Raw genomic sequence first — 101,448 nt, 5'->3', positions numbered from 1 at the left:
AAATTACCTGCACCAACGTAGAGACCGATTTTACTCGCTGACTGTTGCAAAGTAAGTCTCTCGTTATGTCAGCTACGGACAAACCAATCGCAGTGTTCGAATAGCCCTTTAAGCAGCGGACAGTCGGTCCTCTACAAAGAACGTACAAAAAGTTTGAATTCGTTGCAACCCCGGAGGAAAATCTTTCGAGATGAAGTGGCAGAATTTTTCAACGAGGAATCAGCTCATGAAGAAGCCTTCTGAAAAGTTCTATTGCAATGGATTCCTCGTGGAAATATTGGTAATTATGAAAAGCCTGACGGCGAGGCTTCTTTTGATCGAATGATATTCACGCTCTGATAACGTCCTTGGCGATTTCGTTCCATCCCTCCTCGTCGCTTTCCAATCCAATGTTCGGCAATACATCGCGGAGGAGTACACCCGAGATGCTGAAGCTGGACCACAGCGGGACTAGGAAAAATGGGCTTAGAAATTTGTGAGATCGGCATCTCAAACGTCGACGACTCGTTTTTTCTCACTCTCTTTATATTTTTATATTATTTACGTCGTTAAATTAGAGAACGGACCAATCGAGAGTGGAGATCGTTTTTTTCAGGGAAATTTATGCAGGGACTTTTGAATGAAATAACTCAAATTTGGGGAATCGTTGAAAAGCTCGGAATCAAAAGAGTGTTTTTTCGATTTGATATTCCATCGGAATCCAATGCGAAAAATGGGGATCGATAAAAGTGCAGACAAGCCTTTTTTTTAAGGTCGAAATTCGTCGATACTCCAGCTTTTGTGCATGTTTAAATAAAAAAGGAAGAAATTTGAGAACCGGTTTTCGAAAACTATCGTTCCAGAGTCTCTTTTTTTTCTTAACCTAACAATTAGCGATACTGCGAACGGTAATTTGACGAGAGTAGTGACTCACCCTGACTGTCACCGTGCTCTCCGATAATGTATCCATGAACCGAGCTCGGAGCAACGCCGATTCGGTCCCCGATCATGTAACGTAATCTCGCGGTGTCCAAGTGACAACCACTGCCAATTATACGATGGACCGGAAGTTTGCTGATTTGCCACGTAAGCCAGGACATCACGTCGACTGTGGTCGTCGCAAAGGAAAAAAGTCAAGAAAATCGGTTTGAACTTCGGTCAAGGACACTTTGCAAAGTGCGCAGAATTTTGTTTTCTTTCCACTGGAGACGAAGAAGCTCACAGATTAATTTCTCTATATTTTTTTCAATTCGTACGAAATTTCACGAACCTGGATTCGTGGCAATGACGAATACAGCATTCGGACTGTACTTCACTAACGGAGGGATGATATTCTTGAAAATATCGGTGTTACGCTGCACCAGATCCAACCTCGTTTCACCCTTTTTCTGACGTGCCCCCGCAGCGACGACGACGACTTTCGAGTTACTGGTAACGCAGAAATCTAGGGAAAAAATGCCGAGAGAAATTTATTAAAATTGTCCATCTGCTGCCAAGAAAAATTCCTCGTAAAATTTCTTTTCAATTTTCGATCAAAAGTGCATTGATTTTTTGATCGTCGCATTCAACGATATTTTGAATTCTGACGAATTTGCTTAAGGAAGTTGAGGCTGTACAGTCATTTTTTTTACCCAAAAGTGATGACCTGTACCTTTCAAAAGTTAGGCCAGTTTACAGTTTGGCAATGTTGCATACACTTTAAAGAAAAGTTGGGGAAAAAAAGACGAAAAACTGGTGAAAGCTCAGTCGAAAACACGAACAGTGACGATCCTAGCCTCAAAAAACTGCACGGAAAACAGATTATTATTAATATAATCTCAGCAAATCTCCTAATAAATCTGAAAAAAATTGACATTATTCGGCAAGCCTTGCTCATGTTGCCCAAAAAATTTCATATTTTTAGCATCATTTTTAATGGAGATATCACTGAATGTGTCTTGACTTCCATAAGATTACATGTTATTTGGCCCAAATTGTTATTGATTTTTCTCAGCAACGACGCTCCTAAACTGTCTGAAAATTTAACTGATTTTTTTTTACACTTCACTTTATAAGATGCAATCGGTTTAAAAGCGGTGACATCATTTTCATTCTAATGCCTCAACTTCCTTAATGTTCGACGAAGTTTGAGCATGAAAACTGTGCAAAGATGAAACGTGAGGAAATCAGCATTCGATGATATTTGAACTGTCAAACTGTCTTACCAGTGTCGTACTCCACGTGTGGATCATCCAAGAAGGTTCGCCCGTGAGAATAATCCATTCCCTCGCCTTCGAGTTTTTTGGGAAACGCGTCGACAATCGCCACGTGACTGCTAATTTTCTAAGCGTTTTATCACATTTAAAAAAGCGGGATTACAAAACTTGGCGGGGGCAGCTTTTTTTCGTTACCTGGAAGAGAATGGCGTTGGCACAAGCAACTCCTACCATACCGGCGCCAACAATCGTAACTTTGTTCATAGCATCTCTCGTGGGTTCGGTTACTTTGCACAAAAGATCTTGTCGCAAGCAGGGCGGTCGTCTGATAAGGGGATACGAAAATATTTTGAGTGTAGCTTTACCGACGATCGGTCATGAAAACGTTCTTCGATGGGGTTTGAACTTTTGGCAGTTCTCCGGCCAGTCTGCTTACTCGAAACTGACCGCTCTTTGTATGTTTTTTTCTTGAAAACTTTTTTTCCTGAATTTGGAGGAGCTCCGACTTCGATCAACAAATATTTTGCTCAGTATCGTCGGCGGTAAACTGTACGGACGATCGATCATCGAATAATTTTGAGCCACTGACAGAAGTCTCTTTCCTGACGAGGCCAAACGCGACGACAGCTTGTAAAATCTGCACATTTTTTCACTTCTTCGAGACACCGAGACGAGAATTTTAATTCTCGATCTTCGGGGCTGAGATTTTGACAAATCTCAAAACGCTATCACATTCCCATCGATGAAGCTTTTTCTTCTTCACTTTTCTCATCGATGTACTTTTGCCCACTTTTGTAGTTCCGAGTTACCGATGACATTTGCAATTTTTAGGCTCGAAGCGTTGTTTGACAAACGATTCCATGGCCTCTGCGAATCCGAACTCCTCAAATAATTCGAATACTCCAAAAATTCAAACTCAATAAATACATTTTGCATAATCAGGAAAATAGGATTAAAAAACTCTTTTATGAATGTATTTCACTCATTTTTTCACTATATTTCGTGAACGTTGATAAATATGGACACTTTCGTTATCTACATCACATTTATTCCAGACTCTGTTAATATTGTAACGGTAAAAATCTTTTTTTCATCGCTGGACTATTTCATTGTAAAAAAAAAGGCAAATAGGATTAAGTAGTATCAAAAATTAAAATATTTTCATAAGTTATCCTGCTTATTTGTATCACCAGAGAGCACAAGAAATGAACGACGAAATAATCGTCATTTTTTACAAATACACGATTCTTCACACACACACACACACACACACTTGAAAGAAATGACCAGCCACGAATATTGTCAGCAAGAACACACTCACTAAAAGGAACTACGACAATTAAATATTATTGTAAATATTAAGCAAGGAAGAAAAATGCGTAAGAATAACTGAGATGAGACTTGACACCCCAAACACAAGCGGAATCATTTAGTTCCCTCGTAAACGTTAATACTTTTGTGCTAACAGTGAAAAAGATTTGGGCGGTTGCGAAATACACGGTATTACATGATAAGAAAATAACGGAAGATTGAGTAAGAGAGGAACGATGATTTTTAAAATTTGAGACCCTTCTGAACCTCCGCCATCGTCGATGCCGATTTTTTGAGCAATGCACGCTCTTGCTCCGTCAGTTTTTGCTTTACGACGAAAGCCACGCCGTGCTCTCCCAGGGTGCAAGGGACGGAGAGGAAAACTTCGTCGTTTATCTCGTGGAGACCCTGGAAAAAACGGCATTTTTATTTGAATCGTTTTATTGAGAAATGGAGTGACGAAAAGATTTTTGTGTCAAAAACCGAGAAAGTTTTGTCAGGAATGAGTTTTCGGGAATTTCACAAAATCCTTATCAAGTCAATTTATTTCTAATTTTCATTTAACAAGGTTATTAAGGTAGAAAGCTGAAAAAATCGATTAAACTCACCGAAACCATGGTCGAGACGGCGTGCACTTGGTTCGAATTTCGAAGAATTGCTGACGCAAGATTCGAAATGCTCAAGCCAATTGCCCACGATGTATATCCCTTGAGTTTTATGACCTGGTAGGCGCTCTGGACAACTTGCTTGTGCAGATCCCCCCAGTTTTCTGGGTCGTTCTCAGTACCAACGGTCTCATCCAAATCTCGCAATCGTACACCGGCGACGTTCACTCCGGACCACACTGGAACTGATTTAGCAAACGAAATACTTTGATCAAAATTTATGAGACGGACGCTGGCGCGGGAGCAGCGCAGGCCATTTTTAGCCTTCCCTTTTACGTTTTATTTTCACTGTTAATTGAGCTTACGAACTGATCATGGAACAAACATCAATCGGAGTAAATAAAAGAATTGAAAAATCGTTCAGGAATTCTTTGGATTTTGAAGTTTCAATAAAATCTGAAGAATTCCTAAAACACTTCATAAAATTCCGTAAGTAATTCATTTGCTCCATAACGACGATGCAAAAAACGACAAAAAATGTTCTGTCAATGATTATTAAAATAATATTAATTGCCATCAAAATGTTTTCAATAATTGTTTTTTTTCTTATAATTGTTTTGAAAATTTTCCGCACTATTTGTTTTCATTTTATAAAACTGATGAAACCAAGAAATTCGTATTTGGTCATTTTCTATTTCAATGGCCCAACGGACAAGTCGATGCGATAAAAAGGATTGAAAAATTACCGCTCGTGTCGCCATGTTCGCCGATGATCCAGCCATGGCAGGAGGTTGGAGCCACGTTGAGTTTTTGTGAGAGTAAAAATCGGAAGCGTGCCGAATCGAGATTGGTTCCGCTTCCGATTACGCGATTTTTCGGCAGCCCGGACAATTTCCACGCAACGTAAGTCAATATATCGACCGGGTTCGAAACGATCAGAAGGATCGTGTTGGGACTGTATTTTACGAGTTGGGGAATGATTCCCTTGAAAATATCGGTGTTTCTCTGCACGAGATCCAGTCGGGTCTCGCCCTCCCGTTGCCTAGCACCAGCTGTCACGACGCAAATGCTCGAATTCGCACTCGCTGCGTAATCGGTGCTCGCGTTGATACGAGCGTTTTTCAAAAATGCACTTCCGTGCTGCAAATCCATCATCTCACCCTTGAGCTTCTCCTCCATCACGTCGATAAGAACGACGTCGCTTGAGACACTCTAAAATCATTGCAAATCGAATTAATCTTCGAACGATCGAAATATCAGCGCTCCGCGAATAATAATCATTTTTTCTTCGTGTACTTATGGACTTTTGGAATAAAAACTTTTTAAACTGTAATCATTCTCGATTTCTATCAGTCTTAAGTAACATTTTATTTGCAATGCCATTAAAAAAATGTTCAACTCTTCCAAAAATAAATACACAAAATTCGTTGATCATTTTGACAGTTCAGCAAGATTTACCTTCGTCAATATACTGAAAGCACAAGCCATCCCGACTTGGCCAACACCAACGACCGTAATTTTGTTTTTCCCTGTCGACTGGGGCTCCGAAATGACGCTCAAAAGTTTTTCCTTCAACGAGGTCATTTTGATTTCTGCAAAAAACGAACAAACAAGGGATGAGATGGAATGAAAGGTCACCTCGAAGCTCGGCGAGGGTCACCTTGGCTTTAGGTTAAGGTCACGGGGGTCGTGTGCTGCTGTGGGGTGGAGTCGCACGTGCGCGAGTCAACTTTATTTCAGGAAAAAACAGATAACCGATAAAGCTTTGAGTTTTTTCAAATATTTCTTCAACTCAAATTACTGACAAATATTCGATTTTCTTTCTATCAAATTTCAGTCATTTAAAGCATCGATAATATTTTGAAGCTTTTATAACATTTTTATCATCCAAGTTACTGATAAAGTTTCACTAAAAATTTCTGTGGCTTGAATCACCGATAAAATTTTGTATTTCAAATTTTTTTTTAAGTCACGAGACGAACGAATTTATAATGAACACGACGCTGAAATTAGTGGCGATTATTTGATGAGATTCGTCAATAAAATGAGTGGAAATTATTCGAGTTCGTGGAAAAATGGAGCACGAATTTTAGTGATTCCGAGAATAAAATACTTTCGAAATAATTTATTATTTGGAGTTTAACAACCCCGCGGGAGAATGTTGAATGAAGCGGCAGTCGTACACGCGGAGAAACAGAGCGACTGGCAGCAGTTCTTTTCTTAGCTTCAAACCGGTCCGAAAATAAAATGAATGATACAAACGTAAGAGTATAAAAGAAGAAAATAAAAGTAAACCACGAAATCGTGTACCGGCGAAGAGAGAACAGAGTTTGGCCTTGGATATTCGAGTGCTTATCGGTCATACATCCGCGCTCTGTATTGCTCTCACAATAATTCTAGCGGGACATTGTACTCCGTGTTTGCGTTGATTGATCAATCAGCTAAAAGTCTCACAAACTTGATGATAACTCAAATTTAAACTGATGTTTTCCGCTCGAGGGAGAAAAAAAAAATGTAAAAAACTCAATTTATAAAGCGCGGTCGAAAGCAGAATAACAATTTTCTATTTTCTCGAAATTCGAAACATTTTTCACTGCACCCTCGGAAACGTCAAAATTCATCAACTTGTTTGAAATTTCATCAAATTCTGATCGAAATAAAGTTTCTCGGGGCACGAAACCTAATTGTTGCTCCGCGTGAAATAATTATCAATGAAAAATCAATTTTTGCCCAATTTTTCCTAATTCGAATGAGCCCTTGAGTCACAAATTTGACATGAATTATCAGTTTCATCATTGGATGATGCAAACTTACGATCAAAATTGACAACTCACAGTTTTCTCAATAACTATAAAAAATTCGAGATGCCCCGAATACAAATGGAGAAAATCGTTTCCTTACCTTCTGTTGAATTGCCTTGACAATGAGACGACGAAAAGATCCCAGAAATGCGTAGCTCACCGAAAATATTTTGAGTCGCACGAGAGCAGGTCTGATACTTGAGGCGTTACCGGCTTGTCTGACAGCTCAGCGGTGTGTGTTTCGGAAGGTGACCTTATCCCCTTCTTTTATAGGAAGCATGCGCGAGCGACGTTGCGCCTCGGGAATCTTATCCCGCAGTCGGTAAATTCGAAATATGGGAAATAAATCGGGGGAATGAAGTGTCCGAAAATCCTGGCAATTTCGACAATTTTATTGCCGGATTACTCGAGATTGTTGCCCGAATTTAATTGTCGCAGTTTTTGTACTCGGATTTGATGAGAGTGTGCCAAGTGGCACGTACTGTTGCTACTTTTCGTGGAATGTGAAGTCATTTTGCGCAAGCGCTTATACAAGTTCGAGCGGCAGCAGCAACTCGTTAGTTTGCACACGTGCTCAACGGTTTTTGTGCCTCGATCAATATTTCGCTATAGAAATTATCTCGGATAGTCGACTTCGTCATGTGCGTCGTCAATGCTTTCGAGAAGTTCGAATTCTCTCAACGAATTTTGAGTTCTCGGAACTCTTCCAGTGCGCCAATATCCCGAGGAGTTTCTCTGGCCTGCGAATATTTTGGAGAGCAAATCGGGAGAACATCGCGGGTGAGATAAACATCCGGGATTTCGTTGTCAAAAGGATTTAAATCGGGTTATCGCGAGGAGGAGATTCGCAGTAGAAAAATAATGGCGAAGTTGCATCACGCGTTTACACGAGATGCAACAAGTGTGGGAGCGACTTCTGTGGATCGCGGACGAGTCTCGTGCAATTGGTGAATCACGTTGCGCGCGCGCGTTGTGCGAGTCATCGAGCGTTTACGAGGAGGTGAAATTTTGTGAATTAGATAGGAATCGAAAGTTGATAAGATTTCGAGGGAACTGCTGACTGAATAAATGCCTTCGGAATTTCTATTGGAAATCGCGTCATCCGGAGAGCGGATGACGCGAGGCTGCACGAAAAGCAATCATTTCTTGCGCGATTTATCGACGAGTTAGTGTCGGAAATACTTTTCAGTGCGCATCCCGGGCAGCTTACACTTTGAAACATTTTTATGACAGATGCGCGATATTTCGGTGTGCACTGGCGGAGCCAGAGTGCAACGTTCCGTCTCACAAAGTCGTCACGTTCGTGCGGCTACGTGGCTGTCGTCACTGAGGCCGAGTTTTCTCTCCTTTTCTTACTCCTCGCGACAGGAAGCTCTCGGTGAAACGAGAGAAAAGGGGACGGGCCGAGCGCCGGAGATCGTGACGTCCCGTGATCAAAGTCATGTCGAGACGAATATAAACTTTTTGAGGTTGGCTCGGAGATTTCCAGAGGTCGAAGATGCAGGGAAATAAGTTCGTTTGAAAAAATGGTCCAATCGCTCCCAAATCCGGGGAAATTGCTCGATAATTTCTCGACATAAAAGTCGCTGGACCGAGAGCGGACGGTTAAAAATAAATTGTGGTGGCATTTTTTCCGGTCCGAAGTCACTCAGGAAAGAGCTTAAAATAAAATATTAATTTAATCCTTGGTGTGCACATTTTTGACATCGAATATCTCGGTAACTATGCGCTTCTCGGAATAAAAGGTTTAGTCACTTTTTGCAGTAAATTGATCCAACTTTAAGGCTGCCAAGTCGGATTTCCCAAAAAATTTTTTTTCATTGTTCAAAAACGTGCTCAAAGTTGATAGTGCGCGTAAAAAGCACTTTTTCGGTTGAATCTCTCGTAAAAAATTAAATTTTGGGTTTTGGAAAAAATCCTTACAGAGTTTTACAGACATCCGTAAATGCTATTAATGTGAGAAAAATATTTTGGGGTCAGCCTGACCCCAGATGCACGCCAAGGGTTAAAAAACCGCAATAAAAAACGTCGTCAATTTGCGATGTTTCAGCCCAGAGAAACCGCATCGAGTTTGAAATATTGATTTTAGAAAAAATCCTCCCGCGATGGTGAGGATAAAAAAGAAAATGTGTAGCAAATTGAGGATGAAAGAGCGTGCGGATCAAGTCCTCTCACGACGCGAAGCACCGGCGCTATCGTTGTGGGTAAACGGGAGGGTAATCATCCCCGTGTGTAAAAACGATGTTAAACTATGCAAAAGTGTGTGTAGATCGTGTTACGTTCGTCTCACCGTCACGTCTCAATTTCCATAACGAATATTTACAGCCTTTTCTCTCTTGTACACCGCGCGCTCCCACTTTTCCCCAGGAGTTCGCGAATCCGGTGCGTACTACGGTCATAAATGGAGATGAAATTGCCAAAGGCGAGACACGCTTCGCCCGAGCCGCGTGTGGAGCGAAAAAGTACTGCGGGAAAGCCGCCAAATGATAATGCGTCCGAGTAGATCAAAAGTCTGACTTAAAAAAGGGCGTAAATGAGATTATTCGACGCGTAACTTGGCATCGGCCGCGCTCTTTTCTCGCCGGCTCTCAACCCTTGTAGATATTTATGACGTACGTCCATAAATGCATGTATTCCCTTCGGTGTGTGTATTTATAAGCATAACTCTCGAGGATCGCTGTATAATAGAGCAATTTTGCAAATTGTCTCGCTAGCCAATTATTTCCATGCCTTCCTATGCTCGGGTATCAGTAACGAGACCTCGATATGCCAATTATCCAAGGGCAGACGTATAACTCGTTGCCTTTTCATGTCAGACGTGTCTGTGTCTCGAGGGATCAATTTTTTTTGTGTTTTTTGTCTTTTTTCTTTGTTTTGTTGTTGCTTTTTTTTTTTTTTTCAATTTTCACTTTTTTCCTCCGGCTCCGAGATGGCATCGAAGTGCATCATTCGTGTACCTTTGGAGGAGAGTCGGAAAGCTTGGGAACTTGTCCGGAAGATGTCTCGAGCTTTTGTAACTGGAAAAAGAAACTGGAGGCTGTTGGTCAGGGAGGGACTCTCATCGCGGTCGGCAACGAGGGAAACTCTCGAAATCCTGCGCTCCAGTGACATCGAGCTAATATCAACGTGGATGTACTCGCAACTGGATCAAGTTCAGGCTCCAGAAGCGCGAGCAAATAATACGCCTCGTAACTCATCTCCTTCGGTCTCTTACTTTTGCTCTATGGATCTTGGAGATCGCTGCAGCCTCGGGCATGCACAAATACACGAAGGAAGGGTCTCGGCTTTTCTAGCTCTCTGCCCTGTCCGGTGGCTCGCGATAATACACCGATTGCCAAGAGCACAATAACGAGAGAGTGTGGGCAGAAAATAAAATGAGGACTGAGAGAAACGAGACTAAACGCTGGCTCTAATGCTGATGATGAGAAGATGCAATCATCTCGGACAATTTATGCATTTTCCAACACACGTTTATTCGCTGTTCATAAAACTGTCAATTACTGGGAAAAATGAAGGGGAATTAAGCTGTTGCTTCATCACCGTTATCCAGGAGGGGGGCGAGGACTCTTATTCGCTCCTGAAGCCGCGCTGATATTCGACGGGGAAGCGCAACTGTTGAAATGCACATCGCAGCTCTCATCGTCGTTCTTTATCCTCCCCAAGAGTTCGTCAAACGAAGCCAGAAACTTGAATCTCCTTAAATTCGACGGAACAACGTTTTGAGCTTCGAAAAAACGAGGCAAATTTGTTAATACTTTGCGAAGCCCCGAGGATGCAGTTTTTCGACTCTTCCCCTCACACAATATTATTTAGGGCAGTTCATCTTTTAAACTTGATGAAAAAACGTGGACACGAGCCCCCAGGGCTGAGCCATCGCGCACATTCACCATTGTGTGTACTAACATTGGTGGAAAATATGTGTAGTGGGAGTTCCGCAACGCCGAGAGCGACTATGTCTGCTGCAAAGACGCTTTCACTCGTACTACGTGTGGAGGCCCGACCGCGAGCAACGTATATTGTAACAGCTGTTCTCCCATGCTCGTGGTGCTCGCGCCCGCGATGGGTTTATAAATCATGACGCGAGAGAGGTTTCTTCTCTAGCACGAGATCGGCCTCTTCTATATACGCGAACGCCGCGCGAGGACGTGTACGATCACGAGAGAGGGTGAATCGTGCACGCCCTCCACGCGAAAACATCCTCGCGAGTATTGCTCTCGTGTGCATGTGCATCTCCACACGGTTATGAGTTTATTTTCAAGCGTCAATCGATACATTAATGCAGATAAATCAGCTCGAGGAAACCGAGCGGTAACATTGTACGAGGGGAGACGAGAAAAACGACACTGGAAAGGCTGACAAGAAATGAGACGAAATTTTTCGTCTCACTCAATTCATGACGATTTTTAATGAAATTTTTTATTTCCTGTTTGCTGGAGATTCCAGTGACTAAATGATGGACGAGCCAATACTTCGGGGGCGAATTTCAACGTGGACGAATTCAATGAGAGCATCCCAAGGAGTCTAATTTCGTAGCAAATACTTTTGCCCAATTTTTCGTACTTCAATTCTTCATTGGTCGAGCCTCATCGGCAGTATTCGTGGAGAATTTTCCAGGAGTTCTCCCGGAGTTTTCCAGCCAAAGCGAACCAGTCGGCTCGATGGAAAAAGCTGTCAAATTATGGTCGAAAAAAGGTTTTTTTCAGAGTGAATCGTCGATTCGCCGACTCGAACGGCCCGCGAGTTTCGAAAATTTGACGTTATCAATAGCACTTTTATGCCTGCGTATATTTTAAGAGGAAACGAAGCGTTTGATCGAGTGACTAGAGCGGAGGACGCCGCAGTAAAACGAAAGTCCTGCGGTGGCGTGAGTCTCCGTCGTTACTCTTTGCCCACCTCGACAATTAACCGGCCACAGGGTCCGCTTGCAATCGCCGGCTATTAATTACAATCAACGCTATCTCCCTGCACGTTGGCTCGCAAGAGAGAGAGAAAGAGCGCATCGAAGTTCATACATCCTTTCACAAAATCGTGCCACACTCTCGAACGGGAGAAGCGAATTGATACCTGAAGTTTAATCTTGCATCGGGGAAGGAACTCGGCAGCCACCCTCATATTGAAAGCATTTTTCATTGAATTCTAATTACGCGAGCTACGATTTTTCGAGGGAAAATATCAACAAATTATCGGAAAGTTGTGATTTCGATCAAGACGAAAAGAGATTCGGACGTTTTATTTACATTTTGCAGTAATTAGCAACGTGATGCGATGAGAACTGAATTCGAAAAGGCGTGAAACTCGGGAGAGGAAATGACGGAAAAATGTGGGTGAAAAAGGAACCAGTAAAGAGATCGGAACGAACGGATGGAGGAACGCGAAAGGAAAAAAATGGGGATCCAATCGTTAGCGAGAGGGTCAAAACAAAATCGAGCACGATACAGAGCTTCGCATATACGGGGAGCGTGTTGATTAGCGGATATCTTAATTACTGATTGGCCGTGCGGCCTAATTAAATCGTAACTCAATCAAGCCTCTCTCTCGCGCTCTTTCGCTTTCTCCCGAGTCGAGGTTCGTGCTGCATCCACACCACCGCTTCTGCTCGTTCTACTCTTCCTTCAAACATTTTGCTCTGTGTATAAACTTCTGGCTCTGCGGCTCACTTATTGCTCGGCGTTTTTTTCACCATTTCTATTCTCCAGTCTCATTTACCGAGCCTCGATACTTTCAATAAAATCCGGTTTTTTGGAATTACAATTGGGATATAAAATTATTTCACCCATCAGGCTACGTACCGATCGAGTGCCCTTGAACGATCAACTTTTCGAATTGTCCATCAAAATTTAATCACCGAAGTGTCGCTTTAATTATTCTCTTTTGCCTTATCCTCAAAGTCTCCGTTAATTAAACTCGAGTTAGATGCGAGCTTTTTTAAAATATTTTGCTTACCGATTTTGAGAATGAAAATTCGTCGATTTCTACTTTATTTATCGCAGTTTTGTCTTTTTTCGTACTTCGTATATTTGAAAATTCAAGCAGAAATATCCTGTCTGTTTAAGCTATTGCTTTCGAATGTTCTACAAATATCTGATTTTCAATCACAGTAAAGTTAAAGTCCATGCGAAAGAATTGGCGAAATTCGAGGTCAGGTTATCGAACATTTAATAAAGAATTAGAACTTCAAGAGATTCCATCATCGCCACATTCCTGTTCAATAATTCAATACTAAATAATTTTAAATTCCTGATACAAACCGTCTCACAGATAGAAAAAATGCGAGCAGTCTATAACGACGATAAAAATAAAGGGTTACCGTATCCTTAAAAGAGATATTAACCATAGAATTTGGAAAAATGGCGAAATCAGAAGCTTTTCCTCCGTAAGAGAGATTCCTCAGAGGTTAGGAATCAGTCCAAATTTCGAATGCCCCAATTTGCGCGACTGAAAAATACGCTCATGCGAAAGGAATACCTTAATAAGTTCGATGAAAGATCAGCGTTCACAGGAACTTGATTTACAATTCCGAATAAACGGTGTGAATAAATGACGAGAATTTTTTATATCAAATAGCCCTCGAGTCTCACCTTTTGGTGTTGCTCCTCCCTCAGGCTCGTTTTGGCCACGAGCTCGGTCAAAGTCGAAGGGAATTAGCAGTGCAAAAAAGACAGAAGCTCCGCGGCATTATATCCTCGATATAGGATTCGAATAAAAAGTATAATTAGCCAGGGCACCTACCGCGGCGCTTCTTGGTGCAAACACCCTCGAACGATTCTCGTGCCAGGCGAAAACGCGTGGCGGCCTCTTCTCTCTCCGACGAGGCAATTTTTTCTCTCTTCCTCTCCCCCACGTCGCCCCGCGCTGTACGTGTAGAAACTCTTCGTGTTCTCCTGGCGCACACGACTCTCGGTAATTCTCGACGAGCTTTGGCCCTTCTTATCCTCTTCATTTTGCGTGGTGGATCGCGCATCAAAGAAAGGAGAATGAAATATACATTGGGCGAGGAATAAAGCCGAGCTTAAGTATCGGCTGAGCTTGGCTGAGCTGCCTTAATAAATAAAAAGACACTTATCGCGCTCGGCTCCGCGGCGCGCGAAATATCGCGGACTAAAATCAAATCCGGAATAATTAAGATATGAGAAGTAATGAGGGGCGAAAGGGGGTTCGGGAGAATCGATGTCGCGGTAAAAGTATGCGAGGCAAGTGGCGGAGCTCGAGCGTCCGTTCGTTCAATGAAGCTCGAAAAAATGAGTCGACGGAATAATGAAATTGCTTGAAAATCGAGGATCATTGAGAGAGCAAAAAACTCGAGATTGCGCTTTCAACGGTTGAAAAAAGACTCTCGCCGTTGCCCCTGCGCCTCTTGCCTCATTTTGTTAACTCGTAAAAATTTCTCGCCTCAGTACAGCCACAGAGATTGTCACGTTTGGTGGGGTGATTCATTATACAGCTCGCTAACGAATGCGCCAGCGGGGCATTCGTTACCAGCACGCTGTGGCCAGTTATTCTCTCTCTTTTTCATTCTCTCTCGCGCTGCGCCGGCCCCCCACGCCAGTGGGCTTTTCCTTTGGTAAGATTCGCCGAGCGAACGTGCAACACTTCATCCCGCAGGGATTCGCGGCTTTCGAAAAGCCGCTCAACCTTCGAGGGACGAAAATAAAGCTGAAGAAGGAGATGCGCGTCCAGCACTGGCAGAAGGACCTTTTGCTCGGAGCAGCAGAAAAAAAGGCATGACCCGCCTAAAAACCGGGAGAAATGAGAAGGGCTGAAACGAGCTTTTTCGACGCCGCCGGCAACGGAATCGCAAGACTGCGCCAACCTCCATATTTCCTTCTCGCTCGCACCAACCATTTTTCAATCCACTGTCGCCCGCACGAGGGAACGACCAAAAAGTCATCCATCGAACACTCACACTTTTGTATATTCATATACGTGCCTGCATATGAACTCGCACATATATTTCTCCACAAAAATATGTATGTAAAGGTTCCAAGTATCCGAGAGAAAAAAAGAACAAAAAAACAACGATATTTGCGGCTTCGTGTCGGCGGTAGTGGCGGCTTCCGAGCGGTCCGGGCCCATTTTTCTGTATTATCTCGATGACGCGTTCCCGAAGACCATAATTTATAAAACCTGGTCCCCGCGCTCGCGATCGCGCCCAGGTAATGACATAATTCCCGCGGAGGCTCATCTCGGTTCTCAACTTGCACCTTCTCCTCGCTTCGTCGTGCGTACTTGCACAAAAACTCCCAAAGTTTTGAATGCGAAAATTCGTACGATTGTCGCCCTCCAGTTTGCAGCTATCGATGGCCCTTCATTCGTCTTAATTTTGTCCTTCCGAATAGGAATCGCGGTTCGAATAACTGCTTTCCACATGTTTTCCATTGCGGAAGAATTCTTATCATTGTCCCACGATGCTGCATTATATCGCGGAGTTATATTTATGGAAAAATAAAATAAACAAGCTATAAATCCTGGTCACCTGCGAGTCGCGCTCGTTCCTCAGCATTAAAACGAATTCACGTCGGATTTTATCCCACGTGAGGTGGAATCGCAATGTTGTGCATGTGCCGTTACGCACGCCAAGGACGCAACTTTGCTTTTTAACAAGAGACTGAGAGAGAGAGAGAGAGAAAACGAATGAATGGGAAATTTATTATGCCACGGAAAAGCCATTGGGAAAAAGAATAACAAAACAAAAAGCCAACGCAAGGAGAACAAAGGCACAAAAAATTTAAGTAGAAGCTATATAAAACAATAAACTGAAAAAACTAAAAATAAAAATAAAACTTAAACTAAAGATAGAGCAAATAAACTCAAGAAAAAATAACAAGAATAACAAAAAAATAAAATATGAAAATCATGTACAAAATATACATGAACAAACGGTAAAGGCTAAAAATTTCTTTAGAACATTCGCATTTTTGTCACATTCGATTTTAATTCTTCACGTACACAATAATTTAACAATACTTTTTTTCACAAACGTCAGCCGGAATTCGATTTTCGTTTTTATTTTGACATTTTTTTTTCGATCGAGTGATTTGGTCTCAAATTATTCCAGTTGCTCGAGGATCGGTTGTTGCGCCTCGTAAATATTTTTACACGATTTCAGGATAAGCTCTTGCTCCTCTTTCGTGTAGAGATGACGGACGTACGATTGCACTCCACTTCTACCGACGATGCAGGGCAGCGACATAAAAACGTCTTTCTCGAATCCGTGACGACAGCCCTGGATTTGAAGCATTTATCAAACAAATGTTCCAACATTATTTGGCTGGAAGAAACGATCCGGAATCGATTGACATTTGCAAAATCAAGTTTTCGAAAATTCTGCTAAGCCAGAGCTTTACTTTGTTTCTTTCAATGGAGAAAAAACGTTTTTGTTAACTGAACAATCAAAACTAACGACGATCATTACGTATTACAAAAATTGTCGAAAATCAAATTCAAAATTGCCATTTTCTTACAATTTTTTCGAATATTCTGAGGTCGAAAGTATTATTGAATTTTCCCCAATTTTATATTCTTCCCACAATTCCCATAAACGTTAATAATTATTTTAAAAATGAATTTATTTGGGAATACGAAGAAATTTATCTGGTACCTGAAGGAACGTGGAAACAGTTATACAAACGCAAGTATTTCGGACGATCGCATCGACAATTTCGCTCGCACAGATACCAACGCCCCAATTGCAGTAGCCTTTTTTTTTGGTAATGTCGAAGGAGCTGCTGATAACTTTACTGTGAAGATCGGACCAGTTCTCAGGGTCCGTTTGGCTGCCGATTTCTTTGTTAATGTCTTTGAGTTTGATGCCCATGACACTGACCGTCGACCAGACTGGGACTAAAGAATCGTTAGTTCATTTTTCTCAATGTTTTTCAGTGGAACGAAGAACAAAATTTGAAGAAAAAAAAACGTTTGTTTGCTGCGAAATTATGCTACCGGACGATGGTCCATTTTCTCCAACAACCAAAGCTTGGACCGAGCTCGCTGAGACGCCCAACTTGCGTGATATAAAGTACTGAAATCTGCAGCTATCAAGAAAAGTGCCAAGCCCGATGACCCGATTGGATGGAAATCCAGAAAATTTCATCGTCGCGTACGACAGTATGTCGACTGGAATGAAAATAAAAATTTCCAAATAATTATCTTCCCAGATGCCTCACGGATGTTCTCACGAAATTTTTCAAACCTGGATGACTCACGACGACGAGTATACTGTTGGGTGCGAACTTGCAAACGTTGGGAATGACGGATTTGAAAATATTCAAATTTTCCAAAAGCAGCGACGATTTTTTTTCAGCTATGTGATCCGCACCCGCGCAGGCTGTGATCACGCAGACTGTAGCATCTCTCGCGAGGCTGTAATCTGACGTTTGAGTAAAATCAAGACACAGTTGCAGTGCAAATTCATCGATTCGACTGGCAATTTTTTAAATATTTTTTCCAGTAGATAAAAGACAGCGAACCTTTGGTCCCAACGATTTTCGGGTTTCCCAAAAAGCCTGCAACATGGCCGATGTCCTCGGCCTGGGCCTTGGCGAGATTTTCATTCTTGTCGATGAGAATCAGCTCGGACGCTAAGCGCTGAAAGTATTAAAATAAATAAAGAAAATAATCGAATGAATTCATGTTTTTTTTTCCCTTCGTCATAATTCGATAATCGATATCCTCTCGACGAAACGTCAATATCCATTACGCTTCGTTAGTCATCGAGAGAGCTCTGCTCGTGTACGATCGAGAAGAGGACAAAGAGGCTGCGTTATTTATTTTATTTTTCGTCCCCCCCCCCCCCCCCCGCCCCTCCTTCCCGCACCCCCTTTTATTCTTCTTATTTGACTTTGTTTCCTTTTTTTTCGATCCGGTTAGAGGGACCGCAGATGGAATGCGGTTAACGTTGATGCATTAATGGGTTGGGTTGGGGCGCGAGCAACATCTCGCACTCTCGATGGTTTCATGCTCGATTGATCGACGCATAACACCAAAAGAGAGTGAGCGAGGGAGAGGGCGAGGGAAAGGGGGAATGAGAGATCGTGCTCAGTCAGGAATTTAATGCGAAGGATCATTAAGGTCGTCCTCGTTGATTATTTTCTCAAGATCTCTCTCTCTCTCTCTCTCTCTCTCTCTCTCGTTTTCTCTTTTTCATTCTCGCACGGGATTACTTTTTATACGAATTTCCACGAGTTCGTGGCACGGAGCAACCGTTTCCATGCGAGCTTCTACAAAGTATCGCTGATCCGGAGTTTTTTAAATAAAAAAAAAGACTCAAACGTACTAATCGACTTTCCAACAAAAAACTACCAATTTCTCGAGTCCCCGTCCCATCAACGAAATAAAAATATTTCTCAAGAATGAATATCGCTGGGTGTGTCGTCAATAAAAACAATCGCACTTGATTGTTCGGCGACGAGGAAAATTTCGAAGGCATTCTTTTCGCATGACCATATTTTTTCAACTTCTATTGTTAATATCTCTTGAACAAATTCCATAACCCTTCATTTTTATCGTCGCCATGAAATCCTTAATTTTTGTTAACCTGTGATACAGTTTGTATCGGGAATTTCGAAATATTCGTTTTGTAAATTATTGAATAGAAATGTGTTAATGATGGAATCTCCTTAAGCTGCTGATGAATTTAACGATTTTTGGAATTTTAATAATTCATCGAATTTCCGGTAATCTGACCTGAAATTTTGCCAATCCATTCCCAAGCATTCTTACTTTACTGGAAGTTAAAATCAGTTATTTGTAGAACATTTGGGCTCAGAAAAACCTTAACGAACTACGATATCTTTATTTTCATCTGCGAGCCCCAAATGGCACGTACAAACATTTTATTCCACTTTTTCGAATATGCGTGGGTATGCACGCATATTGTTAAAGTTATGCGCCATGCGATAATTCATTCCTGAGTAATTACACCGGGGAAGCAGTGGCTGCTCGTACATGTATGAAAAAAAGGCTCGAGGGCAGCGTTTCGCAGTCCCTTTGCGATGTGGTTCGCCAGTCCGGGGAGCAAGGAAAGTCGACGCAGTGCGCAATAACGAAAGCAAGACAGTTGAGAAGCATGTGTTTCGTCAATACCACCGCACAAGCCTCCTCTCGATCGTTACGCCGCATGTGCGTGTGTGTTTTTCAACGGCGAACGCGATCGCCCATTCATTATGAAATCGCAAACGAGCGTGCAGGAGAGTTTCGGTAGCTGGTTCCGTAATACCCACGTGAGTATTACCTCCAATCGACTCGCTTTTCTCAGCCACGGATACTCCTTTTTTCTCCTCGATTTTATTACTTTTTGCAACCCAACTCACTCCCGGTTTCACGAGCACTTATTTTTCAACTTATTTCTTGAATTATGACATTTTCGGCACTCTCGTTCAACGGTTTCCGCTCTCCTGCCTTTCTCGGTCCGAGGGCTGGAGGCGAAGCGAGCAGCGATGGGGGTTGCGATTTCGACTTGTGACACTCCGAGGGCGAGACGAATATTTGGAATCTCGGAAAGAATGATCGTAAAAGGGGACATACCTTCGAGGCGGAGGTGTCACGATTGAGGCTGCGGTAGCGCAGGTGTTTGATGAATTTTCACGAGCAGAAACGAACTTTGACGAATCTGCTGGTAAATTCTCTCTCGAGGGTGGCCGAAGAGAATGGCGGTTCGGGAGGGCAGCAAGAGATTTGTCTACGATCGCAATTCGGCGGACTAATCGGGGGACAGAGATTCCTGGAGGATGAAATCGCGGGACGACATCTGCATCGATTTATCGACTGGAAACTGTCGTTCACTGAGGTGTTGGAAGCTTGTACGGATAAGCGTAATTTGCCTCGACAAGCGGAGCGAGGGTTATCGTCTTTAGGAATTTCGCAACAAGGGGAGATTCTTGGAGCAGTGGGAGGACTGGTTTTCGAGCAGGGACTGCAAAGACTCGTCTCTTTGTTCTCGTACAGCGAAAGTTTTCCTCTCAATGACGGGCAAATCCCGCGGGAGGATAAGTATCGTTGGAGATTCGGTCCCGGATAAATTTCCGGAATTCGGATGTTCGTGCAGGAAATTGGGCTCGATTTTTTTGTCTCGAATGAAAGATCGCAGAGGGAGGAAAATTTGAGGTAAGAATTCGTCGGTTTCGGGAGACAGGAATTCCTCTCGCAGGAGTCCGCTCGGCGTTTCGATCTCTCCGAAGAACAGCGAGCCGAATTCGATCTTCCGGAGCATGTAAATCTCTTGCAGGATGCTCTCGGGATAACGATTTGCGAAGTATCAACGAAGCTCTTGGGGCAAGCGATCTCCTGGCCTCGAACGAAGGACCTTGAGCCCGAGAGCCTTGCATCGGTCAAGTTTCCAGGACAATTCGTCGGGCAACCCCCGGCGTTCAGGCTCCTCTCGTATTTCGCTATGATTTCTTTGATGCGTTCGGTGAGACTGCGTCGTTGCCTCGAACAGCAGCGTAAATCGTTCATTCTCGTTGCGCCGGGTCAGCGAACCCGATCGAGGGTAGCATTTTTCACTTGGTGCGGAGCGTGGCGTTCGAGTACACGAATATACTTTGTATCCTCGCGCGGCTCGGACACGCGAGCTAACTAAGATTTTTATGCTGTTGAATCCTCGGGCCGATTTAAAGGAAAAACAAAAACGGTTAACCTAAAAGTTTAACGACCGGTGTGTGGTTATCGCGATACATTGACGAGTCCGAGCTGTCAGTCGGGGCCTGTCAGCTTCATTTTTTTCACCATTATACACGGAGGCGCTTGATAAATTTTCTTTTTTATCCTCAGCACACCGAATGAGAAATTTGCTCCACCGATCGTTCGGTCTGAAAAATGTTTCATTGTAAAATATCCCGCCACTGTTTTCATCGTCTCGTAAATGATCAACATCAGAAAAAAACGAGGCAGAACTAAATGGAACTTGGACAAATGTGAAAATAATTCGAGGCGATAAAGAGATTGAAAAAATAAAAAGAAACCAAGGAAAATATAATCAAAAGGAAATTAGTCAGAAAATTCAGCCTGACTAAAGGTCGTTAGTGCGCGGACCCTCCTCGAGTTTTAATGAAGCCATGGCCCCCTCACCTACGGAAAAAGAGAAACTAGACGGAGGCGAACTGAAAAGAGGACGGCGAGAATGAACATAATAGCAACCCCCTCGTATCCTGTGTCAGGAGAACCCACGCGGGTGATTCGGGTGCATTCATTTATACGCACACGGCTCCGTACAGACACGAATGAACGCAGAGCCACCGAAATAAATGGTTGTAATGACGGAACCGGAAACGAGGGTGGAAGCGAATATGATTATCCGTCGCTCCGCGTCACTTTCACTGGCGTTTACGATCCGTGTGCACCGTGCCACGATGAAGCGTGCTGTAACGGAGGAGACTCGAGTCAACGGGAGCAAACGGTCAAAGGACGAGAATGAAAAACCAAAAAAGAAACATTCTCATAGAACATTTGACTGGGTTTTCCCAGAAATTCGATCCTCTCGAATTTCAGTATTAAACGGCGCTGGGAAAAGGCGATGCTTTTGAAATCGCACACGGAGTAGACGGAGCGAAAAAAAGAGGATAAAGGGATGTCTTACGAGACTGATGACTCGATGTACTCGAGCGAAGAAACAAGAGAATACAAGACAGGAAGACACGGAGTTGCTTCTGGTGGTGGATGACGGTGCAAGGATGAAAAAAAAAACAGGAGAAAAATAAAAGACGGGACGCTGCATTATTACTGTAGTGCCAAGTAGCCGGAGGAGTATCGCGAAACACACAGAGGAGGAGAAAAAGGGAATAAAAAATATTGGGGTACGGAGAGGAGACTGGAGAGAAAAAAGGACGCTGAATTTCGGTACGTAGAGCAGCAAGAGCGATAAGAGGAAGAAGTCCGGGTGTGTGTACGTCGTTCTCTCGTGTCCTCACTCGTGGTCAACCGGGTATGGATTTCAAGACTCTCCAAGGATATCCACGAGAGACTTTCGAGTCTCGAGCACAACATAAATCAGTCTCGGAAAGCGCGAGACTCGCTCACTCTCTCTTCCTTGCTCTTTCTCTTCATTCTGCTTTGCGGGGGCGCGCACCGAGCGAGGACGACGTGTAAATGCTCGCCTTACGATCCGATAGCGCGAGGAGAAAGAAAGCGAGAGAAAAAGAGACGGAGAAAGAGTCGCGGCAACGCCAGCCAACAGCAGCACGGAGAGCACCGAAAGGAAGCTCTCGCTCTCCATTCTTTCTATCTTCGAGGTTTCTTCGTTTGTTTATTCCCTCGTTTTTTTGCCTCTACCTCCGTCTCGGATTCACAGACGCCTTACATCTCGTAGCTCGGCTGTTTCACTCGAATCCGACACCCCCCGTAATCGCATTCTTCTTCGTAATTCCTTCCTTTTTTTACTCACAATGAAAATCGAATTTGAATTTCATCGAGCCTGAGCCTTAAGCCCTCAGGCGCGTATTATGTTATGCATCTGATTCATTCCATGCTTTTATGGCAATCCTCCACTTCCGGTTGTTCAAACGCACGACCCCACTCGAATCCTTCTTCATAATTTTTGATTTGCTCACACAATGGAATTGGACCAAGACGAAGCACAAGTTTTTAGACGATCGTACTTCGTGTGCTTTCAACGATCTTTAAGGTAGATCATGCCCGTAGTATTTAATGGGTGTCTGAGTTGCATCGATTTTTACTTCCTAATTAAAGATATGATCACTGTAAATTAATATCAGAGTTGTTAATTCGAAATTGTAAATAAATTCGTCCAACTTGTTGGCGAATGAAATTCTTAAGAAAATCTTTTCGTCCGCATGAATTACCTTAATTTAACTTTTTTTAATTACTGTGGTAAAAAATTTTTTTCATGAAATATAAAAATTCATTTCAGGCTCGGTCGCGTCTCGCACGCCATCAAAATAATTGAGAGAGTCGTCACAACGGTTTGCTAAATTTCTTAATTACAATTCATTGAATATACTGAAATAACTGAAATGGAGGAACTCGTGTTCTTTGTCAAGTGGTCAAAGATGCGTTTTAAATCGTCATGGAATAGAAGACATGGAAATATTAGTTTCCAGAACGTAAAGCGATACGAACGAGCGGATAAGATCGTGAAAAAAAGGTCGTTGTCGTGTTTCTCAGAGAAGGAAAGAACTGAGCGCGCGAGACTACGAGAATGAATAACCGAGTTCACCTTAGAGAGCACGTTACTTATGCATTTATATGTATACAGTATGTGGGTCAGTGTTGTTAAGTGCGTGGGCAGGAAAGCGCATCGATAAAGTAATAGAACTCGAGCTGGACCAAAAAGAGGAAAAGAGAGTGTGAGAGAGAGAAGAGTCTACGGGTGCGGGCCTCGAGATTCATGATCTAAGATTGAATTTCCAACGCTTATCCTCGTAGCCCATCGTCCCGAGCCCGGAGCGTGTTAGAAATGGAATAATGAAGATTCCTTTTGGCTGATAACGGGAGAAGAAAAAACGGAGTACCGTGGACATCGGACAGGTTGAAAATTCAATGGGATGGCACATCGGAATTAATAAAAGTGTCGTTTGTGTTCCTGATTGGGAATCATCACATTTATCAGTGTCCAAACAGGAGCTGACCGAGCATCAATGAAACAGTGATTCGCAGGATAATAGAGGGGTCGAAAAATTCGAGGAAAGTGGAGAAAACCCTAAAACTGGAAGGAAAGTAAATTTTCGATAATTGGACATAACCTTGAAAAGTATGGAAATGGCTACAGCGATTCCAGTGTGGCCACTGCCGACGATAACGATTTTGATGTCATGACCATTCGGCGAGAAGTTTCCTCGCGGTTGTTTCGTGAGTAGAAACGTCGCGGTGTTCTTGTGGGACTCCTGGTCAGTTTGTTTGTTCAAGCCTTGGTTCATCGTCCCGTTTGACAAGTTCGATTTTCACAAAAGCCACAACCAGTCCTCGGTGGCTGACGATTCGTCCACCAGGTCAATCATGACTTTGACAACCTCTCAGAGAGGCCCGAACTTCCGGCAAATTATGAAAAAATAAAACGCTCAACACACGAATATGAAGAGGTTAAAGAGACAGAACTGAAAAGGGAAGAAAAACAAGCGAACGACTCGAGTGTCAGGCTCACTTGAGGTCGCAATTGCATCCAATTTTATTTTCGAACCGACATTTTACGTCACACCTGTCAGCCTCGAGTGGCCTGTCAGCGGTGGCCACTCGAGTCCCTCGAAATTTCGGTTAATCATGATCCATGAAATTCCTTTCATCAAAAAAAAAAAGCAATGATTACTCCCTTTTCAGCGACCCTTCGAGGGACGTTAAAATGTTTTGACAGAGAGGAAAAACATCATTATGAAAAGAAAGCTCAGCGACGATTGTAATCCGAGCTCTCATCATTTCGAGTTGGTCGAAATTTTCGAGAGACCATTTATTCTGGAAACAATTAATTCACACTAAATTGCTCTGGTCGTTAAAGCAAAATAGAAAACAAAGAGCTTCGTCCAACACTCGCCCCATTCTTTCGTCCTCCTTTTCAAAAACAATGAATAATTTTATTGGATTTATCGCAGTTACAGTAGATTTATTCATGAGATTCATCCCTTAATTCTGCATTCATAAAAACTTCAAAACTCCCCATAACGCAGCTAAAATACGCACCCGATCATCTTATTTTCTCGAGAGTTTCTCATCCAGTCTGTCGACAGTTTCGATCCGCACCGGGAGGAGGCTTTTTTCCTAAAAATATCGAATTTCCGTAATCGATACAAAATGCGGATGGAAGTCTCTCAGCTGTTTTGCATACAACATTATACTCGGAGCAGAGCGCAGCTGGATTCTATGAGCTCGGGAGGACACGCTGACGCAAAATGGGAAGCAAATTTTTCGTTTCCTCGTTACGATCTCGTTCCCAAATTCCCTTCAACTTGGCACGTGCGATCCTCGCTCCACCGGTTTCGATTCCGGCTCTAGCCGAGTGTCAGAAAAATCGAAGTTTTCATCGATTTTTCCAGTGCCTCGGTCTTCGAATGAGTTTTTTATCGAACGTCCATGGAATGGAAAAAACTCCACGAGTCCACAGCCGTTTGGATATTTGTGAAAGCGATTTTGCAACGAAAAATTTCGAAAATGTTCAAAAAAATCGAAACTAGAATAATCCATTGGAAGATAAAAAATGTAACGCGAGATCGAAGGTCTGATGAAGCAGAAGAGTGCAAAAAAATGAGCAAAAGTGTATCGATTTTCATCGAAAGGATCGAAAAATTCGTTAAATAATGATCGTCGCTCGAAATAAAATTAACATAACTTAATGATAAATATATTCAAAGTATATTATACTGTCGTTCGAGGATACAAAAGTATTGTATCCACTCATACTTGATCGATGGCCAGATGCTGTTGCACATGAGGTATCGAGTGCAGGTGCTCTTATTCTTCGTCCTCCTCGTTCTCGTTCCTTCTCACTCGATGTTCTACGAGCAAACTCATGCTCTTTTCTCTCCTTCTCTCGATCTCTTTGGCCCTCTCTCTCTTTCTCAGGCTTTTAACTTTTCTTAGCTCGCACAAGAATCGTTCAGGTATCCGGACGAAGAGATTCTAATTTCCGATAGAGCGAGGAATATTCTTCCTCGGAACGATCCGAGTCACCCTTCGAGAATACGCGCAGGTGATTTGATTTATTTAATCAATGGACGATAACAATTTACATCGCTTCTTTTATTCAATTCGATTTCTCATTTTTCAGAGCACACCCACTTTTTCGTAGTGGATTTTTTCACGTCTTCAAACTGCTCAACACACGCTGAGCTTGATTTTATTAAAAATTTCACTTATACAATTTATTGCTTTTCGCTCACAACTTTAATCGAGATTCGCTGAAAATTTCACCAAAATTATCGTTAATTTCGATATTTTTATGAATTTCACTCAATTCGTAAAACTCTTCAGAAACTGATTCAACTAAATCGACATTTTTAAATGGCAGAAGAGAAAAAATATAAAGCAACAGTCCGAAGCTCTTCCGTCTCAGAGTAACAAGTCTGAGAGACGAGACGAGGTCCGGACTCCCCGACAAGTCCTCAGTCCTGTAAGTCCTCGCTCGTATCACGAAGAATACCAGAGTCACGGAGTGCGTTACGAATGCTGTCGGCGCACGCCTGAAGCGACGATTTCTCTTGATCTGTTAGTCGCTGTCTTACCTTGTGATGCACACCCTCTCTTCCGAGAACGCAAGGTACCGACATGTAGACGTCCTTGTCAGTCCCGTGGGAGCAGCTCTGCATTTCGTTCATTTACATTTATTTTCTCATCCATAAATATCAGGGAAAATACGTGAATTTATTTATTTGCAAAGGTCGATGATTTATCGCGAGGACAATTCTTAGGAAAATGAGTTTTCAAGTATTCCGCGACCCACAAATCGACGTGGAGTCCCACAGAAATGCCCTGGATTCGTTAATCTGCTTGGATTCTCACGCAAAATCATACCGTCAGCTTCTACGTCAGTTCAACCTCCCCTTGGGAAATAATAATCGATAAAAAAATGTTTGGGGAAACGTATACATATATTTATAACGAGGAAAAGTAATGCCTCGCTGCGGAGCGCGATTCCTCGCGGTTTTTACACGGAAGCCTTTGCACTCCTTAGGGCACTCGTTTACCATCTTTTTCTCGGGTGCGCGGCTACGCGTCGATATTCCCGACGACTATCGAGCATAGTTACGTGTCCGCATATATATTTCTATTGATATATATAAATATATATGGAGGGCGATGAGCAAAGGAGTACCGCGATTCAAAGCGAAGGCGAAAGCGCGGAGTTTAACGAAAGAAATAATTCTTACGTGAATGTACGTCGAGGCCGGCAAAATAATTCTCGTGTTTCTGACGATAGCATCGACGATCTCTGCGGTACAAACTCCGAGGGCCCAACAGCTCGGGCCTTTTTCTCCTTTCATTGCATCCAGCCTCTCTTCACTTATTTGGATTCAAATGCCCGTGGGATTTCATTAAGAATACCATTCGCGCGCGGGCTAACTCAATTGTCACACTTAATTATGAGCTTTTTTCTTTACCATTGGTGAATCGAGTCGGCGACCTCGTGCCATCTTTCCGGATCCCCCTGACTCCCGATCCGAGGATTGACGTCGTTCAATTTAACACCCCCGACGTGGACCCCCGACCACGCTGGAACTGCGGGAAATATCATTTTCACTTAATTCCAAACACTTTTTTTCGGTTGCTTATGATTGAAAATTCCTGATGCTCAAAACTGATATGGAATTCGATTTTCTTGGTATGCGTCATCGACGGGGAGAATTTGAAAGGTCATCGAGTCTTTATCGTGAGGATTGATGATCGGGGCTTAAGCGCTCGATGAAAGTCGTTGCATTTTCACTCTTATGTTGTGTGAGAATCTAATGTTGGCGTGGGAGACCGAAGTTTCGTCGACTCGAAATGACTATTGATCGAGAAATTATAATAACCGGAATTAGCGCCTTGCGCACCGATGCAAGCGCAGCTTATCGAACTGTTGGCCAGGCCCAATCTCTTGCTCAAATAATACTGGAATCTCATCGTGTCCAAAAGCGTGCCGGTCCCGAGGACGCGGTTCGATGGAAACTTTGAAATCTTCCAAGCCACGTACGACATGACGTCGATCGGTTGAGTCACGATCAAGAGAATAGCGTTGCAAGCCAATTTCGCGATCGCTGGTATGACTTTTTTGAAGATATCCAAATTGTGCCTGACGTTTGGGACCTCGCCGGGGATTCGCTCTCCCATGGCTATTATCACGACCGCGGAATCTCGGACCATCGTAATGTCTGGAAGAATTATTTTTTGGTTATTTTCTCGGTTTCGAAAAAAATGTCGAGTTTCCTGGCTCGTTATTCCTGGCGTTAAGAAATGCTCGTCGCGGATGAAGCCATTTCCGAAAATTCTTTTCTCTCCTTGCAGAAGGAAGGTCGTTCGAAACTCCCATAAAAAGGCTCGCTCTCGTTAATGCGCGATCGCCATTCTCGCGTCGCGAGGAAAGACCCGTTGGGAAAAATTCTTCCTTTTCTGGAATCCCTTGTCTTCGATCTTCCTCGAGAGCAAGGAACTCGAAGAAATTAGAAGTGAAGAAAGCCCTCGAGGAAAAGGTGTGAAGCGATTCTTTCGGCGATAATCGCGTGAGATTTTGTCGTGGCATTTTTCAAACAAAATTCTCAACTCCGTTCAACGCTCGCGCGACGCAAGAGAAACTCGCTGACAAATAAGTGCGCGCGGAATATGAGAAAGGACACGAGCGCTGCGACCGTAATCCTCAAGTGACATCTTGGCCGATCTCCACACGCCGATAAAACCAATGCACGAGTTTTACGCTCCCGGGTAGCGGAGGATGCAACGAAGGAGACAAAACCTTCTGGCTAATATTGGGAAAGAGAGAGACAAAAGGAGAGTTGACGACGAAATGAGAAAGCAGCAGCAGCAGCGCGTTTTGCGGAGGCCTCGTCAACGGACGGAGATCGGTCAGATTAGTCGAGCTCAGCAACGAAATTCCCTCATTTTTTCACGACCGAATCTTTTTCTAGACTTTTCATTTAAATTTCTCGGCCCACGGCCGAGTCTTTCCAAGCGCGGAAAGAATAATAATCCTGGACCGTTATCGATGGCGTCGCACGACAAAGGTGGAGGAAGAATTCGTGATTCACCTGAGGTTCCCGAGACGAGAGGACTGCCGAGGAAAACACCCGCGTGTCTTATGTCTTCGGCTTCAGCTTCGGCCATCGAGGAATCCTTGTCGATCAGACAAACTTCGCTCGCTATTCTCTTGGAATGGAATTCGTTTTGACTTCAATTTTATCAAATTCACGAATGAATGAGTTTCAATTATGATTATTCGCAATGAAAGGCACTCACTTTCATGAGAATCGATAACGCGCAAGCCATCCCGACTTTTCCGGCGCCAACCACGCAAACTTTCACCCTGTGAGGGCTCTCGCAATCTTCCAAGGGCGTCGTTATCAACATACTTTTCGTGCTCGTTGCCGTAACCGTGCTTTTTTCGGTCTGTGGATGAATCGACATTAAAAAGTATCAAAAAATGAAAGCGAAAATGGGAATTGACCGATTCCCAAAGTTTTTTTTGGCCTTCTTACCGGTAACTCATCGCCTTTAGCTTTGTCTTGAACCGTTGAAGGTTCCGATAGTTTTTTCGGCCCCGGAGGATCCGCCGCCGGAGAAGGTTCCGTTTTTTTTTTCCGTTTTCGGAGCCTCAGCAATCGAAGCAGGTTCCGATTGTTCTTCCGGTTCCGGAGATTCAGGAACCGGTAAAGTCTCCGGTTGCTGTTTCGGCTGGGAAGGTTCCGAAGCCCTCGGCGATTTCGATTCTCTCCGCGATCTCGAAGGTTCGGAAATCCTCGAAACTTTCGACTGATTCCTCGGAGATCCGGCGCTCAATCTCCCGTTTCCGTTCGTCGCCTCGTTCCTCGTTCCAGGAACTTCTCCACCTTCCATGTTCAACGAGCAATAATTTCCGAGTCCCCAATAATTTCAGGAGCCTCGGAACGATCCAGAGAAATCCCAATTCCGTGTTAATCTTGTGTAAAAGCATCAAAAGTTTTTCATTCAAATATCTCGATTCGAAGAAGCAGAGCGACGTGAATTTCCACTAAAATTGACTATTTTTAGACCCGAATTCGAAAGGCAATCGTCCAGGTTTCCATCCTCGGGTCTTCGCTCGATATTTGCGTCAACTTGTTACAAGCTCGATGAGTAAAATGTACGAGAGAATAACGAGGGTGGGCACTCTCCGAACGTGAAATGAAATAAGCCCGTGGCGTATGCGAGGCTTCTTGGCGGGTTTCACTGTGAGCACTGAAATTTATACCCACGAAGAAACGTCCGATCGCTTTATTATCGAGTGTCCGAAGAATACGAACGGTCTCGAGTCTCACACGTCGACTGTAGCAACGAGAGATGAACCGTTGCTCAAGAAGACAAGTTATTGCGCGCTTACTCCCACGATCTTTGAATATAAATATAGTTATTGAGGAATATAAGGATCGTTGAAATTTCGAAAGGCGGATCGAGCCTCGGTGAGCCTACAAACGAGGGTCCTTTTGTCCCTCGCGCCCCGATGCTTGCCAATGTACGTGAGGAAATTCTTCGAACACTATGCGACGCACTGCAACAGTAAACTCTTCCCCTTTTGCACCTCCGAGATAATAAAATTTCGCATAAATCATTAACCGCAAAACAAAACGAGTTAACCAACAAATTTTTCTCTCCGAACATTCTCGAGGAGCCTGAAGTTGCCTGGATTCATTTGACAACTTTAAATGCAAATAAAAAAAAGTAGCGAAGCGGCGATGAGCACCGTTTTGAGCTTTTCCTTTTAGGATCCTGAATAATTCGAGAAGCTGAAGATCCAAAATGTCTGCATCTCCGAAGGGTTCACAAAATCTTCTGCAGCGGGTGCCGGAAATTTTGAAATTCCCCCAAAAACGATGAATTTGGACTTTCCACTCGAAATATTTCCAGAAAACCTGAAAAATGTTTGTATGAAACTAAAAAGCTGTGAGAAGCAAAATTTCAAGATAATTCACCCACGAAACGATTTTCTTCGAGTTGTCGACTGACATACGCTTACCAAATTTTAAAGGGCTCGTCTTATTGGTTATTTAAATAAACGTGTTTAAATATGAAGAAAAATACACAAGGGAACATGCGTAAAATATCGTTTATCTCTCTAGAAAAAGTACACAAAAACAATGAAGTATATAACGAAGGTCTGGGGAAGAATTCAAGACGATTGTCTTACTAGTAATAAAAAGATTGAACGAAATTGATAAAATGAGCACTCGTAACCTCACACTTGCTTATTTCACCATTTTGTTTCTTCTTCTTGCTTTGGCCCATTCTTATTGTCACAGCCTTCTGTATTTTTATTAAAACTTTTTTCTTGATCCATTTCCCTTTATGTTTTCCCTTTGCGCTCTCTAAAGCGATTTTTTGCATGAAAAACTTTTATTTTCGCCAGGGATGAATGAAATTTGGGGTTCCGTGAGTGATGGATTAATTAATGGCTTGCAATTTCATTCGCCAAAAGATAAGTTGAAAAAATATATTTACAATTTCGAATTAATAACTGTGGCATGAATTTAAAGTGATTGTATATTCAGGGAGTAAAAATCGACCAAATTTAGACACCCATAAAATACGATCCTTCGGGCATGGTCTGCCTTAATTGCGGAAATTGGTTAGAAACGCGCAAATGAATCGCGGTTAATTGAACAGGTGTAAAGTCACAAGTTCGAGCGAAAATCATAACTTTTAGCGTTTTCAAGAAAGAGATTTCTGGTGTAAGAGAATTTATCGAGTGTGGTAAGCATTATCAGTCACATCTTAAAAGCGCGCGATGTTAAAAGAGAAACGAGATCGAATATAGGTACAAGAAAAAGAGACAGCGAGCTCGTAATTCGTAAAGCGCGTTCGTAATTACCGTGTCCACGGTTACATCTTCGCCTTCTCGCGTAACCAAAGCGACGTGGGGTGGTCCCCGTTTATCCGGGGCGTGTGTGAGAGAACTTCGTTCCCCGCGAACTCGTTTCGTAACAGTACGGTCTCCCATCTTTCTCACTTTTATCCCCCCTCGCAGTCTTTTATTTTCTCGCTCAAGCAAACGAGTAATCGGGCAAAGAAACCGAAAGAACGCAGAAGCTTCGTTCTGCGTTATGCAGATTATGCGCCGGACACATCGAGCCGACGCAACGAGAAATTTAAAGAAGTCGAATATTTTCCCGTAAGATTCTTCCGCTTTATACATTTTTCGGATATACAAAATTGCTGTTCGGGGGGGGGGGGGGGGGGGGGATCGCCCGGAGAATGATAAATATTCGTTGTTTCTTTTTATTCAAACCCGAACCCCGCGAACGAGGTTCCCGGAAATTCGAAATTTCTTCTAAAAATTTTGCGCATCCACGTTTCAGCAAACCGTTTCCTTTCACTCAGTGGAGTGGGAATCGTTGATTCGTCGTCGCGAGAGTGCGAGAGCCAAGATCGGATGAGAAAAAAATTTGAAAAACGTTGAAGGTGTGCTTTGAATTTACGATATATTGATTGATATTGAAATGATGAATAACGCGATTGAAGATTATCCTCATGTAAATGAGGCCAGAAATGCTTGAAACGGACGATGAATCAGTCATTCGACGCAGCTTTTGCCAACCTCATTAATAAAATGGATTGATTACAAAGGCATTTGGTCGATAGCGTAATAGTGCTGGGCTCGTATACAGAAAATCGTGTTGATCGATGGTAATTTTTCATATATTAATTAGATGTTCAAGAGTCGATATTCGTCGGTAAAAGGGCTCGCTCTGTCTCTCGAAAGGCTTTTCAGCGAAGCAGCCTGTTTATAGTCGAGCGTACGGCTCGGCATTCAATTTTAACGTTAATAATCATGGGAGAATAAAAAAGGGGGAAAAGCAACGAGGAATGGAAGAAGGGTATAAATAAATAAGAAAAAATGAGAGAAAAATGCATAAAGATAAAATAAAATATAAGCAAGAAAGTGCGGAGAAGGCGAATACGAGGTTGCGGGATGAGAGAAGGAGAGCGAGTGAGAGGGATTCGCTCATTCATCAGGGCGTCGATCGATATTGCGAATGCGGCTTAACGACGAAGAGATAGGATCGGCAGCGAGACCAGCAGCCGCGCGTTCAGTCCGAAGATTTCTGTACCTTCTTCTTCTTCTTCGTGCACAGAAGTTATTGAATCCCGTCAAATAATATACGAGCCAATAATGTACGAATAGTACTGCAATTATGGTTTTTCGATCTTATCTAAACGGACGCGTTTGTAATTTAGTAATCGTTTTCGACCTCAAACTTCAAAGCCTTTTTTCTCGTTGGCCTGGCTGGGTCCCCGAGCCCGAAACAACTCCGGATTCGCATCGTCCTCGCTCCTTTTTTTATTCTCCATTTAATATCTTATTTTATCTCGTTTCTTTTCCTCCGTCGATCCGCACCGCGTTATTGTTTCTTTCTCACTTTCGCTGGGCGCGCGAGAAGTCCGCGCGAGCGGAGAACCCACCTCGGAAAGAGTCCTGATCGCCGGGCCAAGATTTCCCGGGATTTTATCGCCGTAATTGTTTGATCAGTAATTATTGAATTACCTCTATAGCTATATGCTCACACCGGAGCAATAGCGACTGGCATCGGTGGGTACGATTTTTTTAATTCCTTCTTTTTTATGAACTAAAATTAAATTTGCTGCTCCTGATCGATTTATGTCTGCCGCATAAATCCACGAGTTATACCGGGAGGACTTTTCGTTCCGGAGACTAATAATTAAGATTAAATGCGATTTCTACGATATTTTCACGATGCAATCGAGGGACTATTGAACGTAATCGAATTTCGACGAAGCCTCGGAAAACCGATGGATCTCGGTGACGAAAAAACTGGTCAATTAAGCGAGTGCGCGCCATCATTTTCGAGGTCTCGAGCAGCCCCATCGCCGCTAAGTTTATCGCAACAGCAGCAAAATAAGCACCGAGAGCAGATATTCTTAGAGCGTAATATGAGGCTCTATCTCATTCGGAAACACAATGCATGCCACTGTTGTCGGACAAGCCTGGAAGCTGGCCGCGCACAGCTGACACAAAAGTATGTTGCCACGTTTGCGAGCGGAATTTTAATTGGCTATTTGTTTGCTCGATTTTTCCTTGCCCTTTTTTACTCACTTTTCAACGCGGTGGCTGCGCGCTCTTTCCTCCTGGCGCCCCCATTGTTCGGGTTTGTGCGAGCAAGCTTCACCAGCCCCGCGATCTCTCCTCTTTCTCATATCATTATCATTATGCAAGCCCCGCGAGAAAAAATTGTTTCGTTGTCATCGAGAATTCATTACTTTTTTCCCGCAGCCAGCAGCACCTTCGCTTTTTCTCTTTTCGATTCTCCCAAACTCTCATTCTCAGTCCTTAAAAAATCGTACTTTAAACGCTCTCAGGGACTCTCAAAAGTCACACAGACAGCGAGAGAGAGAGAGCGAGCGCTTGATTAATTTCGATATTTCTTTTGGGGGGTCGCGCACACATGTAGAGAAAGCGATCGTTTTCGGTATCGGTCGCGCAGCGCGGAATCGCACGTCCGTCGCATTAATAAATTAGGGGATCGATCGAACCGTCGAGCACGTACGCGACTCACGAACGACGACGAGAGTCGTTTTATGTACAAGTCGAACAAGAAAACTCGAGACGAGGGGGGGGTGAAGGCATGACATGCTTGAGCAACGATCAATGTGTGTTATTGGTGAGACCGTAAATGCGAACATGCGAGAGAGAGAGAGAGAGAGAGAGAGAGCGCTCGGGGAACGCGAAGCGAGGATGTGCCGATCGCCCTGCGGACCTCCGACTACGGAGAAACCAACCCCCGTATGAGTTTTTTCTCCCTCTCCCTCCGCAGCATTACCAACAGGCTAAATCGCCATCGCCACTTATTCCAATTAAAATTGCATCTCTATTTTAGGCCGCGAAAGAGAACCGTACACGGTCTGCGAACGAGCTCGTCGAAAAAGACTCCGCGGTACAGCTCCGCAAAAACGTGTACAAGCGCGGCGATGGAACCATCCGCTTTTCCATTTGAGACATAAATTCATTTACGATTATCTCTTATTTAAAGTGCTCCGCTTTTTTGGCTTGCGCGGAGGTGTTTTCGCAGGCGGTTTTTGCTCCGTTTCGAATCCCCGCGCGAAAGGGAAGCTCGTATTTGGAAGTGCTTTCGATAAATTTGCCAAATTTAAGCGGGAACGTCGGTTTCTTAGGGTTTTCTCGAAAAGTCAGCTTTCAATGGGGAGAAAATGATTTTCCGAGTCGGTACCTCATCGGGATGGAAGAGCAGTGGGGAGAGCGAGATATTCGCGACACTCAAAAGCTGCTCGCGCACCAACGGGAACGGAGAAGAAGAAAGTCGAGCAATGCCGCGGGTGCACTAACTCGTCGTTGCCTCGCGAGGCCTGCCCACGAACAAGGAGTTCGTCTCGGAGAGATGATTTTTTGCGAGGCTCGACGACGAGAAGTGGCACGTGGCGAGGAAAAGATCCGGCGTGGACACGCGCCGATATAATAATGGGTAATAATGTTTTTCTTTGAATTTGAAAGTATTAAGTTAATCCATACACACACGGAGACGAGTTTCTTCGTTGAGTGTGTGCGCGCGTGTTGTAACAACGGCCGTAAGAGCAGCGAGAGACATTCCTTAAATAGCCGAAACGCATCGGCCCGAAATTACTCCCGCTCGCGTCTCGTCACAATCTCGATTTCTCGTCTCCTCAAACTTTACTCCTTTTTTCAAATCGATTCGACTTGACTCACAATCTAAAAGCGTTTAACTGGCGTTTCTTTTCGATGAATTTTTAATGAAGCTTCCGCGGCTCGATTCTCTCCGCGTGCGTCAATCCTTTTCGGTATTCCAACTCCGAGTCGAAGCGGAGAAAATCTGAAAAAGAAAATACCCGAATAACTGAAGTTTTGATAGGATTGAAAAAAAAACGTTTGGATGTAGAATCTTCCATGGTTGATGATTCGGGTCCGAGAAATCGATTGTAGCCGAACGGTCGTCCGTAAAATCGCTATTCGCGAATGACTCCTCCAAGATTTTTTCCTTTCTCGAATATTTTTTAAATGCGCCAATCGTATTTTTCGCGCTTTGCTCTTCCGCTATGCTTTGTTCCATGAATCTTTGTTCCTGACCGTTTATTCAGCAAGGGAACGGCGAAAAATATGTTGAAACTCGTTTTATTGTTGCCAGGATATCGCCGTGAGTCGTACGTCGAGGGCTGGGAGGGGGCGAGGCTCGATGCGCAATTGTTTATGCTCGTGTCCCGCCCTATCGGGCCCATCGAATGTGCACTCACACACGCACGCAGAATATTTCAGTTCTCTCTCTCTCTCTCTTTCGCGTATGCACCTCGGAGGACTGAAGATCGCAACAGGTACAGCACCGTCTACAAAAAACTTGGTATCCGTAAGGATCGAGGGAACAAAGGAGGGAAGAGAGAAAGAAAATTGTCGACTTACTTTTGCAATGCAGAGGGAGTCGTCGGCCCGGAAAAAAAGTTCACTTTCACTCATTTTGGAAAATGGATATTCGTTAAATCGCAAGAAATCGATGCCAATTTTCGGGGATTAACGAAAATATTTATTCCAAGTTGAATCTAAACGATGATCTTCTAATCTGGATTAAAAATTGAAGAGATTTTTTGATAAATCGATCGAAGCTCGATTTTTATTTAATTTTCTTTTTTTCACTTTCATTCATTATTTATTTTTATCTTCCATTTTACTTCGTTGTTTATTGTATTATGATTTTTTTATTTTCATGAGATCGATGCCAAGGAGGTCGGAATTGCCAAGCCGGAAATTGAGATTCTGATGAACCTGAGCAGAACAAACAGTGCGGAATTCCCAGGAGATTAGATAAGCGAGTCAGGACGAGAATGCGATTTTTCTGAAGTTTGAGAAAAAAGGTTGCGATCGGTGCTTTTCTCTTTGCAGACGAGAAATCCCTAGTAAATCGGTACACACAGAAATATTTCGTGTCTGAATGTACGCATCGTAGGATGAAGGTACTTCGATGGTGGTGAATTGAGGTGGGCGGCGGGGAAGGTGGAGCGAGCGATAAAATCGCGTTCGAGCAGAAGAACGTACGTTATAAACCGTTGCTATCTCTCGATGCGTTTGAGGCGCCGTTCCAGCCTCTTTCGTCGTTGTTCTCTCCCCGCGCGCACGTACGTGCGTGGCTCCTTCGTTCGAGCGTTTTTTTTCTCCATCCCTCGGTCTTTCGACCGCTCCGGCTTTTTCTCCGGCTCGAATTTCGAGCCCGAAATTATTTTGAAATTCGATTGCTGAAAATGATGAAAAGAATTTCGAAAAACCTGCTGAAGCTCCAACGTCCCGAGAATCAGCGTCCGAAACCGCCGATCAGCTTCGAAATTTCCGCACGCAAAAATTAATCGGTCTTTACCTCACTCGTAAATTTCTCGTTATTTTTCTTCATACTCCAGGAACTAATAAAATCATGTTATTTACAGGATTGTAAACAAACGTCCGAGTTCGTTTTTCAACGTAATATCTTCCGATTTGAATAACAAAATGGATATTATAAATCGAGTATGTCATTTTAAATCGCGAGACACATTGTACGTCCTCTTCGTCATCTTCTCTCTCATCTTCTTCTCGGCTATCGCTGCTCCTCCACCTCCTCTGCTTTACCTCCTTTTCCGCCTCTTATCCGCCTCGTGCCTGCTGCATAGCGTATCAACCTTTTTCTCGTCTCTCTCCCGGTTCTCTGCATGTGCCGTTGCACTGCTCGTACTATCTTTTTGCGCTTGACTCTCGGGGCGCGCGAGAGAAAATTAATACTCGGCGAGTACGGGGCCATAAAGCTTCCCTGCGACGCGGTAATTACGTATGGTGGCCTCGCGAGAGCTCGACATTAAAGCCCGACCCCCGACCATACGAATTCTTCATAGAGAAAGGACGACGGCGAACACCAATGTCCGCCATCTTCGCCCCCCTTTGCTCCACTCTTTCCCTCTTCTTGCATGCTTTATGGGCTTCTTGTAATAACAATGGACGGCGGATACGCCGATGACAAGTTAAAAACATCTCGCCTCGTCGATTGAGCTTTCTGACTTGCTGGCTTTTCTCTTTTTTACACCCTCGTCGTTCCTCTCTCTCTCGATGACTGCAAAAAAATGCATCGATCGTCAATCAACGACTCGTATCTTCGAGATCATCGAGGACGTTCGACCGTGACCGCCGATGCCAAAAACTCTCACCAGCTATCATGGAAATTATTCTACTCGGAGGGACGCGTCGAGAGTCCCTGGCACAAGCTTCTCGATGTCCTGCCAACCTGATTTTTTTCTAGATTTTTCTCTCTTTTTTCTGTTCCTTTTTTGTTCACCACGTTTTTCCTGAAATGCAATTGAGTTGCGTCAAAACGTTTAAAGTTTGGGTCAAAACTTCGGGGTTTTTTCTTCAGGAAGTTGATGCTTTCAAAATTTCAAAGATTTGCAATATTTTATTGAGAATCGAGGAAAACTTCTTTGAAGTGATAAAAATTGATGGAAATTTTGCTATCTCATGAATGAACGTTGGTTGAAGGGTAAAGTTTATTTGGATTGGATAATTTTGAGTTTTATTTTGTTCAATAAGAAATATTTCGCGAGAAGAAATTTCTCAGAAACTTCGGAATGATTTGTCGATCCCGTTAATATTAGAAATATTCCTTAGCCATCTGGCATGAGGCTCTATGTGTACTTGTAGCTCGTTGATAACCGTACGTAGCTCTTTGTACGACCGATACCTCTGCGGGTGGCTCGCACCCCGGGCAACACCATCTCTCATCAGTTTTATCGCGCCGATATGTACAAAGCTCTGCTCGAGTATATACGTTCGCACAATAACGTAGAAAGCATTAGTTAGTTAAGTAACGAGTTTGCTATTATCGACAAACGTATCCAGGGCTTTGAATCATTTTATTGGAGGAAGTCTCAATATTTTCCGAAACTCTCTGACCAACGAAAAGCCTCGAGGAATAAAAAGCACGAAAATATTTAGCCTCGAGCGAGCATTCCGTTCTTCCCAAGCGTCTTTTCACATCGCACGTCATCATTTTCCTTCTATAAAAGCACAAAAATCCAATGTTTTAATAATTTATTGAAAAAATGATGAATAAAGTGGAAAAATGATTGAGAACGAGGCTCGTGCGTTAGTTTGATGATCGTTCATTCAACTTTACACCCGACGCGTTTAATAATGAAGGAAGGCACATGCGCATATTATTCGCGGCCAGATATATCCGGCAGCGCACGCTCCGCGGGTGGTAAGCTTCGCGAGCGTTGATAGCTTCTCGCGTTCCTGGCACGAGAGAGAGCGAGAGTCCATCTCTTGGCGCAAGACGCACCAACCTGTCGCTCGCTCGGTAAGATTGCATCAAGCTTCTAACGACGTTCAAAGTGTATCTCGCAGCCCGCCGTCTCGAGCCAACTTCTTCTCTCTTTTTTCTCCTCCCCACTCTCTTTTTTCATGCCCTTACGACTTGTTTCATCCTTTGGGGCTTCTCAATTACCTAATTACTCGCTCGTATCGTATCCCTCCCGTATTCTCCTGCCCATTTATACGTATCGCGTGTTTCTTCCACCGACCCACGGGTACGCGTGCAGCCACATCGAAGCAGGCGGGGGCAATATGAGCCGGGGATGAAAAAACTGGCTTTATGTAAGAAAAACGTATGGAAAGTTCATTCGTTTCAGAGATTTGTTATTTCGATGAATTTTTCAATGTACCGGCCTTAAATTACGAGGGTTCGCGTCAGAGGAGGCTGCGGCATAACGGAGCAGGGGAAGAGCGACCGTGAGAGATTCGGAAAATGTGATTTTGCAAAAATTCATTGCGATCGATTTTCTGACAGGTTTTCTCCTAAAGTGTTCCTCTCGATAATGCATTTTGCACAAATTTTACACTTCCGTTTCATTTTGCCCCATCCTCCCATTCGCGAAGATGGAAAACTAACCGGACGCGAGCGCACACGATTATTTTTCTCGCACATCCGAGTGTGCGTAACACGAAAGACGTAACACTTGTAATAGTTGCGGGTACGCGCACTGTCCCTGGATAATTTCGCCCAGGGCAAGCACTTGGGAGCTTCTTTCGAGTGAGGAAGCCAGCAGCAGTCGTTCGCGCGGATGAAGAAACTGTACAACCGCGTGTCGAGCTTACGCCCAACTATTTCGTTCTTCAGCGTCTCTCCTCTGCTCTTTATTCCTCTCTTTTCCTCTCTCTCTCTACTACTTTGCATTTATATTAGGCGTTACATTCGCGGTTGACTCCTTGTGACATCGAAATCATAAACGACAAGTTGAACGCTCGTAAATATTGGCCGAGCGAATTTCACACGCGATATCCCATCGTCATTTATTTTCAATGGATCTTCCTGCTCATTCGCAATCACTTTGGTTTCTGCGCTGAAAGAAGACATTTTTCGAATTAACGAATTTCGTTAAGTCTCTTTATTCCACAAAACTTTTGTTTGTTTAAATTACACTTTTCTTGAATTTACTAATTCAGCCAAACTTTTTCTCGATTCAATTACATTTTCGTTGAATTTATTAATTCGACCGAATTCCTCCTCGATTCAATGATATTTCCATTGCAATGTTCCACCGACAAAACTATTTCTGATTCCAACATTCATTCTGATTCATTTCGGAGCGGCTGATTCGACAAAACTTTTAGCCAATTCAACAAAATTTCTCTTCAATCTGTTAATTTAAAAAACGTTTTGCTCAATCGAATAACAATCTTGAGTGGTTGAACAAACGAATATTATCCCGAGTTTAAGAATCTCAACCAAAATTCGTCGATAAACAAAAAATTCGTTTAATTCAACAAGCTTTTGTCGCCCAGTGGGGACTCTCCTGAAAATTCGATCGAAGAAAGATATCACGGAGCGATCCGCAGGATGTGCAGAGTGCAAGAGATATCTAAACAAGCTTTTTTTCTCGAGAGTACTCTACGAGGAGCGCGAGTGAAGAGAAGATCCGGGCAAGTAGATGAATTATGCTAAACGCCTGTTTAAATACATGTACGCCTAGAGGATACATATCCAAGTTGGAAGAGGTCCAAACGGTCATCTCGGGCCATTCGTCTTCTCGATTTATATTAAATCGCTTCGCGAATGACCCGACACGAAAGAGAGAAAGAGAGCGAGGATTACTTTAACGAAGAGGAAGCAGGAAAGGAGCGAGAGAGCGAGGGAGAAAGAAAAAGGGGCCGAGGCCGGATGGAGGGGCGTGGGGGGGGGGGGGGGGGGCGCGTATATATGCAAACGTTTAAAGCGAAGGGAGTTTGCGGCAAAGCCTTTTGCGAAGACGCCGGCACTGTACCGGGATACATAGACGTCGTCGAGCTCAAGTCTTTGCCATTTGATATGCGAACGCACACGCGCATATTTATTCATGCGCATTACGATAATATTGAGAATAAAATGTGAAAATATCTGGCGAAAGATATTCATCGTGGAATGTATAGCGTTGTTTTTTTTTTTAATCGTGAGAATACTGCGAGGCAATATGGTGACAATGAAATTTGAAAATGTAAATAATTCAGGATTTTTACGATGCTTTTGCGACGTTAAAAGTGCTCGTATCGATTTCCTGAAAGCTCAAAAAAAACTCAGGAAGAAATACGGAAGTGGAGAAACCCTGAGATTTGAAGGGGCTCATCAAGCACGAAGGGACGAAGAAATACACGACTACAGGCTCGCAATGCTCGCCCATTAAATCCCGCGGGCCACCCTCGAACGAGCAAATATTAAAATAAACACTAATCGACGTCGGCATGATTGAGCATCGAACAAATGCGGATGGAAGGAGACGCCGCACACGAGAGAGCTGATGAGTCGCGCGAGGAGCGAATTAAAAAACGAATATTCGAGCGTACACGACGCTTAAAAAGGACACGCGGATATTGGGCCGAAGGGGGAGAGGTTGAGAGAGAAAATCGAAGCGAATTTGTGCGAGGGAGTGATGCAAAGCGAGAGGAAAAAATACTCCAACGATACAGATATTCTTTCTTAAGGGGGAAGTTGAAGCATATGGAAGTCTCTCATGCAGGTTCGCTTCGGCCGCCACACGACTGCGCGAAAGCGTCGAGTCTCGACTCGGTGATTTATACAGAATCATATCTCCATCTGAATGTCTTCATTTTTAACGCACGCCTCGACCCTCTCCCCTCCCCGCGCGCTGTCGCGGCTTCGTTTCGAAACTCGCGATCTCTTTCCCTCTCGGTGTTTTTCATCGCGAAATACACGAGCGACTCCGAAGGAGCCACGGCATTTCTTCCTTACAAAACGTTTTTTTCTTCTGGCTTTTGTCATTTTTTAAATACCCTCTCCTCCTCCCTCGTTTATCTGTAGCTCCCTCGTGACATACGCTCGACTTGTTTCGCCCGTAGGAAAAAAGGAGAAGAGAAAGAGCGAAACCGACTGCAAATTTCGTCAGTGCTCTGGTCTCGGCTTAATTTCTTCGCTGATGCTCGCCAGCGCGCCCCCGAGCTGTCTCGCCTCTTTTACCAACGTTTCACGCTCGTTGAATGCGAAAATTAAGGAGAAGAAAAATTGGACCAGCTTTGCCAAAGTTCGGAGGGGGAGGGGGAGGACGCTGCAGACCCTCGGGAACTGAAGATCTTGGGAAAATCTCTATGAAGGATTTGGAAGCAAGAGAAAAACTTGATCGCAGACTTAAGAAAACTTTTTAGCGATTCCGACACATTTTGCTGCAGATCCCGATAGATTTTTCAATCCTGTCGTAACTCCCGGATTATTCGATCGAAGCGTTCAATAAGGTTGGAGGAAAAATCGTTATTGGGATGATAAAAAGTTACGAAAAATTGGGAACAGAAATGAAAAAAGGGCCTCGGGACGAGTCCTCGCGCTCGACACCCGTCGGCGAATCGTTTTTCTCTCGTCCCATCCGCGGCGAAGAACGATGAAGATTTTGCACGCCGTGTTTGCCTCTCCTCTTCCTCCCACTCGGCCCGAAATTTCGCCCCGCGACGAAAAACGGTACAGCGTTCTCCTTCTCGCTTTATCCTCCCGGGAAGATTGGTCGCGTTGCGGTTTCTTGGACCTCTCGAAAATTTATTTGCCGCCGCCTCGATGATGCTCTTCTCTACGCCCTTCTCCGACTCAACCTCTTTCTCGCATTAACCACGCTCGCCTCCGCGCACGCAGCGAAGAGATAAAGCTCCGCGAAGAACGAATTCTTACTTCGTTATAATTATAGTCAGCGTATTATCATTGTGCAGAAACGAGGAGAGAAAATATGACGAAAAAAGGCAAAGGTCTTTCCTGTTGCGAAAACTTTGTGAAGCATTCTTTCCAAGCCTCTCGCGTTCGAAGATTGTTTTTTCATCGAGCATGCATCATTATTAAATTGATTCATCGATCGTGCGTCGATAAAGCCGATTCGATTTCCCAACAATTCGGCCCTAAATAAGCCTCAACTCCAACGCAGCCTACGCATTTAAATCCCTGCGCTTGAATAAACAAATAAAAAGCAACGAAATTCCATCCTCGTCTCGGTTGAAGAGGACAATCAAGCAAGACAGCCCTGTGACGAATAAAGGGCTCTTTTTCATCGCTCCGGAGCGTCGAGTCTCCGTGTTATCTCTCGAGAGCGAAGAAGAGTTCAGAGCAGGTCGTTGCGCGCGCGGTGATACTGCTGCGAGGAGTGAGAGCAATGGCAGGAGCAAAAGAACGAGAGTTACGAAGATCAGACAAGGTGAGTTCCATCAACTTATGCGAGTTACCTATACCCGTGACGACTTCTTTTCGGAACGATGACCGGCGATTCCTTTGCTCTCGCGCTGCGTCTTCTCTTCTCGCTCGTTTTCTCGCGAGTCAAGATCCTCAGCTTGAAGAGGAAAAAGAGAGAGAGAGAGAGGAAGAGCCTGGAAGATACTTTTGATTGACACGTCCACAAGGCTCCCCCATTATTCATCAAGGAGTTGAAGCACCGAGGCACTCCTGGGCTTTTCCTTTTTGTTGAAACACACACGCAATAAACGGCGTATCATCGTGCATGAGATTTAACGCTGCCTAATTCTTCGGCGCAATCCCTCAATTTATTCAACTCGCTGCGCACAATAAAATATCTGCCACGAAGCCGCAGAAATTTACGAGACGTTTATGTTGAATTGTACTTTTCTACGACTGCCATTTATCCGGAAGGTAGCACGAAAGCAACGTCCGTTGCCAGATAAAACAGAGTCAAGCGCACGATTTATACGCGTAGTTTCGAAGACCACCGATAAGGTGCATTGACCAGCGCGTACCGGCGAGCGGCAAACCTTCCAGGGGCTTTTTACTTTATGACTTCGGGCTCGAGTGACGTTTATGATCAACGGCGTGCCCTTTGACGTCTCCTTTTTATTTCACCGCAGATTCGCAAACATCCCCTCCATTTTTCTACACAAAAACATCCTCCGGATTTGCATTAATGTGACCGCAGACTGAAAGCATAATGACGAGGAATTACGTCGCATTTATTTGATTGAATAAACGCGTCGGTGCAACTGCTCTCGGAGAGTCTTTTGGACGGAGGGCTTTTGGAAGCGAAGAAATTTTCAGGCCGATCTGTCATCGAGTACGGCGCATGAATTCTCTGGTTCAAATCCAACCGATGAGCCTGCCAGGAGCGCTGCAGGAACCTCCCAAACGGATTGGGCTGCCCACAGTTTTTTCGATTGCCCAATAAAAAGCAGTTCGAAGTGTTAAATAAAAGCAGCTGACGTTAAAAAGTCTGAAACTGCCAAAAAATGAAGGGTCGGATAAGAGCCAGCGCGGAGGAAACTCGATGGTGCGAAGGCGAGCCCCAGGGTGCCGCGAGAGGGAAGAATACTAAGAGGAAACGGCGTGAAACACTAATCAGCGGTGTCGGAACGTTCACGTTACACATCTGTGGCTCTGGCAGCGGGTGGAAGAGGAGAAAAGCGTCGTCAGAAGAGTCGTCGTTTTGTCCGGGGGACGCCGAGGCGTTCGCGCACGCTCATTCTTGCGGACGCGAACTCTTAAGAGACAACGTAAGAAAGTGCACACGTTCGCATCGTCAAAAGCGAGCCAAGTTCGCTTCCAGCCACGAACGCGAAAGAGAGACAAAAGCTCGGCTGTATACGTGCGTGAAGGAACGATTAAGAGAATATTTATCTGGCAATTAGACGACGTGGAAGATTCGAACGCGTGTCCTCCTGCCGCTTCTATCTCCTCTATCTGTCCGGTAGTAAGAAAAAAATCTTTACGAGCAAGAGTGAAGGAATATGGCAGGAGCCAGGAAGCCTCGCTGTTTCGTACCCGGCTCGCGACTTTCGTGCGTTTGCGATCGGTAAAAGAGAGAAAAATTCAAAATGAAAATGACAAAAAACGACGCGAGCAAATCTCCTGGACGGGCCATCAAAGCGCATGCTCTCGCGTCCGGCCCATAAGATTATGGGAAAAGAAAAATGGACGGAATGCAGATTAAATAAACGAGATAAACATATTTTTATTGATTTTATCGAGGCTTATGAAAACCTGCTGAATTATTAAACGCATCGTCATATTTTCTCACTTTCGTTTCACTAAAATTCACCTCTTCCTCACTCGCCGCACTCTAAACCTTCCAATGCATTAATCCCAACAGTTTTAGAATACTTCCATGCTTCTCTCTGATACGCTTACTTGCTCGAGCACATACATAAATGCATAGCTAGTAGCGGTGACTTATGGCGACGAGGCTTTAACGACAACGAGTTCTCGCGACATTACTACACGGCGATACGCCTAATTATCGTGGCAATCGTCAGTAAATCCTCCGATAATTGACGTGCCAATGTTTGGACCCGGAGCGCTCTCTCCACCTTCCAAAGTGCAGTATCGTTAAGTGTCTTTTCTCCATTTATTCCCATTTTTTTCTCCTATTCCCCTTTCGATCGCACCGTGCGGTTTGAGGAACTTGAGCGCGAGTAAGTGTCGCTGATGCGCGAGATGAAAAATGACGCGACGCAGCTTTTCATGGGGCTGTAAACCGAACAATTTTTTTCTTCTTTCCATATAGATTCGGCGAAATCGCCTAGAATCGCTGCTTAAAACGACACTCGATTTTCCCGCCGATCAACGAGCCCCCCCTCCCGCCTTTGCCTCGGAGACCTTCAAGAGATTTGCCTTTTTTCGCTTAATATTATTTACGATGAAGCCCTTGAGGCAGAGTGCGGTCGCGAGACGGTAGTAGAAATTTTTCTCAGGCAGGACAAGCGAGACACGACGTGAGTCTTCGACGAGGACGATACTGGCATAACTCTCGTGTGCCCACAGAAATAAAAAGAGAGAGATACAAGAAAAGAGACGGACGCGCGGTGAAAGGGGGACTGAGAGAGAAGCAAACATGACATGGCGAACGCCATACGCGTCACGGGGTCGCGTTGGCCAATGAATACATTGACCCTAAGGCACGATCTCGCGGCGAGCAAGGAGCTCTTTGATCGTGACGTCATTCAAGGCTCATAGATCATATTAAAGCATTCAAATATTGCTAGAAACTCGCGGCAACTCTGATCTCTCAATATATCGCAGCTCCTTATCAGCATTTGCTCATTTTCCCTTCCATTATTGTGCAGGCCTGGAAGGCGCGTTCGCTTTTTTAACAGCTCAAGAACATTCTTGATACTGTAACAACCGGAAAGAATTTCATTCAAGCGCCACACGAGTTTTTAAGTGCCTTTGAGACATTTTTTAACGTTTTATTTGAACTCGAGCACGGAACTAGTAAAAACTCCGGAGTATCGTCAAGTGGATTACTTTCTTTTTATTTCAGCGTGACATTGATCGGATCAAGGGGATTACAAAAATGCATTTTGAACTTGAGATGTTTACTGGAAGTGACGAACGTCGGAAGGCCCTTGTGAGAAACCCGAGATAGACAGGTTGACACGTACCTTCTTCATTGGCTTCTCTCCGCGATCCCTTCCTTTTTTCTTCCCTCATTACTCACTCGCCTCCTACGAGTTATACATCTTACTGGAATGAAGCACCTGCAATCGCGGAGGGGGACGACAGCTCCCATGCATCTCGACTTGCACGATATCCTCCCATTTGAAACGTCTTATTTCGTACGAAAATTTCCAGGAATAAACTAGACGATTTTCGGATCGAAGCCATTCGGAGCTTCATTCCAACCGCTTCATTTCCAAGGGACTCGAAACATTTTCTTGGCCGCTGGCCCAAAGGGATTAACATTTTCATTCACCACGGATGAACTCGTAAGAGGATTATGACATTTGTCCGATGCTTTAAAAGTCCACATAGTTCGACTCAGTTTTCAATGAATCTGGCGATTGTTCAACTCCATTACGATCCAGTGATCAGAATCGATAGCAGCTTCTGTGAACATCGAGCATTTGAAGAGCAGCACGCAAAGTCCCCGATTTTAAATATTTTGCTTCAGAGACTCACGGGCGTGCGGAGGCACAAGAATTTCTGCAGCATCTTCGCCCAGGTAGCAATTGAAGAATCGCGGCAGAAATCAAGGATCCAGACCGGTGCTGCGGAGGCGTCCAAAAAGCTTGTACAAGGAGACCGTTGATTACTGGAAACTACACTGAGAAAAAAAGATTGTTGATTCAAGAGAAATTGATGTTATTGGAAGAGTTTTCTTCATTAAACTGCAATGCTTTCGGAGACAATGAATCTGCAGTTTGATCTGAAACAATTTTATTCGTTTAATCGTGTTTAACCCTGTGATGATCACATATTTCATTGGCACCCCTCAATGCCACATTTCGTTCCTCCGCAATGACTTTTTTTCCCAGTGTAGTTTCAGCACTCCATACACGCACGAGAGGTTCGAAGAAAAAACGATTGGAGTTTCCATTCAGATGGCGAAAAACTCCATTGCGTCGAGTTAATAATCGGAGAAAAGACTTTTGGCGCAGCCTGTATATTTATATATATGCCGAAGATGTGCATAGTGGCCGGGAATGACCCGGCGGCACTACACGTCGGGGTTCATGGTCCCTTCTCTCGTATCCTATACGCAAGCCAATCTAAGCCCTCATCTCGATGGGCTATATCTATATCTAGATGTTTATACACGTAGCGCTCATGCCTGGTTTCTTCCCCGTGATATCCACACAGCCGCGAACTCCGTTGGACTTCTGGTCGGTTGAAAAGCCTCCGGTGAAGCTGCGGGTACGATCTTTCTCGCTTATTTCTCTGCCGCCTATATCTCTCGAGGTTGCTGCTGCTGCTTATTTTCCGCGATGCATTCGCGCGGCCGCCGCCCAATGCCGTAGGAATATTCCAGCTCCGGAGGAATACCGCGCGCGCGGGATAACTCATAAAGGCGGCTTGTTTATTTTATTGGTAATACCACGAGAATCGTTTCTTTAACAGTGCCGCGCGCGCGTGCGCCCGTTCGGCACACTTTTTCATTCCAATACGCACTACGAAATCCTTTCGATGCTGCCACTTGTCCACGAGATGCGAACGCATCTGCTGGGTGCTCGCAAACCCAGCCGGCTTTTCCGTCGATTATGAGCTCGTTTTATTGGCAGCTTAACGCACCGGAGTACCCGTTTGCAGTTGTAGTGAGGCTGCTTCCCGGGCTTCGAAGGTTCGCGAGGTTCAGCGACTAGGAAGAGCGAAAGTGGGTCGTCAATTTTTAAAAATTTTTTCGCAATTTTATTGCGCATTCCTCCCTTGCGATATTCGAGTCACTCCGAAGCATCTCCGCAAAAATTATCGTAGAAATCGTAACGAGTGACGACGCGCACGAAAACGTGGTCGAGTATGATTTTTTTTGCGCTAACTACAAATTTGTTTGGCAGGCACCAAATCATCGTATCGTTTCACCGTTTAATCAACTTCTCAAGTTTTTTCATTGAGAAAACCGTGATAACTTTCGCTTCGAAACTCAAAGTGCGAGGTCGATCCTTAAACATATTATTTCAGGGTGTTCGGCGCTCAAAATAACCCGGTAAAATAACCAACGAACAAAAAAACTGATGAACAATATAACCCACGGACAGAATAACCACGAGAATAATAATCGCAATTTGAAAGGAGCTTTAAGTTTGTACTCAATGGAACATGGAGAATAATTGAAATATTCAGTTGAAACATTGTTTGTGGATAAATATGAAGCCCTATGCAGGATTTCCACTAGATTCGAAATGCTTCACATTACAAATATATTGTTTATTGTTTTTAACATGTTTAACTCCTCGAGATGTCTCGAGAACACCCCAATTTTTCTTCCATCGCATCGGTACGTTCCTGTGTGTATTTTCGTTTGTTTTTGGGATGTTGGAGTTATATTTTGTTCGTTGGTCATTTTACCAGGTTATTTTGAGCGAGGCTATTTAGGACGGGAATTTATTTCGGCACAGGACTAAATGGAGGTTAGAGAAGGTTTGAAAGTGAAGAATCGTCGTTGACTCCGTAACCCACTGACACCGGAACCGCCTTCCGTCGTGAGATATCCGTGACCCCGTCACGAAACACGTGACTCGTAGGAGATCAACGAGAGCGCATCTTTCGGTGTTTTGAACGAATGGCTCTGCGATCTGGGACAATCAATTTCGAGAGCACGAACCATGGATAATGGGTCGGTCGTGTCCAGCTGAACGGAATCGGGCGAAGTTTCTTTTCGATGAGTCGTCACTTCGGAGTCGCAGCCTTAAGCGATTGGGTCTCGTCGAATGACTGGATCGTACTGGCAATCGAAAAAATCGAATCTCTAACGAGTCGTGATTTTTACTTTATTTTTCCATGAGCAGATTTTCCTTGTGTGCAAAAATCTTTTTATTATCATGATTTGAGGCTAGGATAATTCTACGATCGTTATTCTACGCTTCATTTTCACATACCCGCGATCCATTCGCCTGATCTCGAACGTCGCGTCGCGAAAAATCATTCGAGCGTTCACGTTTAGTTAGCGCTGATTGTTCGTTCCCCCATCGAGATTTCATCGTCATTCTACAGATTGTTTGTGTTTTTTTTGTTTCTCTGTAACGAACTATTGATCGCAGGTTCCATTCACGACGAGTCTCTCCCGCAGTTATTCGCTTCTCTCCCGAGCAACGCTCTGCGCAGCGTTGGTTTTTTTTCTCTCCCCGCGCGTTTCATGAAGCTCGCGAACGAATAGACAATCCTGCCGAGAATCATTAACGGACACTGACGAATTACAAAACTCTCGGGGCTTCTTGAGCAACCGCGTGTACAGCCAAGTTCTCGTCCTCTGCTCGCTAAAAATGTTAAGGGACGAAAATCAATCCTCCACGAGCCCACGCCGTATATCATCGGAGGAGCTTCGCGCCGATGTCGATGGATCGTGGGAGGCTTAAAGTTATTCTCGAGGCACCTACCGCGCTCATGCCTTTCGAAACGACAAAATGCTCGCAAGCGCCCATTTTCCTTGCGTTCCATTGAACACGATTCAAAATTCCGATTGACGCGATCCCGGAGACTCGGAAGCAGCGACGATTAAGGAAGTTGAGGCATTAGAATGAAAATGATGTCACCGCTTTTAAACCGATTGCATCTTATAAAGTAAAGTGTAAAAAAAAATCAGTTAAATTTTCAGACAGTTTAGGAGCGTCGTTGCTGAGAAAAATCAATAACAATTTGGGCCAAATAACATGTAATCTTATGGAAGTCAAGACACATTCAGTGATATCTCCGTTAAAAATGATGCTAAGAATATGAAATTTTTTGGGCAACATGAGCAAGGCTTGCCGAAAATGTCAATTTTTTTCAGATTTATTAGGAGATTTGCTGAGATTTTATTAATAATAATCTGTTTTCCGTGCAGTTTTTTGAGGCTAGGATCGTCACTGTTCGTGTTTTCGACTGAGCTTTCACCAGTTTTTCGTCTTTTTTTCCCCAACTTTTCTTTAAAGTGTATGCAACATTGCCAAACTGTAAACTGGCCTAACTTTTGAAAGGTACAGGTCATCACTTTTGGGTAAAAAAAAGACTGTACAGCCTCAACTTCCTTAAGGTAGATCGTGCCCGTAGAATAGTATTTTACGGGTGCTTAAATTGGGTAGATTTTTACTTCCTAATTATCACTCTAAATTGATGTCAGAGTTATTAATTAAAAATCGTAAATACTGAAAATCGTATTCAACTGATCTTTTGGCGAATGAAATTACAAGCCATTAATTAATCGGGGATCCGTCACTGACTGAACCCCAAATTTCATTCGTCCCTGGATAAAATACTATCATTTTTTATGTAAAAAATCGCTTTAGAGAGCGCAAAGGAAAAAGCAAAGGATCAAGAACAAAGTGTTAATAATAAGAGAGAAGTCAACTCATTTTATCAATTTCGTTCAATCTCTAACGTAATGTATTTTTATTACTAGTAAGACAATCGTCTTGAATTTTTTCCCAGACCTTCGTTACATACTTCATTTTTATTGTGTACGTTTTAAATAAACTTCGTAAGAAGCGTTCATTCGTAATATGTAAAGATAAACGTTTTTTACGCACAGCCCCTAAAATCCTGTGTATTTTTCTTCACATTTAAACACGTTTATCATTAAATAACCAATAAGATGAACCCTTTAAAATTTCATACCCATTTGTATAAATTTCAAGACTTTCTTAAAAAAATCGTATCGTGCACGAACTACCTTGAAACGATTTTTCAACATTAAAGATCCACCGGCTCTCTATAAAAAACAAATTGCGTGAGAGCGGAGAAAACGCATGAAAAAGGAGAATGAAAAAATAAAAAATGCTGGACAAGCGAGAAAGAGGAAGGATCAGAGAAAGATTGCAGTGTGTGACGGACTGTGCGACCGTGCGGGGGCAACCCGACACCGCGCATTGCCGCTCATTCATAAAACTCGAGGCTTTCATCGATCAAGCGGCATATAGATGCATACATTTATACGCGCAGAAGAAGGTGTGAGACGGCGCGATATATCGGGTGTGTACCTGTATACAGTGTACGCCACGCTCGAAGTACCCAATTCCTTATTCTCGCGCGCGTTCGTCGGGCATCCACGCGTATCGGGCTCTTCTTCGCCTTCTCAATCTTAACATTCTTTTCGCGTTCGTTTTTTTTTCCACATGCCCGGACTCTCCTTCACCTTTCATTTTTATCGTGGGTGTAATCGAGTTTGTATTTGATCGTCGTGTGAGGAAGCTCCCGCAATTGCTTTTTATTTGTTCTCTCTCTCTCTCTCGCTCTCAAGCTCGTTTCTCCGTTTAAAAGATTCTGCCATTATTTTATATCCTCAGGACATAAATTTAGTGCGGAAGATTCTATTAGAACTACGTTTTTTCTCGCTCGTTGAAACTTCGCAGGATCCTTGTTTTTTTTTTTTTTTCCTGGAATATAAAAGCAAAGAAAACAGAGTATTCCGGGCATAGTTCACTCTGATGGAAAATGAATATGCGCCTGGAGCTCGTAAAGCTCGAGGAGCACGCTCGTAACTTATCCGCACATCGCGCGTTCCTTCTCCTTTTCTTCTGTACGCATAAAGCCGTTATATATCTTATAAAACGTTCTGTAATACGCCATAAAATTCAACGTTGTATATCTAGCCGCGATATCATCTGGGTTAGGAGAGCCCGAGCGCGTTTGCTCTCACGAGAGCAAGCTGCGCCGCTCACGAGAGATTTCTTAGCTCGTGTAACAGAGACAGCGCAACCTGCGTTCGCCCGATGCGAGCCTGTGCACGAAGGTGGGACGACCTTGGCGGATTCGGGGGCAAAAGTCACTTGGACGAAGACGCACTCCGGCGAAGCAGGTGAAAAATCCGGTTGATAAATACATGGCGTCGGTGGAAAATTGAGTCAAGTTCGACCTCGGCGAGACTCTCACACATTTCCAAGCGCAACATCCATCCTCCGATGATCAAATTCCTTTCGAGCCCGCGCGACGAAAAAGCCCCTATAAATTGGTGGAAACGAGTCTGCGAGAAATCTCCGGGAAGAATGAGATCCTCAGGAAAGATCGCGCCAGAGAACGCGAAGATTCTCAGATGAAAGAAAATCCTTGTGGATTTAACAAGATGCCGGCTGACGGCGTCTCTCCGAGCAGCACCCCACGTGGTCCCGGCTCCCCAGACCCCTATTATTCCCGACACCCGTGCTCCGATCTCCGCGCACACGTGTATACTAAACGCGAGAGGGATGCACATGCTCCGACCTCAAACTCCCATCTTCCCCACCGTTTTTTCCCATCTCGTCCACTTCATCTTTCTGCAAAACCCACTCTTATCCAATTCTCGTGTCTGTACGGGGTACGCCGGTATAATGTCTGTATTTACAGAGTGTCCGGAAAGCTTGGCCGGGCGTTCACTTGCCGAGCGGATCGCAGGATTCTGCAAAAAAAATTCCTCCCACATTTTCTTTTGAAAAAATCAGTTCACGAGTAATTGATTCATGAATGACGGCCAATCGGATGCGCCCTTCGTAAAAATTATCAATCCCATTTCCCCGGGTCGACTCACTCGATTGTCGGAGCAACTTTTACTGCTTGGGAAGCGAGTTTCCCGGGGAAAAAATTGATGTGAACGTTTTTTTTTTTTGGAAATCCGAAACTCTACCTCGAGGATCCAGCAGAGATCGACTTCTGGGACAGCAGGTACGTGGACGCAGCTGTATGTTTATACGAAGTCGGGCATGTATGCGCACACGCAGAATCGCACGGTGTGTTCGCCAGGGAGCGTATGTATGAGAGACGGAACAGGAGAAAATTTAGTGCGCTTTCGCAAGACAGCATAGATAAGAGCTAGTTGGAGCCCTTTCGCGAAAGGCCACATTGCGCGTTTCATCGGGCATATACACACTGCTGCAGACTTGGGTGCCTTCACAGAGAGAGAGAGAGAGAGAGAGAGAGAGAGAGAGAGAGAGAGCGGCCATAAGAACACGAATATACCCGCAGCACATCCTGCGACTCTCTGAAAACCACAGCGATTTCAATCTCTCGCGAGCGTTCCACAAACCGGGAAAATAATTTTAGCGCGCACGGAGTGACAGTATTCGTAATGGATTAATCTGACCTTGCAGGCTTTAAAGTGGGACTTCAGCGCTCCGTGGGCCTCGTGCGACGACGACGGTGCGGAAGGAAGGAGTAAAATAAAGAGAGTTAATCTTTGTTGATTGGGGAGAGGGGTTGCGGGAATGACGTGAAAAACTTGAAGGGGGCTCGCGCAACAAGGATTTTAAATTCCAAAGCCGGCGGTTCCCACAAGCCTCGAGTTTTTGGCCGCGCTTACAGATTTTCAGATTCTTTCTCATTCAAGCCGCTAAAGTATGTACTCACTGGACACGAAAGTGCGGAAAGAATCCTCAAGCGCGGACGTGCGTTTGTCGAGACGCATGCTCCGACGACGATACACACTCGCGAGCGCGAGTGCGAATTGCTTTCGCGTTAAGGATTAAAACCGAACTCATCCTCGCCCCGGTGGGACCGCGAGCAAACGGGCCGCGCGCAAGAGGGCCGAACGCGAAGGGATAAAAGACGGGAAAAGAAGGAAGAGCAGGTCAGAAGCTCGTGCAGAAGCGCGTTCCGATCTTGATCCGCGAATCCGAGGCGCCGCCGCGTACCTTTGTACCTTTTATATGTATTTATATGCACGTGTATACACGCGCGTTCGCACGATGGTAGCCCGCGCGCAACAGCGTCGGAATCGATAACCCCGCTGCAGAATCGGCAGCCATTAGAACGTGGATTTACCACTGAGATTACCGCGCCAAGGGGCTAATGCCGCGCGCCCGGACGGGAGAGATATCGTGGCGCGATCGTGCTGGTCTCTTTCCTCGGTTCTTAACCCCCCCGCGCAAAACTCAGAAGCATCCAAGGCGTTGGGAATGTCGGCATTTATTGGCCGAACTCAGCAGCAATGTGGGCAGGGAATTTAAAAAATAGCGTGAACTTGCTCACCGGTGGGGAGACGAAGTCAGGGGGGGAGAGCAAAGTTTTATTTCGCGTGAAGATTTTTTTCACTGTCGCGTTCGAAGAGCTGATTTTTTTTCTCAAATTGTCGAATTATCCACGCCTGCTCTGGCCTTACTTTGGTCCATAGCTTTCCCGAATTTCTTCACGAATTTTTTGGACTGCTAAAAGTTCGGATTTGCGTGCTGACGTTTCCAGATTCAAGTGCGCCGGGACAAGCTGAGGCTACGAGATAGAAAATTCTTGAGGATCCGATTTTTTGTTATTCGATGTGCGTATCGATGTGTGACTTTCTCAGAGATTATACGACAGTGTCTCAGAGACTTTTTTCAGCGCGGGAGGTCATTAGAGAAGCACTTGTGCTACGATGAATGCTGCAGTAAATCACTCAATGGCGATAAAAAAAGTAATATCGCACTGGCAATGTTTGTGCGTCATTGCAGAAGAAAATCGCGGAAAACTTGGCGAGATAATTGGCGACGTTTTTTTTTCAAAGATCAAATTACTACGTGCGTTTATTCAAACAGCATTTTCCTCGTCGCAAACACTTATTTCATCAACATTATTATCAAAGACTTTGAATCACTGTCCGTAACCCCCGTACTCAGCTTGTTTTCTGTCCGTGGAATGAAGAATATTCAAATATACGCCGAAGGCTTTACACCTGAATCGAAACCTCGAACTTGAGGCCATCCAGAAGCCTGCTTGTAACGCTCGCCATACGGAGAAAACGAATTCGTTTTGTATGGTGAGGAATATTTTATTTTTCAAGAATTTTCAAAAAATTTATCCACCGACTATAAATGGCGCATAGTATTTTTTGAATTTTCCTATTTTTCGTCCCGTTGGTTCTAAACAGCTTTATGTAGATAGCAAAAAGTGATGCACGGGAGAACTATATTTCGTTTTGTTTCCGAGTGTTATTCGTCGTGTCAGACTAGCATTTACTGATAGTGGAAATGTATTGCAAAGCACAAATTTTCACTGTGAGCAAAGTGAATTCTATGATAAATACACGAATATGTATACCGAATACGTGGGACATTTTACCATAAATATGGTTTTTTTTTCAGGGTTGCCCGAGCATACTTTGCAATATAAACATTTGAAGCGACTGAAAAGATTTTTTTCTATGCTTACAGAGATAAATACTCTTGAGTCTTTTGAATAAAAGGTATAAGTATTGGTTTTTTTACTATGGTGGATAAAAACAATTTTTATTTTTTTTAGAGATGCTTTTTTTGCGATGAAATTCATTCGCTCACGAAGGGGGTTCCAGAGGCTTCGGGTGGATTTATGAAAAACGAGAAGAATTTATACAAGGTTTTTATTCGTAGCCGATTCTCATATTTTCGAAAGGGTTTGCCTTCGACTTTTTTCTCTGTCGGACTTATTTTCAGCGATGTACCGAAGGCTCGTATTATTCCGTCGTGTCCGGATGAAGCTCGTCGTAGGTGAAAGATTTGCAGATTTTGTTGCCAAGTTCGAGGATCGTTTCGGATATGACTTTCTCGAGAGTGGGTCTCGCTATTTCGAGGATTTCTTGACGGCCCTCTTTAAGGGCGCTGTTGATAGCCGTTGATATCGCACTTTCAATGCCGTCGGCTGACTTGAAGTGGGCCTCGAAGTCGTTGATCGAGAGCTTTATCGTCATCGCCGAAAAATAAACGTACCTGACACCGTTCTTAGTCGCGAACTTGTACGACATTACTACGTCGGCAACGGAATCATCTAAAGATTGAAAAAAAAACGATCATGACGCAATATTGTAGAGAGAAAAAACGGACTTTATCAATCTTTTTTGGACTTACGGGAAACGATGTGTATTGGACCTTTGCCCTTAAAGGGAACGAGTATTTTCGCCTCTATATCATAGTCGGCATCGAGCTCGAGTTTTTTGAAAACAGCTTTGATTAAGAGCTGATTTTTCACTAAATCATCGTGGAACTCTTTCAATTCGAAATTCGTCAGTCCCCAAACTTTCACATGCTCGGCATAAGCTCTGAGCGAATCAGATTCCGCTAGAGGGAATCCTTTCAGTTCGAGGGGTTCCAGAGTAGGAACATTGAGTTCCGGGATTCCCTCGCGGAGCTTCCCCCTCAAGCTTTCCACACTCCTCCGAACACATCCGTCCAAATCTGGATTTCTTCGACCGCATACTTTGATGTAGGGAGCTGAACATCAATTTTTTTCAGTTTATTCATTTTTCGGTCGTTTTAAATCTGCGATTTTGCTACAGTCGTTATAACGGTGAATTTTCTTTGCAATTTATGGACTCTCTCGCTCATGAATTGCCAATTTTAAGGGGGAGGTGAATGTGGAAGCTCTGAAATTGGATTTTTTCATAACACGAATTTCAGGAATATTCCGAGGGAAGAAGGAGCAGGCTATGAAAACTTTGGCATTACTGAGAAATCAATTAAAAAAAAAATTTTAATAGTATAAAATATTCGTCGTTTTGCCGCTGATTTACGGGAAATCTTTTCCTTTCTATTTAAAATTAGATCTTGAATAAATTTGGACATGTAACGTACTTTTTCCTGACAAAATATGACAAAAAATCAGAATGAAAATCGAATATTTTACGTTCGGATTGTGTAATTATATCAAATTTTTCGAATTATGCAATTTTAAATAGAAACAATGTCCAAAACTCCCACCAATTGGAGAGCCTCCTTTATGGGAAACGAATGCAATCCGGCGGACGTTTTTTATTATTTCTCAACTCCAAAAATACGTATTTTTAAGTCAAAGTATACCTCGTTAAATGCTAAAGTTTGAAAAGATTCTATTTGCGCTTCTCATTCCCCGAAAAATTCTGGAAATTCATGAACCTCAGGCTTTCTACAGGTTTTCTCCATTCAAGAATATTCCGGAACTCCTGAAAATACGTCCACTGCGGAAGATGCAGGAAAAAATCGACACGATTTCACTTGGCGTTGCAAAAGCTCATTTTTACGTTGAGATTATACCAATAAATAATAACTAAAGTAATATGATGACAGGTTGAAAGTGCGCATAATGATTAGAACAATAAGTGTCATGATGGGTTGACTGAAACACGCACTCACCATCATTTACGTCGATTTATGTTATATCTTCAGTGATGAAACGAAGCGAAAATTACTGTTGTAACCGGTTCCGAATAAGAATAAATTTAACATTCGAAATTGAGCATATTTTCAGAGAAAATAAAAACACGTTGATCGAGAAAGTGGTCGAAAATGTAAAGAGATCCCCAGAATTTAGTGGAAACGTGTCTTCCATGAAGCTGTTCGTAAAAGTGCAACATTGATAGTTTCGAATGTGAAAACCATAGGAAGATATCCGAGTTTCAAAAAATCCTAGAAATTTCCGTTAGTTTTTTCAAAATTTTCCAAAAACTCCGATTCCGAAGTTTTTTTGGGATAACGAAAGATTATTTAGGCACATAAAAATGGGGGTGAAACAGGTGAGAGTGAAAATGTAACTTACGAATTTTGGCCACAACGAGAGTAACCAGGAGGGCGAAGAGTAGCGATTTAGCCAACATTTTCAGGAAATTAATAGTCGCCGATGAAAGCAGGAAACGATCGATGGAATACTATTTCACCGTCAGAACTCGTTCCTCTAACCCGCCCCGAGAGGATTTCCACGCCGTTAGGAAATCGGTGACTGCTGTCTCTCCCGCTGGAACGTTTGCTTTTATACCGTCTATCTATACATGACGATCGATAATGATCGCTGCGTTCATTAGCTCCTCCACATGGATCGCATGCGTCGATCAATTCAAGGCCAGGGTCGGAATACACCTTCGAAGCACTCGGATCGTGTTCTTGGTCTCCTTTGACCGCGTCCTCGAAGACATTTAATCTGTATCTTCACTATCACTTTCCTCTTTAGCTTTTGTTGCAAAACGGGATTTGGAGGCACGAGGAAATTGCACGTTCCATATAACCGCGTTTATTCCTTACCTTTGCACTGTTCCCTTCTTCGTCGTGCGGAGCGATTTCGATTCGCGGAAAAACCGCGCTTTGCATTATCATTCGTAATCACATATTTCATTCTCCGTCTGCTGCTCGAGTCGCTTTTTTCATCTCGCGTTATCCCACACAAGATGGAGCGCAGAAAATCTCGACGAATGCTCGAAATTCCAAAAGTTGCGGCGGCACGCGGAACTCGACAGCTTTATTGAGCGACACGTTTACTAGCACAATTTTCATCCTCATTGTGCCAACAAGTTCCGCTTTTTTCTCGCATTTTTTATGCCCAGGTCGTAGAAACTCTGGCGACAGCTCAAAAATCTTCGTCGTAAAGTGTGGATTTTGTAATTGAGTGTGGGTAAATGTTTGTTTTTTTCAGCGAGTGGTATTCTGGTGCAATTTTTTACAATGGATTTCCAGTCTCGAAGCAGTTGGGATGCAGCACCAGAAATTCGTTCATGAGAAACCTCTTTGAACGAAACGAAAATAAAGTCGTTGATTGAGCACTTTTCAAAATTCTTGTCAACAAACTTCTAGAGAAAATCACTGTTTAATGAGGAATTACGACAATTTGCTACGAAAGAGAGACTATTCTGCAGCGCTCGACGACGTCGACGCTATTAGCATGCTTAATGAATAAACTATTCCATACAGACAGCCAATAAACGTACGCAAAGAACAGCATGACTGCTGCAAAGGAAACAAGCACGTTTGAAGGTAAGTGAATAAATAAAAATCAAGTGAGAAATCGCCTGTTCAACAGAAAACCTCTCAAAGAAGTTATGGAAGAGGTTATCTGTGAAGGAAGATAAATTGCGTAAAAATTCTTTCAATTACGTTGAATTTCTTAGAAAGTCAAAATATCGCAAAAAGCCATTAAATAAATTGTAACTTTTAAAGTATTTCTAAAATTTTCCAATAAATAGAACGCACGATTCTGCATGGTTGAAGAAAATCAACAAAATGAGTAAAAAGTAATAATTGCCAAAAACAGTAATCGCGATCCGAAATATAATAAAATTCAATTAAAAATTGCAACCGCAGTGCTTGGTTAGTTTTTTTTCAAAATTACGTAGTAATTATGCTGAAAACGAGGAAAAAAGCTTATAAAAACCCGACATTCTACATGCAGGAACAATAAAAATGGAAAAAATATTTCATTGCGTCTCATTAAAGTTTCGTTACGAGTATTCGATTGAAATATATCCAAAGAAATTCTGACTCGTCAATAAATTAGTTTTCAATCAAACGTGCAATTCACTCTAACGATCAATGAGATCCGAAATTGACTATTCTGACTTTCATGAGTTACATTTTTATGCAACTCGTGCAATTTTTTGCATAGTGGCACTTTCATTACCGAGATAATTACGTGTCAAATTCGAGTAATTTCGTAAAATCTTCATTTTTTCCTTCATCCCTTGCTTCCATCGGCAACGGGTTCGTTTCATAATTTTCATAGTTTTGGGGCTTCTCCCTAAATTTTTTCAGGGAGTGATGCGACTTATCGTAGGATTGGCTCCAAATAGTTGGAAACATCGATTGAGCTTTATCACTAATTTCCTGAAAAGAGGTGAACTCCAGCCGTGGTGTGACCTTCGACCAGGCCTTCGATTAGTTTTCTCTACGTACTGTGCGAACGGCCGTGACCGAGAAATTACATAATTCATTACGAATCATTGGGGCACATTAAACAAACCGATTATGATTCCGAGGAATGAGAACGGTCTCGCGTTATGAGGACGCCAATGTCCAGTTATGAAGACACCAAGGAAAACATAGTGATAAAATTTTTTTCATTGAATTTATGCATGTAATATAGAGTCACTATAGCTACTCGAGACAAGTACATTTATGTTACTGTCGAAAAAAAACGAAGCGTTGGAAGAGCTTTTACAACGAGCGGACCTGATCGAACGATTTCTTTTTCAAAATTCTCGAAAAATATTTTTAAATTATTGATTCATTAACATAGATTTGGCAGATTTTTCATGTTCAGGTATTTTTCATTCTTTTTTCGCATTCTCTCGTTGTGCTCTTTGATTCTCAATGCTCTTTTAGTTATCATTTATCGAAAGACTTTTGATTTTGTTGTAAAATAGAAATTCAGAGGCAAAAAAGGTCCTAGTCCCTGCCATTTGATTTGATAGCATATTTTTTTCATTGGCTAGGCCAGCCCAAAAACGCTGTTTCGAGAAACTTGTTCAATATTTTTAATTTTGGTCTAAAATCTTTAAAATATATTCTTAAAAAATGTTTATCATAGGAAACGCATGAATCACATTGTCATATGGGATTTTCCTTTTTTTTTCGGCAAATTCCCTAGAAATGGCAGCCACTTCGACTTCACAAGTAAGGGGAAATGTCGAGTAAAGATGCACAGTCCCTCTTGATTCGCTCTGCCTAAAAAATGTTTCTTTTTAATACTTGGCATCCAAACACTGTCGCGTCTCTAAATATGTAGTACTCTTGAAATGTGTAAAAAAAAGTCGATTTTTCCAACCCGAATAATCAGACTCGAATCTACTCGAATGTGATATTTTCGAAATTTGATTCAATCAATACCATGCTTAATTTGAGAATCCAAAAGCCGCTGTAGTTGAATATCCCCTAACATTAAACCATCCGAAATCCTTGAATATATTTCCACAGTCTCAGTCTCCAGAAGATGCTTAAAGTTTCCTCCGCATGCAGCAGGAGGTTGCTACAAGAAATCTTCGAGTCGAGAGTTCGATCGATTTGCTTTTTACCTTTTTTCTCGTCCTTTCACGATTCCTCTCGATATTGCCTTTCTATTTATTTTTGTTTCTCGAAGCCAACAGCAGCAGCAGCAGCAGCACAGAGCGCCCGAGTTTCTGTTTCGCGATGCGTAGCGATCGTGAATAAGTCAAGGTGTTCGGGCATATACGCAGCAAGATTCCCGATGATAAAAGCTCCTGGGTAAATAGTCGTAGCGCACAGAAGCGGGGTCGTTTCGAACTTTGTACAGCGAATAAGACTTAGGCGCTTGAATATATGTACCGGAAATGAGGAACAGTCTGATGCGGGCACCGAGGCAAAAGTTATACGTGAGAGCTAAAAACCCTCGGATTATAAATTCTGCGTATCCTGTTGTCCATTTTTCCGAAGCGCGTACCCTTCAAATTCATGAATTTCAGGATAAAACAAGCGAAAGTTTGTAGTGCCCTTATGATAAAATAACGCAGTGGCGGAAGGCGTGGATTCCACAGTGCCTTCGAGGTCTGCCTCTTGAAAAGTTTCAAGAGGCCGGCAGGTGATTCGGTCGATCAAAAATAAACAAAATTCAACCTCCAGCCTCGGATTCCCCAAAATAGTGTGAGACGAAAGATTTCGCGAGATAAGAAATCCCTAAACACCCATTAAGATCAAAGATAAAGAGGCTTCCTGCAACTCATCGTTGATACACGATTTCCGGTTGGGTCATCCGCGGAGCCAGTCGGAAGTGAAACTTGGCCAGAGGAAGGCTCGGATGCGTGGCAACGTAAGAGCGTCGCTCCCTTAAAAATGATTCGTTCACCTCAAGTGCGAAAGGCGAGAGGCCAAAGATTGGCCCATTCGCGGAGAGCGATTCTCGCGAAGCGTATAATATCACATGTGCACCGTGTACATAATGATAAAGCTTGCTCTCCGCTCGGCGTGTATTGCAAACAGCCTTCGGAGCGGGTGATTGGTTATTAGTTTTGGCTCTCCGATACGATCTTAATGGGGAATACTTAGGTGGGAGGCTCCAAGACATTGAGGATGATCTACACCAGGCCCTGCAGACATGCGCAGTCCTCCCTTGTGTTCTTAGAGCCTGTTTCATGCAGTGCGCAACATATATCCGAATGAAATAAGAAGAAATTTTAAAAATGAGCATTCCAGGACGTAATTTAAGACTTAATGCATCACGAACACTACTCGCTTCATAAAAGCTTGATAAAAAGTTTTCACGAATACATTACCGTCCGAGAAAAAAGAAGCCCCAACTGGCTCCGAGTGTCTGAAAATATGTTCCTTCTATTTTTCCCATTCCCGCCTTTCTCCACTCGGGAATGGTCCCTTCGTCCACTTTCTCATTCCCCGCTGTCCACTGTCTCGTCGATCATCATCCTCCTGCCGGGGAGCAGGAGCAAAAGTCCGCGAGTCCTCGTGAGCCAAAGTGCGAGTGCATCGGTGAGAGAGTCAGTAGAAGTAAGAGAGCGAAAGGATGGAGGAAGCGGCGGGAAGGCGGGGGGATGGAGAAGAGTCGAGTGACGCGGGCAGGAGAGCAGAGCAAGCTGCTGGCCGATCAGCCCCGCGCGCGCTCCAACGTACAACAATGAAGCGAACATGATCGCGATAAGATCGCAGCGCGCATCGCAGATCCAAACAGCTCTCGTCCTACGGTGCGAGCGAACGAGAAAAATAATATGATATATAGAAGGGTATAGAAGAAGAGAAAGAGGCACGAGGGGTGAGTGAGATGGAAGCCTGCTGTGATACCCACGCCTTTTTGTTTCCCCGGAGCAGCAGCAGCAGCACCGGCAGCCCTTAACTCTCGTAGTGCCTCGGTCGCCTCGAGGTACTACGCGTTATTTATCCGCCGCTTGTTACACCTCTCGGCATTGAGTCCTTTTGGCATGTGTGCGCGTGTGTGTGCAGAGTCAAGCCACTGAAGATGCCAGGAACGGTGCGCGGCCACGGGGAATAGACGTTGAAATATATGAAGAGAGTGAATTGTGAATAAAGAGGCACGCGAAGCTTAAATTTGCCTCGTAAAGATGCAACGCGAATTATAGCCGCGCATCAGACGCCAACACGCAGAATATGATAGCTGGAAACGGAGACCTCGAATTTAATAAAGCGAATAAGGGATCGAGATACATTCGTACGAAGGAAGGAGGAGGCCGGTATCGTCGCATCCACTTCCTTCCTTCCTTTCTTCAAGACACCTGGCTCCCTGGGCTTTTCGAGGCTGGAAGAAAGCGAAGAAGGGTAATACGGGACGTATCGTTTCATTGAATTTCACCGGGCCTCCTTTCGAGTTTAGCTAACCCGTTTCCGGAGGACTATCGATGTATCTCGTATAATGATCTCGTACTGCACATGCCTCCTCGCCGTATACAAAAACGTCTGCGGTTCTCGCCTCCTCTTTTCTAAGGATTGTCAAGCACCGCTGCATTTGCGTTCGCGAGGCCACAATCTTGCCTCAAGTTATTATAATGTTATTCGGAGGCTTTTAGTCTAATAATAAATTCAATTGCGCAGCACGCATTCTTACAATTGCACCTACGCGATGAGCCTTTCGGATGAACCGTAACGCGCTGCTTTCCCCTGCGCTCTTCGTCGCGCGCTTCAATTTTTACACACGCCGAGCTCGCTCGGGCTTTTCTCCACCGCGCAGGCGCGGAACTTCTCAACCGCGACGAGCATTCAGACGACGGGGGTAATCGATCTGGAATAAAATCAATTTTCGAAGCGAACCAGCCGCAGCGCATCGTGCCCCCGGTTAGCGGCATGCTAACCGGGGACGCGAAAGCTCGTTTCCTTTTCTCTCAGTGCGCGCGTGTCCGTGCACGCACACTTGTTATTCATCGCAATGATTCCTCACTCGATAAAAACCTGCGCGAGATTCGAATGGCCCGGTTGAACACAGAGATGAAGGTTAACGCGCGATGAAGGCGAGGATGGCGAGTGCGCAGAAAGCGAATTCAACGCGATGCGTCCTGCGGCTCGCAAAAGGTGTGCGGAGAGGAGCCCGCGTTGCGATGAAACTCCGGAGATTTAACATTGGCAGGAAACACAACGTGCTGAGAGTACACGTCCAGTCGAACGGAACGAACGAGCGACTAAGAGGTGGAACGGAACAACCAGCGGGCCTCTCGCGAGTCAATTCGTGTTACGCGGACGCGCGCTCGCCCAGCTTTCGATGAAGCGAACTCCCGGAGACGGAAAAAAGAATAACAGCGCGGGACAAGAAAAAGGAGGAAAAGGGGACGATGCAGAGCGGGAGGAAGAGCTCTAGCGCACACGGAACCCAAGGAAAGAGAACGGGAGGTAGAAATGTCTCGCGATGAAAGGAACCCAGAAGAATCGAACAGGAACGCTCTAAGGAAGCTGACGAAAAAGAAACAAAACGCGAGTCCTCCTTGCCCCAGGATAGAACTCAGCAACGCCGCGCCACAGGACAAAGACGCGCCTCGCCACGCCGATCGGACAACCAACCGCTGCTGAATCACGGGATAATACCGTGAATGGGTCCCCACCGATCTCTCTCCGTCACGCTAGTAACAGCCACATATACACGCTCAAATCTCGCCTCTTTCTTTCACCCCCACCCGCCTCCTCGTGCTATAATACTGATCCGACTTCACCTGGACTGAGCGAGCGCTTGAACCTGCACTTCCTTTCGTCTCGCATCGTCTCCTCGTTTCGTCAGAACTTTACGAGGGAACGGTAGCAACTCTGCATTAGTGTTGGTCCGATTTCATATTTTGGAACTGAAAGAAAGTCGGAGTGCAACTATCCCAAGACGTCGGGTGCGACGTAATCGAGGAAACGACTAGAAACCGGGCGTTCGCAGATTTAAAAAATTTTCATCTTTTCAAACCCGGAGCAAAAGATCATCTTGCCGCTCGTCAAAATGAAGACGTCTCATCTCGGAGCTAGGAAGAGCGGGCATGAGAGAGGGGCCGCTGAAATCGTGTTGGCGTGTCGCGGAGCTCTTTGCCGATTTCTTCATTTCGTCACACGGCGAAACGCCGATGTTAACTGCACCAAAGCCCCGCATTGCCGATGTCTTTCTTAGCGGGAACTCACTCCGCCGCGAGTTCTTTCTTCGGGGCGCGCTTTCGAATGAAGAAATCGAAGGATCCGCGCTTGCTCGCGCGCGGTGCACTTCGCCAGTCCCAAAAAGGTGGGACAATCGTGAAGCGTTGTAAATGCACATATTGAACGCTCCTCCTCACGATTTTCTTCGTCACGGGATCGTAAACTCGACGAGATCTCCAAGGTCAACGATTCTCGATGCACTTTTATTTTCGATCGACGACCGTACTCGACGAGGAGAACAATTAAACGAAGAAAACGTTCATGAAATTTTATTGGAATATTTTCAATTCCCGCTACATCAGACTCTCGATTAATCGTCGACCGGTTTTTCAAATGAAGTACTTTTTAAGCCCCTTTCCGAATTTACCACTCATCTGATTGAGGCATTAGATCATCGTCGCTCGAGATAACTCACGAGGACTTGGGTAACTTCGTTATAAGGAGCAGCGTGATATAAATCACATTGAAAGCATCAATTAAGGACGCTCTCAGCGTGATTTTGAGGAAAGGGAAGAAGCAGAGACCTGCTCTAACAGATAAATAGACGCGAGACTGCTCGCCGACACTTTTGGGCCAACGGGATCGAGGCGTCGAAGGAGGATGAAGAGGCGCACTCGTTGCTACCGTTAATTTAGACGATTCGTCGGGAAAGCGCCAATAACGAGAAGCAGCCCGAAAGGGGCTACAAGCGGCTAGAACAAGTGAAGCCGCTGTTGGCGCAACCCGAGGATAATGAAAGGCCACCGCGCGGAGCGGGTAATTTCACGCCGGTGAAATTTAGAGTCTTCGCACGGCATTAGAGCTGAGATGCGAGCAGAGATTTCGAATGAGAAGGCGAGTCCGAGTCCAACGAGAGGTCTCCATGGATCGTGTTTCTCTTCCTCTTTTCGAGGATATTATTTGGTATGGTAGCCTTGGAGCCTCTTACAAAGTGGCTTCTGTCTCGTTCACATTTACCACAGCCAATTACTAATCGTTAAGCCATTCCTGAATCTTCCCAGCATACGAATCTTCCATGGGAATCCATAAATCTTCCTCAATATTTCCGCGATAATCGACGACGTACGAAAGTGCTTCTACGCAGTTTTTAATGGAAGCGCGTGGAAGAGAGTGGCAATTAAACTGGACATTCGATCCGATCGTCTTTTTGCTCCCGTGATAAAATGCATGCTCTCGTGCTCGAGTTATTCGGAATCTGATCAGCGGTGTGAGCATACGAATCGAAAAGGCAACGCCCGAAAACGCTTTAAAAGTTTGAAATCAGCATTTTTCTTGGTCTTCCATATCTTTCTCAGTATTTTTCTTCAGCCCCTAAAAATTTCACTTTGTTATTATAATCAGGAGGATGAGTCTCGTCGATATTTCGCTTCCGTTACGAGGATCGATGATATTATAATTCAAGTAGAGATGAGAGTCGAGAATGAAAGCGATCCTGGGAGCGAATGGAGTCGATGAGGCCTGGAATTCTGTGCATGGCAGCATAGGAGCCTTTCCTTCCCAGCCGCAAACTATAGCGATCATCGATGATAGGTCTGATGAACCTCGGATGCTCTCACTTTTGAGATTGCAAGCGCGCGAGGTGCGGGGAGGAGGAGGAGGAAGAACGGGGCCAAAAAAACTGGCCGCTACTCAACGGCGCTGTCCATAAACGGCTTTTTGCCACGTCGTCAGCAAGCGCTTGAATATTCAACATGCTGGGATAAGATGCGAGACGAAAGAACACAGCCAGGTTCGGAAGATCGTTTTGGCTGTTGGTGCTGGTGACGCGGTGGGCCACGAGAAAGCGAGCGAGAATAACAAAAATAAGAATAAATGGAAAAGAAAAAAAACGAGATCCAAATGTTGCAGAAGGTAAAAAAGGAAGGAGGAATAAGGTAGCTGAAGATTCGTGAGCTCCGCGCGCATCAGCATCGTCTCGGCAATTAATATTGATTTTATTAAATCCTTTGCTTCTTGCGCCACACACCGTCTTCGTCTTCTTCCAACGAGCGGAGAACAGTTGTCGCTCGTTTTCCTGCATGACGACGGAACGAAAAATGATCGAGGGAGACAGGAGCCTCGCGCGGGTACTTCCTCAGATTCTCGTCTCGCATTCTCCGTTTGATTTTTTATCTTTTTTATTAACAATAGCCGGGTATGGTGCCGGTCGACGTGCTTTGGCTCCGATCGAAGCGAGTCCCCGAGCCTTACAAACTATTCCGGCAAACGCTTAATTAAACAATTCTTTTTACCCAAGTTTTTTGTTCTCAGCAGCGTTTGAAAACGATAATGAATACCGCGGACGAATTAACATGAGGATTCTCCGGAGCGGAGCTTTTTTCGTAATTACCGTAACAAATTGCACATCAAGCATTCCGTATATATGAAGATATAACCCTCGGTACATTTATTATTTGCCGAAATTTGCGTGACCAAAGGAGAAGCAGAGGGGCGACCGCTGAGTCGAAAAAAATCAACAACGCCAAATAAATCTAATTTAGCCGAACAAATTTCTCCCACTTTCTCACTCGCACTTACGGACTCCCAACGAATTTACGGCGTGACCGAGTACCACAGCGTTGCATACCTTGGAAGGAGATATTCGACGAAAGATTGAGACAGAGAAAGATAGAGAGAGAGAGAGAGGGAAAGAACGAGGAGTTGAAAATAACGAGGTAAAGAAGAGCGCAAAGAGGAATAAAAGAACGAAAGAGAGAGAGAGAGAGAGAGTGGCGCGAGTCCAACTCGCACCCCCAAGCGCTACCGATCGAATTGCTTTCTGGGCGCTTTCAAGACTGAGATCGCGTTGTCCTGCCCGTGGCACTGGATCGCCGCTGTATATAATGCATAATACCAGGTAGCAGACCAGAGGGCGAAAGCAAGAGGGAGACAGAGAGCCGAAAAGAGAAATAATAAAAAAAATAGCGCGGTGAAGAATAATAAGATCTGGCAAACTCGATCGCGAGAGCTCCCGCCGGTAAAGGAACGAGGGAAGATCCTTCTTGCGAAATTTATAACCGCAGAAAATGTTAGCAGTTCGCGCGCACGCTATGTATAGAAGAAAAAAACATGATGAACGAAGAGGTAAATCTGGAATGAAGAAAACGAGGTTTCTTACAATGACGAATCAAGTCGAAGATCCGCGTGACGAAGCTGCACTGAAAATTGAGTTACTTCGAGTGGAATCCATGGGAAAGTTCAAGTTCGACGACAAATTCCAGCTCGCAGGATTTATTATCTTCCCAAAATTGTGTTTGTCCGAGCTCCAACGATTTGAATGACATTCTAATTGGGCGCGGAGGGACGTAAACGGGAGAGCAAAGGAGGCTGGCACTCCTGGAATTGCTCCTGTATCGGTATATTATGTACGTGACGTCCGAGTACGAACCGCACGCTGCGGATGCTAATTACCCCGACGTAATTAAACAACATAGGCGCCGAGCTAAGATCGCGCGAATCAATCAACAGCTCTCGGTGAACCGGTGCCGTTGCTTGTCGCGCGCTCCCGAGATGAGGGTTACACAACTGAGGACTCGATCTCCTCCGGTGTGTTCCGCTTCGGTTCGAAGCTGCTTCGCGAAGACCGCTGCCGAGGGACTTGAGGATAATTGGAGCGGCGACAAGTTGATCAACGCCGAGTCTCTCCCTCTTGCTTTCTCTCTCTCTCTCTCTCTCCAATCGAGAAAAAGGAATGCTCGGGAGAAAAGAGTCGAAGAAGAAGAAGAAGAAGAGGCGAGGGTGCGAGCCGCTCAGCAAAGTCAACATCGAATCATCGACGATGATGCATCATTGCCCTCCCTCCACTCTAACGAGCTTTCATTTTATTGCTAAATGCTGCTTCACCCACTGCTCTAAATTACCAATTAAACACCTGTTTAACTCTTTATTCGTACTAAATTAAAGCGTCCAAGCCCCCACACGGGGGGACACATACGAGCAAATATTTTAATCGAATCCAATTAATCGTCAGGAGTGCGGTGGAATAAGATACACGAATTGCGGTGCGACCCTATTAACTGACAAAGAACCGCGAGCGGAGTCTTAGTCATGGACCGGTTAATCGCGTTTTATCGCAAACATTTCCCCCCTCGGTGCTCCGGAGTACAGAGGAACGATAAAGAAAACGAGACGTGGCTTAGAATCAGCGAACCACGAAATCGTTGGAGTAAGACAAAAGCTTCGATTTCTTAATTTGTTAATTGAATCTCGATGGATACGGCTTGGAATGAAATTTCCAGTAAATTCGAGACTCGCGCTTTTTTTCTCCCGGCTATTTCGAGATCGAAGACTACCAAAAGCCTTCGAGAATGGAGCCTCTGTGTTGAGGTTTAAAAAAATCAAGAACTTTTTTCCACGTACTTCACTTTGTTATGCAGCTACATCGCCTGATCGTTTTTTCCCCTTAGCGGTGCCCGGGAATGAAAGGATTCTTCGGTAATTGGAATGCCCGAAGTTTGCTTCTGTAAGCACGTAACCAGAAGGAGATTTATCTCGCGAAGTACGGCCAATGGATTTCGACATGTTGCCCGTTTTTACGAAGCCGGGGCCTTCGAACTTCACTCCTCCGACTTGGAGAGCAAATGCGGCCGTTAAGGAGAACTCTGGATCCAGAGAGATCGATATCGTTTTGGTTTAATGGAAATAATAGCGTGAAAGTGATATTTACAAAATGATTTCATTCATCTCGATCGAATTCATTTCATGAATAATTTATCAATTGACAGAATTAACATGAAGCTGCTCGATACTGAGAAAAACTAATGCGAAAGGCTCTTCTCGAATTTTGCTAATGAAAATAACGCCAATGAAAAGTCTTAATTAAGTGACACGTAACGGAATGGCAATCAAAATTGATTATCGTAACGAAACCCTCAATTCTCACAGGATCGTTCAAACTCAAGTAAAAATTGTTTTCTTCTGTGAATATACGAGGAAATATAAGAAGCGTCATTAGCTCGTACCTCGCGCGCACTGCATTCGTTTTATGGGAGTATTCTCGAAAATTTCGTCGCATCGACAATCAGGTGGTTGGTAAGTGGTGATACGTTCAGGAGTGCGCGCGTACATCCCTCGGCGCTAATGTCCTTCAGCGATAACAATAACGAACTTATACTCGCGTCTTGCCTCCTCGAGCCAATAAAATATTCCCGAAACGGTAATAAAGCGTTCGCGGGGGAACTCGCTGGACCGGCGTCTCCTTGCCCCTCTTTCTCGTCGACGAGTCGAGGTGAAAGCCTTCGCGGCAAAAGCGATGCGGAATAATAATAAAATGAGAGAAAAAGGGGGAAGGAGGAAGAATAAAAAGAAACAAAAAGCCTCCGGAGGTATGGTAGTCGAAATTCGATTACTTATACCGCACCTCGGGGTCAATTTTATCGAGCTCCCTCACTTCATTACTCACTGGACTTACCAGCGACGGCCTCTTTCGCCTCTTCATCGCGTACTCGCTCCCTCCACTCTCCCGAACTTCGCTCGAACCCCGGAGAGGAGTCGAAAAACGAGCGAAGAGGGTACCCAGTCGACGTACGTTATGTACGTACATCCACTCAGGGTGTGCGCGATAATAATAACGGATGAAGCTTCAGGGCTCTATTTTCCACCCTCCACATATCGGCCTCCTCGTTCTCTTCCCTCGGTCGCTCTGACGCTTGCGCCTTCCGCAGTGTATTTCGTCCCTCGTTTCAATAAAGTTTCGCGGGACGGTAATAAAGCGCTCTGGCTCTTTCCATTTTTCTTTCGAGCTGTGCTGGACCCTGGAGATTTTGGTTCGATCGGGGGTGCTGCTGAGCGGACTCGGTAAAATGCTGAACGAGCAAGTGAAGAGCGGTCGAGCGCGGAGTTTCATTTTCTTTTTGAAAACGGTAGGAAAGCTTCAAGTTCTTTTGAACTCGAGGCCCGAAAGTAAAGTGCCGGAAATAAATGAGAGAGAAAAATTGTTAAGACTGCAGGAGGTATACGAAGAGATTACGAAGCAGGTCGAAGGTGACGCTTTCTGGTTATCCAGATGCAGATAGCCTGCTTTTGCGTCGGTTTTTTTGTGGACTTGTTCTTATCTCACGTCTCCAAACGTCCGACAATCTCGCTTCGAGGTCCACTCGAGTCTCACTTTAAGGGAGGCGAGTGTTGCGTATACTTTGCGTTGTGCATGATCGTTGATGCTCACATTCGCTCGAGTACCCTCGAGTTTTCTCGGGAGGCAAAAATCCTCTCATCCTCCAGGTCCGAGTCGCACTCGCGCGGAGCATTTGACGTCTTCCGTGTGTGCTCTCTTCGAGTACCAACTTCTTCCTTTCCTTCTTATTCTTCCTGAGCTTGGTTACAGCGTCCACTCGTCACGGCACTCTTTACTCCTCACGTTCGCATTACGTACGCCCCGTTGCATTTCGGCATTTCCATCGTAACTCTCACTCTCTCTCTCTCTTTCTCTCAGTCGTTCCGTTGGAACTCTCGCATGCGGTTTTATTGCCCCGGAGCCGTCGGCATTCTTTTCTTTCATTATTCTCTTTCGCTACGTACTTTTGTTCCTTTTTCCAACTTTTTTATTTCATTTTGTTTTCGCGACTCCTCTGTCTCTCGCGAGCCCAGAGATTCTGCGGCGACCACACCGTCGCAGTTAATCGACGACGTGTGCCGCGCGAGGCATCTTTTTCCTCCTCGGCCTCCGAAAACCACCACCGACTTTTCCCGTTTTTTAAGGCCAACCGCGGAGTTGAAAAAAATTGATATCCAATAGTTGTCATGTGCATCGCGTCGTCGTCGATCCTGGCTAGCCGCACTCGCAACTCCGGCTCCCGCGCGACCTCTGCCTCGCTCTCTATCTTTACTCGCGCACTATTAATCCTTATTCCCCTGGCCTCGAGTGCGGCCTCGCAGCCAGCATCCCGTTGCACAAGCGTCTTCTCTCGTGCTCCAACGAGGAGGAAGCTCACTCGAGAATCGCATCCCACTTGGCTTATGGCGCACCGGAAGCCCCTGAGGATTCTCGTTACGTTATGAGAGGCTGCTGCTGCTGCTGCTGTTGGAAATGAGCCAACAGCCAGCAGAGTTGTAACTCAGTGCAGCGTGGAGCACCTCGTACACAAGTTGTTCTAAGAGATCTCAGCTATTCCTTCGGTTTGGAGTTACACTTTGGTGCCTCTTATTACAGCTCAACAAATTACTGTTCTGAATTAATGGACTTTCAGGCTCGCTTTGTTTGTTTCCAACGTTAATAACGACTCGGCGAACACCACGCGAAGACAGCATCTTTCGATTTTGTCTAGGACGAAAAAAAATATATCTCCACGGACGAACACGGCGTCACAAAAGCTTTTGTCGACAGCAAAAAGGAGGCCCTGCTCCGAGGACTCTCGGTAGGTTTCAAACAACACGCTATACCCCACGAGAGTTCCTTATGCAAACCGGCTTTATACCTTTGCGATGAAAACAAAACGTAGAGTGAACACACGAGGCCCTTCGAGCCACCAAGGAACAATCCTCTCGTCCTCCGCTCCTTTCTCTTCCTTTCTTCGTCGTTCTCTCGTGTACTGCTTCTCTGCTCCTTCTCGTCGCTTTCCCTCTTTCCCTCTCACTTGCTCGCGCTCACGGCACAAGTTCTCCCGTGAGACACTCTCGCCACCGCTATAATATAACATCAACGGATAGTCGATCCCACAGTGTTCGATCGGGGGGAGACGCCTATCGAGAAATTCCGGGGACTAGAGTCGCTTGGGAGAACGAAATTTATTGTTTGCTGAGAGCGAAACAGAGGGGAGAAGAGCATTTTATTTGCTACTGCAATGAATAATAATGGCGGATTCGTTTGCTTCGAATTCGTCAATTTTTCAACCGATATCTCGTGCCGAGTCTCGCGGAGTTTCCATTCCAACAATCATCGCCAGATCTTATCGTCTCCGCTTAATAAAACACAATGCGTTTTGAGTTTATGGATATTATAAAAAAAAGAAATTAAACGAACGGAAGAGAGGCTTTGTGCGGGGGAGTGAGAGAGAAAAAAGCAGGAAGAACGAAAGCTAATTCGGGATCGATGCATGCTCGATTCATCGAACGAAGATCGTCAGGGTACGCCTCTTCGGGAGATTTCGCAAAAGGCGTATCCCCCCGGCAACGCGAGAGAGCAACGGAAAGGAAAAAAGAAAGAGCCAAAGATTTGGAGGGTCAAAATTAAAAGGCGAGAGGATGCGTCGAATTTTTTAAATTTATTTTCATTTCACTCGATTCTTATTTTTCTCTTCTTCACTTCGAAATTCTTTTCTCTGCCCCCATGGCATGTCGTTCCTCGCAGTTGACTCTCTCAGAGCGACGTACAAGAGTACGTACAAGCCTGTATGATGTAAGCGAAGAAATATGGAGATTCGTTTTAGATGCGATATTCTTTCCTTCGCTGACTTTTCTTCCTCGGTTGTTTGGGGACCCGCGCGCCTCCTCTCTCGTCCCATGTCCACCAGGAGATAAATAGGCGTAAGACAATGGATCGCTCGGTCTCTTGCGCCTGCTCTTGTTGGCCATACGCTCTCAGGCTAGAATGAAAAAGAAGGCGAGAAAGAGAGAGGCCGAGGGACGAAGGGAGGGCGGGAGCCAGAGAGCGAAAAGGAAAGTTCACGTGTGTGCTGTTTGAAATTTGCATTCGCGTCCCTCCCTCCCGAACCGCCGATAAATCACTTCACGGCGGATCTGAGAGAAGTGAGTTGAGGAAAGAAAGAGAAAGAGATTCAAAAACAAGGAGTGAGAGGGAGGCTGAGGACCAGGGGATGAAAAGGGTATGGGGAGAAAGAAGCATCGCTTCCCTGCCCGACGACGCCATGACGAGGAATTCGTGCAAGTTCCTCGCCCGAAACAAAAGAACGATATATTTGTCAAAAACACGAATAGTATTGTAACGCGGCGGGGCGCAGCAACGAGTTGCCGGAGTATCAATAAAACTAATGAAATATTTTTGACCGATGCCACATGGGGGTTTGGGCAGAATCTATAAATCCAGTGACCCGTTGATTGAGCCGAGGGAGACGATCTTTTTTCGTGATTTATAAAGTCGCTATTCTTTTGCACCTTAAAACTGTTTATTGCTGAAACTCGCGCGAGTCCTGAGTCGCGACTACATTCGCACGAATCCACTGTTTTTATAAAACCCCATTAGATCGATAGTTGGAATATTTGGTGCTTGAAATTCCCCAATTTTCGTCTGTTATCGCCAATTAGCTGGAGATGCCGAGGTCCAAAAGGCAAAATTAGCAGGGCGATGGAGACGTTTAACGAAAACTATAAATCCTCGGTTTTAAGCACAGGCTCTGCGGTCCATACGCACCAGCGCACACTCGCCACATCCAATGTGGCCTTACACATCGGATGTGGATGTTAAATCGAGAGATAAAAAAGACTCGTGTCAACAAGATCGGTAAATCGATAACTTATCCATTTAACGAGCGATGTCCAAAGTCGTTTTACAAACACGCGTGAAACTTCCCAAGCGTGTGAGAGAGGAAAAAAAATAAATGAAAGATCGAAATATTTGACTGCGCACCTTTAATTCCAATGGAGCCATAGAAAAATCGTACGAACTGTCAAATACGTGAAAAAGGAAACGAAAGATTTGTGAAAGAATCGGCCAATATTGAAACACACACATTGAAGATCCAATGCGTGCGAGGTTCCCTCGTCAGATTTTTACACTCGTGCCATAATACGGGCCATCCCACGAGTACCTTTCCTACGTGTATCCCCGCGCGTCTGTGTGTACCTTCAACTGAATCTTCTCGCGACTGTTCTATAATTTTATAGTGCTCACTTTTATCCGTCCCCTAATTAATGGCCCATAAATTATGGGCGACGAGTCGTTAATGGCGAGTACACACTCTCACGATTCTCTTTCCCTCTGCCAAAGGAGCCTCCTTCTTATATTCTGCTCCCCTCCCTCGATCGCTCTGCCCCTTTCTCGGGATGCTGCTTCTCATTCTTCTTCCTCTTCATCTTCTCTATTCTTCTCTTGATACTTCTCCTACTCTCTTTCTCCACGTCGAGCCAACAAACTTTATCATCCTTCTTCTCTCGTTCTCGTGTACTTCTCTCGCGCCTTCTTCTTCTTCCTCGCCCGCCGTCTGCTCGCCAGCCTCGCAATCCACCGTCCAATCTTTCCGCAACATCTTTTACCACGCGCGCTGCTCTCTTCATATACATATATTCATATGTACACACATGTGTACACTTGGTCTCGGAGGGATCGCGCAAAAAGCAAAGAAAACAAAAATAGCATAAAAAACGAGGGGGGGGAAAAAAAAAAAATAAAAAAAACAACAGGCAATAGCAGAACACTCGGAGCACACCCGAAGAGTACGCGATACTTTCCTCTTCGCGAACGGATTCACGTGTATTTTCATGTATCTACAAGACCGAGATAATAGTCTCGATTGTATATTCCCGCGACAAGTGGTTTAACGTCTTTTAATACTCGCGGGTATACACACTCTCTCGGCGCATTGTTGCTGTCTTATTCTGGAGCAGAATAAGTTTGTCGCGGCTCGTGAGGATCGCGCAACTTCGTATTATCGTGTCGCAGGAACCGGTTGCTCCTGACAATGATCAAATTTCCGAGCAAGATTTTCATCGTGCGAACTCCGCAAATTTTCTCTCCGAGTTGGAACTTTAGTGAGGCGCGCCCGAGACTGGGTGTCTGCTGAAAAATTTCGGTCGGGCCTGAATAACTCGGGGGGGGAAAAAATGTATAAAGGGGGATCGACACTTGGTTAAGTTGAAACGCAGCTGATGCTCAGCGCACATGGTAAATTCTTTCAATCTCGTTTGTTTTTTCACCCTTCCATCTTTTATTTTTCCGCGTCTTTCGAACAATTTGCTCGAACACGTACACCAACGGTCGGAGCCGCCGTTTTAAACGATTCGTCCGCGCCTTAGAGAAAGAGAGAGAGAGCTGGAGATCTCTCGTCGCACATTGCTGCACTTGCTTGCCCCTTTTCTCCGTCTCGCTGGAGCGTGTAGTAGTCCCCTGCTGCCGAAACGAATGAGAGAAGTCTCATGGGATTGTGCTGGGGGCATAGCTGCGACGAAATCCCGAGTGTAAATTCCCCGAGTCACTCTCGATCTCGGTCCGCTAACCGAGGAGGAGAGGACAGCCGAATCGTCGAACGCTGGGCGATAAATCCTCGATCTCGTTTCGGGACGTGTCCACCACCCCGCCGTCGTGGCTGTTGTTCCTGTCTCTTAGTTGTAGAGCCACGAAACACTGTGCGATGATCGGGACCGCGCGACGAGGAGAGGAAAGCGAGAACGTAGGAATCCGCCTCGCTGTAGTCGTCCCGCGGGGGAGCTTGAATCGGTGTTCCAACCCGGGGAGTCGAGAGGGACCGCGACCACTGGAATAACCACTGAGACAAAAATGTTGAAACAATGTCGCCAAGTCTCGGGGGGGATGCATCAGAATTCGAGAGTTTTCATATCGATCCTTCGAAAGGGGTTGGATGCCTTCGTGGTCATAGCACTGCGAACTTATCAGCTCAAAGGCCTTCGGGAACGCAAAGATTTTGATAAGTTTCCTGCGTCGCTGGAGATTCGTCGGGATCCGATTAAAGCAGGAAGATATTCGTCGCCGCGATTATCAATCGACAGCGACTTTGATGTTACCGAATAAGATCGTGCGCATGCCCCTTGAGAATATAACGACTCGAGGCCACCGAACTGTCAGACGCTTCGGATGTCAGAGCTACAGCATCCTGGAGCACGTGCCCGCATCGTCAAAGCAGTCGAGGAGAGAAAAAAAAGGGACTCGATCGAAGGGAGAAAAACAATGGTGCGATCGGTATAATAGATCGTTCGCCAGATACATCAATAAAAATAATTATGGCATCACCAAGATCCATCGATATTCGTCCGTTCGAGACTTGACCCGTGCTCGATCATCACCGATCCAACATCCGATAAGGCTCCCAATAACTGTCAAGGTCTCCGAGACTGGCCGCTGGTTCCTTGCAAACGCTGCTCATCCTGTGGCGTCAGGTTCAAGAAATATTCCACGAGGAATGCATCCTAGAAGTTTCGAAGGCTACCGCAAAGGCGAGGAGACGAGAGTCAAGAACGTCCATGGACCAGTGGAGTGTCCTGGTCGTCTGTCCTACGGTCCAACGGATAGTGTAATCTGGGGAAAGCTCGCTGCACACATTGAATCAATCTCCAGCCATTGTGGTCTCCCAACACTCCAGACTGCTAGGAAACGAAGTATTTTCCATTGGTGCACGATGGAAGAACCTTTCATTCGTACTCGGAAGATTGTAATCTTACAAAATGAACGAGCACATTTCGTTCGGGTTGGATAGATGACGTAATTTTGAGCTCGTAAGAGTGAGATGACTGTCAAATTCTTCGCAGCCTATTGCACCAACTCAAGTCAAATGATTCCGTTGGTCTTTCTCCAATGGAAGCTAATTCAAATGAGCTCGTTGGAAAATAATTAATCAATGGCAACCTCCGCTAGAGCCAAGCTTCCAATACGAATTTTACTGCTACTGGAAACTCTCCGCTGCAGGATCAAAAGCTCACGCCTCGCACGTACCCCCCAAGCATGGGTTAGGTGTTGATGGCACTACATCACTGGCGCATTGTATGGAGCGTGCGAGATCTCGGGTGCTCTCGAGGCGACACGTTATACCCTGGAAGTGTTGACCTCGACGCCTAACACATTCTGCTCTTTCGCACCTCTTCCATGCTTTCTCGTGTGTGTATTCGCCAGCGAGGATCCATCTCAATTCAAGGTGTGTTGCTCGCTCGGATGAATTCAATGCACCAGGCTACACACACCGAGATGCGGTGTTGGCGGTGCACGGAGAAGCCAGAAGTGGTGGCTTCCTTGCCCGGCTCTCTTTACACTCGTGTGAATACGCGCACGTCGTCTGAGTTTCTGGCAGGGGAATGAGGAGCTAGAATACGACGACGACGACGGCGACACAAGCCACAGGCGGCTTCGCAGATCGCGTCTCGGTATCCGTCCTGTTTTTCTTTCGTTTTGTTTTATGTTTTTTCTTTTGTTTTTTTTTTTTACTTTTTCCTCGCTCACTGGCTCTTCATTGTCGCAGAGAAACACCCTCTGAATGAATCGTACCTTCTCAAATCCCACCAACTCGCTCCCCCCTTCCACCGACTCAATGCCAGGAGTGATGTTTGTTTTGAGTGCAGGTACGTTCTTTGTCTCTGCAAGTGATCGCCGACACCGCCATGCTTACCTGCCTCACTATTCCCTCCCCGTTCCTCCATCCACTCGGACTCCTTAATTCTAGGACTCGATTAATCTCGTACGTGTACCGGAGTTCGAAGCTTCTCTGCGTGTACACATCCGCGAGGTGTTGATGTAGTGCCGCTTGAAAATTGTAGTGGGACTTTGGAAGCAGAGCTCAATTCTGTGGCTCCGGGACCATAAAACCCAGCGGATCAACGCCTCTCGTTGTAATGCTCCGCGGAGAACTTTTATTCTCACGGAAGGCGAGGTGAAAAAAAACGTAAAAATAATGAACGAAACATCGCCCTGCCGTCGGGCGAGTATCGGAGCTGGATCGGGGCAAAGTGAATTTGACGTTTTAGAGTTTTAAGCAAAAAATGCGCTATTGAAAATTCTTTGTTCCCTGGCGATGGGATTATCGGAAATGCGGAGCGAAGAGGAATTCGGAGGGTAGCCGAGCACGACCCGTCGTTGAATATTGGCCTTCGTAGCCCCTGGGCGTTCTTGACGTCATCATTGAAATCATTTTTTCACATGGACCCTTGAAAAACGGGAAGCAGTCGTCGTATATTCCTTCGTCATTCCCGTCATCGGACACAAGCTCGTATGTAAATGTGGAAGGTCTTATTTAAGCCTTTGCCTCCGTCCTCGAGGAAAAAGGGATAGAGAAAAAGAGAGGGAAACTGGAGAAAGGACGTGGCGAGGTTCAGACATTTTTTTCCACTCGAAGAACGATCACTAGAGAACACAGACCATTCTGTGAGCCGTGCTGACCGGTATATTCACAGTTACATCATACCTTCAAAGTTCAGCCACCTGACGCCGTTTTTTCTGATGAGAAAACTTTTGAAACGGGTACCCCTTTCATGTAAATCTCTTTCTCTCCGGCTGCTGCTGCTGCTGCCTCGTTTACCATGAAAATGGAACTCGAACCGGGTCGTGTTCAGCTTCCACTAGGGTAAATCACGGCTGGAGTTGACTCGCGACCGGATCCGAGAGTCGAGGCCTTGCGCATAGCTGGAAATGGATCTCCAGGTAACGTGGCCGAGCACTTTGTGAACTTATGCGTGTATATTTACATATATACAAGGGAGTTTAAACTCACCGAGATAATAGAGTCCCGCATTCGACGTCCGCATGGCGGACATCAGTTTCGGAGCTCGTAAGGTTCCCGCTATTGCCCCCGACGGAGTGATACAGTTTATGCAAAGCGACTGACCGAACGAGCCGGCGTGCTCGTTCCACCGATTAAGATTCTCTTCGGTGCTCTGTTGCTCCACTATTTTTATTATTATTTGGTGCCTCCTTTTTGGACAGTACCCGAACCTCGTGGTAGACACTGGTAGTATTTTTTCACTCAACGTCGCTGACTTCTCAGAGGTTTAACGCTTCGAAAGACAGCCGGGTATGAGACAACCTGACCCCAAAATATGAGAGTTGAGGAGAAGGCACCGAACACAAAAGATGCGATGAGTCCTCCTCGACAGTTCCAACTTCTTGTTGACGTGCCATGACGCCGCAAACCGACTAGTACGATCATCCCTTTTTCATCATTCTTTTACGGTAGAAGAGTCAACGGTTGTTGACTGAAATGGAACCAGCTACTCGTGCAGGGGCCCGTTGGCTGTCGTACAGCGCGGAACTTTGCTTGGAGCATCCAATTTAATTGAGAGCTCATTCGATCTCTCAGGGCAGTTCATGCACGAAACGATTTTCTTAAGAAAGGCTTGAAATTTACACAGAGTTCATACGAGTAGTCGACTGACACGCATATCAAATTTTAAAGGGTTCGGCTTATTGGTTATTCAGATAAACGTATTTAAGGTTGATCCTCTGCGACAGCCTCAACCAAAAGTTATGTACTGTCAGCATATTAAAAGGCTTGATAATTCGTTCGGATCGTAATCAATAACTTTGTAAAGACCCTATATACGTACTCGGTGCCAGCAGATATAGTACAAATATCAATTGCTTTCGGAAAATTTATTCTAAAAGTATTTTTGATCCGACATCGTGAGTAAATTTTTTGACGGAACTATCCAGGTTACGCTTCAACACAGAGAAAAGATTGTCTATGCAGACGACATTCGCTTGTTCGCTTGCAAAATATATCGTATGCAGCCTAAACCTTCGTACTTCCCGAGGCTATATCTGTCAAACTAGATGGTCAATCACCTTGATTTTTTTTCACAATATCTGTGATATCCTGCTCTAGCTCCTCCTCGTTTTCTATAAACTTCCTAATTTTAGTACTAGCGGCAGAATTAATAATGTGCCGTTTGCTTATGCATGGTCCATATGTTACGTGTTAATTGAGTCAACTTCAATTACATATATCTCGGGCTCGGGATGGTGAAACTTGTTAAAATTTTATAGAGGTGTTGTTCATATGTTAAACAATACGTATGCCAAATTTAAATAATTTCCTAATTTAACTGTCTCGTGGAGGAACCACCTTAAATGTGAAGAAAAAGGCACGGGGGACTTTCCATATTACGAATGAACGCTTCTTACGAAGTTTATGAAAAACGTACACAATAACAATTAGTTATATAAGGAAGGTCTTCAAAATGGAAGATATATTAGGTCAAAGATTCAACGAAATTGGTAAAATGAGCACTCGTAACCTGCTCACATTTGCTTATTTCAGCATCTTCTTTCTTCTTGGCTTGGCCCATTCTTGTCATAGCCTTTTGTCTTTTTATTAATACTTTTTTTCTTGATCAATTTCCTTTCGTGTTTTCCGCGTTTGCGCTCTCTAAAGCGATTTTTAACATAAAAACTACAGTATTTTAGCCGGGGACGAATGAAATTTGGGGTTCAGTCAGTGACGGATCCCCGTTCAATTAATGGCTTGTAATTTCATTCGCCAAAAGATAAGTTGAAAAAATTTATTTACAATTTCGAATTAATAACTCTGCCATGAATTTAGATCGATAATATCTTTAATTAGGATGTAAAAATCTGTTTAATTTAGACACTCGTAAGATACGATCCTTCGGGCATGATCTGCCTTAATTCTTCGATCTTTTGGGCATCCACGAAAGCATCCACATGCCTTCGCTGTCTCGGAAGTCCTCCGGGACTCGAACTCCGCGCAGCACTTTCAACGAAGCCAAATGGCGCCATGGTCAGTGACACCGAAGCCTTGACGAAAAGCGACATCCAGGCCTGATTTTCTTTCACCTCATGCTGCGTGTACGCAGCTCTCGTTGAGCGGCTTCCTCGTCGTTATATACATTCGAAGCGTGAACGAGAATGGCGATAGAGAAGAAAAGCGAGCGGTATGAATTGAAAAAAGACAAGGCGATCACGTACTCCAGGGTGTGTGACGTGACGCGCGTCGCGGTCGCGCACAGTTGCACGGTAAATTACCATGGCGTTCTTCGTCGTTGTGCCCTCTCTCGCTGATACGCTAAAGAATCCCGCGTCGCTGTGCAATGCGGTGAAGACTCGAAGGGAGGAAGGGAAGCAAAGGAGAAAGGAGAGGCTCAAAGGGACGCAGAGAGAGAGAGAGAGAGAGAAAGAAAGACAGAAAAACGAGAGGTTAATACACGAGCATGGACGAGCGGCTCGCGGTTGGATAGGATGCAACGCGACGCGCGCCCAAGTAGAAGGTATCGGAGGGTCGCATCTCCATGACAAATACTGGCAGGACCTCGCGCGGACGCTGATACTATCTTGGCTATAGCACTGCTCAGATAAATGGGTCCGCGTATAATGTGCCCCGCGGCCTGGTTACCCGGTGGTACACGTGTACACACACGTGGGCAGAAAAGATAGTATACGACGTGTATACGAGGAACGAAGAAGTAGAAGAAGACGAAGAAGAAGAAGAAGAAGGCGGAAAGGGGGAATGAGGAATACGACGCCTCGGGATCGCAGCCTCGAAAGTGTCACGAACACGTAAACAACCAAGTTTCTTTACAATTCAAGAATTAAGAGCTCGCTGTGAAGGAAAAGCGAGAGGTTTTCACTTATCCAAGTTTCATATTTCTGACACATCCATTTTTAGCTGAACTTTGAGAATATTTATCGCAAATCTAGCACTTATTCTCCAGTTTAAAACTCCCCATATTTTCCCAGCATCACGATATCAAACAGGAATAATAGAGAGGGAGGCAGAGACACCGAGGAATACGACTTGTTAACGGAACCCGAGGAATCCAGTCTTATCGTCTTCCGGTTAGCGCGTGCCGAGACCGGTCCGTCTCTTTCTCACAGTTTCTCTCTCTCTCTCTTTCTCATTCCCAATTCCCTCTCATTTCTCTTCTTCTTCTGCAGTTTCTCGCTGTAATGCACTCGCTTTCTACTGCCTTGGTGGTCCGTGAAGTTTTTCCATGTCACGAAGGACTCGCCGGACTCCTCATGATGCAAGGTGGACAGAGGAGAAGAAAGGGAGGAGGAGGAGGAGGAGGCCGGAGACTGAATAACAGGTGGCGAGCATCGGATAAGGATGCTGAGGGATATCGCGACCATTCGAAGACTTTAATTAGTCCTCTTTTTACATCCCGCGACGAGCTCTCGCTAGATCGAAAGATTGATCAATTAAAGTTGATACTTCGCGGAGCCACCGGGCTCCCCCGTTCTCCTTTCCTTTCGTATTCCTTTTACCTTTGTCACTGTACGCTACAACCCAAACATAAATAAACAAATGGTTTTAAGGTAGATCGCGAGCTGCGAGGCAAAAGAGAGAATACCGAGGAGCAGACGAGAAGGAGATTATGTCGTGCAGACTTGTAACAGTTTATACCGAAGTACCGTGAACGTTGTTGTACACATCACGAAAGATCTTATCTCGCCTTAACATATAAAGTACATCAATTTACGTAACTAAATACGACGTGTATGTTACATTTATTATGCCTTTCGTATTGTTATTGCGCAAGAGAACGTTATCCCCGACTGCTACGCTTTCGATCTCAACACTCTTCAGTTTCTCACCACTCACCGCGAGAATACCTCGAGTAAATTAACATCGGCCTGAGCTCACTTTGAGCCAATATCCCTCCAGTTCGGAGACAAATTCGGCCTGATTTACGAGCGACGCGATTATCCCTGGAACAAAGATTCATTAGAGACAATGCAAATTAATGTAGAAAATGATATTAATTTGGGTTTCAACCAGTAGAGACGACACTCCCGTTCGTACGCTCACCACACTGGTGCAGATTTGCACTCGGACTTTTCAAAACTTTTTATTTCATCCATAAATGTATGGAATTAATCTCACGACGAGACTTTTTGGGGGTAACGATTCCTCAGTGATCGATCACGATCATTTAAAAAATTGAAGAATCAAGTTTCCTTATGGAAAAATGGCCATTTGGAGATGGGAATTTCGAAGAAGCTCGAAATTTTCGTGCGTACAAATTTGCAACAGTGCGTCGTCCCTCGGGTCAAAGTCCCTTCAATCACTCCACCCAAATCGACGTTTCCTACAATCCGGGCGAAAGTAGTCGTGAAAAAGGTTTCGTAGAGCCAAGGGACGAAAGGTCAAAGGACATTTAACCTCCGCGAGGATCGACCCCACACTGGCTGGATTCTGCGACTCCCCGAGTCCTCGTCCCCAGGACCATCATCCATTCTTCTTTCACACTCGTTACACACGACAGTACACACTCCGGAGTGTGTTGCAACGAGCGAAGCTCCCTTCAACTGCGCACTCAACTACCGTACAGGAATCTCACTGCTCTTACATATCCGTGTCTCTCCTCGTGGATTCACTCTCAAGCTCGTTCTCTCTTTCCTCGTCTGCTTCTTTTCCCTCTCGTACACTCGGTCTCTGTACGAGAGCACAGAGCGGCCATTATTGGAGAGCTCTATGCAGCTTGGAGTGTGCAGCGGGCGGAGGGAGAGGGAGGGGGCCATTCTAGCGCCTGAGATATATTTGCAACGTTTCCTGCGATAATATATTTCATTCACGACGTGAATGTATCTATGAGCCGAGATATACGGACTTTCGAAACGAGATAAAAAGAGACCAAGAGGAGGAATTGTCGTGTGTACAGACGGCAATGTGAGCACTTGGCATAAGGGCAATGGCGTCTCATAAAAATAAATAAATAAATTTTAAATAAAAGAGACTACAACAATACACGGCGAGCACTGGAACGCGCTATAAAGATTCGCCGTAGACTTTATTTCATCAGGAATGAAGAATTCTCTTGCACTTCGTCTCTCCCGTTTTTTTCTCGCCTCATTCTCCCCCACAGAAATCTGAGGAGAAACCTTCACGTGCCATCCCATCGATATCTCTCTCGCATCGCACATTTTTCTTCCATCTTTTCCACACGTTTTATCCTTCTCGAACGCGAGAATTTCCAAAGTCGAGGCTCCCGCGCGATCTACGTGCGCTCCCTCGTGGTCCAGATGAATCGTGCCAAGTCCCACGTGAAAAACATTAAACTCGCCATACCTGTACATGCGCTTCGTATACGTACGTATACCCGAGCTGATGCGAGTGTGCCTATATTTACACACGTACAACGCGCGCCGACCGCCATTTGAATTTATTCCTCTGTGAACGTCAGCGTCGAGGTGATTTAGTAGCTGAGACGCAACGTTGGACAATGCCACGACACCTGCAGCAACGAGACTTTGAAATGATATATACCGCGTGCAGGACTTCTTGCAGGTATGAGCGCGAGAAAGAAGAATGACGATTCTCGAAAAAAAACGGTGCGCCACAGTGCACGGAGAGAGAGAGAGAGAGAGAGAGAAAGTACGAAATATTTTTCAGGTGACAACGCCGAATATGGAAAATTGATTTATCCGCAATTCGCTCCATAAATAAATTTCCTTTCGTCCGAGCTCGGAGCGAGTCGCACGATTTCTTGCACGCTCATCCTCTCTTTCGAGTATTCTGAGATCTTCATTTCTATTAATAGCTACTAATTTCATAAACGAGCTTGAATAATTCAATGTTGAATGAGCGATTATACACGCTGGAAATTAAAATTCAATCTCTCGTGTTCGATCTAATCGTTGGGAATTGAGCGCGAGGTACCGTGCTCGCCCATAATGTAACACGGATCATATTTCAAGGCATTTTGTTGACGATGTAAATTTGTTCGCCGCTTGCACTCGCGATAGCATCGCTCCTCGTACTAGAAAATGTGCGACTGGAATAAGTCGGACTAACGAGGAACAAATCTCTCGAAGAAAATATTTGGATTCGGAGTTTTAAAAGCCAGAGTGGCGTAAGGAAGATCGATGTAACATTACACGTGGCGGGGCTTTTATCAATCGTCGAGCACGTTGTTCGGACTCGCGGATCGACGTCGAAAGAAAATTGGAAGGAAGTGAGAGTATCTATTAGTGCTGACTTACACGAGGAAAATATTCGGGATCTGGGACGACGAGAAAGGAGAGAGAAAACGTGTTTGCTTGTGTATTGAAGCTGGACAGAGAGAGAGAGAGAATCGATAACGCGCATTCCCGCACGACTGGCAAGCAAACTCTGGTTCGATCTCCATTGGAACTCGGTGGGTTCTACGGTAGTTCGGGGAACCCCCGCTGGCGCGCACCGCGCAGCGTGAGCATCGGTAGCGATCGTCGCGGTGGAGAATTGAACGAAAAGAAAGAGAGAAACAGAGGCGAGTGCCACGCACGATCGAAGGGACACGCCGCCGAGGATTCTTTATCGGAAATATCAATTGGACAACCAATTATATTCACGGCTTACAAACATAAATTCATGATCTTAAAATCGTGTCCGCCTCTATTTATCGCTACCATTTTCGTGGACGGACCAATCAAGTCGTGGCTTCCTCCCTCCTTCAAATTCCGACCGTCCAATTTACGAATTTCAACCCAGCCAGCATTTTCATTCGCTAGCTTCATTAATTATCGATTCATATTTTTTTCATGAGAAAAAAAGCAACTTTTTAAACGTACTTAATAACTCGAATCCGAACTGGAATTCCCGTCGCTATCCTCGCTCAATCGGGGCTCCCGTATCTTGTGAACCAGAGGAGCAGGCCTCATGCTCATAAGTACGTAAGTACCGGCAACAGTTTTTTTTATTTTCCCAAGCGATAAGCCGACCTTCAAAACCTCGGTAATTGCCTGCCTCGCATTCGTCTCGGTGAGTCGTGAATTTTTCAAAACGTAGCGAAGAATGCCGCGAAATGTTGCGCCTCCTTCGTACGATATTGCAGGAGCAGTGTTCATCGTTCGAATAACTTGATAACAAAATCACAAGAATTTTATCATGAGCAGTCCGAAAGCGACGGAATCGAGAGACTTTGAATGTTGGTTAGATGTCGTAACTTCAAAATTTGGTCGAGCCGATTCACACGGTTTCGCTACTACAAAACAAAAAACGACTCATGGCCCCGTTTTTGTGTTACGCACGAAACGATTTTCTTAAGAAAGTCTTGAAATTTACACAGAGTTTAAATGCGTAGTCGACTGACACGCATATCAAATTTTAAAGAGTTCGTTTTATTGGTTACTTAGATAAATGTGCTTAAATATTAAGAAAAATAGACAGGGATGTAGGGACGTTTATCTTTTCATATAACGAATGAACGCTTCTTTCGAAGTTTACAAAAAAGTACACGATAACAATAAAGTATATAATGAAGGTCTGGGAAAAAATTCGAGACGATTGTCTAACTAATAATAAAGAAACATTACGTTAAAGATTGAACGAAATTGATAAGATGAGCACTCCTAACCTCACATTTGTTTATTTCGGCATTTTTTGTTTCTTCTTGGCTTGGTCCATTTCTGTCATATTTTTTCTTTATCCATTTTCCCTTGATTTTTCCCTTTGCGTTTTCTAAAGTGATTTTTAACATAAAAACTGTAGTATTTTAACCAGGGACGAATGAAATCCCCGTTCAATGATTGGCTTGTAATTTCATTAGCCAAAGAATAAGTTGACAAAAATGTATTTACAATATTGAATTAACACCTCTGACATTAATTTAGAGCGATAATATCTTCAATTAGGAAGTAAAAATCGACCCGATTTAGGCACCCATAAAATGCGATCCTTCGAGGATGACGAACCTTAAGGAATTTTGACAGAAAGGGCTCCCAAGATGCGATGATTAAAGTGTAATTATTGCATCGTAACTCGCCTGATATGGAAATATACAGCGACGTTTGAGTCTCGTAGGCGATTACACGCGTCGGGGCCAGAGGCGAAAGATTTTGCGACAAATGCTGTAGGGAGCGGGAGAGCGGCGTGTGTTCTTGTACGTAGACAAAAGCGTGACAAATCAGGGGTAGGCTCCCTCGTTACCGAGGACACAGGAGCCGACTAATTGGATTACGTTGGCAGAGAGTGCATCAAGAGATAAAAAGAGAAAGAGAGAGAGAGACGAAGGATATTTTCTCGTGAGTCCACGAAGGAATTCGCGTAGTGAAGAAAAAGCTTCGAGGGTGGGGTGCCCGCGCAAGAATCGCGCATTAACCGTGAGCTAAGAATTGCATTAGTCTTAGCAAAAGGAGATCGAGATGAGAGGACGTCAAGGAGGAGAGAAAATCTATGCGAGAGAAGAGCAAAGATAAAAATTCAATGCTCCGGAGCAAGAAAGGAAAGAGCGACTCGTGTAATTCTCGAAGGACAAAGAGAGAGCCTCAGGACGAATACATATAAGAAGACGCGCGGGCATGCACGTATAGACTTTATGGGTCGTATATTAATCCCATAATTGAGATATGGTGGGTCCAGCAAAGTCGGTGCAGCAGCACCGCACCAGCACGTACACAAACGCGGACACACATACGAGGCCGTTCTCTATGTCGCTCACGCAACGGAGCAACTCCAATCGCACAGGCTTTGCGGACAAGAAAACCCGCCGCCATTACGAAACGGAATGAGGGATAAAGAGGGAGGGAAAGAGAAGAAAAAAACGGAGATACGAGAGTGAAGAAAGAAATTTATCAATGTCGTATAGATCTCATGCTTTTTAATATTTAATGGAGATATCCCGGAGAACTAAGAAGCGCAGCGAAGAACTTGATTGTCTAAATCTCCAAGAGGCCAAGGCCCTGAAGGTTTTAACGACAGAATTGCAAAGATTACAATGCCAAAGCGTTTCTTGTGTCAGAGTTTCTCGAGTACGCTCCTCGCACCGCTGACAAAGCTCCGAGTGACCTTGGGGATGAAATTCCTGAGGTCCTGACGAATGGCTTCGGCGCGAGTTCCATCGATTTTGGTCCCTTTGCGACTCGACCTTCTCCGCGCAGCGACGTCGCGAATTCTTCGGATTATCCGCGGATCGATTTATCGGCTCTGCTCTTTATTTTCTTCATCGATCGTCATAAACTTATCTCGCGAGCAGGGACGGCTGTGATGATAATGATGATGATGATTGAGGGGCTCGAAGAGAAGAGCGGAGAAACGACGGGAAAACACTGTGGCGAAAGTGACTGTGGTTAAAGGACGCCGCCGTACGATGAGCCGGGACGCCGCGCGCCGACGCTCGCTTTTGCTTCGATTCAAGCGCTCCTGCTCCCGCGATGTGGAAGAAACATCGAGTCCGTCTTTCTTCAGGGTGAAACAGAGACGTTCCGAGTTCCGGATACGATAACCAGCGGATAAAAAAAGAGAGAAAGACAGCAAGAAAATTAAAAGCAACGCAATACCACCGCGCACACTCCGCTGTGAGACTCGACGATAATTAGTACGCCATCGGACGAGCATTGCTCGCTCGCTGTCTCTCCGCTGTCGCTTTACTTGCGACTCGATTCGAACGAACACCCGGTTATATAAAGACTCGCACAGGAGGCTCGATAGCGCAGCTTTACCGCTGTGCAAACCGAGCTCTTCCTCTCTCTTTCTTTCTCCCTTCTCTCCGTTCCTCATGCCCGCGATAACCGATCGATTTTTTCTTCCTCATCCGCGAGGTCATCGCTCAGCAAATCCCAGAAAAAAAGGCTTCAACGAACCCGCGGATACCAAAGATTTTTATTGATTGATCGATCTTATACTGCCGCCCAAGCACGCTGAAGGACGCAGCAACACAATGAGATGGTACAGCAGAATTTTTCACAATGTAAACAAAATATAAAGATAATAAAAATCAATTAAATGAAACTACAAATAAAAAATTAAATATCAATAGGAATAAAGAGAAGTGCCCAGATAGAAGCAAAGGAGCTGAACAAAGAGAAACATTGTACAGTGAACAACAAAATAATAATCGAAATAAAACTAAGAGTAAAAATAGAGAGCACAGTTTGCAGTATTCTAGTGAGAGATCGAATATAAACAAAATAAATTAAATGAAATAAAAGTAAAATAAAAATAAAATAATGAAACAAAAAATTTGAGAGAAAAGAGAACACAGTTCGGAGTATTCTAGTGTGAGATCGATACAAATAACGCCATAGTGCCTTAATTCGAGCACTAGATGATAGTTTATGGATCAGGGAACGCGACTTTGAGAGAGAGAGAGAGATCGCGAATTGCTCTGAATCCTGCTCGATCCACGCTGCGCAATGTCAGTCCTAGAAATAATGATCTCGAAGATATCATTGAGATATGAAACTCGAGATCGATTATCCGTCGAGTTCTTTGGGATAAATCAATATTTCAAAGTGGCATCGACCGGATCAATGATCAGATTTTGTAGTCAAGGTTGCGATAGGTTGGGCTCGTGGATCGGGGACTTAGTCGAGTAATTATTGATCAACGGAGCAAACGTTGCTCTCGCGGAGTCGTTCTCTTTGTTTTGCTGAAAATTTTTCTTGCGTCCCGCGCAGCCCTCCGTCGATTTATTCGCAAAGCTGTGTCTCCGCGTCGAAACGAAATGAAGTTTATCGGAATCGGTTCGGGGGAGAACGATCGGAGAGGATAATTAGCGAGCAATCAGAAAGTACCGGATTCCCCGTCCTCCGTTGCTCCGTCTCGCGTGGCGCTGTCGTTTAATTTATCACCGAGTCTTTCGCGGCCCAGAGAAAGCGAGAGAGAAAGAGAGATTATGATCTGGCGTGCTGCGGACGCAGACGCGTTTCTGCTTTCGGGGTCATCGTGCAAAATGAAGATCGATCGACACCGCGGCGTAATCTCGCCTCTTCGCGGGCTTGCAGCTGCACGCGAAAATTAAATAATCGCTTCTGTTAATTCAAAAGGCGAGAGCAAAAAAACGAGGAGGTTCGTACGAACCCTGCGCGAGGCTAAGATTTCAGTATTTCAAAGCGGCATTTGGACCTTCGGTAAATCGATTATTTCGTACTGCAATAACAAAACAGTTACCAAATTGAAGGACGCGTTACGGAAGGGTGACGAGGAGGCAAGAAACGGGCAGCACCACCTTCGTTTCCTCGTGGAGGAGTTCACAGATTTTTTTCTCCTCGATTGGCGACTCGAACATCGAGCAAATGAAGCCGAACGAAACGTGATGAGCGGAGTCACAAAGGGGACCTCGCTAAGAGGAAAAATAGCGGAGAAGCAAAAATAGTGGCGTTTCTCCAACAGCCGACTAGGAGTGTCTTTTTTCTTGTCTCTTTTACGTTGTTGCCTTTTTTTTTACTTGTCCATTTGTCTGTCGGCACCGGGAGCGCGAAGAAAAGCAGCCGCGCAGGTGATACCACTCCGGCCTAATTGAAGGGGTGGAAGGGAGTGGAGGGGGGACTCGGTGAGCTTCGGTAACGTATAATTATCGGGTAGAACAAGCCCGAGAATGTGGCGGCTCCAGCGAGAATAAAGACATTATACGACTGCTGGCTTCTTTTGCGTTAACTTCACTCTCTTTCCCTCCCTCCCCCCCCGCTCCTCTGGTCTTCTGTCTCTTTCTCTTATTTCCTCGTGTCGCGCCCTCTTTCACTCACTTACTTCTTTCGTTTCTCATATTTTCTGGTACACTTGCGACCTCAAAGTGCCATTAAACTTTGTTGACGACGTGGTCTCGTCGGTCACAAGGAAGAGCGATAAAGGGCGAGAGAAGGGACGAGGGGCAGGAGGCTTTTAACGGAAATGGCCATGTTGGAAAGTAACTCGTTCTTAGGCAAAGAACCGAGAGAACTACGAAGCGATAAATCTTAATTTTGAGCTTCTCTCTCTCTTTTAGCCTCATCAATAAACTTTTTTCTCGTATTCTTTTGATTCGTTATTCAAAGTATTTAATTGTACTTCGAAGTAGACCGAACCTCGGGTCAAATTTTTTTCTGTTGAAAGATCCGCTATTCGCTGGGAAAACGGTTCGGACGAAGAGGCTTCGAGTAATCTCAGTGTTTTTTCGTAGTTTATGAAAAACGCCCGGCATTTTGTCATTTTTGAAAATATCAAAAATCCTATGATAGCCTCTATAGCCATTCACCTACTGAATCTAAAACCATTTTTATTTTTTTTCCCCGATCACCCATTCCAGAGATTTTATCAACAGTGCACACCCATTTTTCTGTACGAAAACTAAGTGAAATAAAAACACAAAATTTTTTAGTGTATTTTAAGAGTGTGTTCTTCAGGCCCAACGCTTTTTATATCCACATTCATAATTTGTACCGATAAAATAAATTCGTGAAAATACTCTTCATTTGTCCGTCCAATCGGCGCAGACCCCTTAATCACCTTCGCACCAAAATGACTCCCGAATCCAAGCTCTCCCTTCCTGGAACCCTTTCCACTCGATCGCTCACTGAGAAAATGTGAAATTTTATATTGAACAGTTTGCACAGCGCATACCTTAAGGTTTCTCGCTCGAAGAGGCGATAAGCTCTCGTAATGCACTCCGCATACAAACTTTATTCGGTGTATACACATCCTATGTTGCCGGTGGTGCGCGGCAAGAGCTACGGGATTATAGGCGTTGCAAGTCTCGGTGTAAACTTTAGTCATGCTTCGGATGGACTATACGTACGTGCGCAGTAGTCGCGAGGTGGTCTATCCCTTCGAACGATCGCTATTATACATAACCAAAGCACATTTTGTACCGACTTGAATGTACGAGGGAGGAAGCGAGAGCGAGATAGTAGGCGGCGCAAAAGACCGAAGAATCGACAAAACGGAGATAACCCTGCACACTCGCGCCAAGAAAATATGGATCTGTTTTATTAATACCACGCGGAAGAAATAAATACCAGTTTCACTCAATGCTACGATTATACAATAATTGCTATCTCTCTGCCAAGTTCATGGGACTTTTGACTGTTATTCATACGCCGAGAACGCTCTTATTCAACGAGGTTAATACTCGCTGGTGAACTGCGATCATGTATTTCGAGAGCGAATAGTTGTTTTTGAGGATAAAACATTGAGGATTGTGAACGATTAATTTTGTGGGGTTTGAAAGAAATTTGTGTTGCATAACGATCCGAGGAGTCGACGGGTTCGAAAAACTCTTCAACACTCGATAATGATTTTTCAGAACTGAGCTTTGTGTTGAAAAGTCGAAAAATAAAAGTTCGCTCACTATTGCTACTAATTAATTTCCATTCGAGTTTTCGAACCTGTAAAATTGGGGATTTCAATTAGCGGTAAGTGAACTCCGAATTATTGCATTCGGAGCCAGCTCAATTCTGTGAGAAAATCTGCACGCTGAGATCGAAAAAAAAATGGGGGGGGGGGGGGGGAGAAAGGGAATGCAGCTGAAGCCAAAAGTGCTTCGTGTACTCCAAGGTGATGAAATTAAGGATCGTTAAAGGGAATAATGGGGGTACGTAAAGCATCTTTGCACTTGTTTCAATGTGGATAATTGTTTTTTTTAATATGTTCGACAATTTGGAGGAGAATTATTGGGCGAGAGATTCGAAAAAGTGTTAGTTCAAAATGCACATGCAACAATAGGAGGCTTCGAATTATCGTGGCAATTTGAACTTGAGCCAGGGACTCGAATAAGCTCGGTTACCCTCATTAGCATAACATCATTATCATCATTATTATCATTATCACTGCTGTTATTATTATCCTTATTACCATAACCTCGAAATAATTCCTCATGTTTTACGATTCACGCCCCAAGGTTATTCCCCATATGGACGAGGTTATGTGAACGAAAGAAAAGCAATATTTCCAAAAGGAGTATTCGCTTCGAGGATGAAGAAATCTAACGAATCCTAGCGCCAAGTTTCGAAAAATGCTGAATTCTCAATAACCCCCATTCTATCTCTGAAATCGACAAAAGCCAAAAGACCTTATTTCCAAATCGAGATACCGACGAGGAAAAAGCAGGAGTCCTGTGAAAATATCTTTAATAGCATTGAAAAACCATCGATTCATCGCAATCCTCGCTGACCCTTATCAAAATCCCCGATAAAAATGAATACGAAAAGCGATCTCAGCATCGCCCAATCGTTCCCTGGACCAGGAGCCAAACATCCGAACAAGTTAAGCGGAGGCTTGAGACCAAAAATTTCAAGCGTTGAAGCATTGCCGGGGTAGGCTGTTCGAGTAGTTTCATTCGTAACGATCGAACGTGGAGGCTCAGAGCCATTGGCGTGTTGCGTACATATACCGCGAGGCCCATAACACCATATAAGTAGATCGTAGCCTGGAGTGTTGGACGTCCGTCGATCGTTGGGTGAAGCGATTTGCGGACACCCTCAGTCGATAAAAAAATATAAAAAAAAAAAGGAAAAGAGAGAGAGAGAGAGAGAAGACGAAGCTCGGGAACGCTCCAGAGCTGAATCGTTCCCGAAGATCTAGTGGGAAACTAGTCGAGGTTAGAATATCGTATGCATCGTGTATAAAGAGCTGTGCGAACGTATACGTATGTATGTAAATAAACATATATGTAGACGACGTCGAGGGGGAGCCCCGTGTACCAAACCATTACCATATCAAACGCCAGTTGGTGCAGTTACCATAATTTTCGCTATCGCCAACCATCTTATAAAACTCAACGGGAATAAGTGTGCATACGTACGGCAGTTGCACTACGAGTACGAAAAAAAGGAAAAAAGTAATAAAATCTTCGTGTACGAAGCCTCACGAGGAAAAGAGGGAGTGAGAGGGCCGCGGGGGGGGACGCGAGGGCGGGAGGAAAAGAGATAAAAGATACAGAAAGATGTAGAGACGTTTATAAGAGGATGGGGACTCCGGGAGGAAAGAGGAAGTCAGAAAATTCTTAAGTACGTACACGTAACAAATAATATATTGGACAGACTCGAGCTCGCGAGGTTATTTGTTTCGGTTTCCCTGCGCAGCGTGTACGCGTGTCTCTGCTACTTTCTTAGATCCTCACGCAGTTGCACATTTTTCAATAGTTTCTCAATGCTCCCCGTAGACTCCGCAGTCCCGATCGCTATCAGTGAGTTACACCGTAATTAAATCCATGGGAGGAATAATTCATCTGGAGTTACAATGAATTCCGAATGACGCGTGATCGATCGTGGAAGACTCGTCGCCCGGTACGAAGCCGAGGAAAATTTTGCCTCTGGATTCCACCGGGAGACGCGTCCTCCGCATTTTCAATGGAAACGAAATTTTTTTTGAAAATCAAATGAACTAATTCCTCGAGGGGGAAACTCGAGTTAATTACAAAACGTTACGGAAACGTCGAAGGATGGACCGAAAGGTTAGATTTTATATTCGCGCGGGTTTGCCATCGAGCCTACCGCGCGTGCGTAAGGAACTTGCATACGCGCATAAAAATAAAGTTGGGAATTGCGTAAGGCGTATCGCGGAACGTGGTGAGAAGCGTTCGAGCCGCGACGAGTGCGCAAAGTCGTGGTCCGCAGGAGCGCGTTACCATTACGATCGACGGGGCCGTTACCATCGCTTAGACTATCGCACCGGATCGTAAATTCGTAACGGTTGCGGTGTACAGCAAACGCGAATGTAAGACCGAAAGGAGCGCGAACAGCCCTCTTGTACTGGCTACCAGATAGCGCGAGAGCTGAGCCGCGAATCGAAGTACCGAGGAGCTGAGAAATGGTGAGTAATTATACGGAGAGCTGCGTGTGTACTGGAACGCGCGTGTGTGAGTTGGAATCGATACTCGTAGGAGGAAGTGGAGCGGGCCTGTGGTGTTTCGATATTCATCCCGATCACCGCGTTTGTCTTTTCCTCTGCGCGGATCCCAACTTCGCTTGGCGCGCATTCGTTTGTATAAAACGACGATTACACGGGATTTGGCACGATCGCGATCGATCGTGGCAAATCAATCTTCGATTACGATCCCGAAGAAATTCCGTCTGCGAGGTTTCACAATCGTGGAATTTACATTCCGAAGCGGAGTAAGTCCTTTCGAATCTATACTCGATTTTTTAACCGCATTTTTTATCGAGCTGAAAAATCGGCGCAGTCTCCCTCGTACTTTCACCCCGATTTTCCAAACGCTCCATTTCTGTAATTTATTCAGATTTCGGGGTTTTTATTAGTCGGATTCGGCCCGAAAGTATTGAGAAGTAAACTCAACAGGTGAGCAAAGTTCCCGCGCCGGCTCCCTGTAACTGTCGTATATCCTGCTTAAGTGGAGGTTATCTCGAGGTCTGGTCGACCGGACCACGAACGCTTTGTCGTCTTATCGAAGGCACGCGAGGGGAATTCCTCCTTTTTCTTACTCGGGCCACTACCCCCGCTCCCACATTCTTGCTCTTGTTTCCCGTCTTCGGAGAATACTTCGCGACGATCCTCCTCTCGCTTGGTGATTACTCGCCGTCCTCGATTTTATTTTTATTCGCTAAATCGTCGCTCAAATAAAACGATTTTTTTCGGACTCGTTCTTTTACAAGTATTCGCTCGAGCCACTGCGTCTCACTCGCTAGCTTTTTTATTGTTTTGAGTCGTGTATCAATATATCCCGATCATTTGCTTTGCTGAAGAGTTACGAGAAGCTAAATAAAACGAAAGTTTCAGACTGTCGAGTGCTAAATTTCGTGGCAACAATTCCAAATTTTTGTAACAGACGAGAAAATCTTGAAACACCTTCAACTGTTGAAAATTATTACTGAAATTTCTCACTTTTTCGCTCCGCGTGTCGCATTTAAATTGAAAAAAAAATTGTTTCGAATAATTTTTTTTTCTTTTTAGTTTTTATACAAAATTCTCGTTAATTTTCATCTGTCCTGCTTGCGTTTCGTCACTAATATAATTCTCATTGTTAAAAATTCCATTGGCAAGTTTCACGGTTGAAAATAAAGGTGTTTGAGAAATGATCGTATTCGATCCGAGCAGCTCCGAGAAGTTCAACCTCATGCAGTGCCCAAGTTCTGGCTCCAGCATGTATTTAGTCTCGCGAAGTACGCGATAGGAGCAAGAGTTGGCGTTCATGAAGTGGATCGGTAAGGAGCACGCGGAGCCAACGATTTAAATATTCGATCGATACTGATTAAACATCCGGCGGAGCATAGCTGCTGGGAGATAAAACTTTCGAGATGCGCGCGCGCGCGCGCGGTTCGAGCTAACAAAACCAAAGAAAAAAGTCTTCCTACGAGAGACTCGTTGACGAGGTTCAAGTGTGTAACGATCGCGACAAGATCGCGAGACTCACGCTAGTCCCGAGAGTACGAGATAATCGCTAATGAAATGACGATTCGTGACCAGAGTTATCGAATGTTATTGCAACAGGAGAGGCTTCTCGACGGCGTATGCATAACGAGAATCGAAAACACTTGCAATCCACCGGAACAAACTTGAGGAATTCACTGCGCAAAAGAACAAAAGTGATGAGAAAACACGAAAATTCTTTCAATACCGATTCATCAAATTTCCAAATTCGATTACGATTTTTCCTGGCACTGAGAAATAAAAATTGTTGATTCATTAACAATTGACGAATGAACTTGCAGATTCCAACAAAAACTGAAATTCCTCAATTTTCATTCGATTTTTCAATTATTTTTGCTAATGTCGGTAAAAACAACTCTTCCTGTGTTACAATAAAAACAAGGAATTCATTGAGAGACGTCGACCAAATAACGAAGCACACAAGAAAATGATGAGTTCCAATCTAGTAGAATTTCTTACTTAAATAAAGAAATATTTGATACACAAGTGTTGTATAATAATTTGAAAAAATAAAATTGTAATGGGCCACGAATAATAAACACCTTTTGAAAATGATTTGCCAGAGCCGCACGAGTTGGATGTTCCGCGCGTGTCGATTACGAGGTCAAATTGAAATAGCTATAATTATTGGACTGTTCGATGAGGATTTAGAGCCACCCTCGCATCCTACGTGTGTTTCAAGCCCGTAGATAGCAAACGGACATTATTCAGGCATTTGCGAGGCTTGAAAAAAGGTCGGTTGCTGGTTCTATGTGCGGGTTCGCGGGCGCACACGCAGCGATGTATGAATTTATATGTAGGAGAAATGTGTACGATTACCGATGCACTTGCGTCGCTCTCTCTCGCTCGTGTGTACAGCATTTGTGCGAGGATAAGCTCGAGCGCTGCCCCCTCGCGAAACGCACACGTAAAAGTGCGTAAGGAAATTACACACGCGGCTTCGTACACACGTAAATCACGGAGCGAGTCGCGCCGCAACCGGGACTTTGCTTTTCTCTACACGCGCACAGCTATACATTCCCTAGAATGTGTGCGAGCAATGCGTCTGCGTGCTAAAATATATGGATATACGTGGAGCCGTTGTTACCCTCTCCCAAGGCCAATTATCTTCTTCTCCCTTCCCTTTCTTCCATCCCTGACCATCCTTTTGTACCTTCTATTCGTGCTCATTCCTCTCTCTCTCTCTCTCTCTCTTTCGTAAGACTCGACGCTGTGGTACACGGCATAAAAGATACTCGCATTTTTCTATGCAATCTCATGTCCTCGTGTACGAGCTTCGCAAATCTCGTATCGTACATATGCACCGTAACTGAACTTGTGCATACGTCGGTCGAATGAGAGGCTGACCGGAAATTCGTTCGGCAAATCTATGAGGTCGCTGGCCCTTTTCATCCATTTTCACACTGAGAAACAAAAGTAATTGTGAAAATGAATAGTTTTCTTCATTTCGGAGGATCAATCAGTCGGTAATGGCAACCGCGAGTGCGAGCAAATTTCGAAATGGAAATTCTTCGAGACGGTTTGACCGATCAAAGAAGACACCGTCCTGCCTTGACTGAGGGAGCCTTTTTTAATCGGTCAAACTGTCTCGAAGAATTTAGATTTCGAAAATTCCAAGTCTTTTCGGAGAGAATGAATCTGCAGTTATTCGATCTAAAAGTGTTTTATTCGTTTCATTGGCCGCCCGTTTCGTTGCTCCAATGACTTTTTCTCTCAGTGCAATCATTTTTGTTTTCGTGGGATTTGTAAAGCGAGGTGAATTTCGTTTGTTTTGTAACTGATTGCGTTTTTGAGTGAGTTGGATTCGTTTTTCCATAAGTTTTCTAGTTTCTGTGCTTTTCCTTCATTTTTTGTTCGTTGCACTCGATTCCGTAGGGTCGAAAATTCAGGGGGATGCGAACGATTTTGAGGAAAATGTACGCGTTGGCAAGTGTGCGTGAACTAATGCAGTGCTGAGGTGAAAGGAGCAAAGAGCCAGGGCGCGCTATCGTTATCGGGAGCCTCGAATCTGGTGCGTACAGAATTCCGAAACGTCCGAGGGAACAAATGGACACCACCGAGGTCGACCGGCTGCCACTTCCTCCTCTCCTCTTTCTCCTTCTTCTTCTTCTTCTTCTTCTTATTTTCTCGCTTTTTCTTCTTCTTTTCACTTCTCCTTCTTCCTCCTCTTCTCCTTCGTTTTCTTCTTGCTGTTTCTACCCGTTGAGTCTTCTCTCCCAGTCGCCGACGTTTCCACCGATCGACCGCGATCGACCGGACACGAAGAACTCGCTTGCGTCTCTCCGGCTCTCTTCGGACCGATCGGACGAGCCCACCCGCGAGACTTATCTCTCTCGGTCTCGCTCTTTCCCTCTTTTTCTCCGGTGCTTTCAGCCCCCCGGAGCCTTTCAAACTCACGCACATCGACGCCGATTATTTCTCACACTTTTCCATCACATTCTCAATCTCTCACCTCTCCCCGCGTATTTCCCAAAGATTTATGCACTCAAACGTTCCGGTGAACGTTCCCATCGTGAGTTGTTCATCAAATTTATTGTATCGGTGCTCGCATGTCCATTCTGTAATTGCGATCATATTCGCATCTCAAACATTTTCGTATATCACAGAAAAATCCACGCGTTCGAACCGTTCAACGAGTTGGATCCTCGATTAAATCAACACAGCCGAAAACTTGATAAATCTGGAATCGTGTTTTTTGACTTATTTGCAAAATCTAATGACTCCGAATCAGTGACGAAAATGATAAAATCACTAATTTCATGATTTTTATTTCATAGAATCGATTATTTTGAGGAATAAAAATCATTCCAAATTTTCAAGTACGATAGTACGCGCAAGAGAATTTCGCACAAACGCCTAAAGGGCGTTCTGCTAAGATCACCGATCTCCAGAGGCTGGAGCCGGTCCAACGAAAAAGGAAGAGAGCACAGGAAGGAAAGAGAGAGAGAGAGAGAGAGCCAGGAATCAATATTGTTGGATTGCCTCGATAACGCCTCGTAAATATAATAAAATCTCGCTTGCCGCGATCTTCCCCCGAGAGACTGGGCTCGGTGTATTTTGTTTTTCCTCCTGCATCGTGTTGGCGCACGGTGCAACTGATTTTTTTCTTGTTCGTCCTGAGCCTCTTGTTGCTTCTGGGGCTTTTTTCTTCGCCGTTGGGAGATAATGTTGCCTATGGGCCTGCTAAATTCCAAGAAGTTCGATCTTCACCGCCAAATTCTCTCGGCCCATGGTATCGACACTCCTATCTCGTCGCATTATTATTATTCTTTTTTATTTATATCTCGGCTATCATTTTTTCATCGTGATCTACAGCCCTCTCGTTGTAGATTTTGACCCTTCATTTTTCTACTTTCATCATTTTATTCAATTTTGCTTCCTCATAGAGGAAGCTATGGTGATTTTTTTTTTCCAGTTTTCAATGTCAATGTGCTCAAAATGTCCCAAAACATCGAAAAATCATATCTAGAAAAAATGTCCGGATGTGTGTGTGTATGTTATGGCACTACAAAATTCAAACGCTTAGAACTCGAAAACGATTTGAGACACGGGGCTACCGTTTTGCACAGATGTTAATCTATATAAGCTCTTTATTCTCTGATAATTTTGTCAGAATTCGTAAAAAAATACGAATTCTACGACGTTTTGAAATTTTCATAAAAAGGGTGTCGACGCTCTAACTTCCAAAAATTTTAATATTTATTACTAATTTTTTTTTTATAAATGGATTATCATAATAGGAAGGTTGGTATTGAATTTGGGGAATATCGGTTGAGCGGTTTAAATTTTATGATTTTTTGAATTTTACGAAAATATGAGTTTTTCAAAAAATCGTCTAACCGCTTTAATTTTTGGAAATTTTGTAAGATATCGCGTATAAGTCCGTACTTCCTCTATACTTTCCAGCAAAGTTGTCGGAGTTATTTAATTTAAATGTAAATAGAAAAACGATGAAAATTGAAAGTTGCAAACTTCTTTTCCGATGGCTCGTCATTCAGTTTTTTTTTTATGGATTTAAACAAAGAGATAAATTTATGTTCGTAAAAGAAGATAGAGAAAATACATTATTTTCTTGTATAAAAAAAAACATGCTGAAAATTAAAATTTGCAAATTGCTTCCTCAAGATGGTCAAGATGCACGATGCTTTATTTAAAATTCTTCCCACTTTTCAATTGGATGAAAAACATTTAAAAAACCGCATTTTTCGTCATTTCAATAATTATATACAAAGGTCTTTCGACTTGGACCAGAAGCATCCGAGAATCGTCTGTTTCATCACCGAATCAATCCCCGGAGTATTTTGAAAAATGTCTAAAATTCTCAGCACTTTGTAACGGGACCAAAAGCATCGAAAAAAAACTTTTTTCGTTATCAATGAATTCAGAGAAGTTCCAAAAGTGCATAAAATTCCTCGTGCTTGAAAATTAAATCGAAAAAATTCGAGATATTGTTTCGTGAAAAAATTGGAGGTAGAAGCGAGTGCGGCTCTCACGTGCCCTCGCGAAGGCGGTAGGACGGGAATCACGAGAATGGTGGGGACACGAGCGCACACGCATATACGAGAGCGAAACGAGCGAGTGGAAGGGAAGGGGAAAGGGAAACACGGGACTACGGGAGACCGGGCCAGTCAGGCAAGAGCCGTGCGAACGAGCGTTTCGTATCCGTGGAGCCTCGCACGCTCGTTCGACTCGTCCGATTCAGTGTTTTTATAGAATTCG

General features: G+C 44.4%; 5 protein-coding genes and 1 long non-coding RNA gene across 6 annotated transcripts; all 6 read right to left on the bottom strand.

Moving 5' to 3' along the window:
* Positions 1-328: 328 nt before the first annotated feature.
* LOC122416788 (L-lactate dehydrogenase B chain-like) lies at positions 329-2,819 on the bottom strand. The gene is made up of 6 exons (XM_043429832.1): positions 2,611-2,819; positions 2,370-2,499; positions 2,184-2,301; positions 1,250-1,423; positions 914-1,087; positions 329-450 (listed from the first exon to the last, which is right to left on the bottom strand). Exons 1-6 carry the CDS (start codon positions 2,817-2,819, stop codon positions 329-331), a joined length of 927 nt encoding a protein of 308 aa, XP_043285767.1.
* Positions 2,820-3,146: 327 nt separating this feature from the next.
* On the bottom strand, positions 3,147-7,445 carry LOC122417173 (L-lactate dehydrogenase-like). Its single transcript, XM_043430479.1, has 5 exons — positions 6,992-7,445; positions 5,549-5,682; positions 4,837-5,302; positions 4,094-4,335; positions 3,147-3,893 (listed from the first exon to the last, which is right to left on the bottom strand). The coding sequence occupies exons 2-5, from the start codon at positions 5,672-5,674 to the stop codon at positions 3,729-3,731; spliced, it is 999 nt and encodes a 332-aa protein (XP_043286414.1). The 5' UTR covers positions 5,675-5,682; positions 6,992-7,445; the 3' UTR covers positions 3,147-3,728.
* An 8,358-nt stretch (positions 7,446-15,803) lies between these two features.
* LOC122416910 (L-lactate dehydrogenase B chain-like) lies at positions 15,804-23,838 on the bottom strand. The gene is made up of 6 exons (XM_043430060.1): positions 23,586-23,838; positions 17,358-17,475; positions 17,081-17,257; positions 16,831-17,004; positions 16,490-16,731; positions 15,804-16,114 (listed from the first exon to the last, which is right to left on the bottom strand). Exons 1-6 carry the CDS (start codon positions 23,757-23,759, stop codon positions 15,938-15,940), a joined length of 1,062 nt encoding a protein of 353 aa, XP_043285995.1. The 5' UTR covers positions 23,760-23,838; the 3' UTR covers positions 15,804-15,937.
* A 1,712-nt stretch (positions 23,839-25,550) lies between these two features.
* Positions 25,551-28,923, bottom strand: LOC122416787 (L-lactate dehydrogenase A chain-like). The gene is made up of 6 exons (XM_043429831.1): positions 28,756-28,923; positions 28,548-28,665; positions 27,339-27,677; positions 26,928-27,045; positions 26,697-26,829; positions 25,551-26,129 (listed from the first exon to the last, which is right to left on the bottom strand). Exons 1-6 carry the CDS (start codon positions 28,921-28,923, stop codon positions 25,932-25,934), a joined length of 1,074 nt encoding a protein of 357 aa, XP_043285766.1. The 3' UTR covers positions 25,551-25,931.
* A 17,294-nt stretch (positions 28,924-46,217) lies between these two features.
* Positions 46,218-47,754, bottom strand: LOC122416993 (uncharacterized). The gene is made up of 2 exons (XR_006262203.1): positions 46,890-47,754; positions 46,218-46,817 (listed from the first exon to the last, which is right to left on the bottom strand). It is a non-coding gene; the product is annotated as an uncharacterized lncRNA (long non-coding RNA).
* Positions 47,755-55,663: 7,909 nt separating this feature from the next.
* On the bottom strand, positions 55,664-58,025 carry LOC122417088 (putative beta-carotene-binding protein). Its single transcript, XM_043430348.1, has 3 exons — positions 57,825-58,025; positions 56,162-56,524; positions 55,664-56,081 (listed from the first exon to the last, which is right to left on the bottom strand). Exons 1-3 carry the CDS (start codon positions 57,880-57,882, stop codon positions 55,771-55,773), a joined length of 732 nt encoding a protein of 243 aa, XP_043286283.1. The 5' UTR covers positions 57,883-58,025; the 3' UTR covers positions 55,664-55,770.
* Between the last annotated feature and the right edge of the window lie 43,423 nt (positions 58,026-101,448).

Source organism: Venturia canescens, chromosome 10, assembly GCF_019457755.1.
Source record: "Venturia canescens isolate UGA chromosome 10, ASM1945775v1, whole genome shotgun sequence".
NCBI classification, from domain to species: domain Eukaryota; kingdom Metazoa; phylum Arthropoda; class Insecta; order Hymenoptera; family Ichneumonidae; genus Venturia; species Venturia canescens.
The sequence above is the reverse complement of the archived record's forward strand: the minus strand, read 5'-3'. Positions and strand labels throughout refer to the sequence as shown.

What these genes read in the sequence shown, in the direction of transcription:
- LOC122416788 (XM_043429832.1), bottom strand. Translation starts at nt 2,819, where the DNA reads ATGTGCAGATTTTACAAGCTGTCGTCGCGTTTGGCCTCGTCAGGAAAG. An exon ending in CCAACGCCATTCTCTTCCAG is followed by an intron (nt 2,302 to 2,369) that starts GTAACGAAAAAA and finishes TAAAACGCTTAG; the next exon opens with AAAATTAGCAGTCACGTGGC. An exon ending in AGAGCACGGTGACAGTCAGG is followed by an intron (nt 451 to 913) that starts GTGAGTCACTAC and finishes CATTTTTCCTAG; the next exon opens with TCCCGCTGTGGTCCAGCTTC.
- LOC122417173 (XM_043430479.1), bottom strand. Translation starts at nt 5,674, where the DNA reads ATGACCTCGTTGAAGGAAAAACTTTTGAGCGTCATTTCGGAGCCCCAG. An exon ending in CGAACATGGCGACACGAGCG is followed by an intron (nt 4,336 to 4,836) that starts GTAATTTTTCAA and finishes TTGCTAAATCAG; the next exon opens with TTCCAGTGTGGTCCGGAGTG. An exon ending in CCGTCTCGACCATGGTTTCG is followed by an intron (nt 3,894 to 4,093) that starts GTGAGTTTAATC and finishes CGTTTTTTCCAG; the next exon opens with GGTCTCCACGAGATAAACGA.
- LOC122416910 (XM_043430060.1), bottom strand. Translation starts at nt 23,759, where the DNA reads ATGAACCAAGGCTTGAACAAACAAACTGACCAGGAGTCCCACAAGAAC. An exon ending in AGAAAATGGACCATCGTCCG is followed by an intron (nt 16,732 to 16,830) that starts GTAGCATAATTT and finishes ACGATTCTTTAG; the next exon opens with TCCCAGTCTGGTCGACGGTC. An exon ending in CTGTTTCCACGTTCCTTCAG is followed by an intron (nt 16,115 to 16,489) that starts GTACCAGATAAA and finishes CTTCAAATCCAG; the next exon opens with GGCTGTCGTCACGGATTCGA.
- LOC122416787 (XM_043429831.1), bottom strand. Translation starts at nt 28,923, where the DNA reads ATGTCGATTCATCCACAGACCGAAAAAAGCACGGTTACGGCAACGAGC. An exon ending in CGTTATCGATTCTCATGAAA is followed by an intron (nt 28,666 to 28,755) that starts GTGAGTGCCTTT and finishes TTCCATTCCAAG; the next exon opens with AGAATAGCGAGCGAAGTTTG. An exon ending in TCTCGTCTCGGGAACCTCAG is followed by an intron (nt 27,678 to 28,547) that starts GTGAATCACGAA and finishes TAATTCTTCCAG; the next exon opens with ACATTACGATGGTCCGAGAT.
- LOC122417088 (XM_043430348.1), bottom strand. Translation starts at nt 57,882, where the DNA reads ATGTTGGCTAAATCGCTACTCTTCGCCCTCCTGGTTACTCTCGTTGTG. An exon ending in TCTCGTTGTGGCCAAAATTC is followed by an intron (nt 56,525 to 57,824) that starts GTAAGTTACATT and finishes ATTGATGTTCAG; the next exon opens with CTCCCTACATCAAAGTATGC. An exon ending in TCCAATACACATCGTTTCCC is followed by an intron (nt 56,082 to 56,161) that starts GTAAGTCCAAAA and finishes TTCAATCTTTAG; the next exon opens with ATGATTCCGTTGCCGACGTA.